Source organism: Lonchura striata, chromosome 9, assembly GCF_050655825.1.
Source record: "Lonchura striata isolate lonStrDom1 chromosome 9, ASM5065582v1, whole genome shotgun sequence".
In the NCBI taxonomy this organism is placed as follows: Eukaryota; Metazoa; Chordata; class Aves; order Passeriformes; family Estrildidae; genus Lonchura; species Lonchura striata.
The window spans coordinates 2,514,932-2,658,317 of record NC_140711.1 but is presented as its reverse complement, the minus strand read 5'-3'; the positions used below and the strand labels follow the sequence as shown (position 1 = coordinate 2,658,317).

General features: G+C 45.8%; 4 protein-coding genes across 10 annotated transcripts in view; 2 read left to right on the top strand and 2 right to left on the bottom strand.

Moving 5' to 3' along the window:
- Window positions 1–5,544, top strand: part of LOC110484857 (G protein-coupled receptor 55) — a 5,965-nt gene extending 421 nt beyond the window's left edge. Inside the window, exons 1-3 of one of the 2 annotated variants that reach the window (XM_085587543.1) lie at window positions 1–1,691; window positions 2,537–2,810; window positions 3,472–5,544. The exon at window positions 1–1,691 is cut by the window's left edge and continues 421 nt beyond it. In XM_085587543.1, the coding sequence (XP_085443669.1) occupies window positions 3,485–4,402 (918 nt within the window). In that variant the 5' untranslated portion in view covers window positions 1–1,691; window positions 2,537–2,810; window positions 3,472–3,484 and the 3' untranslated portion in view covers window positions 4,403–5,544. Of the gene's footprint in view, window positions 1,692–2,523; window positions 2,811–3,471 lie in introns of both variants that reach the window. The other variant, XM_085587542.1, reaches the window with a different exon arrangement.
- Window positions 5,545–19,835: 14,291 nt separating this feature from the next.
- Window positions 19,836–44,103, bottom strand: ITM2C (integral membrane protein 2C). The gene is made up of 6 exons (XM_021555767.3): window positions 43,970–44,103; window positions 29,945–30,082; window positions 28,183–28,371; window positions 27,804–27,914; window positions 23,409–23,559; window positions 19,836–21,627 (listed from the first exon to the last, which is right to left on the bottom strand). Exons 1-6 carry the CDS (start codon window positions 44,081–44,083, stop codon window positions 21,536–21,538), a joined length of 795 nt encoding a protein of 264 aa, XP_021411442.3. The 5' UTR covers window positions 44,084–44,103; the 3' UTR covers window positions 19,836–21,535.
- A 20,323-nt stretch (window positions 44,104–64,426) lies between these two features.
- CAB39 (calcium binding protein 39) lies at window positions 64,427–105,660 on the bottom strand. Of its 3 annotated transcripts, XM_085587539.1 has the most exons (10): window positions 105,571–105,660; window positions 103,940–104,009; window positions 84,625–84,781; window positions 77,107–77,271; window positions 73,196–73,314; window positions 71,083–71,251; window positions 70,304–70,363; window positions 68,848–68,913; window positions 67,863–68,006; window positions 64,427–67,027 (listed from the first exon to the last, which is right to left on the bottom strand). In XM_085587539.1, exons 3-10 carry the CDS (start codon window positions 84,736–84,738, stop codon window positions 66,839–66,841), a joined length of 1,026 nt encoding a protein of 341 aa, XP_085443665.1. In that variant the 5' UTR covers window positions 84,739–84,781; window positions 103,940–104,009; window positions 105,571–105,660; the 3' UTR covers window positions 64,427–66,838. The 3 variants fall into 3 exon arrangements, with proteins under 3 accessions (XP_085443665.1, XP_021411439.1, XP_085443666.1); XM_021555764.3 differs by lacking the exon at window positions 103,940–104,009; XM_085587540.1 differs by lacking the exons at window positions 70,304–70,363; window positions 103,940–104,009.
- Window positions 105,661–119,213: 13,553 nt separating this feature from the next.
- On the top strand, window positions 119,214–123,859 carry LOC110484864 (transcription cofactor HES-6). Of its 4 annotated transcripts, none has more exons than XM_031505692.3 (4): window positions 119,214–121,636; window positions 122,037–122,132; window positions 122,277–122,355; window positions 122,678–123,859. In XM_031505692.3, exons 1-4 carry the CDS (start codon window positions 121,577–121,579, stop codon window positions 123,130–123,132), a joined length of 690 nt encoding a protein of 229 aa, XP_031361552.1. In that variant the 5' UTR covers window positions 119,214–121,576; the 3' UTR covers window positions 123,133–123,859. The 4 variants fall into 4 exon arrangements, with proteins under 4 accessions (XP_031361552.1, XP_085443664.1, XP_085443663.1 ...); XM_085587538.1 differs by having other exon boundaries at window positions 121,437–121,636; window positions 122,280–122,355; XM_085587537.1 differs by having other exon boundaries at window positions 121,437–121,636; window positions 122,280–123,859.
- The last annotated feature ends 19,527 nt before the right edge of the window (window positions 123,860–143,386 follow it).

The following is a 143,386-nucleotide window of genomic DNA, read 5'->3' as shown; positions in this document are numbered from 1 at the left end:
CTAAAAACCAACTTCACCATCAAAAAATACAAAATTGAAAAACCTACTCAAAAAATTCAATTCCTAAAAATAAAATAAAAAAAACACATCATCAAAAAAATTACAATATCTCCACCAACCAACATAAAAGCCCACAATTTTTCCTAAACACCATAAACTTTTAAAAAATAGGCATTCTCAAATACAACCAAAATATAAACCCTCTCTACCTAATCATCCACAAAAAAGCCACTTTCCAATAAAACCCTAAACAACAACAAATAAAAAATTTAACTACAACAATAAACCTATCAAAACATAACACAAATATCGTAAAACAAACTCAGAAAACCCAAAAACCTCCCACGAGACAAAAAACCCAAAAACTCACTTAAGCTTGATTTTCAATACAAATACAAACCATAAAAATGAAACCTCACAATCCTTCTAACTTTTTAAATTTTAAACAAGAAATATCAAAGAAAAAAAAAAACCACCACAAAAATAACTAACCTATATCAACCAAGCATTTGTAAAAACATCACTTTTTAATCCTTCAATATCAACTCACAGCCTGCCTGAGCTGGGCTTTGTTCACATCCAGAATGCAGCCACAGGCACAAGAGCACCGCAGGATACACAGAAGTGAAACCTAGCTGAGAAATGAGATGAGGTGCTATTCATTCATATTGGTTTTTTCCTTTGGTGGTGTTTCTTTTTTTTTTTTTCCCTTAAATAGTCATTTCAACTAAAATACCCCGGGGAAACCCCAAGGGACTCTTTCTTCTCTCATCTCCTATCCCCCATCTATTTCACAGATGTACAGTTTTAATTTAGCCAATATAATCCTCAGGTTTGAAATGTAAGGAGCATGCAGAAGACCAAGCAAAACTACATCTGTGGCCTTTCTTTGCCTTTTTGGAAAGAATATTGCAAACATGCATACAATGGCCAAAAACCCCACTTTTTTTCCCCTTTCTACCTGAACAAAATCATCACCTGACACTCTCCATAGGTATATTCCCTGCTCCCTAGGGGTATAAACAGATGTAAGAGTAACCCTTGACTCTTTTGAAACACCAAGTTGAAGTGAACATACCACATCACCACTGAAAATCAGCAATCTTTTTCCTTTCTGATATCATGAAAAGTAAGGGAAACAATGACAGGATTTAGCTCAAAGCACGTTTTGACAACTAATGCTCTACCCATGGATGTTATGTACAATCAATAAAATCCTGTATTTGGGAAAAAAACAAAAACAAAAATAAAAACCTAAAACCAAACAAAAAAAACAACCAACAAAAAAACCACACGCACACAAAAAAAACCCACAAAAAACACACAAAGGAAAAAGAAAGAAAAAAAAAAAAAACCAACAACAAAAAACCCAAAGAAAGGCTGTAGAGGCAGATTTCTTTCCGCGTTACCAGACCCTGGTTTTAAGGGTGACTCAGAGGTGTGAGTCCCACAGGTTTAGGTCTCACATGAGCTGGGGAGTCCCTGTGAGCAGAGCAGACAGCGTGGGGAGGCCACCCTGCCCTGGGGATCTGGGGTGGAACAAACAGCAGCAGCACCTGGGCCTTTCTGACACTCTGACCAGCAGCTGCTTTGTGTGCAGCTCACTCTGCTGCCTGAAAACACAAGACTGCAGAATTCTACAAGCTGAGAAGGAGGAAAAGTCAACAACCAGAGCACGAGGCAGCCCAAAGGTAAGACGACAAGAGATATTTTACTATAGCAAAAGCTTGCCTTAAAAGTTTCCTCTTGTCACAAGATCCAAAAACGAATTATATTTTACATAATTTGCATTGCTTACAGCATAGCTAACTTTTTAAATGACTGAACAAAACTTCCCTTTGCATTTATGCTTTATATAATATTTTTTCTGTTTATTCTTTAATAAATCTGCACAACAGATCCTAGTCTGAAACATCCTTTAATTACAGTGAAAATTTTCTTAGTTAAGCATCTTGGTGAGAAGCTGAAATTCTATTTCTCTAGACCCAGAATTTCTTAGACACGCTATCAAACAAATTAAAAACAAGACTGAAGAAAAGGGAAAGTAGTAATGAAATCTCCTACAGAGGCATTGAAGTAAAGAACTTTGTCAGTATTTATTACTTTTCAGAAATTCCTTAATTAACTTTTCCATCCTTTGGCTCTCAGTAATGGGCTCTCACCCAGCATCAGACTCAGAGTGCTTCATGCTGCTTTTCTTACTTCTGTCTAAGCCAGTAACTTACAGAATCTCACTTACCTGCCATTACCATGTCTTTAAGGAGCAAAGAACTAAATTTTCTTTTTTGCTGATCTTAATCTCACTCAAAGAGATCTTAATCTCTCAAACTACAGTAAGGGAGAGTTTACCTGTGAAATATCAGGGGGGTGACTTGATCTGCAGGACAGAAACTTTGCTCAGTTGACAAAATGGAACAGCATCAAAATCAGCAGCTCATGTAGGAAAGACACTGGTTTGAAGTAAAAACTAGAGAACAGCAGGGGAAATTAATATCTGGGTGCTGACAGAAAGATCTCTGGCAGATTTTATTTACAGATTCCATTTGCTGTCATGGAACTGGCTGGAGGAAAGGATCTGGTGTTCCTAGCCATTTGCATTTTTAAGTGACTACAGCACTGCAGAAACCAATGAGCACCTTCCCAGTCCTTATCAGGAGAGTCTGAGGGCAGGATCAAGCCAGAACCCTTCCTCTAAAGAAAATTACTTTGTGACCCCAGCTCAGCTCAGAGCTTGCCTGTGACTCTTCCAGTCCCCTCTTGGCAGAGGCGAATCCAGCTGCATGTTTCCTGTAACCCCTGTCTCTGCTCTGGTAAGTCTGGCTCATTTAGACAAAATCTCATCCTTCTACCGAAGACTTAACCTCTGCCAGAACTAGCCCATTAGAAGCTTTCTGCCTGCAGCTTTCAGACAGCTTTTAGAAGGGCCAGAGGTACTCACAGTCCCTCTTTGCCCTGGGTGGTGGGGAAGGTGCAGGATGGCAGTGACTGTATGGGATCTTCACATTAATAAATGTGGGGCACCCTTCTGTTCTTGGCTCCCCAAGATCTCATTTGATACCTTGATGCAGGAAACAGGAGACACATAATTGCTTCCACCCTCATGTTCCAAGAACCCCTAAAATCAGGGTCTGCTACCTTGGTTCTGCAAAGAAACCTCTCCAAAGGGATGGTGCAGTCACATGCTCTGCCCAGCCTGAATTACAGGAGAGCACAGTCTGGGGTTACAGCTAGCAGTGCAAGTGAGAGTGGACACCAGAAAGCCCCATTCCCCCTTGATGTGCAAGCTTGCCCCAAAATCAGTGGCACTGAGCAGCTCCATGCTACCAGGAGCTGCAATTCAGCACACTGCTGTCCAAGAGGGGGGAAAAAGTGGATTTCCAAGGCTGTAGATAAATAGAGACCTTATTACCCCTTTTTCTATGTCTTCTACTGATCTTCATCCTTCCTTGTGGTGATTTTCTTCTCTTCCAGAATACTTGGAGATATGAATAACACCCATGGCAAGGGCAATATCAGTGCTACAGTGGAACTGTTCCAGCTCATCATGTACACCCCCACTTTTATCCTGGGATTGCTGTTCAACATAATGGCTCTGTCATTCCTGTTCTTCAAGGTTAAAAAGCTGTCAGAATCTACAGTCTACATGATGGCCCTTATATTCCTGGATACTTTGCTGTTGTTTACTCTCCCTTTTAAAATCATTTCCTACCATCTTCAAGACAACTGGAACTTGGGGTCAGTGTTTTGCTCCACATTGGAGAGTCTTTACTTTGTGAATATGTATGGCAGCATCCTCATCTCCCTGTGCATCTGCGTGGACCGGTACGTTGCTATCCAGTACCCCTTCGTGGCCCTCACCCTCAGGTCCATCAAGAAAGCTGCCATGGTCTGTGCTCTCATCTGCCTGGGCACCTCCGTGGGGACACTCTCTACTTTCCAGCTCCATGGGAAGGGCCACAACATCTCGTCCTGCTTCCATAACTTCTCCAAGAGCACGTGGGAGAACGCAGGCCTGTTCAGCACCCTGGTGATCATCTTCTTGGGCAGCCTGGCAGCCATGACCTTCTGCACTGCCCAAACTGTCCGCTGCCTGAGAAGGCACAGAAACCCAGACAACCTCCAAACACACAGCACCAGGGCAGAGAGGATTGTGGTGACAAACCTGGTGGCCTTCCTGGTGTGCTTCACGCCTTACCACGTGGCCTACATCATGTACTTCTTGGTGAAGAACAACATCATCCACATCAGTTTTCAACAAGTGCTACGAGACATTGTCCAGGTCACCCTTTGCTGGGCAAACCTGAACTGCTGTCTTGATGGGGTGTGCTATTATTTTGTTTTAAAGGAGTCCTTGGAAGACCCATTGCAAAACAATGAAAAAAGAGCCATGCAAAAGCCTTGATTTATGTACTGCATGCTCATACTTGGGATGATGTGTGGAGAGGCTTTTATGGAAAGTACAGGATTCTGAGCTTCTTGCCTAAGCAATTTGCTTTAAATATTCACAGATGAAAATATTTCCTAAAAACCAGAGCTAAGTAAATTTCAAAGAGACTCTTCCTAACATTTTATTTCTTTCCACAATGTTTTCTGTTATTATTTATATATAAAAAATTATTTAATTATTCATATGAATAGTGATGCATATTTCTTTGGATGTGATCCTTCTTTACTTTGAAAAGAAGAAAAATATTAACTTATATGTGGTAGCGTATTTCAGCTTCCCTGTCAACGCTGCACCTGCAAAACTTCCTCAAAACTTTAGTCTTACAGACTTGGTCTGGTAAGAAAAAAAGACTTGAAATTCATGGTAAAAGCTCCAGACTAAATTCTGTTGTCTCCCCTGTCCTGGTCACATATGCTTGTCCTCACGCACATGCACCTGTTTGGTTTAGTCTTGCACATGCTATTTAAAAAAGAAAATAATGATTGTAACTCTAAATGCAAAGGCAGCTTTAGGTTCATATGGGTATAGCAAGATCTCCATGTCATTCCTCCACTGCTGGACTTCAAGGTGCAGCACTTGTTTTAGTGACAGCTGTTGTGACAGCCCATCACACATCCAACTAATGCTGCCACTGGCTCAAATCCCCACACAGCACACATTAATTGACTCCCCTAGTTCCAGGTTTCCTCACCACCTCCTCTCCTACTTGCAGGCTTTTCACATCTGTTCTTTCCTGCTTGGTTACAAATACAGTTTCATGAACGGATCCAAACCAAACAAGAGCATGAAATAAAATCCCCATGTGCAATGTAGTGGCAAACACATGAACCTGAAGGAATTACCCCCACCTTATGCAGGGATAAGATAAGAGTAGCCCTGATCCCTAAAGCAGCAGCCAGAAACACACAGAACCCTGGGGGAAAGCAACCTTTTGGACCCCAGAGCAATCTAAGCACTCCCATTCCCCAAGCAAACAAGGCAATAAAAAATAATCAAGCAGCAAGGGCCTAACATGCCAGTCAGTTGCTTCTTATCAGTGCTCACAGGCAGAGATAAACCCAAAGACAAGGAGCATCCAGCCTGCAGAGAGGCAGCCCACTGCTCTGGGCCACCCCACTGCTGCCTGCAATTCTGTCCCAGCCATCAGCTGCCACCTTCCTGGGGGATGAGGCAGATTTAGCAGGGAAAGCCAAAGAGTTCTCATATTCATGCTGAGCTGGATCCTTGCAGCACCTCTTTGAGGCAGGGACACTTATCCCAGCCTTTGAACTGTCTCTTTTCCACACACTTTTGGCAAGGATAGTGCACAAACTGTGTACTGATTCTCCCTTGAGCCGGAGGGGAGAAACTACAAGTGGGGGCTCCAGTCTGTCAAAGGGAATGTTTTTTAAAGTGAATCTGTGTATGAGAATGTACCAAAGAAACCCAATTCCAGTTGGGAACACTGACCCAGCACAGACCTAAGCATCTACTGCTGTTGACAAAGTCCTTTTGGTATTCAGGCAATGAATTGTGCTTCTGAGCAGACACAGACTGTGTATTTACCTTATGTCCTGGTTATGAAAAAATGTCTGAAAATAAAATTCAGCAGTATATTCCAGCAAGAATTCCCCCCCCATAACCATGGCCATTTCCATTGATTCCCTCAGTAACTTCAGGATATCCTGAATCTCCCTGCCAGCAGACAAGGAATCCTCATCAGGTCCTTGCTCATAACTTAACTTTTAACTAACTACACTTCAGTAGACACAAAGATTTTACCATTGCAACTTCAGGCTTCTTTTGGAAAAAGAGTTAACAAATCATAGAATAAAATAGTGCTGAGGCAAAAGAGTTATTTTCCATCTCAAAGCAGTGGGCTATGCCAAGAGGGCCTCCAGCTTAACTGACAGTGCCTGAACAGAGGGAGCAGGGATTGCGTCAGTACCTGGGGAGGCAGAAAATGCCAGAGTGCATGAGAAAACTGATCTCAATTGCTCTTCTGTAGCCTGAGGCAGCTCCATTAGTTTCACTGCCATGACTTTGGGCTTACACTGCAATAACTGAGACTGGAAGCTCACCTGTAGTTTTATGCTTCCTCTGTTGCTCAGCTTTTTCCAAGTACTCCTGTTCTTTGGTTTTTTACCCTGCTGTCCTTGGTCCCACAGATCATAAAGTAACTTGCCCTGTAATTTAATTTAGAGTACTGGAAGAGAGCAGGGAGATGAACATTAAATTTAGGAATTTTTGGCTTCTAGGCTACCTTCCTCAGCGATAACATACTGCTTAGAAAGGGCTGGGGTGTTGACCACATGAAGCATTACTGACACTGAACAAAGGAAATTTAAAAATGCTTGAAGCATTTCGTCTTCACCTGAGCATCCTCTGTGTTTCTCCAGTGAATCTGGACACTGATTTTTCCAGAAACAAACATGCTGAGGTGTAGAAAAGCAAGTATCTGGCCATGGACAGGGTAGAGGCAAGCACAGTCTGTGCCTGCCTGTGCACATGGCGGTGCCCCTGCCAGCCCTGAGAGCACCGATGATCAGGGCACAGGAACGACTTCCATTCTACATCCCTGGGACAAATTAGAATTTTGTAAAGGCAATATTTTCTACTAAAAAGTTCCCTTCTGGGCCTCTGAATATTCACTCTGCAGGTCAAATGTAGTGTTGTCTGATCCTTTCTTTGCCCAGATGGGTGACTACAGCAACTTGCTCATAGGCAGGCATTTATATCTAAACCACGAACATGGGGTATCACCAAGAGAATATTAAAAGATGTAGAGTGCTAAGAAATCAAAGGAAAAAAAAAATCTGAAAACCTGAAATTCGTATGAAGAAAAAGAAAGCAAAACCAAGGATTTGTTTGGAAACAAATTGCCCCCAAGAACAGAGGATTCATTCCTAACAAATACAGTTCTTAGCCTAAAATCATGAGTTCATTCTAAAAAAAAGCAGTGGGGGCTAGAGAGCTGCTATAGAGCATGTTTTCTACTTGCACTTGGCTTTGCCTTTGGACAGTGAAAGGCCAAAGGTTTGGGCCAGCACTGAGAACACAGCAGGTCATGGGAGCTGCTGAAGCTGCACTGCTGGGGAGCTTCACCCTTTGGGCCAAGCAAGGCATTTCAATGGAGAGGCCTTCCAGAAATGCACCCTGAGGCTGCCACGTTTCTCACCAAGTGTTGCAGACCTTCCAGCCTGTATCCTGTTCACATAAGCAATTTTCCCACTCACTTCTTTGCAGGTTTCACAGAGAAACCGGGCATGTGTTTCAGCAGCAAATTCTCTATTCCCTGCAGCCTCACTCACCTGGGAGAGCAGTGAGGCTCAGACTTAGATTAACTCTGCACATCTGTCTTTGCTTTGCAAAATTCTTGTCTTCTAGTACAACTATTATCTTATGTGTCAGGCTCAGGAAGTATCTGTTTGGCCTGTGAAAGAATAAAAGGTTTAAAGGAAAACATCACCAATTATATTTACAAATAACCATGGAAATCCCAACCAAGGTATTCATCTCCCAAATGGAGAGAATCAACACAGGTAGCAGGCATGCAGAAAATTCTACAGAGTTTTCACTATTTTGGGAATAAAAAATGAAAAAGTAAAAAAAAACATTAACTTTATATATTTTCTGAAAGATGTTCACATACAATGAATGGAGAAAAGTCAAAACAATATCATATCTGTGATCAGCAGTAACAAGAAAAAGCTTCAGAAAAGTAATCCTCAACAGAGATAAAAAGGGTTTTATAGAGATTTTCTTATGCCTCACTTCTCTCAAAATGTTTTAGCATTTTTACTGCTGCTAAAACAGGTTAAAATAGCCCTTTGTTCACTCTGCAGAAGGACAGCAACCATGATCTAAAGATGAATTTGTAGCACTGTAGATGCTAGGCAGAAGCCCTCTGAGAAGTGAAATAGTTAATTTTGCTGTTAAAGTGAAGTGCTGCAGATAGGCAGAGGCAGAAATCACACCCCAGCTCCCTTCACAGCAATCTCCCCACAGTGCAAAGCTGTTTGCAAGCTCTTTCCATCTGCTGCATTTACTGGTGAAAGTCTCACAAAGAAGTAAAAATGTCCCAAGTGGGACCACAGCTGACCCTGGTAAGTGCCAGGGACACACAGATGTGACTCCAGTTTTGGGGGAGGACACTGATCTCACACATGAGGAGCAGTTTTCTCCTCAATCTGCAGCTGGCCAATGCAAAGCCACAATTCAATCAGGAGCTCCAGCTTGCTTTACTCATCCCTGTCCTCATCCTTCCTTCCCTTTCACAAGCCTCTGCCTTTAGTTTCTGGAGGCACTAAACCCTTTAGCAAAGCTGAGACTTCTCCTCCATTGGGTTTCTTGCTACTGAGAAAGGTCTACCATAGCAACAAACTAATGAATCAGTCTTTAGCTGCTGGGAAATGGAAAGGACGCCTACAGCCTCCTTAATTTTGTTTATTCTTATTATTCTGATTTTATACACTGTGACTTCGTAAGAATGGCATTTATCACGTTTTCTAATGTTGCTGTGGGACAGTGTTAAAATGAAAAATCTATGAGGAATCAGAAATGTGTCCCTGGAAGAAGAGCTGAATCAGTGCCATTTGCAGACATCAAATGATGTAAAACATCACATCTGCTTTATGCCATAGATTCCTGTTAATCCTTCTCTCTATTCCAAGACAAAAAGGGCATTACACGGGGACTATGTTGAGAGCAAGCATCAGCAGTTTTGAGCTATAAACACTGGTGGGCAATTGTTAATCCAAAACTAAGCATTATAAACCCAGGAAATCCAGTTTAGATTACACTTTGGAGTACACCACAAGAATCCCAGCCATTCCTGGCTAAGTATTAACTTTGTGACTGAAAGTAAAGCCACCTCCCAGAGCCCAGCATTTAACCTGGGCCTACCTGGCCTGCCTTCACTATTGAGAGTGAAGGACACTGTCTGACACAGTTTTATCAGTTTAAAGAAGAGCTTAGGAAGGAAAACACAAGAAGTTGCAGACAGAAGAGACCTGACTGACTTCATTCATACTGATAGGAAGTGGTGTGGTTTGAAAACGTTGCAGCTGGATGGGGGCAGAAACAAAGGACTGTGACTTTTGCTAGACCTGGCTCAGCATAGCAGTAAAAGCCCTGCATGTGTGTTTGTTTCCCTCATGCAGAGCAAAATAACTTGGCATTAATAATAAACATGCTATTTAGGCCTTTTTCTTGAGCAGTGACTGAGGTATAAAACACTCTGGCTCTGAGCTCAGCTCTTGCTGCTGGTCCTGCCTCTGACAGCACAAAGACCCTGTTGTGTCATGAAGGATGTTTGTTCCCTTTTGAGCTGCCCTGTGGTATCCCACCCAGCCTCCAATGCGGAATTGAGCAGGGATGGGGTGTTCCTGGTCCATCTCACTTCTGCCCATCTCTCATGGCAAAAACCACACAAAGGGAGCCAGATTACTCCTAATTTAAACACACAGCCTGACACACATTGCCTTATGATTCCTCAGAAAAACCACATGTTCAGGAAAGGAAGGAGGTAAAGAAATGCCATGGCCACATTTGTATTTGTAACCCACTCCATACTACAATGGTAAGAAAAAGCCCAACACACTCAGCAGCAAGAGCGAGACTTTAATGCCCCCTTCTTTGCACCACAAGATACTGAGGCTGGAATAATATGGCACCTTGGTTGGGAACAACAGGGCAGAAACCAAGCAGGATCACTGACTCTTATCCCAGATTTCATTTTGGCACATAATCACACCATTCTGATATTTTTATGCTATTATGGGTTATTGCTCTTTCAAATTAGCCTGTGTCATTTGCCTTGGGGTGCCCACATACACCTGTCAAAAAACATCTTTAGAAGATATCCTAAATCTCTAAATCTCTCTCCCACTTTTTGCCAATCAAAAATCCAATCCTGTGGGTAAATACACCCATTCTAATTCTCATGCTATCAGTTTGTTAACTTGAACACCACAGCAGCCAGACTCCTGTACTGAAAACTGTGGTTTTTTGCATTAAAAAGATTAAGATTAAAAATTTGTTTTTCCAGAATTCTACTGCATGTGCCCAAGAATCTTATTCCTAACATTCTCTCTAGTCCCGTTACAGGTGTCAATCCAGCTCCCACCTCCCATCCTTAAAACACAGATGCAAAGAGAACCACATAGGTAACAATTTCTCTTATCAAAGTTTCTGCAAAATTGTGCAGGATACAAAATATTATTTTCTTGGTTGTATACAAAATGTCAAAACAGCAAAGCTGGAATGCCTTTCTGTCAAGAAGAAGGAATGACTTTTCTGGCCAGCTCAAGGACTCCTGGAAGTCTGGTGATGTTTTGAGGGTTAATGAAGGCAGCACAAAGAACCATCAGGCAAGTTTCTCCAGTCAAACAAGATGAAGCAGAGGCACCAGGAGCCAATTGCACGTGACAAACCAGCCACGGAGCCGCACTGCAGGTGGCCACTGGCACCAAGGGACAGCAGATCAGGCGCCTGCAGCTCCAGGGTTCTCAGTCCCCAGGGAAAAGTGGGGTTTCAAACACAGCTGGAAACAACACATGAAAATTTCATTTAACAGCTACGTTTGGCCCTTGGACTCTGGGGAAATTCCTGCTAGAAGGGCATCCACTGACAGAACTCACACTGGTGGTATGAGTGCACCCAGTCTCCATTACAGCCACTCTCAGCCTCTGCTGCATACTTAATCCACCTGAAGTGAGAAACCCTTTTCAGTAGCACAGTCAGATGCTGTGGAAGTGAGCCCAGTGTCCCAGAGGATTAGAGTCTAGAGGATCCGAGTTAATTGCACTCCCTGGACAGACTCGGGCTCCAATGGTCAGTGTCCAAATGAGGAATAAGCAGCAGGGATGGGTCAGCTCTTCAGAAACAAAAGGTCCCATTTTCATGCAAATAGCATTCACTAGGAAGAACAATGAAGGACAAGTAAAGAAAAGTCAGACAAAGCAATAGAATCCTTATGGTCTGAAGGTTTTAGGAGGTATCAGCTGCTGCTTAAACTATTAACAAGATTTCAGAGGGGTTTTGTGTTTGCTTTTGCATCCCTGGGTGGGAGTTCATAGATGCAAACAAAAGTAAGTGTCTAATTTGCTTTAACTTTGTTTTTGTCACCTAGGTCCTATTCACACCCTCAGATGGGAACAAATTTCAACATCTGTTACCCAACTTCTGAAGGAGGAAGAAAGAATAAGAAAAAGGAGGAAAGAAAAATGCCATAAAAAGCAGAATGGTGGCAATGCCAACAGCTCTCCTTGGCAGGCACTGGCTGTGAAAGGCGCTCCTTTGGAAGATCTTGGCAGCAGCACCCTGGGTCCAGAGTGAGTGCCAGGAAAGGGGGCGGTGGGAGACAAGGGAGGGCTGAGGGAGCCCCTTGGCACAGGCACAGAGAGATGACAAGCAGTGGGACAGCCAGGGCTGACATCTGCAGCACTGCTACATCCCTGGGGAAAACTCCAGTTGTCAACTGTCACAGAGGGAAAGTGCCAGGAAAATGTATATACAGTGACAGTTCTTAGAATAAATCACGATAAATCATGTATTGCTTTGCAAATCTTTCCATGCTAAGCCATGGTGACAGAAGACATCTGTTTGTTTGCTTGCTTTTTGGGTTGGTTTGTTGTAGTTTTCTTGCTCCACTGACACCAGAGCACACCAAGAGCACGTCACATCCAACTCATGAAGGGCTCACTGCTGCCCAGCATTTGACTCCAACCATGCCAGTCACTTTCAGCACATTTTTTGAAATGACAAAGCAATTACAATGCCACCCTTCATGGTGCCACACATCCCTGAGTGCAATCTGCAGCCTCAGCCCTTTCTCCTCCTGCTCCTGCCACCATGGTCTGACAACCCACCCTGAAGGTGCATCCTTCCCCTTAAAGGGTGAGTCATCCCAAACAGCTGGTTTGTTTGGTTTGAAAAACAAACCAAAACAACATTTAAGAAACAAAACAAAAAAACCAAACAAAAAAAAAAAAAAAAACCCAAAACAAAAAAACCCCCAACAACCCACAAAACAAAACAAAACACCAAAAAACCCACCCTCAGATACTTTCCTAAGTGCAGCGCTGCATGCAGGGCTCCACAAGGTGTCCCAGGGTCCTGTTTTGCAATGACCCAGGGACCATGAGGGCACAGGAGCTGCTGGCAGACTGTGCCTCAGTGCAGCAGCTTGAGAGTCTCTTCTAAACATGGACAGCAAAAGATATTTAACTTTTCTCCTCAAAGCTATTTTCCAAATTCAGGAACAGTTTTGTTCAGAAAAGCAGTGCTACTTTTAAACACCTCCTGTGCCCAGGGAGGATTTTGCAGAGAAACACTCAGCTTTGGAGACAAAGTGCGGCCTCTGGCACCTCATCTCTGTGAGGGAAAAACGCGGGTTTAGACATTAAAACATTAATTTTAGCTTTTGTCACCTCCTGTGTGCTTGGGTGAGTGCCAGGACATGGCACAGGCGAGGGCAGGTCCCGTGTGAGGGGAGGGAGGGCGGGCAGGTCCCTGCTCCTGCCTCCCCTCAGCGCCGCCACCCTCGGCGCCAGCCCGCACCTCCATTGCCCAGCTGGGGCGGGTGGCAGCAGCAGGGCCACAGAACGTGTCCTGAGGGGTCCCTGGGTGAGATAAGCACACGGCGATTCCAGCAGCAGCCCCCAGGCTCTGTGGCACAGGCGCTGGGCAGCCCTCAGCCCCCCTGGCTGAGGTGCCTGGAGCCACGGTGGTGGCAGCCACCACGACATCAGGAGCAGGCAGCACCATGCCTTAAGATTTCAGCCCTTATATTTTTCAAATCCTGTGCTGCATTAGTGCGTAACTCTGTATTTCATATCAAGTGTTAACTACTGTCTTCACATTTTTGTCAGACAAAACAATCCCTCTGGGCCTGGAACCCTACAGCCTCAGGACCTGAAAAGTATAAACAAAAGTGAATTTGGGGAGCAAGCTGGGGGTAAATGATTTCATTAGCTGAAGCTGTAATTGGAGGATTAACCCCTGATATGTAAATGATCCAAACTTTTAATTGCCTGAAAAACTGGTGCCCATTGTCCACCTTGGGTGCACCCTGACTGCCCAAGCTGCCTTCAATAAATACCCACTTTATTCTCTGAATCTTGTCCAGCCTCTGCTCTAGGCAGCCCCTCCAAGGCATCAAGCAGACACAGAACCTTCTCCTCGCAGATAAAACCACTCTTCCTGGCGGGGCAGGTGGGTGTAAGTAGTGCCAGGGTAGCTCAGGGGGCTAGGATTGCCCTGCCCACACAGGTCACAGCACACAGCTGAACGTGCTGAGACACACAAATATTAGAAGGCCTTAATCAGTTTTACAGCTCCTGCAAACAGCCCTGCACAGTGCTGCCCTTCCAGCAGTCAGAGGGAAAGGACAGTGCTCTCAGTGAAAAATCTAGGGAAAGAGGCAACTGGAGATGCCAAGCCCCACCTGTATGGACGAGCACAACACGGAGCTCTGGCAGAGGCAGTGCTTCAGGAACAGCTACAGTTGATGAACTCAGATTGTCAAGGAGATTAATACCAAATATTTACCTTTTAGTACAATTAAGCAACATCATCAAAAGCACTGAATGAAAGAAAAGTGCATTTCCTTTGCAAACTTTATTAGAGAATTGTCATGCTTTCCTCTCCCCACTTAAAATTTCAGCCAGCCATTTGGTGGCTGCTGTTATAAAGGCAACTTGGTTTGAGTTTGCTTATTGTTGGCTCAGGCATTTCATGGACTAACACTAAAATACTGGGCCAGGGAGAAAGAGCGAGCATTTCTATCCATGACATCTTAATTGAAACTTTTTTAAAGCTGCTATAAAGCACAGAAAGAAACTGTCCAAAAGGCTTAATGCAAACCTGCTTCATGCTTCAGAGGGGCTCAAGCTATGTTGCAACTGTCTGTACTTCTGCAGCATTCATTTTTCTTGGAGAGGGGGGATGAGTGTCAGTTCTAAGCACCTCCTCTCCGAATACAGCAAAATGCTTCTCAAAGCACTTTGATCAGGCAATTCTTTTTCCCCAGCCTGCTGCTGCCTAAAGAGGTGCCCTCCTTGCAGTGCTGGGGATCTGGGTGTCTTCAGCTGAATGGGGAACTGAGACCAAAATAGGGCAGCATACAGAATATGCTTAATTGGCCCTCATTTCCTTCCCAGTCCTGGGCTCAAGCTGAGGGAAGACTGGCAGCTGTGACCCTTCAAACAGGCAGCTGTCCCCAAAATACAACCAAGAGTTTGATAAGGACCTAGTTAGGGTAGTGTTTGCTGCATGCCAGGGAGGTAACACAGAGACAGCCAAGGCAGGGGGCTTGGGTTGGAGCTCAGTGCTCATTCCCAGCAGTGCTATCCCGCCTGACAAAGGCAAATGTGCCCCAGGGGGGCTGCCATCCTCCTGGCCATCCAAGCAGCTCCCTGCCTGGGCCTAACCACATTTCCCCTGGCCCAGACCCTGACCTGGGGCACAGTTTCACAACCACCCTGCCCACAAAGGGAAACACAGCACGTTTGAACAGTTCTGCCAGCGGTGGGGTGGGAAATCACCTGTTTGCTGTTCCCAGCCACCTTTATTGCCTGCCCATTGTCTGCCATGTTCATGGTGCTGCCTGTGGTGCCATGGGATTTTTCCAATATTGCTCAATAACTGGGCGTGCTGCTGGATTTTCAGGAGGATGTTGTGTTAGGCTCTCATACCTCAGTGAGCAGCCTCAGAGGCTGCTGCTGCTGCAGCCCTTCAGGGTGTGTGCCCCATGGCAACTGTGTGCAGGCTGTGCCACAGCCAAAGGGCCATCTGGGATATGTATAAAGGTCCTTATAATCCAGGAGCTCTTCAGGAGCACTGGAGAAGGCCAGGGATGGGGAGTCCCCTCAGAAATTTGGAGTCAGCATCCAGCCCACACACTCAGCCCCCTCCTGCTCCCTGTCCCCACAGCTGTCTGACATCCCTATCTCACTCCCAGCTCTTGCTGAAGTCATTATAAAGCCAAAAGCAATCAGCTGCACAACCTGGAACGTGGGGCTGCCAGCCCACACAGCCTCCCCTGCTCCCCTCCCTGGGAGCTGGGGCTGCAGATGGCCGTGCAAATCCAGCCTGTGGATGTGGGTGTCTGTGCAGGGTTTATTCCAGCCTGGGCTTTTTTTTCCCGGATGTTTATGCAGTGACCTCCAGTGTTTATTCTGTTTATTCTTAGCTTGTATAACATCAATGCAGCAGTTTACTAGGCTGCTCCCAAATATTTGACCTACAAAATAATCAGTCTAATTTGGAGGCCAAGCTGAATTCAGCCAAGTCATGAAATGCTGCCTCACGTCACTACTGGCAGCCCTTAAAACCTAAACCCACAGCTGTATCAGGCCCAAGCCTTTCTCTAAAGGGTAACTGCATTGGCCTGTATTTTCCTACACACCCCCCAGAGGCCATTAACATGGTGCTGTTGGTTTAATTGCCACAAAGACTCCTGTACATTCAAAACCACTGAGCTGTAAATCCTTCATTTCTCAAATCCAGCTTGCCAGATTTCTTTGTGCCTTGCAAAGCCACTGCCCACTTGCCCACTGGTGCCTCCCTCAGTTCCACCTGACCCAGGCACGCTGCAGGAGAAGGCACCAAGGGCCAGGGACAGGCTGCAGCTCCCAAAACCTCTGCAGGTGCTCTGATGACACTGCTGACACTGGGACATTTCTGGATGGCAGCTCTGGGTATCCACAGTACCACAGCAAGTCCGCTTACAGATGCTTCTCTGAATTTTACTTGCAACAATTTTTGGAGAAAGGGGAATGATTTAGGGGATTGACTATCTTTCCAGCAGTGGCAATCACATAATGACCATCTGAAAAGGGGGAGAAATGAGATGGGGTCTGATCGAAAGCCTTTCCTGTTACTTCAGGGGGAAGAAGTTACTCCATGAATAACAATTGGGAGAACAGAGTGACATTCCAGAGAAACCTCTTGAAAACAAATTTAATTCCAGAGGTTTTCTTCAACATAAAATTGTCTTCTCTTTGGAAACTTCTTTCCCAGTCAGACCAGGAGAATATTCAATCATGGCATAATGTGATTTCAATTCAAATACAGATCTAAAAGTTCAAGTATGAAATTACATACTTGGCCTTTTCACATTAATTAATCCAAATCAGTAGAGTAACAGACACTGGCTTTCACTGGAGAACATCTTTGTGCTAGTGAGAACAGTTAATTAGAGCTGGCACAAACACCTTCCATATCCAGCATGAATAATAATATTCCCAGAGCAAATTTTCTCAGCAAACTTGAGGAAACAGCTGAATCTTGATTCTTCAGCCCACTCCTTCAAAGATTCTAATAAGAGAGAAGGAGCTCATTGATGAGCAGCCCCTGTGCTCTTCCTGCTCCAGCCCCTCCTCTGATGTGAGCTGCCAACACCAGAGGTGCCCAAGGCTGTACCAAGTGCCAAGGCTGCCTTGCACGCGGTGTCACCTCTGCAGCATCCTCCTGCTGCCTCCAGCAGGACTCAGCCACAGCCAGTGACAGGGCTCCGGGCAGGGCTGAGGCTCTGGGATGTGCTGCACCACTGGGGTCTGCTCCGGATCTGTCCCTGAGCTGGGGTGAGCCCTGCCCTGTGAGACCCACCTGGGAGCACCCCATGGAAAAGGGAGCAGTGCATGAAAGGAGATGATGGGGAAAGTCACAGTGATCAGCTGAAACTGCTGTGGAGGTAACTCCAACCTAAATCAAGAGATTTTCCTCATTCAACAGACACCAAAAGCAACAACCACACAGGGACACCCAATTCTGCTCAGCACTCCCCTCCCTACCTGCAGGCACAGCAAGGCAGAGCCAGCTGAGCTCCTGAGGAAGCAGAGGAACACAAGGGGTCCTGTACACAGCAGCCAGGGAGTGGCACCCTGTCCTAAAGTCAGTCGTTAGAAGTATCTGACACACAAGAGTGTTCACATTGTCAAAGAGACTCAGATATGCAGGAACTCAACTGAACAGTCAAAGGCATCCTCCAAGAGATGTCCTTACTCTGCAGAGACAAAGACTCCTAAATTAAATATGACAAGTTGGATGGTCCAAATGTTGCTTCAAGCTCCAGTTCCCTTCCCAGTCCCATAGGGCCCTGCTGGAAAGTAAGGCTGGACACTATTTTGTAGACAAAAATGTTTCTTTTAATGCAAAATGTTTCATTTACATGCTACTTCACCATTTTAATTCAGCATTTTGGAAAAAAAAATGTTTTGAAACAAGAAATAATTACTAAAATGTTAAAACAAATGCTTCAGCTTAACATCAGGAAGTTTAGCTGCTTCCACCCCTTTTTATACTATTACTTTTTTTTAAAGGAAATATTCACAAAAGATCAACCCATATATGTTAGAGACTTTGTTCTCCCACACTCTGATTTTTGTTCATTTAATCCAGAAAACATTCCCTGCAATGGAGCTGCAGCACCTCAATGATTTCACTGGGACATCAGGAATTGTACTTGCCAAAGGAGCAAGAAACAGGCATTTACCTGTGACCTGGGAAGCTAGTTTTGTTGATCACAGAGTTGTCCAAACATGCCTTTTCCTCTCTGGGAAGCTGTGACAACATCCACAACACTTGTTCTTAAAACATTCCGGGTGGAATGCAGAACGAGAGCAGCAAAATGCTTTGGGAACAACTTGCACATCCTAAGGCGCATCCCTAAGCATGTACAGGAGAGAGAAGAGGCTTTCCTTAGCTTGGCACCACAATACACCAGAGAGCTGTTCCTGCTGGGCTGGAGTCCATTCCAGCAGGGACATCTGGCAGCCGCTGCCTGCCCCGATGCTGGTGTGCCACACGAGCAGGGTGCAGCCACCAAAAACGGGGTCCCCATCGTGCTGGTGGAGAGCCAGGTCCTTAAGTCTCCATCAGGGCCTGAACACTCCTTGTCCCAAGGCTGCAGAGATCCCAAAGGGCTGCACATCACGGGGTGGGACTGGGCTGTAAATGCAACTGCAGAGAGCTTGTAATAAATAAATTCATTTATGTTTTAATAGGAGACACTGAGGTACCTCCCCTCAACTGCTCAGTTAATAATTTTCCAGCATTTCTTTTTTCTTAAAAAAAAACCCCAAAAAAACAGAGCTTGGAGGTGGGTGCTCCTAGAGCTAGACCAACTTTGACTTACTGACTGTGCACTGTCTGGCAGAGCTAAACAACTGCCTGAGCCATGCTGCAATATGCAAGTATTAGAAAGTAAATTATATCAGATGCCAGCCATTATCACAGTGACCCATATTTTAGGGTCTCAACTGCATCTCTGCCAGTCTTCCTAAATTAGGTTTTACTGCCAAGCTTTTATACATGCCACTGTTCAATCAAATAAAGCAGCCTTCTGCCAGAGTGTGAGCAAGATTAGGAAGTAGACTGATTTGTTTTTGGTTCTCTTAAGAGCAAGGGGCAACAAATGCAACCTCAGAAAATGAAAATCTGAACCATGAGGGAAATTTGGAAAACACAGTTTCATAAGACAAGCTGGTTTTCTTTGTAGTGGACAAGCCTCGGTTGGCTGACTCGCTGCTAACTGGATTTACTGGAATGCATCTATCACATTCTTAGTATCAGCATTTCAGCCTTCAAGAGGCATGTCTGAAAGGTTCAGGTTTCCCACAGAGTGGTGCAGAGCTGCTTCCTCAGCCCAGAGCTGATGGAAGAAGGCAGACAGGCAGAGCCAGCTGGGCCAGCCTGGGAGAAGAGGCTTTGGCAAACACAGTTACTGTAAGGTGCAGCTCCCCTCAGAACCCCAGAATGGAAAGAGCACCCATACACTGAAAAGTTAAATGCAAAATACAGCAAAAATGACTGTAATGAGCAAAACATGAGCTTCCCGCCTGACTGAGCAGAGACTAACTGTGTAACGAGGAACAGTCAAGTTCAGGAAAAATATTCTGACACTTTCCTACCAGAAGGATAAAACAGGGGGAGAAAGCCTGGGAGGGCACTAAGGGACCCCCATTGCTGTGTGTAGTGAGGAAAGGAAAACCCCCAAAGGCCAGCCCTGCAGAGCCAGCCAAAGGCACCTGCAAGCTTAGGTCGTGTTGGACACATTTCTTGTAGACAGCTGGAAAAGCAGGGCTGAGCACAAAGACCCAGTGGCCACAAGCCACCCAAGCAGCAGAGGTGTCTGTCTGCTTCAGAAACATGAGCTGGGTGACCTCCCCGCACAGGGGATGGGAGAGGGGAAGAGCCCTGCAGAGCCTGCAGGCACAGGCAGCTCCCCAGCGGGTCAGCCACATCCCCACAGCTCTCCCATCACCTTGGCAAGGGCCTCCCCACTGCAGCACCCTCCCACTGCCCACCTCCTCCATCCCACTAGCTGGACCCCACAGCTGCTGCCTCCCATCAGCTTTGTGCAGGGCATGTGCTTCCCATTCCAGACAAACACACATTTCACAGGTCAGAGGTAAAAGACTTTATTATCCCATGGGTTTTTCCTAAGAAGTAAGATTCCCACCAGACAAAATATACAAAGCATCTTATGTTTTCTTTCTACAACTGCATTCTCATCCTACGGAACAGTGACCACGGGAGCTGACCCCAGAGATCTGAGGTTTGTCCTCACAGCTGCAGGACTGCACAGTTAGCATATCCAATGGCCAGTTACATCATGCACAACCAGAGGGGAGGGAAGAGGCCTGTATGCTCACCTGAGTGCAGGCTCAGGCTTCTAGAAAGGAAGAGAAACACAGGGCTTAAATTTACCAGTTATTTCCATTAAGTGAACTAATTCTCTGTCCCACTTCTTGTCATCCTCTTGGCAATTAAAGGCTGAGGCTAGCAGCAAGTTATTGCCTAGAAAACACAATGCTAGAAAAGTAAATACCCATCTGGCAGTGGGAAACTTTCCACACCAACCTGCAAGAAGTGCACATAATTCTTCATTTTACATCAAGCTTAAAGCAGAATGAAACGGAAGTGTCCTCCTCTATTTGACAGAAATTAATATTTATAGCTATGTTTATATAAATAATAAATACTCAGCCTCTAATGACATACTAATTCCTATTGCATTACATGACTATCCTGAGATTCTGTTTTGTTTTCACATAATTAACTCATAAAATTAACACTCAGAAGTTTAAAATATATTAACTTTGCATTTTGGTTCTGCTGAGTTAATGATTGTACTTGCATTTACTTTATCCTTCCTCTTCCAAAACAACAAGCTCATTTCAACAGATGGTGAACAGGTCCAGATTTGCTGGAAACCAATTAACAAGAATGTGCCAAGTTGAAACTCACCCCATTCTTTCAAGCCAAAAAACTGCCTGCATTTCAAGAACCTAATTAGTTTTAACTGCATTTATGGAATGGAGGGAAGAATATTTAATTACTCTGCAATTCTTCTGTCTGATGATCAATAGAAATGCAGTTTTGTTCAAATAATTTCTCTGCAGTACATTGATCAGCTGAATCTTGCCTTATATCAGTATCTGTACTCCACTGGTGCCTGCAGATGTGATACACAGCTGTATTACAGAGATTACTATCAAAACAGCTTTCACTGGAGGAATTACACAAGAATACACACTGTTAAAAGATTTGAAAAACCTGCTTCTTCACTTGCCAGTAACTACAAGCTCTGCTGCTGACACTACCTTCCCTCTGCTGAGCTCTCCAACTGTCCTGTCTGTAGCCTCACAACTATTCCTTTCCTAAGTGCACCTGGTTTAGGTCATTATATCAGCCCTGAAATGGAAATCCTCCTCTTGTGCATACACCCTCTGTCCCAGTGCCATGGCAGCCTCAGAGCAATATCCCAGCCTGAAATTGCTCAGCCAGGAAAAGAGCACCTATTTCCAGCATTCCTCTTTCTCAGCCAACCCTTCTACCCAAACCTGCTCTCAGAAGAGATTTCCATACTGGAGTGTGGAAGAAGCTGCATCCACCCCCCATTATCTTTGAGCACTGTGTAAATTTAAGCCCAGCCAATGTCTCGGGTAGGTAGCAGGGAAGAAAGGGCCACAAAGGACCCCAGAGGTTAGAGCTGCAGAAGCTGGGGGGAGTATAAAAAGTAGCCAGATTACCATGTCTAAAGAGAGGGCTGAGAGCATGTGTGCAAGCAAAGCCAAGGAAGGTTACATCTGGAGAGTGGCTTCATGACTTTTGGCAGATAACAGTTTCGACCACAAAAGTGTTTTCAAAGTGACGAATGCGATGACAGTTTCCAGCCTCACGTCGACTGATACCTAGAAGTGATTTAAAGAGAGGAGAGAGGTGAATCAACAAATGATGATCTGCAAGAACCAAAGCAAGGAGGGGAAGGAAAGCAGATGAGATGCAACTTCTGAACACTGAAATGGGGGGACAACATAGCCCACATGGAAAGCAGAATTATGTAGTCTTTGGAAGAATTAACAATCTTCTCTAGGATATAGTCCTGTAGTAAGAACTGCTACAATCTGAAGGAGTCACCTGGCAATAGCTGGTTTCAGCTGGCAGCATCTCAATGTTATCTCAGGCACCAGAAAGCCTCAAGAAACCAAGCCTCAAGCAGAAGTCACAGGCTGGTACAGAGCACAGCCCTGGGTGCAGCCAAGAAGTGTTTAAAACAACTGTCTGTATCCCTGCGTGCCTGATCCTGCTGCGGCCCCACCTGGGGTAATGCTTCCCCTGGGTAACACTTCCCCATGCCCCCAAGTGCAGGTCCTCAGCTCTGGGCAGCTCTGCTGGCAGCTCCTCCCACCTTACAGCAAACCCCTGGTGCCCCAGGACAAGCAGGATCTGCCAGGGCTCCATGGGAGCAACAACCAATGTGTGCCAGCAGCTCCTCCACGTCAGTGCAGCTCCCACTGGGGATGCACCATCAGCTACAGCCCTGGGGACCTCTGCACCCTGCAGCTTCCCCAGAGATCCAAACCCCACTGACTGCAGGTCCACATTCCAGGTGAGCCTTTAAGCATACCTTAAATGCAAATTAATACAAATACTGGTATTAAAGAGTATATTGCAGCAATGTTACCATTTCAATATAAGGTACATACTGTTAATTTCCATGAAATCATTTTTACACAGTCAAATGTTCCCTCTTCACAACGCTTTCCATACTATTATGAACTTAATTAATTAAAGGCAATTTGCAGATCTAATCTGCTCTTAATAGCTGCCACTGAATCGGGTGCCTTCATTAGGGAAATTTTCCAAACAGTTCCCAACAGCACTGCTATTAGTTCAGCCTCAGGAGCCCACGTGTAAATGAATTGCTGGCTCCTGCAAGCATTTTTACAGGATTTGTATCAGGCTGATGGCTGACACAAACACAGCAGTCAGCACCCATTTGCAGCAGCATCCTGAAGTTGGGTTTAGATTAACGGGATGGGAAACGCCTCAAGGAAAACCCCCAGAAGGAAACCCCACACTGCCCGTGAAGAGGCCAGCATGGCTGTACCAGTTACAGTGGGGCTGTGACATGGAGTGAGGAGCAAGGTGCAGGGCTGTGATGTGGGATGAGGAGCATGGGGCAGGACTGATGTGGGGTGAGGAGGATGGGGCAGGGCAGGGCTGTGGGGCTGGGTGAGGAGCAGGGCAGGGTTTTGGGCTGGGTGAGGAGCAGGGTAGGGCTGTGGGGCTGGATGGGCAGCAGGACAGGGCTGTGAGGCTGGGTGAGGATCAGGGCTGTGGGGCTGGGTGAGGAGCAGGGCAGGGCTGTGGGGCTGGATGGGCAGCAGGACAGGGCTGTGGGGCTGGGTGGGCAGCAGGGCAGGGCTGTGGGGCTGGGTGAGGAGCAGGGCAGGGCTGTGGGGCTGGGTGAGGAACACAGGGCTGTGGGGCTGGGTGGGCAGCAGGACAGGGTTTTGGGCTGGGTGAGGAGCAGGGCAGGGCTGTGGGGCTGGATGGGCAGCAGGGCAGGGCTGTGGGGCTGGGTGAGGATCAGGGCTGTGGGGCTGGGTGGGCAGCAGGACAGGGTTTTGGGCTGGGTGGGCAGCAGGACAGGGTTTTGGGCTGGGTGAGGAGCAGGACAGGCTCTCACGCCGGCGGGCGCCGCGCCGCCGCAGCCGGTACGTCTCCTTGCCGCTGCACAGGCGGTAGATGAAGGAGCCCAGCTGCTCCATGTCACTGACGTGCTCCGTGGCGATCATCTCCTCCTGGATTATGTACGTCTGAGGCAGGTATGTCCCCTTCTGAAACGACAGAGTTTCCACTGAAGTAAGGCACAAACACCGCCATGATCTCCTCCCTGAATGCATCTGTTTCACACAGAGCACCATGGACAACCAATTGGAAAATTCATTTGCTGCTGAGGCTCAAGCTCCACTTACTGAGGCCATTTAACATGTGTCCTTGTCCTTGCAAGAAACTGTCCCTTGCTACTAGCACAGTGCACACAAAACAGATTAGATCCAAAAATGGAATGTTGCCATAAGGGGTGAAGTCAGTGTAGGATCAACCCTGTTATAAACTGGCCCAAATTTTAGAGCAGGATGCCCAAAACTGTAACTCTGAGAGTACAACAAAGCCATCTGGAGAGAAATAAAATCTTAACCAAAATTCCAGGAACTCCACTGAAATGTGCACTCTACATTTACTTCAAAAGACAAAACCCAAAACCACCAGCCCGGCTCAGAGTCCAACATTCCCCTCTCCTCCCTGGTCCCTTCAGCAGACCCACAAGGATGTCCTGCCCACAGGAATGAGGACTAGACATGGGCCATGGGCACCACATTCAGAGAAGAACTGAGCTCTCCACAAACCTTCACTGCCCCAGGAACGTCTGGGGCAGTGACAGCCCTGCTGTTGGGGTAGAGGCCACTATGAAGGCCAGGGTGATGAGTGAGGTGTCATGGCAGAAAGCTACCAGGGGATGGAAAATATGGGGTTTCTATGTGTCCCCCAAAGATGGAGGTCACATCTTCCCCTGCGGGAAAGAGTTCAGCTCAACACTGGAGTCTCTCTGCAAGCTCATTCCCAGGTGCTCAAGGCATCTTTCATGTTTGGACACCACTGTAGCAACAAACAGCTGTGTAACAAGTGCAGCCTAGGCCAGGGGACACTTGTGAGTAGATGCTGACTAGGTCATGAAGCAAAGAATCACCTCTGGTCCTTTTCTTTAAGAAGAGTCAAAGAAGTGAAAGTACTGTCAGACCCTGGGGCCAATGTAAAAGCATAACTGTCTCAAGTTGAAAGGTGTAGCTGGGTGTGTATTCCATTTGCCATCTGTTAGAGGTTGGGCATTCTCTGCTGTTCTTTGGGCAGTTTTTTCTTTATCTCTCCCACAGCCAATCCTCCCTCCAGGAGATCTCTGTTGTCCATGGCCACTGAGTGTCCCTGCATGGCTGAGAAAATTCCATCATCCATGGGGAGATGCTGTGCCCAGGGGAGGAGCCAAACATTCCTACCTGGATCCAATCTGACCTGGGAACAGCACAGCAGCCTCTGCCCCCTGCATTCCCAGAGGAGCAGCTTCCTTCCCCCTGCATTCCCAGAGGAGCAGCTTCCTTCCCCCTGCATTCCCAGAGGAGCCCAGGCCCATCTCCCCCAGCCCTGGAGCTCCAGAGGAAAACTCCCGCCTTGTGCAGAAGCACAGCTGGCACTGCAGGAGGCTGAGCCACCCTGGGATGGGGCTGCTGCCACCTCTGTGACACCCAGGGGTCAGGGCCTGCTCTGACTCTGTGACTGTTGGTTTTTTTGTACTATTAAATTTGTATATTTAATTTTCCTAGTAAAGAACTGTTATTCCTATTCCCACATCTTTGCTTGAGAGCCTCCTAATTTCAAAATTATAATAATTCAGAGGGAGGGGGTTTACATTTTCCATTTCCAGGAAGGCTCCTGCCTTCCTTAGCAGACACCTGTCTTTTCAAACCAAGGCAATAACCAAGGAGAAAAGCAAGCAATAGCAGCACCATTTCAGGTATCACCTCTTCTGTTTCCCAGGACTGGTTATCTCCACAGAGCTATACCTGGAAACACACTACCTTAACTCAGTGCAGTGCTGCTGGGCTGGCACAGCCAGGTAGATCAATAACGCTGTCCTCTAACACTGAAGGATTAGACAATTAGTGCCAGTTTGCACTGCACTAACACTACAGTTCTGCAAGAAATTCTATTATTGATTCTCAGGGGGAGAAGGCAGGGGGGCCGTGAGATATGTGCAGTTCCTGGCAGGGGCTGTCACAGTGACAGCCAGGGCTGGGGCTCAGGATGTGCCACACCCTTGGCCTGAAGAGAGGGCTCAGAGAGACAGATAATGAGCACACAAGCCAGTTTCTTCACTGTCTCAGGCTGAAATAGCTGTGGCAGGTGAAGGGGGAATCACCACTCCTCCATGGCAGGACTGTGCAACAAGGACAGTACCTTCAAGTCTCTGCCAAGAACTTTCAGCAAGCTAAAGCTCTGAGCATCTTGTGTTCTGCAAGAGATGTGGATCATCCATCATTTAACTGGGTCACTTCCAGTCTCCTGCTGCTGCATGGGGAGCATCCCTCCATCCTTTTATGTCAGACACTGATGCAGCCCTGGTCACTGAACTGTCACACCTGTGCAGAATAAAGCCTGAAAGAAGCAGGCACAGGGCATGTGGCAGCCACTCTGCAAAGGGGCACCCTGGCACCAGGCTGGCCAGGAGGAAAGAGCAAAGGAGGTTCCCCAACTCCCTGTGCTGCCCCAGTCTGCTGGAGCAAACCACTGGTGTTAATTGCTGGACTGTGATCTGATTCTAGAAACAGGACTGCAGTCACTGAACAGGTCCAAAACTAAACTTTCTGCTGGGAATTAATCTCATTCATTAGGGACTTGACTGCATTCAGAGATGCAGAGAAGGCAAAAGTCTCCAAGTCCAAGGACCAACAAAGCTCACCCAGCATGTAAAAGGAAGCACTTTTGAGCAGCAGGGCAAGTGATAAGGTTATAAAGATCCTCCCTGCATCAGGAATAAACTAGAGCTTTCTGCCTGACCAGCAAGGCCATCCCTCCCAAATGTGGCCATGAAATCACAGGCCCATAGGATCACAGCTAATTCATCTGGGGAGGGACCTCAGGACTTTATCCCACCTGGTCTTGAAAACCTCCAAGAATTTCAAGGAGGCAGCACAACCTTCCTGGGCACCCTGCTCCACTGTTCTCATGGTAACAAACTTTTTCTGAGCCAAACCCAAGCTAACCACTTTAAAACAGTGTCTCTAAGGTACAGGTTAAAGCCTCCAGAGACAGACTGGACACTACTGAACCATCTCAATGATCAGAAGGTTATTTAAACTCATACCTGCTTTGGGCTCTTCAAACACGTAATTGTATTGTTATCCCCTTTTTAAATTCAATGATAATGCATCATTTTCACTCAGGATGAGTTTATATCTGTTGTTCTAGGATGTGCCTAGTATTCCCAATCTCTCAGTTGTTTTCTCTCAGCTTGTGCAATCCTGCCTTTTCCATTTCCCTCTGCCCAGGGACTGGTCACCTGCCAGGGTCAGAAGCTGTGACAGGTCTGGAGCGAGTTGTAAGAAAATGTGTGTTGTACCCCAGCGGGGTTCCCAGCACATTTGCCAGACAGTCACAGTGCATGAAATTGTGAGGAACTGCAAGGAAACAAACTGGGAGTCTGACAGGGACTGGAGATCAGGCTCTCTCCAGGCATAACTGTTTGCCTCTGAGCTCACACTGCAAAGTTCACCATACTGCACATAGCAGGAAGCAAGCAAAGAAAATTTAAGAAAGAGTAAGAATTAGATTGTCTTTTTTTTTCCCCACTTTCTTTTGAACAGACCCTCACAGGAGTGATAAAAGACCCAAGTTCAGTGCCTTGATTTACTTGCAGAAGACTGAGACAGGTATGTGCCTTTTGCAGTCTGAAAAATCCTGTGTTTTTTTCCTGCTGTGAAGATTAAATAGCATTCTATTTTAAGATGGCTGCCTTCAGTAGCACAGGCTGCTGAACTGAACAAAATCGCTGGTACTAAACCCAGTTAATGCTGGCTGTGAGCATAACTGATGAGCCCAAGCCTGGTGCTGCAGCTCAGAAGGGAGGGCAGCACAGATTCCTCCCAAAAAGGTGAGTGTTGAAGGCCTGCTCCTCCCCAAGGGACACTGAGAGCTCTGCAATTGGCAAACCACAGTGCAAAACACAGGAGGGGGAAAGGAAGGAATATTTTCTTTTTTCTCTTGATTCCTACAATCAGTAAACACCAGAGGGAAGGAACCTGCTGCTTCTCTGCCTCCCTGGTCAGGCTGATCCTCATGCCAGTGTTACTGTGTTGTCTGCACAACCAGTACTTCAGCTAAACCTGCTGAAGTCTTCTCTCTACACGGAGACTCAGGGCCAAGGCTCACTTCCCCAGACACAGCAGTTTTGACTTCCCAGGAGCTGCCAGCTGGCACCCAGGAGCCAGCTCAAGGAAAGCATGCAGAAGAAGCAGGGCTGCAGCTGTACCTTCACGTTGACCAGCAGCTCCCACAGGTTGCGAGGAGGCATCACGATGGTGGTGTTGAGCTCGATGACGTAGCACTTGTCCAGCGTTATGTCATGATACGCTGTCAGACCCTGCATGCCAAGCACAGGAATGACACAACTGAACCCTCTGCAATGACTGTGAGAAGGCTGAGAAGAGGGAATTCAGGGAAGACAGGACACTGTGTTAAACAAACCTCCCTGCCAAGGAAGCAGAGCAGGTTGGAAAGACCCAGAGAGGACCTTGGGCAGGAGGACAGCTCAGGAATAGATGATGTGACAACAGTGACAGTGCCAGGCCATGAGCTGCTGCACCCAGCTCAGCCCCATGCTTGCCCCCACCGTCCCAGGAGCTCCTTACTCGCTGGAAATCATGGATGATGTCTGCAGGGTCGCTCCCTCCAAACTGGGGCACTGGGACATTGATTTGCTCGTAGTTCTCTTCAATGTAGATCTTGACATCTTCGTGCAGCTCCAGCTGCCCTTTGAAGGGCGAGTACAGCGAGTCTTCGTACAGGACACCGCAGTGGAACACGCTCTCACGGGGCAGCTGTGGGGACACATCCAGGCAGGGCTACAACACAACCCCCCATGCTACAGCAAACATGGGCAGGAGTGTACCCCTGCTGAGTAAACACTCATCAGATGCTCAAAGATATTTTAAGATCAAGCTTTTTACCAGAAAACATTCTTGGTGAACCTAGTGCAAACTACCCTTGTGAAATGATCACATCTCACTTCATGCTAGCCAGGTCCAAAGGGAATAAAGAATTCCCTTCCAGCTTTCATGAGGAGTAATTCAGAAAGGCAAACTGACTGCCTCCAAGCTCTTACATTTCCTCACAAGGCTGTTCACATCCCTCCAAAGCCATGACTTCCAGTAACTGCATTTTTCTACAGGAGGCATAGAAAAAACTGTATATTTTCAAGGAGGCATAGAAGCTTGGGCTGAGCAGAGAATCATTTCTAGAGGCCCTTGTAGCTTGGAGAGGCAAATGCAGCAAAACAAAGTGGATTCACCTCACAGCAAAACAGGAGCTGCTGTTCTCTGAGTAACCTGGGAGGTGTCACTGCCAGGGCCTCCCTCTAGGCCAGGGCTGCTTCTCCTAGGGAAGTGCCTCCACCAAAAGCCCAGGGACAAGTACCCTCACCTGGGACAGTGCTGTGTGTGAGGGGGGAGCAGCCCTGGGGCTGTCACAGCATTTCCAGATCAGGTGTAAATGACAACGGGTAATAAAGCACTGATGATTTCTTGAAACAAAGACTGCAAATTAATTTGACAGCAAGGAAATTTATGGAGAAAAGGAGTATATAAAAATACTCTTCTGCTGAGTGGATAAGTGCTGTCTGCAGAGATGAAGGCAGCAGCAGTTCTGGGAGAACTCATTCACTAATAGCCACTCCACAAAACAACACAGCACAACGAGGGCTCCAGTGCAAATTAGTGCTCTGGGGTTTCTTGGCTAAACACTCAGCAAGCCAGAGCTCAGCAGTTTCCTCCTCAAAAAGCAGCTCTGCCCTGTCTCATTCCCTGTGTTCTGACCCTCTATAGTGCTGCCAGCCCACTGCTTTGGCCAGGCCAGGCCAGGCTTTGATAAGACTAAGGTGCTGAATTTAATGGAGGTTGAGGGCTCACTTTCTACATCATTTCCCACTTAGTTCTTACTTCTTTGCTTGCTTTATTAATAGCAGCACCTATTTTTGTCACACCTACAGAGCTTTTCTGTGCTAGAGCCTACAAAACCTACTGCAAAAAGCTGTTCCCTTGCCTGTACTCCCCTGTTCTCTCCAGGCTTGCTCTCCCCTCACAAGCCATGCTTTCAGGCTGCTGTACCCCAGACAGCAGTGATGTGTGGTTTAAAAGGTCCAACTGGCAGGATATTTTTATGCAGTTGAAAAGAAAGCAAAACAAAGCCATAAGAGAAGGGAAGGGTTTCTGCAAGGCCCTTCCAGGCATTGGGAATGGAGGTCAGCCTGAGCCCACCATTTAAGAAATGCCTCATCGGCAGTGCCCAGCAACCTGGCTGCTGAGTGCAGGGCAACAAAAACCAGCAGCACCTCTCTCAAAGATGGTCTGGCTGCTCGGGCTGGTGGAGCCAGAAGTGCTTCCAAGTCACTCCTACCTGGGTGATGAAGAAGTATCTGTAGACGTACATGGATGCAAAGACCAGCCCCAGCAGCAGCACGAGCAGGCCCATGGTCAGGTAGCACACCCCGCTGAGCGACGAGCGGCGGCCCTGCGCCGCGGGGACCGGCTCCTCCTGGGGACAGAACACAGATGTCAGCTGCTGCAGCGGGGCCCAGCACCTGCTGAGCCTCCGAGGGGGCTCTGGGGCACCAGCACCTGCTGAGCCTCCGAGGGGGCTCTGGGGCACCAGCACCTGCTGCTCCACCCAAGGGTGCTCCAGGGGACCAGCACCTGCTGCTCCACCCAAGGGTGCTCCAGGGGACCAGCACCCGCTGAACCATCCAAAGAGGTTGTTTTGTGCAATGAACAGGGCAGGCACTGCCCTGCAAAGCTACTTCAAACCTGGTAACAATAAAACACTTGTGCATTTTGCTTCCCTTACCCCAGATATGTATATAAACTATATACATATATACCCCATATATGTATATAAACTATACATATTATATACCTATATATTTATATATATTGAAAAGAAGTGTGTGTGTGTGTTTGTGTGAACATACACAGACATATTTATCACCAGCTTCCCACCAATTGTTCAGAACAAAGACAAGCTTTGTTTCGGTGGGAGGCAAAGACTGACCAAAAATAAAAAATAAAATCAGGAACTCTTAGTTCCTGGCACTGAATGTAACAGCACTTATGTGTTTATAGTCAAAATTTTTTAGTTGAAATGCTGCTACTCATGGCAGAATTTCTCATTGGAAATTTTTTGTGATGGGAGTTACTGGTACGTCCTGGCCCTGCTGGGGTGAGCTGACACAAACAGATGTGCTGATCTCAACTTCATTTTCAAGCTCATTGCAGCACAGCTCCTAGGCAAATGGACAGAGCATCAAAAAACACACACCTGTCCTCTTCACAGTGCTGCCCAATCTATACAGACAGTAGCCAGCTCACCTTGTCACAGCCCTGAAAACAGAGGGCAGTGCAAAGGCAGGCTTATGTCCTGCAGACAGCTCATCCCAACCTATGATGGTCTTGTTTTTATTACCAAAATAACCCTTCAAATGTTAAGCAGAATGATGTAAGGCCTTTCAGAAGCAGATGAAAGAAGCTGGTGTTCAGAGATGCCCCAGTTTCCACACAGAAGAGCTGAAAGCTGCCCTCAGCTGAGCAGGCAGGGGAGAGAGGCACCAGGGACAGCTCTTGCAGATTAACTCCCTCTGTGCAGTTTGATCTGATGTGTTTGACTACAGACACTCTCCACAGCCTCTTGGAGACTGCTATGAACGGGAGCAACAGACTGAAAAGCAAACATCCGCCTCTCATTGCTAAGGTTCCTCTCTTCTTAAAGGAAGAGATGTTTCTCCAGAACAACGCAGCCCAGGCCCACAGGGTGCTGCCAGTGCTGAAGCCCCAACAGGACAGGCCCCTGCCACTCTCTGGTGGCATCAGACCAGCTCTGCCCAGCCCAGCTGGCAGCAAACACCTCTTTCCCCTTTCTCTACCATGGAGCAGCCCTTGTGAGAGCAGCAGATCAGTGCCAGGCTTGGAGACATCATTCCTGTCCCAGACTGGGACACCCCAGCATCACTGAGGCCCCCATGGGGACCCTGCCAGCTGGGGATTCTCTGCTCCTGCCCTGCACCTGAGCTCCACTGAGACGCAGGAACAGGGGCAGAGCCAGGAGCCTGCAGCCCCTCTCCCACCTGCTCTACTCCCAGCCAGCGGGGACACCTCCAGATATTCACTTTTTTATTCTCAGCCACATTCAGCCTGATAACTGACAAGACCAAATTGTTTTGGGGGAGCTACAATTCCAGGACACCTCCAGGAGAAATTAATGTACATTTATTTCTCCTTCATCCCAGCTGCTGAAAGACCCACAGCACCTTGATTCACTTCCAGCTCCCTGCACTGAAGGATCACTGCAATCAGTTTGCTGCTGCTCCTCCAGTAAATAAAGGGATGAGCAAGCTGAAAAATAGCACATTTTTCCTCTCCTCCTACAGACAATGGGCAATAACTCTGTCAAGGCACAAAGAACAGAAAAAAAGAAACAAAAAATCGTATTACTAGAGGAAGTTTAAATGCTCTCTGACATGAACCACCAGGACAAGAAAGTCATGCTGGATGTCAAGTGTTTCACAAAAACAGCTTTCCCCAGACACTTGTCATCACAGAAGGAGTGCAGACAGTGGGGGTGAAGAGGAAGGAGATCTCCTGACACTGAAGCAAGGCTGAGAAAATGTTTAGTGCTCTGAAAATGAACCATACCCAAAGGATGCCAGGTTGCTGTGGTGGTTAATGCACTGCTGCTCCTGCAGTGGGCTGCCAGCACTGACTCCAGGGAGGGCTTGGAGAGAGGCTTCATGAGGACACAGCAACTCAAAGGGCAAATAAAATACTCCCACTAAGAGAAAAGCTGTGTTTGAAGAATGGTAGAGAAGGGAAATAAGCCCACCGTGGTTTGCTACTTGCTAGGACAGCTCTGTCTTCTTTGCATGACCAAAGACACCGTGACACATCCCACCTCTCACTGCCAAAGACAGGTTCTGCTCCCTACAAAACATTCCTGGCTTCAGGAAAAATGCCAGAGCTCTGCAATGTGGGAGAAGGTGGGAGAAGCAAAGCAGAGCTTTTCTCTGGAAGAAGTTATTAAACAAACCCCCAGATTCTGAGGGAGAAAAGAAAAAAATCAACAGCAACCATTCTGATGGAACAGCAATTTAGGCAGTGAGGCTAAAAATGGAGCCAGCCAGGCCAAGGGGAACAGCCGACATAGTCCTGCAAAATACTGCATAAAAGTCACCTGGAAAACCTGACTAAAAATGTGTGTCTCCATCCCCCAGCCCAGCAGATGGAAAGGCCACCAGCCTTTATCACTGTGAATAAATGACAATTTAAAAGCAACTATGTCAGTCTGCACCTCGGCTTGGGGCTGGAGGCATCCCCAGCACTGAGAGCCCACGGATGGAGCAGTGCACAGCCTGCTCGAACAGCTCTTCACCCAGGATAACCAACCTGCACCAGCCTGCAAAAATCCAAGGAGCTTGTTGCACAGGCTGCTACCCTGCTTGTGCCACTACACACCTCCTTTCCCACAGGACCCTCACTCCCTGCAGTAGAATTCTTTACAAACAGGGTACTCTAAAAGCCAGAAAATCCATCACAGCTGATTTCCATATCTGCTTGCCAAGGAATGCCTGGCTCTCCAGCAAGGGTAGCAGGGTTTTCCTCAACCCTCAAGGTGTGCATTTCCAAAGGACAAAAATCAAAATCTTAACACACAAAACCATTGTACATTCACCAGGTATTTAACAGTATTCCAGAGAATTCATTAACCAGATACATGGCTTGCAACAAGCCATCCTATTAATTTTCTGCCTTGATCAAGGTTGGGGTTTTTTGGGCCAAGAGGAATGGGAAAGGTTGGGGTCAAAACCATCCCTGGGCAGAGGCAGGCACAGGTATTTCAGCTGAGTAAATGGGCTTTCCTCTTTTCATTGTTTTAAACACAATATTCCAAGAGCCAGATATATTTTACACAAAAATGAACATAAGGCACTTCCTCCCCTCCCTGGGCTGAGCAGAGAACAAACATTTATTTGTTTCTCCATGAAAGAACAGAAGGAAAAGCAACATCGGTGGCAGAAGAGCAGTATGTCCACAGTCCAGGCACTACAGATGTGCATGTGGGGAGGATACACAAACTCACCCCCAGCTCTGCAGAGCATTCCACTGCCTCTCCATGCAGTGATCCCTTCTTTGCTCCGTTTTCCTTGGCAGTGCCACTGTGCTGACCCTAGAGAAAGGGCTGGGCCAGCTCCCTTTCCAGGTGACCATTTCAGAAAAGGCAGTAGGTAGAGTTCCTTATGCTCTGCAACCCAAGGGGCAGCCACAGCTGCTCTTCCCCTGCCTGGACAATGGGGAAAGAAGCACCCACCTGTCACAAAAAGCACCTGCACATCTTGTTTTCTAGCCTGGCATTGTCCTGCTAATCCTTCATTCCACTGGGACAAGTCAGAGGCCTGAGCTCCCAGACATGCTGACTCTGACTGCTGTCAGGCATTCAGCCCAGCACCCGCAGCAGACAGGATATTGGAATATAAAAAGGAATTCCTTTTTTCAGATAAAACAAGCTCTTCACTATGACTCAGTGCCCTGCCAGCTCATGGGGCCACCACAGGAGCAGAGTACAGGCAGCAAATACCCAGATGGGAAAGGATGGAGGTATGATATAGACCATGGGGTACAGGAGGCTTGAAAGTAGCCTGAGAGGTGGGGAAAAGCCCTAATTCACTCTTTGTGGATTTTCTTTGGAATTTCATGTTTTGCTGAGGACATGATGAAAATGGCTGGTGTCCTGTTATCCCTGTGTGGTACTAAATGGTTATGAACAGCTCTCCTACAAGGGGATGGGGGACAGAAACCCGGCTGGGCACAATGTCTGGTCCAAGGTTTGGAAATCAAGTTCAAAGACCACAGTGAGCCAGAGCAGGGAAACCTCCCAGGCACCTGTGGCTGAGCCAACCCCCCCAACTTCACAGCACTGAGCCTTTGGACACAGCACTGGAGGAGCTGTTCACAAGAACCATACCTGGTGAGGCAGTGCCTTTGGAATTTCTCATTAATACAGGAGAAGGTTATAAAAATAGAAATGTGATATTATTGCTCCTTCATCACCCATGTCTTGCTGCAGAAGACAGAAGTGAGAAAATTAGAAGTGTCATGCCACACCTCGATCCCTTCCCAAGTCGCACATTGCCTCAGCAGAGATGGGCTCAGCTCATGGCTCTTTTCTGCTTCTGCAGCTTTAGAAACAGATGAGTTCTCCACAAACCCTGTTTCCTGCATTTCTGAAACACACGGGTTTGAAATCTTTAATTTTAGGTGTAGCAGGACCTGACAAACTGAGGACAGAGATTGGCAAGTGTCTAAATATACACCCCCAACAGGAAAAGAAGCGTGGAGTGACTAAAAATAGTAGATGTGATTTTGGTGACTGACAAGTGAGGAGAGAAATGCAATGCAAAGGGATGCAGTTTGGAGAGCAGTGCCATCTAAAATATGTCATCGCTCTCTGGGACACTGTTCAAGGGAGCAGCAACCTGAGCTCTCAGTGTTTGATGTACTGACATAGCTGCAGACACTGCCATGGCTTCCTCAAAGGACGCAGGCTCCAAACTTAAGAAACCCTCACGAGAATGATCTAACTTACCTTGCTCTTCACTCATTTCTGGTAGCCAAAGGCCAATATGAACTATGGGGAAAGAAAATATATTAGATCAAGGTCGCTACTTCCAGCACATCAAGTCCCATATTCACAGCAAAATCAGTAACTGCTTTACTAAACACGAGGACTTGCAATAGTGGCAGCTCCACTGACTTCAAGTGGAAAAGCCCCACAGCTGATTGCTGGAGAGCTGCAGTGCTGCCACTTACAGTAGGTGTAAGCTGGAAGGGACTGAGCTCTCCTCTGATGTGATGCCTTAGCTTTGGGTGTTCCCTCTGGGAAAAGGACCCCCTTGGCTGTACCAAGAGCCTGCCCTTTCTCCTTGTGAAGCAAAGCCCCCATCCATCCACACCACTAGCAGCACCCCTACTACCCGAGGTGCTGGGCACTCACTGCTGCTCCCTGCTCCTGGAGAAGCACTGCAGAGTTTGTGGGATAAACTTTAAGGTGAAGAAATCCAGAGCTGCCTCCCAAAGACAACCATATCTGTACTCAGGAATTCCAACACAGGGAGCTTGGTGGTGGAGAGCCCCCAGGGATGGCCAGAGCGAGCTGGGTGGGCAGGCAGGCTCTAGACTGGAGAACCTGCCAAGCTCTGCAGAAGGGAGGTCAGAGACTACACACAGTTTGAAAAAGGCAGAAAAAGGAAGACAAGAAGAGAGAGGAACAGAGAGATAAAATATCACAGCAAAGGCATCCTGGTATCCATCAAAGCATCCCCAACACTCCAAAGGCTCCTGTGTCAGATGAACAAAAAATGAGTCCTGTCCTCAAGAGCTATGCTTGGAGAGAGGAAAGGAAGCAAAATGAGGAGAATACCAGGTGAGCCTGTGGGGGAAGACTGCCTGAGCAACTGCCCTGGCTGAGAGGGGTCAAACCTCTGCACTGGCAATGAGAGGCCTCTCAAGGAACCCACACATGGGAGGAGAGTACTTCCAGGCTGAAGGGAATTTCTAATGCTCTAGGTCAGAAAAGGAAACATGTGCATGCATAGACAGAGAGGAAAACACACACACACACACACACACACACACACACACACACACACACTTATATATATATATATATATATATATATATATATGGCACACAGTTTCCAAGGCAACCAAAGTCCCTGCCCACAGTCCTTGAGCAGTGCTTACACTGGCCACCCGACAGCATCTCCACAGAGAACACAACTGATGACTTTTGGACTCAAAGATGCCCGGAAGCAAAAAAAAAAAACCCAAAAGCAAGCCAGTAATTGAGAGACTAGCACAGCTGAAGGCAAAAAAGTTGCAATAAATGAATCTACTCACAACTTTGAGTGACACCACAGCATGTGACTAGCAACAAAGCCACCTGCCTCAGGAGTCACTTCACAGTGCTGGAAATTAGAACATCAAAAACAACCACTGGCTAATTAAAACCCTCAGCGTTGTTGCTATATGACAAAGACAGCAGGATGTTAAAAATGCAGCCTAGCATGTGGGAGCTCCTAAGCACTCAGTGATCATATTTTCCTTCTCCCTCATTGGCAAGAGAGATATAAATCCCCCTCTTTTCTCATTTTTTCATCCCTTGATGGAACTAAGGGGCTGTTACTCCCCCCTCTTTGCACACGAGTGAGGAATTAATTTCCATATTTTTGTTTTGTTTTGTTTTTTTTGGCAGAGGCACAACAACTTCCAGCTGGAATGATTCCAACCTCCCTCTCCTTTTCCCAGGAGTACAACCATTCAGAACATTAGCAAAGCCAACAAAGCCCCTGGTAAAAACAAGACTGTTCTTACCACGCTCACAGCTGAAGCCCCCGAGCATCGTGTTAAACAGAGAGGCAGGCAGAGAGAAAATAAACAGCTGTGACAAAGTGGCAAAAAATATCCCAACCTGGGCATTTAACAGCCTGATTGCCAAAATACTGATTCTGATAAACACAGCCTGATTTCCAGGCCACTCACTGCAATGATGGGGAAATTCAGTCCCTGGCATGGAGCAGCTCCAACACTGCAGCTAAAAGGCTCTGAACCTCACCTGGGAGAGGGAAGGAGCCAGCACAGCCATGTGAAGGCCATGGGTTGTTAAGGGTCTTTCTTACAAAAGACTCCCTGAAGTGGGAGGTGGCATTAAAAGAATGGGAATCTTCCCCAGGAGAAGAATGGAGGTTAAGCTTTGGCACTGGGTCTCAAACCTCTCTAGAGCAATGAAAGGCAAAAGGCAGCTCAAGCAGGATTGGAGCAGAGCAGCTGCTCTGGGAATAGGGGAAGCTCTTAAACTGAGAGGCTGGCAAATTTAAAGAGGGCCTTGACTCAAAGGTAAAGACATATGCACGAGGGCAGACACCTGACTCCTTAAAAGACCTCTCACAAATGCCAAAAATATTCAAGAATACTGCAAAACTGAGGTAAGGAAATGGCAAGAGCTTTCAGCTTGCTCTTGGTGTAGCTGAGCCCTCCTTCTCCTCCAAGGTGAAGGGAAGAGAAGCTCCTACCAAAACCAGTCTGTTTGCTTCTACCATCCTGCAGGGCTTGGAAGAAGCAAGCCATGAGCCTGGGTCACCACCAAAGTTCTGAGCTGTCCCTTGGGACACACTCCCCTTTTCCCAGACTGCAATTGTACAACTGCTCCCATGTAAAACAAACCCACCTAACAACACATGCAAGTGGCCCTGGGCACAAGCCAAGGGAGAGAGGCTGATTTTGCAAGAGGTGTGAAGGATTGGGTGCTATGGCAACATATCTGAAAGCAGGAAATGTGACAGGGAAGACAAATGAAAAGGTTTCTCAAGATTTCACTTGAAGTTTTTCACCTCTAGTGATGCCTTTGGATGCTAATGAAGCCCCAGAGCAGAGAAACAGGTGGGCCCAGGACTCACCTGGATACTGCCACTGGGCTCTCACACTGCTTCCCCCAGAAAGCTCCATGTCTGGAGAGCCTTTGGGTGTGTACCCACCTCAGAGCTGGCACAGTCAAGGCAAGCAGAGATGGTGAAATCAGCCATTCTAGATCTCACCAAGAGCAAGCACTGCTGATCTGGCTATGGCACTCTTCCTCTAGATGTGACTGATTCCCAAAAAGCTGGAAGAAAGTACACAGCCATGCCCACAATGCCCAAGAACACCCAAGGTCCTGCCTTGTGCTGGCTCTGCAGACAAAAGGGACAGACTCAGGCAGAAACCTGCACTGATCACTCCAAGCAGAGGGACAGAGTCCAGCATCTCCTGGAGGGCAAGTTCAATCATCCTCAAGGAACCAGACTTCAGGTTACAGCATTTGCTTCTTCCTTGAAAATCAGGACTTGCCACTGCTCCCTTCTAAAACACTGACAGCTATTATCTATTTTCCCAGCAACAGCACAGGAAAACTCTGACAGTCAATCCTACATTTGAAAATTCACCACAAAGAAAAGGTGTCTAGTTTAATAACAGCAAGAGAGAGGATAAAAATTTACCCTTCTCTTTGTTTTTCAAACTGACTTCAAAGGTAGGACATGGCACCAAGAAAGACAACTCTGAAAAGTGAGTGCAGAGAGATGAGTGAAAATAACCAGCACCCTCACACTGTCCTCTTTCAAATGGCAACACTGCCATTAAAAAAAACCCAAACATTCCTAGGTTCTCACTCATCACTTGGGAAGAAAATACGCACCTACAAGTAAAGATGCTTTTTCCATCTCCTGTAAACCTGGTAATGAGCAAACATTTGGTGGCACAAAATCAGGAACTGCAGAGCGGCACACGGGAACACCTCATCCTCCATCTCTCCAGACCTGGCTGCAGTGCTCTGCTGGATGCAGCTCCCTTCTTCTGGGCTTCTGCCCCATACTTTTGGTTCATTTGTCCCCTCTGAAACTCTTCTTTTTAAAGGTATTTCTCGGTTTTCTGTGTTTTGCCAAAAAAAACCCTCACCAAAACTGCTGTGTCCAAAGCAGGTAAATGCAACAGGTTCTTCCCATGTGAAGAGCTCCTCCTTGCAAAGCTAGGCTGGTTCCAGCTCTCCCCCAGCTTTGGGAGAACACAAACCTCTGGACAGCTATTTCCAGTTCCTCTGTTTCCAGTCTTCAGTCTACATCTCTTTGGTGAAAGACAGCTACATGTTTCAAAATTCAGAATAGATATTCTCTGTCCTAATCCCTCTGCTAGTGTTAGTCAGATCCTTTGTCATGCTCAGCTGGAATATCAAATATTCATGTCCGGACTCCAATAAGACACTGAAGTCTTGTATTTCACTGGAGCAGATCCTGCAAGGGTCTGCAGAGATGCCTCTTGCAGAGACTTTTTTCTCCCAATTCAGACCTTTTCCTCTGCTTCCAAGACATCCCCAAACCACAGAGAACCAAAACCAAATGACAGTGCTTCTCTTTAAGCCGACAACTCTGTACAGGCCACAATAAGAAATCACCATTTCAGCCCACATGGTTATAGGAGGGTTGGGCAATGACCAGGAATAACCTTCTTGTACAGGAGGCTGCTTCTTAAAATTAGGATCTATCACATTCAGCTCCCTAAGCCTGAATATGGTGAGAACCCCCACAGCTCGAGAGCCTCGAGCCTGCAAACGTATCAGTGAGCACAATCAATCCACACTGCTGCCAGCAAGCTTTTCCTTCCTCTCTCTGAATTTACAGCTTGCTTTGTGAAAAGGCCTCTTCTTAAAAGACTCTTCCTCACATCCCCTTCCCTCGCCATCTGTCTCCCACCTCACAACATTCTGCAAAGAAGTCGCTCACAAAACCCAACGCTGCACTGGCACAGCAGCATCCAGAGATTTGTGAGACTCTGCTTTATGTGCCCAAAGAGCCACTGCTCCCCCACCTGCCCCGTGAGCTGGAACCCAGCTCTGGAGCAGCACTGTTCAAGGTGCACCAAACCCCTGGGACAGCCAGAGGTGGCATTGCTGTCCTGCTGCCACCACAAATCACTGATCCTCTTGGGACTTGCTCGGGCAAATGCAAAGCATTCCCAGCTCACCACGGCTAGCTGAGCATCAGGAAAGGCAGGGGAGCAGGGACACAGCACCAGCCCCAACACTGAGGCACTATCTGCCTCCTTAAGAGCTCCACATCCACAGCAGACCTGCTCCTCACTGGGGAGATGTGCAGTCACAGGGAACAGAGCCTCCTGGGCATCAGAGGGGTCCTCAGGGAACGTGCTCCCCAAGGGTTTCCAGGCTTTGCCCTGCTATTTCTGCCAAGCAGGGCAACCACACTGGGTGTGGGAGCTGTGGCAACAAGGAGGAGCTGGGACAGCTCAGCTGTCAGCCAGGAGCTGAGGCACCCAGCAGACAGAGGTCCTGAGGTGCAGCTACAAAGAGACCACCCAGACACAGAAGGGTTGGAGGGATCCAGCGCCAGGCAGCAATGCCACCTTTTTTGGCAGGTGCTCCTTGTGGGAAACTGCTCCATACAACCAAGAAGGGTGTGATCCAAAGACCACTGAGTCTTGTCAAGACTTTGGGAATGCAGATGGGATGAAAGACATCAAATCAAAGCCTGGTATTACTGCAACCAACCAAGAGCAAAACATGGGTCACGGCCTGCAGACACCATTGTGTGCAGCCTGGAAAGCCCCTCGCAGCCCCGGGGCTGTGAGGCACTGCCAAGGTGTTTCCAGCAGGCTCACCAGGCCTGTGGATATGGAAGAGCTCTCCCAGTCCTGCTTGGGCCGAAAGCCCTTCTCTCCCACCAGCCAGACCTGAGCAAACACTGCCCTGCCTTTGACACTCCTCCTTCCAGAGACAAAGAGGACTGCATGAGCTGTCCTTTCCCCGAGGCAGGACAACAGGCTCCTGTGAAAGCAGCCCCTGGATCACACAGATGCAAGCCCCCTGTCCCCCAGCCAGCAGCCTGTGCTGCAGTGCTGCCTGGGAGGCACCGTTTCCCCCAGCCAGCAGCACCAGGTGCTGGATGCTGCTCTCGGCCAGGCCACTGGGGCAGCCAAAGCCCACTCTGGACAGAGCGAGGCTGAGAGGTGCCTCTGCCCTCCAGTGCTTTCATCTACACCAGGGGAGGCAGAAGATTTTCATGAAACCCCTTCTCCTCTGGCTCTTGCACTGTCTCTGCCAAATGATGAGCATTATTAGAGGGGTGTACAAGGGATCAGGAAAAAAAAACCAAAAAACCCAACCCACATTTTGACTAGAGAGCTCCAGCCATCAGTTTGACTTGGTTCCTGTGGATTTCAACATCCATCACAATCACAAGGAGCATATTTTCCCAGAGCAGTTAAAGACACAGCCTATGTATTTATTTCCATTTTGAACTGCAAATAGGGAGTTCAATTAAAACTTACTGAATACTATTTTGCATCTGAAAAAATATTTTCCAACAAACATAATGCATTATTTTGCTGGCTGCATAACCTCAAGCTGCCTTCTGCTCAAGGCTGCTACATCCTCAAAGTTCCTACTTAATGACAAGATTGTTTCTTAAAGTCTTGCAACAGTCTCAAAATTATGTGGATTTTTCTGACAGGAGTTTAAGCTGCATATTCTTCCCTATTCAAGCCTAGCTGTACAGGGGAGAAAGAAGGTTCAGCACATGCAAGCTTGCTGTCATGACTCTTCACCTACTACTTTTCAGGACACATTAGCATTACAGACATCTTCCTGCCTGATGCATCTTTGCATTCACTGAGCACCTGCCAAAATTCCCAGGCTGCAGAAGCTGCCGCTGAATCATTTCCCAGCTCTGGCTCCTATCACTGGGATTGAAGTTATGAGATCAAAGAGAAAAGGAATGCAGAGCATCTTGTTTGCATGTCACCAATGCCATTTTGCTGTGAGGCAGCTAGTGAAAGACACACACAGACAGAAATTATTGGCAGCAGGAGCAGGAGTATGGCAAGAAAGCCTGGCTACGGAAAGACCAACACCACAGCTGGGTGTTTTACAAAGGTAAAGGTCCAGCTAAGCCCAAGCACGCCAAAGAATCCACTGTCATAGTCTGAAAAACATCATCAGGAAGCAGCCACCTGATGTCAGTGGATATGCTGCTCCCTGGACATCCTCACACTGGACAGACTCACTGTAACCCAGTCCTACCTTTATTTCATGGGTCTTATGTTGATGTTCTTACATGTCTGTCTGCTGGAATCAAGAGACTGCTGAGAAGCCTTTGTTCTAAATTTGTGTTTCTAGGTTCCTTTGTAGCTCACAGAGGTGGGCATAAAAGAACACCACCATGCCTCCCAAGAGTCAGAGAAAGGCCCAAGGCAACATAAAAACCCCCAAATTTATTATTTGCTACCTAAGCCAATTTCATACATCTGGCAGGACCTGAATCAGAATAATTTTGATTGCTCGGATCTGGCAGCCTTAATGATAGAAACAAGCTTCTGTTACTTTACTTCTTTTTAAACCACTTTTCTCACAGTGTTCACGAGAAATGGATGGATACTGCCTGAACTCATGTAGGACCAACAGAACTGAGTTTCTGGCTGTGGAAAGCTGGTTTAATGGCAGGATGAGCTGGAAGTCGAGTGTGATAGTCAGCTGCCAGGGCTGGACATCAGAGGCAAGAAGAAAACCAGCACCTTAGTTTGTAATTAGGAAATACAGTCAGGAAATCACCGGGCAGTCACAGTCAGCCATGTTCCCCCAGGTCTCTGCAGAGCTTTTTGGTGTGAGATTAACAGATGCAACCATGATAGACTGAGCACAGCCAGACCCTGGCAGCACAGCCGAGAGCTGAGCACATCGTGTGTGATGGGAGAGATCATCATGGTCTAAGTGACTCCCTGAACTCTGCACAACAGAGCAGTCTCCTGAAGCCCCTGCTGCAGAGCACTTCTCCAGAGCAATTCCCACTTGTTTGGTGAGGCACACAGAGAGAACACTCTGCACTGCTGCAGGAACAGAGCAAAACCACAGCTCCCACATTATTTTTTGAGTCAGAGAAAGACTAGGGTTCAATAAATGATCAGACCACATGCACAGCCGAGGGATTTGTGAGGAATACAGAAATGCCATTTAGGACTCCTCCTCTGAAATGGGAATGCTGCAACAAGGCAGAGGCGATGCCGTGGGTCAGGCCCAGCTCAGGACGACGCCCTCACACAATACAGTGTGGAATCCACCCAGCAGGTCCACCCTCGCAGCAGGGCTGGCAAGAGGGGCCCTCCAGCACCAGAGATTTCAGAAACACTCAACTCCTGACTGGTTCACTGTCTGTGCTCAAGAGGGGCACTGCCCTACAGTGCCTGGCCACGGCTCATACAGCCCGGGAGCGACCCACACAGCTCTGCCCAGCCCACGTTCTGCATCTGCTACGGATGTTCTGGTACCTTCGCTCCCCTTGTGCCTGAAGGGATCCCATCATGCAGGCACGAGCAGTGGTTCCCCTCTCCTACCATCACCTGAAGCCAGCAGAGCAACTCCACATCACCGCGTCAAGTCCCATCTGCAAAGCATCTGGAGCTCTGTGCTCTTAGCCCCTTGCTTCCCATCTTGCTCCAGCACCATCTGCTTTCCTCCTTTTGCCTCTTCCCCGTGCCAACCCAAAGCCTTCAGAGATGTCGGGATTTGAAATCCACCCAATCCGAAATTACATTCCCGCAGGCTAGACCGCCCCAGGGGATGCGTTCCGCTGCCACTGTGCGCGCTGGACACAGCGCTGCTGCTCCCTCCGTGCCCGGGGCCGGCGGCTCGCTACCCTGCCCCATCCCCTCCCCGCTCCTCTCAACTTCGGCCGCCCGCCCGGCCCCGAGGCCGCCGGTAAAGCCGGACACTCCCGCCGGTGCCCGTCCGAGGCGGCAGCACAGCCCCCGCACCCCGGGGCTCCCGCGCCCCCGCCCCACTCACGGTGCCCGGGGGCAGCAGCACGGCGCCCGCCACCCCATCGCCCCCCGCCGCCTTCTCCTTCTCCTTCTCCGGCTTGAGCGCCGCGGGCGGCTGCTGGACGCCGATCTTCACCATGGCCCCGCTCCGCCGCTACCGCCGGCCCCGGCACCGCCCCGGGGAGGGGCCGCGCCGCGCCCGCCCTCAGCGCCGAGCCCGCCGCGGGCACCGGGCGGGCACCGGGGGAGCACCGGGCGGGCACGGGGCGGGCACCGGGCGGGCACCGGCTCCGCAGAGCCACCCGCGGGCACCGGGCGGGCACCGGGCGGGCACGGGGCGGGCACCGGCCCCGCAGAGCCGCCCGCGGGCATGGGGAGAGCACCGGGCGGGCCCCGGGCGGGCACGGGGCGGGCACCGCGCCCTCAGAGCCGCCCGCGGGCACGGGGCGGGCCCCGGCCCCGCAGAGCCGCCCGCGGGCACGGGCGGGCACCGGGCGGGCACCGCGCCCTCAGAGCCGCCCGCGGGCACCGGGCGGGCACGGGTCGGGCACCGGGCGGGCACCGGCCCCGCAGAGCCGCCCGCGGGCACCGGGCGGGCACGGGGGGAGCACCGGGCGGGCACCGCGCCCTCAGAGCCGCCCGCGGGCACCGGGCGGGCCCCGGCCCCGCAGAGCCGCCCGGGGCCGGTCTGCCCGCGGAGACCCGGCTGCCCCACCACCCCCGGCAGCCCCGCTGTGGACACGGAGCGGGTGCAGCGGCACCCCCGGGATCTCGGGGCACGGCACGGTCAGTGCTGCCCTGCCACTGCTGACAGCAGCCCAAAGCGGAAAAAACAAACCCAAAGCACTCCCGAGCCGGAGGCGGCACCGGCCTGCAGCAGGTGCACACCGAAGGCAGGGTTACTCTGGGGAAGGGCACAGAACAGAGGCCGTGGAGGAGCTCGGGTGGCCGTTCCCCCAGGATCAGCTCCGGGCGGCACGGCAGATGGATTTCCTTCAGCGTGGGGACACTGATCCACAAAATGCCCTGTCTGCCAGAAGCACTGTGGCATGCAGAAGAGAATTGCAGGGACGGTTGGGTTGTTTTTGTGCCACCAGATGATGGCTGGGGAGCAGTGGGGTGCACAGCAAGGAGTACAGAACACATACTGACAGTTTTGTTAAATAAAAAAATGGAAAAAAAAAACCCCATTAACAACATCCTCTCTGGCAGCTACAGGTAATAAGGAAAGTAGGAAATTGTCAGTGGATAAACACAGCACTACCTTTACATTGATTTGGTCCACTTAAACATAGTATTTATTTATAATAAAGTTGTTACAAGCATTTTCTTTCGATCCAGATGGGTTCATTGTGTACTGAGTGCTTTACATCATGTTTTGAACTAACCCATTGATAAATTACTGCTAAATTTTATTTGTAAAAGGCATCTTTGGCAAGGATTCAACATTGACTCACAACAACAATTGCTCATAGTGCTGACTTACTTTGTTCAATATTTGGAGCTGTTTAGTCCTCCCAGCATCCCACCCTGTGGGTCAAAGTTACATGGGGATTACAAGTTTTATCTCGCACAGAGATAAGGGGCTGCATTTCCACAACAGCATCTGATTTCAGGAGCTCAGACTGAGACAAGGTGGTCCTGAGATTATGGAAATGGGAGTGTTTACAGCTAGATCCAAACATCTCACATGCACCATGCAAACCAGAGACAGCCCACCAGGGTGTTCTCTGACTAACGCTTTAGGCAAATGCTAACTCTTCTAATAACATCCTGTATCACATGTAGCCTTAGAGCAAGGAAATGTCCAGAACAGGGCAGAAATCCCCTAAAGTCTTCAGTTTAAAGACAGAAGATAAAGAAATTTAAGGCTTGTTCTTTCCATTTATGTCTAAGGGGACTCTGGCCCCCCACCCACAGTCAGGCAGTCTGTGGGACTGGTGGGACAAGTGTGCAGTCTGGAGAATAAAGGATCCTCTTCTAACATTTAGGTCATTTGTGATAGATACTGATAGAAAGATGCACAAGGCTCTTGATGTTCACTAGGGCTCCTGACAGAACTTGTCTATTGATTTTCTGAGAGGCAAGCAAATGGAAATGCAGCATCACACCACGGCCAAGCACAGCACCAGGCAGCAGTGACAGTGTGACTCTGCCCCTTCCTGCATCGGTGCTGGCCTGACAACTGCTGAATCAGCCTGGGTCCTCTGCAGAGCACAGCTCATTTCCTGTTTCAAGTGGGGAGAAGCATTGGTCAAATATGTGAGACTGACATTGGAGTGTAGGTGCTGGGGTGTCCCCTGTGCACAGCTGGGGCCAGCCTGGCTGCTCTCCAGCAGGAAACCTCCCCTGGCAGCCACCCCCTCCCTGGGGGTCTGCACCTCATGCCCAGCACAGCCTGAACTGCAGCACCCTGTACAGCAAGAAATGGCCCCCAGAAGGACATCCTGAGCAAGAACTGCTCCTGGGGCATCACAGAACCTGCAGGATGCCATTAGTGTTCACGTGTTCTTTAAGATTACTTTTTTCTTTTATACATGGCAATATGCACAAGTGCCTCAAACCATCCTCAAGTTTGCAGTATTTGTGAACATAGCTGGAATATTGGAATATTACTTCTGCTGTACCATAAAAAAGCTGCAGGACTGACAAGGAAGGCAAGCTATTCTCAGCATAATGATGAACCCAAAACAAGTAAAGGAAAATGTCAAAATAATTATAAAATGGGTCAACATTAAGGGTGTAAACTGTTAAGCATCTTTACTTATTTAACATTTCACGGTTGGGTCTCAGTACAGCCACAGTGTTCTGTGGCATCTCCAGATTTCAATTACATCCCTGGATAAATGACTTAGCAAGCATTAAGAAGAATCACCCAAGTTATCACAGGCTGAATTTCAAGACTAAAAGATTTCTCAGTAAGAAATCTCCAGCTACAGGCCCTTCAGTTGGGGGCTTAGAGGATAAACACTGACAATGAACTCAACATCTCTAGCACTGCTTAAAACCGTGTCTCTCGGCCTGCAGTGGAGAAGTGACATGCTGCTTACAGACCATCTTGCTCAAATCTACTGTCTTTTCTATTTTTAAGCAAGCAGGTTTCCATTTAAAACTGCCACCTTACTGACTTCCTTAAAGCCATCTGCTGGTTTATTAATCTGTGACAACAAAGTTTCCATCTCTGAATGTAATTAAGTGGAATCCCAGGGACAATTTAGTTGCCTGACCTTTCATTAAGAATAGCAGCATGATAGCACTTCTCAAGAAATAAGAATTGGGACCTTTATAAACCTTATTAAACTGTCCTCTACATTTGCCACTTCCAACTTTTAAAAAAAGCACTTGTGTAAAAAAAACCCAAACAAGCCAATATTAAAGAGAGAGTACAAGATAACTGCTTTAATACATTCCAAGCCAACCAAAATGTGTTTGTCATGTATTGAGCTGCATCTATTTCTGAGGTCTGCCTGGTGTCTTAGCTGTCGTCCCTCACTGTATCAGACTGGAAGGAAATGAGCATTTTAGAGTCCTTAAATCATTCTGCTTTTCCACTGCAGTTCCAATAAAGGCTTGTCCTAGAGTGTGCCTAAAAATGAACAGAACTCTGCAATGTGCTGAAAATATACTTTTATTTTCCCTTCTTATGCTTGATCAACCAAACAGAAAGGCTTAGGTCAGGCTAAAAAAAAAGAAACTTAAAAAAATCATAATCACTCTTACAAGAGCAGGCCACAAACACAAAGGACGTACTCATGTTTTTTTGCTATTCCTTACACAATCTAATTCTAATTACCACACATAATTGCATGAGGCAAAGCAATTGCCTGTAGCCAAAGGTAGAGAATAAATCCAGTGGTTTCCATGGAAAGCTACAGCTTTCATCTGCAGCTGAACTGAGCTGAATGTCTTGTCACTCCTGTACCTGCCCCACCAGCTGGGGCAACGTGCCAGTCCCTGGGACAGCTATCAGGGACCACATCCTTTGTTCCTTCTTTTCTTTGAAGAAAACCCAGATGGTTCAGTAGCAGCAGGAAGCCTTGGGCTACCTAGGAGGGTAAATGGAAAACTATTACCATTATGTTCTTCAAAAATAACAAGAGAGTAATTTTCTCCTAATAGTAGAAATTATCCTGGATTAGTCTCCCTCCTGGAAACTAGCAAGCTGCAGGTATCTTGGCTTTCTCTCTTTTGCAAACTCTGGTGTATAAAAGGCCAACACTTGGCATCCTTCAGTCAGTAGCTGAAAAAAAGTATTCACATTTCCAAAGGTGTGCACAGACCAGATGCACAATGGCTTTGACCTGAACAACGCTCAGTTAACCACCGCTGGCAGGACAGCTGAAAGCCTGAGCCAGGGTCTTGTTAACTTTTGGTTGCCTGTTGTGGCACCAAAACCCCTTCACACGATGTGCCAAAAAGTGGGGAGGGATGGTGAGAACAGGAAGGGAAAATGTGGTTTGGAGACAGCACCCAGAATACCCAGGCTGGATTTTTATGACATGGAATAAGCAGGGAGCATACCCAAGACAGCAAAATTACCAGGACTGTTGTATAGTTTATATGTTTTATGATTTAGAGGGAGATTTTCCATTAAGTATCCACAATTTACCTGGAAACTTGTTAGTTCCACAAACTATATAAAGTTCAACTTTGTATAATTTCTGGAACCAGCAGGGAGGGAATTTGAGTTGCTGGGGAAGCACTAGTGAAAAGAACAGGATACAAGCCTAAGAGCCAAGAAAGCCCAGGAAGTGGGAAGGGCTCTATTTCCTACCTTTACATATGAATGCAAGTGTTAGAACACAGCTTAGGCAGGAGGGAGAAAAGAGAATAGAGGGGAGATGCTGGCTTAGGATCAAAGGCTGGGGCTAGATTTAAGTAGTTGCTGGAGAAAGTGGGTGTGAGGTCTCAGCCCCACTGAGCCCCATGGAGTTCAGCTGCATTCCTGCTCCATTGCCCTAGAGCCCCACAGGGACAGAGTACAAGAGAATATGTAACCTGAGCTCTCCCTGCCCCCTTCCCTTCTGTCACCTCATTTCTAGTTCTGTACTCAAGAAGTGGGCTCTTGGCTGTACCTGCACCAACCTTGAAATATTCTGCTTGTCTGGCGTTGAAAGAAGCCAAAGACAGACTGAACCAAAGCCTCCATCCTGCCTGCCAGGGGCCTCAGACCAGGGAGGGGAGGGGATTTGGGGAGGCTGCCTTGTGTTCCCCCCACCATAAGGACTGTTATCTCAAGTCATTAGGCCTGGCAAAACCCATCATCTGGCAGGTGCAGGCAAGTGTTCCCTGACCATGAGCTCTGCCGGAGCAGTGTCTGAACCAACAGAACCATCGTGGGAGGCTGCCTAGTACAGATGCAGCACAGTACCAGCCTCAGATGCAGGGGGTGAAGCACCACTGGCTCCAGTTTCTGTGGTGTCAAGTGCCCAGCCCCAAGAAAATGTGCCTGCAATTACAGTTCTGAGCACAATGCATGTTTTAGTCAGCTGCAGAAAAGCCAGGGAGTTGGAGGAGGTATCCGCTTACAGCAGCAGCCCCCAGTTTTCACCAGCTCAAGCCTATCCATCATGCAAGCAACCTACTGTGAGCAAAGGCCCCACCTCTTTACATCTCAGTGTTCCTCTTCTTCAACAGGGACTATTTACAAGTGTATAAAGTGACAGGGCATGGAGCAAAGGCTTCAAATGGACAGAGGACAGGTTTAGACTCAGTATTAGGAAGAAATTCTTTACTGTGAGGCTGGTAAGGCATTGGAACAGATTGCTCAGAGGAACTCTGGATGACCCATCCCTGGCAGTGCTTAAGGCCAGGCTGGAGGAAGCTCTGCTCTGGTGGAAGATGATCCTGTCATGGTGAGGGAGTTGGAATGAGATGATGTTTAAGGTCCCTTCCAACACACACCACCCTGTGATTCAGGATTTGCTAAGAGTGAGTGACCACACTCAGCCTGAATAAAATGCTTACTGGCAAGAGCAGAATACACTGAAGGGAAAGGAACTTGACACTGAAAACCAGCACCAGTTCTCCAGTGGAGTTTAGGCTGGGAAGGAGGAAAGTGTCATCACTGTCAAAGATCTGCTTTGAAAGCTCAGCTATAGGAACTGTGGTGTTCTGTGACAGCCACATCCTCTGAGTGAGCCTGCTGTCTCTTTTAATTAGCCCATCTCCATGGACATCTCGGGATTTTATGTTACACTCCTCGAGAACTGTCTTTACCTTTAACCCAAGGGGGATGAAGTATCACAGGACAGTGTAACAAAACTAATAATCCGTAGGAGATGGAGACTTTCCTGTTAACCTGATGCAGGACTGTGAAAGGAAAAGCCTGAATCTCCTCTGCCCTCTTTCACTTCTTCTGTCTATTGAAATTTTTGTCTGATGCCCCATCACTGCCCAAAATATTTGCAAAGCAGGCACCCTCCTGCCTGTCCTGGTTCCTTAGATTTGGTATTTCAGTGCCTTGCCCGAATGCACTCCTGAAAATACACACCAAGAAGATGAGAAAAAACAAGAACAACAAACCCACAGCTGGGATGTTAAACAGAGGTACAGACTGAAGTGTGCAACTGAAGACCCAAGGCAAACACCTGCTTGGACATCCTCAGTTTTGGCTTCTTTGGGACGGTGAACAATACTTTTGTTCACACATCTAGTTTGTCACACTCAAAACTGCTGCAGATCAGGTGATGTGGAAGGAACCTGCCACCCCCAGCAACATGTGACGTCCTATCATACCCATAAAGCTCAGTAATATCAAACAAATCTCAGCATTGCACAGCTGACAAAGAGTTTGCAGTGGGAGACAGAACCACTCCTGTTTTACAGCATCAGCACATTATACAAATTCAAGCAAGGCTGGAGTCAGCAGAACTGATCTAACCTTGCTATGTAAGAATCCTCTGCTACGCAGCCCAAATGAAATAAAAGCCAAAGCAAGCAAATTAAACTACATCCAGTAATTGCCATGCTCCTGTTCAGAAGGCCCCAGGGACAAGGGAATGAAGATGACATCTATGATGACGTTCAGTGATGTGATTTCTTTGAAAACTGGCATGTGACATGGAGGAGAGATGCCCATTGACTAGAAGAGGCTCATGGGGTCAACTAGACTCCAGCACATTTAGCAGTCAATAGTGCCAATGGCCAAGCAATGCTCTAATGCAGCTGATTACATGGGCCCAGTATTCACACAGCTGAACCAAGCTCCCTCCACTCTCTTGTCCCCTACACTGCTTGACACCCTTCTGCCCAGGAACGAGGGCAACCCAAACCAGAAGTAGATACCCCAGTACACCAGTAAATGCCCAAACTACAGCACAATCTTTCTCCAGCCACCCTCTCTTTGGGGAGTAAGCATAGCAAATCCAGATGACTTCATGCACAGAGCATCCTTTAGTGGCAGCTTCCTTTCCCCTGGGTTTTTATCTTCAAGGCCTACCAAACTGTACCCCTGCCCACCAACCACCTCTGTTCCTGGGAATGTGTATTCCATTTCCATCCCACACAAGAAATCATCAGCTGGCAGATCATATGGACACAGCTCGTGCCTGTTCTGCCAGCAAAGATGCTGGGCTGCAGAGCAGTTAAAGTCTTGTCATTGCCCAGAGGCAATCTTTTCAGGCTGATATTACAGCTGGAGTGCCATGAACAGATATTCCTCTCATGCTTTTTCAAAACACCCAACACAGCTGCATCAGCAGCTGCACAGTTGGTTGTGCCAAGAGCAGCCAAAGCAGTTTCAGTACTGTAGGGTGGGACAACAGAACACTCTCCTGATGTTTCAAGCATGACTGGGGTAACTCTTTGGGGTATTGCCACAAATTTCCTTCTGAGAAATGGGCTGTTGTATGTTGTGGCTCCCCATTTATATTGAGATTTATATTGGTGTAGCTCTGGGGTGCTCATGTTGGCCCTGCTCTGCCTTCATGGAAAACCTGCAGTGCCCTGTGTGAGACAGAAAGTTGGCAGCCTCATTTAGATCACTTTTGGGTTTGATTTCATCAGTGTATTTCCAGATTTTTATATATGCCTTGTAAAATTTTCCAGAAAGCAGAAAATCTGTTCTGTCAGGTCACATTGTGAAGGATATGCCAGTTTGTCCCTCCACAAGTCATCAAGACATACTCCCCCTGGTCCCATCCTTCTCTGCCAAGAGGAACTTAAGAATCTCTTGATTTAAGGAATTAAAAATAGATAGGAATTAAATATATATAACAAACACATATTTTTAATTCCTATACTTAAAAATATATGAATTAAAAAATCTCCTACTGCCAATATCGTCCAAGCAGAAAAGGTAACACACTGTGGGACTCCTGAAAACACACAGCCAACTCTTTCATAGTGACCAAAAAGAAAAACCCATTCTCTTGTTATGAGCTGCTCTCCACTCTGTGCCCTCATGGCTGCTGGCCCATCTTTCACAGAGCTCAATGAGACACCCCATAACATGAACCCATGAACATCTCCCACCCAGCAGCAGATCAGGTGGATCCCTGGATGAACATACTGCACTCCTCGTGAGCTGAAGGCACTGTAGGGATGAAAATTCCTTCTTTTTTGGCTCAAGAGAGGTGTTGCAGTGCCCCACAAGGCAGCAAAGCCATACACAGAATATCCACACTGCAGACACGGCCCTGGCACAGCACATGGCTGCAGGTTTGCATGATGGCAAAGACTGTGAGGAGTCCATGTGGATCCTAGGAAGTGGATATGGAATTGGCTCTGACTCCTGAAACATCATCTTCCATAGTGAAGGATGGGCCCAAGAAGCAAGACTTCAGAAGGTGAAGAGCAATAGCATGTCTTTATTTTTTCAAACATCTCTATCATAAATTCAAAGTTTGGGCATAAACATCATGTGTTTTCCTGGACACAATTTCAAGGAAAAAATAAAACCTGTACTCCAAAGTCTCATGTAAAAATTTTAAAAGGGCAGACAGGGCAACAGCACCTTAAACCAATCCTATTTGTAAAAACTCGTATTTGATGAGCAATGCAGCCTGCAGGTTACTATAGCAGCCAGATCCATCACCTAGGTGACCAAGCACCAGTGATACCAACATTATCCTATCCCTACACACAACCTCACACTGTGCACATTAGCAGCCTTCCACTTCTTGGAAGCTTCTCTTCATACCAACAGATGGACAGCAGCAAGGCATATGGACAGTCTGCAGGAGGGGTGAGCTCTCCTCACAGCACCAGCCTGCCTTGCTAAGGAGAATTATTTCTGACAGCACCACCGTGGAAATGCTGGGCACCTGAGGCAACCAACATGTGTAACCTGATTTACTACCAGAATAATAAGTAGCAACTTGCCTGAAAGCTCTGTGGAAAAGCTTCTGGTGGCCAAAGAGTTCACTTAACGTAGCAGAGGGTCTGAAGCATGAATCTTTACAAAACGGAGACAATGTCTTGAGGCATTGGCAAAGTCTTCCCCCAAGGAAAATTACTTTTGGAAAGCCAAACTTTCAACAAGGAATACCAAATCCAAAAAATTCCCAAATCAATACCTTACCTATTCCATGGGAATGATCTGCTCCAAATAAGGCCAAAAAAGATGTTCCTCTAATGTTCCACTGATGGTGTGTAACTCTGGGTATCTGAGGAACACTCCTGAGTAGAGATGTGTTTGTTTACAACCAAGCAACACTTTGCTCTGATTACAGGGGCAGATTCAACTCCAGACTCCTGGAAAATATGGACTTTTTTTGGTAACAATGTTACATAATTGGTAGCTTCTGTAGTCTGAAAGTATTTTGGTTGCTTTGGCTAAAGGAAATTAAATGGTATTAAGAGATTTTTTTTCTCCTGTTTTGTCAAAGGCTGCCTTTATATCCCATTGAGAAATTACTCGAGACAGAAATCTCTTTTCCTGGACTTTGATAAATAGGGATGACTCATTATTTCCCCATTTTGCTTTAAATATCCTGTCATCCTTGTGGTTTGCTTTGTTCAGCTATTCTCTCAGCTTCACACAGCACCTGCTGTAATGACACAGGAAGTCCTCTGTGGTTCTTCTGCCTTTTCAGTGCATCCCCTTATCAACAGAGCACTCTGACCTTTACACATCCCCCACTTTACTTACCCAGCAGACACTTGCAACCCCTCAAGACAGCCTTTCTTTGATCACCACTTCCTAGACACCAGGAGATTACATTATCTTGGCAGAGCCAAAAAACATGTGGTTCCTTTCCAAGGCTCTACCCTCATTGAAGCACACTCAGCTTTGGGGCTGCAGTTTAAATTTTCGAAGTAGACTGAGCTGTTACAGCTTCAGGAGCTGGGGAAACTTCTTCAATCAAATTTATTTGTTTGAAACATGATTGTTAGCTTCCTTGTCTTTAGCCCATCTTTCACTGCCCCCTCCCCCCTCCCCCATCCCTTGTGCTCAGCAAAGACAGTGGTGTCTTTTACCTGCTTATCCATGCACAGGTTCAGAAAAGACCATTGGAAGCCAAGCCCTTTGTAATCCTGGAGAACAAAATAACTGTCTTCCTGATAAAGCCAGTTTTCTTCTCTGTCTCTCACTGGCTGATGGTGAGATAACACCAGCCAAAGAAAAGATCAAAGTCATAGTGCTGAATCTGAGAAGATAAAAGAAAAAAATTCAGAAAGAAAGGAACAGTGGGCAGATGAGAGAAATAAGAAATGCATTTCTGCAGCAAAGGATATTTTACACTGAGGCTAGACTAGGGCAGAAGTTTCTAGGGAAAAACAGGGCCTCTGTGTTCCAGGGAAGACATCTACTGGGGCCTGAAAGATTCAACCTCAACACAGAGGACACTTGAGCAGTGGAAAACAAAAAAAATAGGAAATGAATAAATGTTTTATTGTTAGCTGAGAACTGCACATTCTTTGTTGTTGACAAATGCAGCTTGAATTTTGCAGAGCTTTTGTATCTGCTTGCTTCCCTCATGAAAATGCCCTTCAGAGGAAGGGGTGATCCAGGAGTGCCCAAGGCTCCCACCCTGTCCCTGCAGAGGCTGGAGCTGCCTGGGGCTGAGGTTCAGCCTCAGTACAGGAGCCAAAGCCCAGACTGTGTGAGAGGAGGACATACCTGCCTTGATTTGCTGATGTCACGTAGGGAACAGTGTGACCTGGAAACTTTCGGAGGGACTGGCAAGGTGAACAGAACACAGGGATGCAGTCAACTGCTCAAGAAGCTCTGGTTTTTGTCTGTGAATTATATTAAATAATGCTTATTTAGTTCATAACCCTAGCAGTCCTCTTCACAGAACTGGGTATCCAAGGTCAGGATGCATTTCAGGACGCCTTTCAGGACAGCTGGATATACCTTCAATGAATAACTGCACTTTAAGCAGTGAGTTTAATTAAAATGCATCACTACAATGGAGAAAATATCCAGTCCTCGTGCCATTATGCAATAGTGCACTCAGTGTAGAGATACAAGATAAACAAGGAACACTCCGACCTTGCATATCATCCTGCATGACTTAACTTCCTATTACTTTTTCCCCTATTTCTTTCTCAATTCCTAGTTATAGTTATATATTTAGGAAAGATAACAGGGTACATGAACTTTGCAGAACTGCCAACAGCTGCTCAGGTGGAACTCTTACTATTATGAGGTTGCAAGCATGCTCACCTGTGCAGAAAGAAAACTTCCTTCACAAAATACCTTGTTGGTCTTTCCTGCAGGAGCAATGGAATGCTCAGTTGTTTCCAGCTCCATGCCTCTGAGAAATTAAATGGGTCCTAAATGCTGTAATCCCGTTTTGGCTTTCATTTTTATCACTCTCAAAACCAAGTCTGCAGCAGAAGGCTGTAGTATTTTGCCTGTTGTTGCAAAGTGCAAAGAGCAGCTCAAGATGGCACCTGAGAGGCAGGAATGTAAAGCTTCCTATTTTATATAATGACAAACAACAGAAACATTATTAATCTGTTTCTGTGTGGGGAAGGCTCACACTAGAGAAAACCCAAAAAACCAGGAGAGAACTGCTCGATGAGATCATGGAAGGAGACTTTCAAAGGCAGGGGGCAAAGAACCTTTGGATTACTTTCTTCCCTTTTTATAATGCATAGAGGACATGAAAGAGGTTTTTCAGTAGTTCTTTCTTATTCTAAAAGGAATTTTTTTGGTTCCTGCTTCTCTTTAACATTAAAAATTCAAGTCTTGCCTTGAATAGAAGGCTCTGAGGCAAACAGCATCAAAGACGTGCATAAGTCAGGATCAAGTACATTGGTAAGGACATTTGGTTAGTGCCCATCTTGCACTGGATTCTTAAGGTTGCAGATAAAACTCAAATTTGAAGATTCAAAAACCAAACCTAATTTAGTTCAGCTGCAACAAATACTTTTAGAATAGTAAAAAATTAACATCTTTAATTACTAATGTTTTAACTTTAAAAAAAATAAATTATGTATCCCCAGAAATTCACAGTTGTGTTTGGCAGAAGAAACCTGCCCCCTTCATACTTCAAGTGAAATTAGTGATAAATAAAAATAGTGATAAATAAAGCACCTTTTCACTGCCTTTGTGTCATGGTGAATATGGTCTAAGTTACCTTTGGAAACAGACTTGTATCCCACACCCTTTTTCTGCTGAAGGGAAAAATACTTTCTCAGCCAGCTGGTCTCTTTTCTGAGTAGGAAAGCAGCAGCAGAGCTGTTGGAGAAGGACTGGAGACTATTTCTTGTGCAACAATAGACCAAACTTCAAGTCTGTCATACCTACAAAATGCTAGATTATTTTCTCCACTGCTTGTAGGAGTAGGAAACCTCTCAGACCCTTGGGTGTTGAAACTAACTGCTAAAAACAAAAATACAAAATAAAAGCACCTTCTTGTAACACAAACATGTCGGATTTGGAAGTCAGCAAGAGAAAGCAGAGATGGTGCATCTGATGACATTTTTCCAGTTTCTTTCTCAGGGTAGATCTGAGTTTTCCAAACTGAAGTGTTATTGTAACACTTTTCCCCTGTTCTGTATATGTGGTTTTGGTGGATTGACTATTGAGTATTGAGTTAGGGATGCTAAGAGCCTGCCTGTGTTCTCCAATTCCTGTGGCTAAGTTGCCCTACTCAGAATTAAATGATACATTACACCCTGAGTCACCCTCTACTAATGCCTGCTAGATGTTTTCTGGCATCAAGGTTTAGAACTGGAGCTCATTGGAAATTTTCCACAGGGGAGATTTTCTGTTTCTGAGAAAATAGGAATTTTCCATGAGGGAAAAAAAAAAAAGGTTGTTTCTGCCAAAAAAAAAAAAAAAAAAAAACTTGAAAAAGTTTTTTTGCCAAGAGGATCAAAAGACAGTATTTCATTTTTAATTGACCTGGACTAACCAAACTGCTCAATGCCCCAGGTGATCCATGTGAATTTTGGGTATTTTCTGATGGAGACAGTCCAGAGCACAGCCTCAGAGAGGGGGCTGTGACTGCAATTTTCAGATGGCCCCATGTGACTGCTCATTTCTGACAGTCACAGGTGCCTGCTGGGCAGGGCAGGGCTGGGAGTCACAGTCCACCAGTTACACAGCAGGGATATGCAGGCATCTCCAGCAGCGAGACACAGACCCAGACAGGCTCTCCAGTGAGGGAGGAGGCACTTCCCAGTAACCCCCAGGTGCTTTCTGAGCTAGCATTTCCACCTCCACATCCTTTCTCCTCTGCTGGAACCACTTCCTCCACTCTTCCATGCCTGTCCCAGCCAGCTCCCAGTCTCTTTCTTTGCCCCTCATATCCCAGGTGCTGCTCCTCAGTGACACACTGCTGCTGCTGCCCCTCAGCAGCTCCACGCTGCCACTGGCACTCACTGGAGCTGTCTCCTCCTTGCCTGGCTGCCCTCACCCCACACAGCAACACAAACTCTGCCCATCACACGTGTAGAGTCCAGGGCCACCTCCACGCTGCTTCCCACCAGGAACCTGAATGGGAAACAAATCCATTGATGCTCTCCAGTCCTTTGCCCCTTCAGCAGAAGCTTCTCCTGCAGCTGAAAATGCTCCCAAAGCTTGGTTTTCATTTGTGTTGCTTTTTGATTTAAAAACAAAACCACACAACCTCTCATACTTGTCTAAAAGGAGGCCCCTCCTCTGCCCTCCCAGTACCCATCAGGAATGCCCTGAGATCTGGAGTGTCTGGACTGTCAAGCCAGCAGTAATCTTCTTCTCCTGCTTCAATGGGCTCTGGCTCAGGCCACAACATGCAGATAAACACCAAGGAAAACAGATTACAAACCTGAAACTGGTGTCACCATGAACAACCAGTGTTGGCACGGATCTGGATCTGTGACTTTGTTGCTGTAGGGACAAAAAGGAACAGAAATTGCCCACTTTGGAACCGTCTCTGAAGTGTGGAGAACCTCAGATCAGAACTACCAGTACTCTGTCTGAGTAGAGACCTTCTCACTTACCTTCTGCCTCCAGAAGTTAAAGGCCACACAGCAAGAAAAGACATTCAAATTAGTATCTTCTGGCTGTCACTGGACTTTAGTCTCTTGATCTATGAATTTCTTTCTTCATTCCCCTTCAAATAAAGCAAAACCTCCCTGTATGTATGTAACCCTGCAGACCTCTCAGAAGCAGACCACACATGTCCAGAAGTTCACAGGAAGGACCTGAGAGAAGCAGAGCTTTTGGGCAGCACTTATTTCCCACAGCCTTCAGACAGCTCTGAACAGTGCCAGAGGGTAAGGCTGGAGAGGTGTGCACATGTTAGCACAAAAGCAGCTTCTCAGCTTCTATCAAGCAGCAGATAACAGTGACACAGCTGCCACCCCCCAGTGCTCTCCAGGAGAGGCTGCAGGCACTCCTGGGAACAGCCTTTGTGCCAGGCCATGAAGCCACTGTTTGGGGAACTTTTGGAGCTCCTTTGTCCCTCTGCTGTACCAACTCAAAAGCTGCTGGAGTTGCAATAATTGCCTTTTCTCTCCCTGAGAGTGCTGATCAATCAGGCAGACAGCACTGCAAGGAAGCAGGGTCTGGATGATGCACGGGTGCTGCATGGAAACTGCAAGGGTCAATCTGAACAGGGCCATGAGGGGCAGAGGTGACCCTGACACTGTCACTCCTGCTGGCAGCACGGGACAACCAGCAGCTGCAGCAGAAAGTCTTCTAGAACGAATGGGCTGAGAGAACAGCAACCAAAGAGGTGATGTCTGCTGCACACAGTGCCACAGGGTGACACTGGCAGTGTCTGGCCCTGCCAGCTGGCCTGACACCGGGGCAGAATGTCCCAGCCACCCACCTACAGCCCAGAAGGGACACAACAGGTTGCAAATCTCACTGACAGAGCCCATCCCTGCCACCAGGAACACACACCTGAGTGTTTGTACAAACAGGGCAGCACTTTGAAAGCAGAGGTTCCTAAAGCACTGGCTGCTTTATAAATCTGTTACCAGCTGCAGGTACTGAGTGCCCCACAAGTTGTGTGTGGTGTTGGATCACCTGGTTTCCCAACACTGCCTGGCCACCAAGCACACACAGATCTGTGGCCCCTCAAAGCAAGGGTCACTGGTCAAACTGTGCTACTGCTGCTCCCATCCCTCTCCACATCCCATGAGCCAGACAGTGCTGAGCCCTGTGTGTGCAGCACCTGGGATCTACTCTCACTCTAGTCTCCTTTTGCTGATAATATACAAATAGAATTTCCTATAGGAAATCATGTTACCTGCAGCAATGATACTGGATGATAAACACTTTACACCCAGAATAAAAATCATTAAATGACTGCACTTTTTACATGCAATTACAGAATAGTTCCCCAAAAATACAAAGAGGCCCTTGAAAAATGAGCTGAAAAGACAACTGGCAAAAATCAGAAGGGAAGTGCAAGAGTGAAAGACATGATTTGCCAAGAGGATTGGGATTTTCTAAGTGTAGAATCAGACTCAGTAAGAGAGAGATTAACTAACAGAAAACAGAAGTGCAGAAAATATCCTTTATGGACTTGGAGGTTGAGAAGAAAGGAGTGGGAGCATCAAAAGAGCTAAAGAAGATTTAAACCACCTTACATTCCCAGAGCAGAAACAGCTCATGAGGCTGAGCACACACCCGAGTCAAGACAAAGCTGCTGCTCTGCTGTGCCACAGCAGCTCTGCTGCAGAACTGCATCCTTCCTCAGCCTGTGCTTCACTGCCCTGCCTTGCTCCAGGCTCTTTTTCCTGCAGGTTTTAAACTGATCTGTGGCATGAGGCAAGAGCCAGCAGCTCAGCCAGCAGCCTCCACAGCTGGTGGGAATGAGCCAAACCCACAGGCCACACAATCATGTGGCACCTGGGCTGTTACCTACCTGACAGGGGCTTTCAAAACCAGACTGGAGTTTACTGATCTTTGTGAGAAACCATCAGGCATTGCAGTGATCAATGCAATCATTAGCAACTCCCAGGTTTTGTACACCTTTATTAGTAAAATAAGACTTTCTTTTTGAAACTGGGATGTCTAAAATTGACAGTAATTCACTGTAGCCATGAATTTAGTCTACTTGAATTTTTCCATGTGAACCTTAGACCAGAGCATCCCACAAACATGACACCAAATGTGCACTAATTACCAACCAGTCATGTATTAATAATTACCAACCTGTTATGTACAGTCAAGGGAAATTTCATTTACACCAGTCAAGGCTGACAGAAAAAGCATTGCTCAGAAGAAACATTCAGCTAAAATAAATACCTCATAACTTAACGCTCTCTTAGAAGTTTCTGCACAAAATTTAAATTTTCCCAATGTCAGTTTTCAGGTTACTCTTGTTATCAAAGACATAAAGGGACAACCTTTTCAAATTAAAAAGCAGCAGTAAGGAAAGACTTGTGTAGTATTTTAATATTATAATTTTTTTCACCATGTCTCTCCCCTTCCACCTGGCAGGTTTTACCCAAACTTGGTGAACACTGGCATTAGAAATGTGAGAGCTGGGTTCCTGCTTCCCAAATAACACCAAGAACACTTTCAGCATCTGCCCATCATAGCTTTTTTACACTTTGGTCCTTGTCAAGCACTTGCTTTTTATATTAGATAAACCGAAGCCAAAATTCCAAGCCTGCCTGTACAGTGTGTAGCATATTACATCTATCGCATTCTGATGCCAAAAAAAATCACCTTTTAAACTACATTATAGATATTTTCAAGCTATTCACAAGCTCCAGTGAACTCATCTTACACTTTTCCATAGGTCTGTAACTATTCCTGCTGTTATGTTTGCTTTATCTGTGCTTTTTGTCCTTCTAGAACATCCCTCTGATGTGACTTACAGCCAAGACTCAGCTCTCACCTGCAGCTCTGTGTTGTAAGGGCTCCTCAAACCTGCAGCATGTGCAGCACCAACTTCAGCCCCAAAGGATTTCCCCCCTGAAGAAACATGAAAACTCTGCTCTGCCCATACATTGGGTTTGTGGGACTGTTCTCCTAGTTCAAGACACAATTTCTAGGGAAAACTATGTTTTAGAAAAGGAATATCATTGTAAATCCTTAAATGCTGTTTTCATGTAATTTGGATATTAGCTGGCACAACCCAGCACTCTGTACTCCCAGAGATGGAAGATGAGGAAATTCAGCAGCTGCAATCTCAAGTTTTATAGCCAGGTGAAACTCTGTACCTTTTAGTCTCTCCAGACTGTATTTCTCAATTTGTCTAGATGCTCAGAAACCTGAATTACAGTCTGATTTCTCAAACTGACACTTTTTCTTTTCATTCCATACAATCTGGAGATGCTGGTAAAGACCTGAGGCCAGAAGCCTGGCTGGCTCACATCTCAGTTTTTGAAACACTGTTCAACACTGCATGCCTTATTTAGATGCCCTGAATTATAGTTACAAAGGCTTATTTATTAATGTTGCAATAGACAACATTCTTAAATGTAAAACAGATCTAAGAAACCTATAAGGCTTTTATTCTCATTTTATACTCAAATAAATGCAAACTTAATCCTTCCTTCAAGTCTCTGAGTAACACTAAGCCTACTAAATTCAGTTCAACATCTTTGAATTGTAGAACCTTGCTAAGCAACACTCACATTTTTATTGCCCTGAGTTTCTCCTTGGTGGGATGTGAGGCACATTCCCAAAGGCTGCCACGAGAGGAAGAACTCTTAATGGGATCCCCCATGACAGCTCAGTAAAAGGAATTTGCTAGGGAAGAAATGGAAAAACACCTACTGATGATTTCATTTTAGTCAAGGAGAACAGACAACTGCAGTCATTTATCTTGCTTTTTTCTAAACAAATCCACTAAAACATATCTGAATTGTATATTTATATTACTGCATGCTGTTTATGTTCCTTCATTCCAAACATGCCCTGTTGACAAATTCTGCAGTGTTGCCAGCATTAGGAACTCCTAAGGCCAGTGTCACCCAGGTGCTGTCACCTCCAGCCGTGGGACACCCACAGCCACACCACAGTTGGAAAAGTCTCCTGCAATGGAAAACCTTTAGCCTTAAAGGTCCCTCTATGGAAAGTGACTGGCCAGGGCATTTCTGAACAAGGAAACAAAATATCCTTACTTGTGCAAATCAGAATCTCCAACAAGAGCCCTCTAAAAAAGAGCTTGCCTTTATTTTTTGTTGTGAATACAATACACTCACCAAAAACCTAAGCTGGCTCTATAACTTGGGGTTCTGTGGTGGCGTTTTTTAAACAGAGGTGCATCAACAGATATTTCAAAACAGGAAGCAGAACACAGGAACACAGAATGGTCTGGGTTGGAAGAGACTTCAAAGATAATCTCATTCCATCCCTCATTCCAGTCCCTGTCCATGTGGAGGCTCCTTCCATTAGTCCAGGTTGCTCAGGGCTCCATCCAGGGATGGGGCATCCACAACCTCTCTGGGCAACCTCTACCACTGCCTCACCACCCTTCCAGTAAAAAATTTCTTCCTACTAACTAATCCAAACCTGACCTCTTTCCGTTTAAAGCTATTCCCATTTGTCCTGTCACTCCATGTTCTTCCAAGTGGTGTCCCTCTCCATCATTCTCCTCTCATGAAATAGCCAATTTCATTCAAATAATGCAATATATTGATGCACACCAACTGCTCCCTCCTTTCAGCTTTTTTCCACACTGATTATTTGGATGTTTTGACCTCACTCTTGTCACATGGGATTTAAACTGGATCTGCCCTGATACACTTGTAAATATAGATGATACATGCCAGAAACAACTCTTCACAAGTTCAGTGTGCTCAGATTAAGCTAGACACTGATTTAAAAGAGGCAACATGTAAAAGAACAGGGTAATGTCTTCCTCATTATGATACTAACCATCACCTTGAATGTGCTGGAAAGCTAAAAGAAACAGCACTTTAAGACTGCCTAACAAAGGGGCCAAAACCTTTGGAGAAAGGAATACAGATGTATCATAAAAAATAACCACAAAGGTGACAGAAAATAAAGGCACTGCACCCAGAGAGACAGCACCAGTGAACAGCCGTGGGAAGAAAAGCAGCACAGACAGGGAAATAATTCAACACAGCTAAAACAAAGGGGGGGGGAAAGGGGAAGAAGCAAAAGGAAAGCTGATGAAGCCACCTGCAGGGAATGACCTGGCAGGCCATGAACAGAGGGTGACTTACTGACAGCAGCTTTGTCCCAGGGTGATCCCAGGGCTCCAAGGACAGCTCCTGCTCGGGGTCCTGGAGGTGCCAGCTCAGAGGGCAGCTCCTGCTCATCACCTCTGTGGGGAAAGCAAATTTGAACACGTCAGAGCAACACCTCCTTGCACTGCATGTGCTTCCTCCCACCAGGGCCATTTCAAACACCTCATCAAGTGCCCGACTTGTTCCCTCAATTAAAATTTGCCATTTGCCCGACTACCCATACTAATTACTCCTTCCCCCTGCAGCCTGGGATCTTCCTGTCTGTGAGGAAGAGCAATGCCAACATTTTCTACAGAGGCTCAAGCAGGTGTAGTCTTTAGAGGGGGCTACCAAAGACCAAATATTTCTGTCTGCAAAGTAAGTATGTTTCTGAAGGGCAACTTTTTGTTCAGTAATGTTGCTGAACAAAATCATCTGCAGAACCTGTACCAAAAGCTCCTGAATGTTGTTTAAAACACAAAAGTGATGTTTGCCACACTGCACTAGCTGGGGCAAACACATTACCTGTGACAGCAGCTTCAGAGCAGTGAGGAGACCCCAGTGACCAATTACAGACTCAGCTCCTGAAAATCAGAGAAAAGTGAAGGGCCAAAATTTATAAACCAACCTATCAGGTCCTGCCACAACGCAGGAAATAGCATCTCCTCTTTGCCCTTGTCAAAAAGAAACAGAATCAGCAATAATAATAATAATAATAATACAAGGCAAGCGAGGCTACCAACAATGAATTAAAATTGGTAGCATCTTTAATACAGCACTTTGTCTTAATTCTTTAAAAATGTTTATGTGAGCCAGAGTTTTTCATGACTTAAAATGATTTCGTATTTAAAAGCAAGAAAGCTGAGCCACTCTAAGGCAATAAGGGAGACCTGATATATCCACAAGAAATTGATCCTCTTCAGTAATACAGTAAAGAACGCACATTTTTCTTCAAAATTTTATTTTAATTTAAATTATGGGGCCAGCCAGATTTTTTGGGTACGAAACATTTTCCCTCAGGAGAAATGAAATGCTACCACGGAAATAGAATTACAATTGTATACATCTCTTATTATTTTTAAAAAACCAAAAAACCAAAACAAAAATAAAACAACGACAAAAAAAAAACCAAACCCAAAACCAAAATGTTTGCATTTAAATATGTTTTAGTAATACCCTTAAGCCTTCAAGCAGATAAGAAACCACTTCCAGAACAAGTTTTTAATATGGACAGCACATCAAAGGAGCTTTAATTTAAATACAACTTCTTTTCGAAAGCCAACATTCAAATGTTTCCACATATTAAAAAAGTCACCATAGCCATTGATTCCAAGGCTTAATATAGAGAAACCTCTATCCCAGTCCAAATGTTTCCACTTCTTTACACAGAGAAATCTTTAGCACATCTACATCTTTCTAAAGAGGAAGCCTTACATGTTATGGTGAGTAACTTGGCAAATAATATTTCCTCCACTCAGCTATGATAAACCAAAATATAACAGACAGTTAGTACTGAGCTACAACACCACCTCATGCCAGCTCTGCCTGGCATCTCTGGGAAATTGTCTTTTCCTGTAAGCAAAATGATTCTGTTTGCAAGGGGCACATGAAGAACCTTTAAAAGACCAATTTTAATGTTAAGAGCAGTTTTAAACAACTGAGTGAAAACATTAAATTTTCCGGAGTTCTGGGAGTTCCCTTGTGAAGGCTTTCAAATCAGCTCAAAAGTAACTGATTGTGAAGTATTTCAAATGGGAAGAGGACAGGAAGCAAGAAACATTTCTGTAGCATTTGCAATCATTCAGTCGTGCAGAACTGGAACTTTCAGACCCCAATCCACAAGTTTTTGTTTTGTTGTGATCTCAGCGTTACTATATGATGGATAGATACAATTTTAATAACATCATTTAGCTATATTTAGTAGACTCCTTTTGTATGGTCACAGTAACAAAAACATGGTGCAAAATCAGTTGGGTTTTCTGTTTATATAAATACTGATAGTTTGCAGCATTAAAGAACAAAATCAAGAAAAAATTAGATCATTTTGTTATCCTAGGACACCTATGAAATTGCTTCTTGAGGTTGGAGGGAATGAAATCATTTACACAACTATTGTACTGAGTTATTTACTGTAAGAAATGACGCACTGCAGGCTCCCCCAGAAGTCAGAGGAATCAATATTAATTTAGCATAATCCTTGCCATTTGCAGAGCTGGTGAGCACAATGCTAGTGTAAATAAATAAGGCCAATATTATCTGGTAAGAATGTAGTAGAAAGGGTTCCAGTTCTGTTTCAGCCTACCCTAATTGATGGCACCCCATTAGATACATGAATACAAAGAATTTGTTTGGGTTTGGGTTTTTGTTTCCTTTTAAATGCTGCAGTACTTAAGATTGTTAAATCAGCATTTCTATGTGACCTGAAGTATTCAATTACATATGAGCATTCATTTTGCAAAACTCAATATTAGGTAATAGTTACAGACTAATACAATAACATTCCTCTGCTGTACAAATTAAATCATATTTTAAAGAAATGAGCAGCCTAGGAATTATATACAAAAGAAACCAGCAAGCACTGTTGAAATGAAATGCAAAATGTCACTGCTAGGTCTACTGTCTGAAATACCTTTAAAGTAAAATTAACAAAAACCCTTAGAACATATTTCCAAGTTTACAAGTCAAGTCTCAGAAAAATCAAATCATGTCAAAAAAAAATTCTATAAAGCAGTGAAAGGCATATATACATTTTCCTTATGAACCTTGAGATTTCACTGTTTAAAAGTTGCTAAGTTTCAATATCAGTTTATTCGCAAGACAACTGTTTATCCCAATAAGTTCACATCTTAGATACATTTCCCCTTTGATTACAAATAAAGCACTGCACATTTTTTTTTAAATCAAGGCATATAATCTTATACTATGGTGCCAGGTATGCACAGGTCACATTGTGCTCATTATCTCAAACAAGGTAAGTGCAAACATACAGATTTATTCAGATTTGCAAGCATGCAACCTGTTACTTAACTACATGAATACCTTCTCTCCTAGACCAAACTAGTATCTATATGTTTGCTTTCACGAACCTAGAATCTTTCTTTTCAGGACTCCTAAAACAAGCAGTGTCTTTGAATTCTGAAATGACACAAATATCAAGAAAGTCCACATTGTGCAAGAAAGCAGCAGCTATGTTTCTCAACTTGGACTAAAAATGAAAAGAGAAAAACAAAAACCGTTCACTGAACAGCAGATTAGCAGTAATGTTCCTCATGAATCGATAAGAGTGCCTGATGCTGAATATCTAACAGCAAATGCTGAATTTGGGTTTAATATTTTAAAGGTTTATTGGAGTTTAAGCTTCTTGCTGCGCTGGTCTCTTCAAATCCCTGATCTGTTTAACTAAATAGGTCTTCTCATCATTAAATTGTTCATCCTCGGTCCTGTCATTCTGAAACTTGCTGAGGAACTCAATAAGTTTGGTCTGGTTCTTTAGAAGGATGTCTAATATAGGCTGTGTCTTGTTAGGATTGGCTACAAACACCTGCAAGAAAATAAATGACATTGAGCACAACAGCGAGAAACAAAAGGTTAAGTTAAAGGAATTACATAACAAATTATCATTGTGATGATAAATGAGGATGATGATAAATTGATGATGATAAGTTAAAACTAGGTTTTAATTATTCCAGTACCCCACCAAAAAAATAATGGGGTAAATGCAAGTTTTTTAATAAAATTACTTTTTTTTTTAAATCAGGGCATAAGCTGAATATCAGTACCAAAGTAAATTAGTCTGTGGGAGGGGACCAGACAAAACAGCCTCTGCAGAAACCACTGAAGACACTTTATGGTTAAATTCTATGGCAAATGCATGGTTTCATATCGATGCAGCATCTGATGGGAATCTCACACTTCACTGCAACGTTTTAGACCTCAAGTTATAACTCTCAGCTGCCTGTCTGCTGCAAAGTCAGAAGCCATCTGTCATAATGTTCAAATTACAATTCAGGTGACCTGACTGAAACACTACTGCCTTTCAGAAATCGTGCAGTGTGATAAAACCACTTTTGAACTCCATTATTTTGTATGAAACCATGCATTCCTCCTTATCTTAATGCATTCGATTCCAAAAGTTTTTGAGAGACGTTACTCTGACAATCACATGGAAGTCCCTAAATGGTTTCTAAACGGTTTTCAAAAGATAACCAAGATATCTATTTGTAAAGATGGATCCCAATCAAGAAAACATCAGTGCTCCCTTTAATCACTCAGCAGAGATTAAGGTAAGCTCCATTTAAGCTCAGCTAAGCAGTTTACTCAATTAAACAACTTCTGGCCAGATTCCTTCTGTTTCATTGTAGGGTGTTGTAACATACCTTGAACACATGGAAGGCCTCAAACTGAATGTTACGACTCTTGTCTCGTAGAAGGTTCATCATTAGTTTGAGATTTTCAGGTTTACTGATGTACTTTGTCATAATTGTGAAGTTGTGTCTGTCCAGTAACAATTCACCAAGAAGCTGAAGGCAGAAAAGAATGAAAAGTGAAAGAATTACTAACATAAGAATCAACTTGTATATAAATGCTTTCAGACCCCTGAAGTGGTGTAGTGCTCTGTAAATGCAGCACCAGTGGTCAGGAAATAAAGTAGCAACAGAACTAAGTGCCCTAAAATTTCAATGTGCAGGTGCATTTTCCCCTTATTTTAACAACACTGTTTCTCCTTTTCCTCAGAAAGTGAAAAATCAAACTTGTTCCCCCTTGTTATGAACTGGAAAGAGAAGTCTTCAATTTTTTCCCCATGACTTCATTATTTTTTTCACTTATATAGAAGCTGTTCAGCATAGAAAGAATGCCTTTTAAAAAGACCCAAAAATCCATTAAAGAGGTTAATACATCAAATGAAATATTGACTGTTTTTTTGCTACCCGAAGGGTTTAAAAGGATTTTGCTCACAAGAATAACCTTTGCTGCAAACTCTGTATTACATTTATGTTCACTATTTCTTACCTACTTGAATATATGATCAGTATTGCTTTAGGCACATCATGTGAATCTTTGTTAAATTATTTATATGTAACCAGACTTGTTGAAAGAAAAAAAATTCAACAAAAATAAAGAAATTTGAGAGCCATTTCTTCTTAGGCAGAGAAATTACATTGGTCTGTGCTGGACACTAAAATATGTAAGAACTGGACTAAAAGAATTAGCTGATCCAAAACTTAAAATAAATAGTATTCAAAATAAATAGTATTCAAAATAAATAGTATTCTGTTACAGAAGCCATTTCAAATAAAATTAAATCACCTTGAAAATAAAGGGAATCTCTTTGCATTTAAGAAGAAAATAAAATTTCCTTACCTTAAGTGACTGTCTCTTTGTCACATAATTTTCTGAATGAAGTAACTTTTCATATTCACTGAAGAACTAAACACAGAATAAAGGGAAGGGTTAGGATGTTTTCAAGTGTCATAGGCATCTTCTTACAAATAACTGCAGCAAAGTGGAGAAGATGCAAATCCCTAACAGAACCAACCAGAGTTGAAATCTCCGTAGGCTCCTGTAAGTCACTACGTTGTCACTTCTTATGCTTTTAAAATGTATACAAAGTTAAACATTGAATACCCTTTAAAAAAAAATGTATTTGCCCTTTCAAGAGACTTTAATGTTCAGATTACAGGGCAGTGGAAGGAGTTTCCTCATTATTACTTACAGAAATAGGCTGTCCCACCCCTGCAGTGTCCCCGCAGGCTGGATGGAGCTGTGAGCAATCTGCTGCGGGTGCCCATGGCAGGGGTAGGGACCAGGGGGGAGGTGACAGCTCCCAGCTCCCAGTTCCCAGGGACATCCTGGAAAGCAGGGCATGAGCTCCCTCTGGAGGAGAAGCCAGGCCTGGTCCCACAGGACCACATTCAGTATGGACTGATGCCTTGCACACACCAGAGAAAACTGATTTTTCAGTTTGTGCAGGGTTTTTTACAAATGCCCAAGTGACCAACTGGAGTTGCCATTCAGTGTGCCAAACGTGAGGACATCAGAGCCAGGCAGGACTAAAGTAAACATTTACCTTGCACACTAAGTTTTTTTAATATTGTCAAGTTTTACTATTCATGAGTAGTCTAAGTTTCATAGCTGTAACACTGTTAAATACAATTTCATTGTGACTTTTTTTAGAAATGCATTGATTAAAATCTCTTAAAGTTCCAGATATGATTTCACAGCAAGAAGAACTTTGCTTCCAAGTAGATGAAGAGGTCAGCTGATTATCAACTCTGCAGATCTAATTTCTCAGAGCCCCTTAACTGGTTCCCAAACAGTGCCTAAAGCATTATTCAGTAGCGATTTCAGGGCTAAAGCAAGTAGTCAAAAAGGGAATAATAATTTTTGTCTCCTGTTTAAAGCTGAGTCACTCAGAGGAGATATTTGTGATTTAGTGAACATGCCTGGAGGCAAACCTTTAATCAATGTGATTCCAAGTTTGTTGGTTTGGTTTGTTTTTTGTGGATTTTTTTTAATTGCTTGTGAAGTCTGGGAGTTTTAATCAGAGTAAGATTTAAACACTAAAGTATCTTTGTGGAACTGGTTCTGAATAATCTGTTGAAAGGCAAAAGGATTGAAGTCCTGTAGCTAAAATGTCAGGATAAATTAAACTTTCTAACATTATTTGTTTTGGCTTTACGGGGGAAACTGAACCCTAAGTTCAGTTGATTGAATATTGTGTGGAAATCCCCAAAACCAGAGCCAAACAAGGAATTAAACCATTTTCTTCAAATAAGATACACCAGAGAGCTCTAAATATGAAAAGTTGTCTGCTCACCCTATCGTAATGCTGTTCCAAAAATTCTGCACTTAACAACTTGTGTCTTGTAAGCAAATCCTGTAAGAAAGCACAAACCCAGTACTGTCACTAGAAATACTTAACAGTGCAAAGACATTCTCACACACGTAAGACATTTATCCAGAATTCTGCCATTTCATTAAACACACTATTTTAGGACAGGAACGTAATTACCTGGACACTGCTCAGGATCTTGGCATCACTTAGGAAAGATCTGTGATGAGTTACTTTAATTCACAGAGAAACAGTCTGTGAAATTATTAATGAAGAGTGCTAGTTATGGATCAAGGCTATACTCTGCACACAACTACACACAACTGAGGTTAAGACCTGCCATTTAATATTGATTACTATTATGCTTGTTGTCCCCATAACTGATTGTTTTAGGGACACAAAAAGTGGGTGACAGAAGATGTCCCCAGACAAAGCAACAGCATCAGAGATCCTCAGGAGGAGCACAGGAGGAGTTGAAGACACAGATTTAAGGCCCCTGGCTTGGGAGTACATCTGCATTCAGGTAACGCATGATACAGCTTACTCTCCAGAACAAGATTTTGGGGGGCACATGTACTGTATGTATTTACAGGTGTGGCTGCATTCTGAGAAATAAGGAAGAACAGTGTCCAGCTTACCCATCTGCATCACACCTATTTTCTTCCCCTTTCCCAAGGCTTGTTTTGCCAGGAACATCACAGGCAGCAGTGGGCTCACGAGGCACAGAAGCACAGAAGCCCCCATGCCAAGGTGTGAGGAGTTACCTTGAAGGTGGCGAACGCATCGGACGCGATGTCAAACGTTGACATTTCCACGTATCTGAAGAAGTCGTAGAACTGCTCTGACCACAAGATGATTTTAGCTAGTGGTTCATGCCGGATGCATTCTCTAAGCATTATCCCACAATTTAGAGCAATTTCTGGAGATTCGTACCTATTCACAAAACCCAACAAAGATTCTTTATGAATTTATAAACTTTCACAAGATAGCACTGCAGCACCACCTTGCTAATTACAGTGTTCAGTATTACCAAGTAAACAAACCCATTAAAATTAGAGGTACATACTCCTGCTTTAAACTCCATTTTTAAATATTGCTACTAGATACTGCTTAAATAGCTGAGAGTTACAATTTTAGCCAATTCAAAGGATTTTCACAAACTGGGAAACAAGACTAAATAAAAACACTTTCTTTGCTCTCAACATCAGTTTTCTTGTTCCATACTGGTGGGATTGCAGACATCTAGAAAAGCAGTAAATGATTTGCCTTGAAAGCTGCTCGCTTAAACATGACAGCAATTTACATAAAACCTTCTATGTGAGCATGTGGGCTTAACAATAGTGGACATAAATTCAGATCTCCTCCTCTATTAAACCATTGTCAGCATCACCAGCTGCTCTGCACATCATGGGGGTTCCAGCTTCCAGAGCAGTCACAGCCTCTCACATGCCTCCCTACCTCACACCTCCAGAGTCCTCCCTCCTGAACTAGTGGAAGCTAATTGAAATCCCCCAAAATTTCAGGAGAAAAGTATGATTGTGCATACTGAGCATTAGCTATATTACTCTACAAAAAAAATCTGAAACCATTTTCATTAAATCCTACAATACTCTCCCATTCAACCTGTCATGGAGATTTTAAGTCTACTGAACGTTTTGTAATTCATGCCACAGTTTAAATTCACATAAATTTGTCTCAGTTGGATACCAGATGTAACATGTAAATTGCTAAATGCCCACTTCAGACATCCTGACTTATCAATATGAGTTTCAATAACCCCTGTGAGGATAAAGCTCTCTGAAGTGTGACAACACAGACTAAAAGTGAGCACCAAAGTGTTGCAGCCCCTATTCAACCACTTAGCAATGAGAACATGCTGAAAAAGCAGATTTCTTTCTCTGCACCTCAAGTATCTTTGCCTTTTCTTGTAACTTATTTTGAACACGCACTGGATCAATAATTTCTTTTGCATTGTGCCACAATAGAAAATACTAGTGTATTTTCTTTTGTCCCTCTAACATTTAAATGACATTACAGGCAGGTAATGCTAACAACAGGCATATCCCCACTGAGATGAGTGGCCCTTTCATACACCCTTGAGTTATCACAGTAAGTAGAATAAGTACTCCTCAACCTACAGCAAGCTTACCCAGAAGCTAAGCTAGATTTATAAATAGCTCTATTTTTAAAAATTGTTTATTAATGTTTGATGAGCTTGTCTGTCCCAAAATAACACGGTGGAATTTCAATTTTCAGAACTTTCTTAATGAATGTTAATAGAAATGCAAGCAATTATTTTCTGCTTTCATGTTTGAGAGCTACAGCTCTGCATGTATTCAGTACGGCAGAACCCTCCAATATCCAGCACACCAGATATTACAGGAAGAGAGGAAGAAAAAGCTGTCTGACAATATGCCATGAATCATTCTTTTTTGATCAGGTTTGTGTTGGTGTGTTTGTGTCAATAAAGCAATGTAAATCATTATGAAGTCTAAGACAGGCCAGCAAATTGGAAATTACTGTGGTTACAAGGAAAAAGAACAGCCTTCAACTGTTGATGAGTAAGTTCACAAGACAATAGTTTAAAAAGGCTCAAATAACATAGTGAAAGGAAAACATCTTACGAGCCCAGTAAGAGTATTTCAGAGTACTAACAGTTCTCAATTTTCAGTTCATGCAAACATAGATGGTTGAGGTTTTATTTCTTAAGTTTTCCTTAACTTTGGGGAATTACAGATCCCAAAACCAAGGAAAAATAAAATAAAATTAAGCATATTGCAAAGGAAGAACAAACTTGTCAGTACTCACTGCTGCTCTGTGCATTTAAGAAGCCCTTACTTCACGTAAAAGCATATTTATGCTTCACAATGCACATACCCTTTTAATAGCATGAATAGGATATTCTGTTGAGTGCAGATGTATTCGACTGTGGGAGTTCTTGTACCAATTTGTCTTCTGAGAATGTTGTTGAAAATTTGCGCAACATCTTTCTTGCCCTGTCAAAAACATCAGCAGTTAAACACAAAATAGGGAAGTCCATAGGCAAGTTAACAATTAAACATTCTCATCACCTCGTGCAGCCGTACTGGGGGTGTTCTGCAGTTCAGGCAGCCTCCATACTCTGATCTTGAACAGATTCTCTTTCTTTATGCCCATTTCAAATATGCCAAAGCACTCAAAACATGACACCACGTTGCAGGCAGATCACGGAGAATTTACATTACAAAAGTAAAGCCAGTTGATGTTCCATCAGGTATTTCTATGTAGCATCAAGCTCCTTGGCTTATTTGATATTTGATTTTGCTAACAGCATAATGGTTTTTAACTGTGCTCTTGCCTGGAAGTGTATTTCTTCAAAATTCCATTATCCTCTCCCCTTGTCTAGGGACACAATGCCACCATTAAGAATGTGCAGAGCATTTCCAACTGCAGTGTTAACATCCAACTTAGAACTGCAATTTATGAAAGTGGAATAAATAAATGAATAATAATACACACAGAAATCATCCACTGACCTAAAATGCAAGTCTCACATTTTTCAATATACAACAGAAGTATAAATAACACCAGGATGCTGGAATTCAGCACAAATTACACACAAAAAAAAATTTCACGAAAATAGCACCAGACCGTGTAAAAGGAACTGGAAATGTTCTTGTTGAATAAAGAACATTTTTTTTACTTCTGTTGGACCACAGCTGAAGATGGCAAACTGGTAGACATCTAACAAAAAGGTGATTATAAACATAAACACCTTTCACTGTCATTCACATGCACCATTTAAAAGCTGGATTTCTGCAATTAACTGTCCATTCTGGACTGCACAAAGATACCTTCAGGATTTTGTGCTATCAAATCTATTCCACAAAAAGACCAGGCCAGCTTGCACTAAGCTTGGACCTGCAAATAAAGGCCTGTAAAGCAACTCCACCTACAGGTTCCCTTAATGATCTACATCAAACCTAGATAGATAAAATGTTTCTTGACAAGCTCTAGCTGTGCTGTAAATCTCCTGACTAACACCAGGAAGCTTTTGAGCAAAATACAGGGCTTATTTAACTAGCAAGAATTTTAAAAACATAATCAATTATTTAAAGTTCTTTCTGTTTTCTAATCAGTGTAAAAAGGACTCCATGAGGAAAAATGAAATGTTTATGAAAACGTAGGAGGATTGGAGTTTTACAAATGGCATGTTTGTGAATTACCACGGATAGTTTTGCTGGAGTGTTGTTTTCAGGATATAAGAGATTGTTTGTAAACGCTTGTTTTCTCAATTACAATTCCATTGAAAGCCAGCCCAAAGCAACACCAGAACTCTTTGTTCTGACATGAGTAGGGCAGTGTTTGCAGGAATTGCTTTACTCAAACTCCACATAATATAATCACCAAGTCCCATTCAGCAGCGCAGCACTGGCCGCGGCGTTCGCCTCACAGTCCCCAGCAAGGACAGCATTTCCTTCTGAGCCCATCCCTGAGCTGCCCCTGGCACACAGCAGCCCCACAGCCAGGTTTTGGCACCTTTTGTGCCTTGCCAAGTGACCTCATAGCCCAACAGGCCTTGACCCTGTGCCAACAGGCACGGTGGCCAGAGGTGAGAGGGACACTGTGCTTGTATTGTCTTCTCAACAGAAGGATTCAGCTCCCCTGGGCAAAAGGCACTTTTGGTTTGGGTGGGTTTTTCTTTATTCTTCATTTTAAAAATCCCAAAATAACAGAACAAGAAACCCAGTTTCACCAGGGATACCATCTCCATCACTGCAAACCAGCAAGGATAAATAACTGGTAACTGTTAAGACTGGTAAGGAGATGGCTGTGTTGACTGCTTTACTGAAGAGAAAGCTTCTGGGGAAGGGCAACACTTTAAACAGGCCTGGGCTCACGACAAGAGCTGGACAACTACAGCTTTCTTCATTTAAACATCAAATTTATTACTTTTCTAGTTTTCACTTCTTACTTTTCTATGGGTTGTTTTCACCATAGCAATTCAGATTCAAGTACATTTGAGACAGTTAAAGTGTCACAATGAACAGTCCCTGTCTATTAATAAGCTGTCTATTCTTGCTGTACATAAAAACTTCTTCAGAAGTGAGACTGAAAGGGAAATAAGTTTAGTTTGTCACTGAATAACCTGCAGCTGTGGTGGGAAAGCAGGAAAAAAAAATTCCAGACCCACTCTTCAAGTTTAAAAACCACCAGAAAAATCAAATATGTATTTTCATCAGTAACGAGAAAATTGCTTCAAACGCTGTAAACCCACACAGATATTTGGGATATCAAGGGCAATATCTGACTGGCTTTGTAACAGCTGGGAAGCTGGAGCACATCTGGAGCACAGGTGTGTTGACATTAATTCTAGGTAACAACAATAGCTGGACAGTCTGCCAGCTGCCAGCCATAAAAAGCAGACGTGGCCCAGCCTAGAAAGCAGTGAATGACTCGTTCTCCCTCCAAGGGAGGGATCACATCCTCCTGAAACAAAGCAGCAGAAGAGCCACAGGCAGGAAACAACTCACAATCTTTCCATGTCCCCTTAATAAAAAGCACAGTTCTCCTTAATGAGAGCAAGCCTGTGCAAATCGTTATCATTCTTCATTACCAGGGGATAATGAAGGTTTCCTCTGCTAATAACTGTAAACACCAGGCTGATACCAATCTAGAGGTCAGCAGAATCCAGATAACATTTCATGATTTCCTTTCTTTGGCAATTAAAGGCCATCCCAGTTCAGCATTCCCTCTCAGCTTTCCCAGGTTTCCGTGCTTATTTAACAGCCTGAATGTTTTATGTATGGTATAAACACTTGTGTGGGTAGAGAAAAAATACCACTGTATTACAATTAAACACAAATCAGAGGGAGTTATGGGTGGGGTGGAGGGGAGAGAAAAAAGAGCAGGGAAGAAAGCCATTGTTTTTGGAATGCCAAACAACAATAGGACTTTAAACTGTTGTGTTAGTATTGTGAGCAACTTGTTTATGAACAATCCCATTTTTAAGCGATCTTAAGTGGGGTGATCTTTATGGTTGAGGCTGTGGAGTGAGATACATGGATTTGGCTCCCATCCTAGACAACCACACTCTTCTTGTGAGACCTCAGGGAAAAGAGAAAAATGCAATTGTACTGCAACATCTCATACCTAAATAAGATTTTTCTCCATGGTGCTAAGTTATTCCACGTGACATGGTGACAAAATGCCACAGAGGCTTGTGGAGAGCCTTTAAATATAAGTAAGTATTGCTATTTTGAATTGATCAATAAAAACTTGGGTTTGATTTTTAATAAACAGAAAAAAAGACGAGGAAAAGCAAAAAGGTTGCATCACTTGTTTTTAAAAGAGAAAAATACTGAACTATTTATAAAGCAGCTTTAAATTATATATGTAAACTTCTTCATAAATGCTACAGTAATTCTGTTACTCTTCCTAGTAATTTGATGTAGCAAGATGAACACAGAGATACATCTTGTAGTATTAAGGTTTGTGCTCACTGCAGGATTTCTATTATGATATTAGCCCTTCTGTGTACACAACAATTCAGAATTATTCCGTCATTTTAACAGAACTGTACCACCAGATAGGAGGTTTATCTGCAGATTATCTGCTTAAAATTTGTGTTGTTGATATGCCTACATTCACAGATTTCATATTTCATAGTTGTTTGGAAGAGTCTCTCTAATGGATGTGTCATAAGCACAAAATAAAAACTGAAGACTGAATCTTGACCAGTTAAGGTGGTTGGAATTCAGATGTGTTTAACATACAGAATATAAGAAATGTCAAACCTCCTTTCTTACCTCAAAATCAATGAGCTGCAAGTCAGCTACTAGGGTACTAAGAAGACCACTGTTGTATAGCTCCTGAGCAAGCTGTGCCACAGCTTCTGTTTGGGGCTCCTTTTCATTTGTGCCATACAAGATTTCTTTCATGGCAACAAGGTTTTTTGAGACCTCCTCTGTCGCCTAAAGAAAATGGGAAAACAATACAGTTAGAGAACAATGCAATTTGTCTTTCTAACTGCACATTCCTTTATTCTTAACATCTGCAAACTTCCACTGGGGGGAGGAATAATCAGGAAATGGCAATCTGGTAAAAAAACAATAGATAGCCTTTCTGCAAATTAGACTGTTATGAGACAGGCATTTAAAAAAACCCCAAACAATAAAAAGCAGAGGCAAGACATACACAATTTAGTTATCAAAAGGTAAAAATCTCTTCCTTTTAACTGCCTTTTAACTTCTCATTCAAAAATCCCCTAAAGAACAGCAATAGGATGAAAAGAACCTGACAGAATTTCTATTCTGTAAAACAGTTGTGTGGGATCAGATTGGAAAACATGACATGGAGCCTCATGCCTGTGCCTAGGGAACTGCTCAGAGATACCAAACTTATCCCTCCTGTAGATTCTGCACACATCAGGTTTTGCCAAATACCAGGCTCCCATTCCAGTTACTGTGGGTGAAGTCTTTCCAACAAACAAAACTTCAAGGAGAACCAACTTTAACTTTCAGGTTATCTCAGCATGCAAGAACAACCTGGCCAACAGACCCAGAAAGAGATACACTCAAAACAAAACAATTAAAGATCTAAAATCCTTCCCTGCTTGAAGCCCACTTTACAGAAGCCAAACAGGTCTGACTTGTCACTTGTGAGGAATTCCAAAGTTGCCATGATGAGCTGGAGCAGCCCTCGACAGTGGAAACACAGTTATCTCACAAGTAAAACTAAAAAAAATATAAATCAATAAGAATACTTCTAAACACCCGTTCTGAATCTTAACACATTGTATTGGACCAAAAGAGAACTACTCCTTCAATATATATGTTTACTGAGCTTGGAGGCAAAATGCTGAAAATTATCATCATAAATAGCTGGTTTAATTATAATGGTTCTTCACATACCTAAAAAGTCTGAATAGTTTGTAAGTGCGCTGCTTTTTAGTAATTAGATGAACCTGCCAACAAAGTATGCATACACTTTAATGTAAAGTATTTATGACTGATAGCTCACGGAAAATTAATAAAGTGAAAAAATTACCACTTTCTGGATATTGCCAGAATTATAAAGGATGTTTAAAAAGATTTCTCTTTTGTGCTTTTTATCCAGAGAGGCTTAGGATCAGCATGACCCATGCACCACTCAAGCTAAAGCCATTCCAGCATTGCTAGGTATGCAAGCAAGGATTCCATGACCTTTAAGAAGGCTCTGTATCATTTTTAGCTCCTCCACAACTTTCCACTCCCTGCTGCCTCCCTCTTCCTGTTACTCCAGCTCCTAGTCCCAGTTGTCTCCTCCTCAATTGAAATCCCAAAGGATTTTCTGTGCACTGTTGGTAAGACAGCAAGAAGCAGGTGCTCAGTAAGACCACTTCAATTCACGCCACCTCCTTAAAACGTGAAATGGGAACACCAGCTCACCATGCTGGACCAGAATTACACCACACGATTGTTCTCTGAAATTCAGAGGAAACAGCTCTTTTGTAGAAGAACAGGAACATCTGTCAGACATGGAGATATGAAGAGATATCTTTGATGGATGGCTACCAAGGGAAGAGGAAGCAAAGTCTGTCCCTGCACACTAATGTAGAAAGCAAGATGAAAGAGGAAGAAAGGCAGCTCAAGTAACTGCCTATTTCAGCTAAAACAATGGCAGTATTGAAGGCATGCCTGTAATTAAGAAGGCAGGTGGAGAATTTGTCCTACCAAAAGCCCAGGGAACAGGACAAGTCTCCCAACCCCAACATTAATAACCACATTTGAGGGCTCTCCTTCACCACCAGTCCAAGACAGACACCAGCAATGGAAATGCTTGGAAATCAGGCAGAAAATAATGCAGTTTTTCCAAACTTTCCAAACAAGTTTTCCAAACAAAAAGCCTTCTAGCCTAACATGAACATACAGTTTGGGAACCTCAGTAAGAGACAGGATGACTTCAGTGCTCTTCACAACTGCCAGGACCACCTGCATGTGCTTCCCTGGAACTTGGCATGGCACAAAGCAGTAGTTAAGAGACAAAACCATTGAATCACTGAGGTTGGGAAAGTCCCTTAAGCTCAAGGCTGCCACTAAACCACATCCCCTAAGAAGCAGCACAGCTGAGGCTGGAAGGTACCTCAGGAGGCCATCAGGATGCTGGAGGCAGGGCCACCTCAGTCCTGCCAAGCTGACCAGGCTGATGGCCAGCCACGCTCCCAACAGCTCCATGGATGGACACTCCACCACCTCTCCAGGCAATTTGCAGCAGGGTCTGACCACCACACACCAAAGCCCCTGCCTTGTTCACTCCAGCGAACATTTCTGGGTATCTTCTGAAAACTGCAGTATGAGCTTTCTGGAAGTATTGTATCAGTAACCAGTGTCTATCAATGCACTACACCTCCATAAAATACAACATCCCTACACTTCTCTTCTATTCTAAAATTCAATATCAAAAGGATTAGAAATAAACCCTGACAAATTTATAGAACCTCCTTAGTCTTGTATATTCCATGAACTCTCAGCCATATTACAAATACAGGATGTGCAGACCTATTTTTGCCATTTCAGATGCAGAATGGAATTTAGATAGTTAGACTGAAAAATATAATGCTATATTAAATGTCAGTGTGAAGAACCAAGTAAAAAACCACTAAAACCAAAAAGAATCAAGAAAGATAAGAGAAGGTTGGCTAGCATTACTTGCAAGATTTTCTAAGATACTGAGATTTAAATTGCCTAATGCACTGCTCTCTTTTAAGAGGGGAAAAAAAACTCTGTGGAGAGAAAGATCAAAATACACAATGAGGTTCATCAAAAACCCCATGATCAAAAGTGGAACTAACAATCAGACACCATACATACAAATATATAAAATACATCCCAGTACAATATATGACCAGAGTATATTTTACATATCCAGAATATCTATACTCTCTATACATTTTATATAGAGTGTAAGTATATATTTTATATAAGTATATATAAAACAGTATAGATTTTATATGTTAAAATTTATATTTATAATGTATTAACATTTGTATTTATATGCTCTCAACATTGAGAAGTAGCAACCTGAATTTTACAGGAAAATTTTATGGCAAGTCATATTTGAAATTTAATGGTGCCAGAAAATCAATACCATCTGAGGACAAGCCACACTATAAAAGTTAAATGTAAAGCAAGGAAAAAAGATGAACTTCTTACTTCTCTATGTTTATGAAGCACAGGAAGATACTATTTAAAAATAAAAGCAGACACCATGAAGTCACACATATGACTGTTACACCAGAATAACTGCACGTCTTCAAAGCTATGATTTATTCCAGTCTCTGGAAAGATCAGTGAAATACCCTAAAATTTAGTATTTCCTTAAATGGTAAGCAGTGCAAACCCCAAATACTCTATCTAGAGTTGTACAGCTGGATTATTTGGGGTTTATGAACAGTAGAAAAAGATAAAGAACACATGGCCAGTCCTGAAATATTTCCAGTGAGCTTGGCAGACTCCAGGCCTATGGAACCCCAGTGGCTCTGTGGGCTCTCTATACATGGATAATGCAGTTACAGAAACTGCACTATTAATGAAAACATCCATCAGCATGATAAGCCAGATATAGCTTTGAACCTGTACTGGGTGAATAACTTTAGTAATCTAGAGCAGTATCTATCACAACTAAAAACCATCATTTTAATAACTATTAAATTGGCTGGATTTCAAAATGCGTACAAAAAACATACAATTCCATAAATGTATTGGTAACTTCATCAGTGCAGTAGCACATTTAAAGGCCAGAAATGATTGTATGATTTTCCAGTAGACATTTAGCATGCAGACAGCACAGAAGAGCTAAGTTCAATTAGAAGAGAGGCACGAGGGCTCACCTGCCACTTCCTAAAGAAGGCTCATCTTTACCCCTTGAGTAACAGCCCCACACTGGAGGCCAGGCACATCACTTAACCTTTAGCCTTCTTTCAACCACAGATTAACTGTACACACATGCGTAACAAATCTAGGATTTTACTGCTTTATGAATGACAGCATTAACTCCTTGAATGAAATGTGACCTATGGCAACATGGCACAGCATCACCCTGGCACAGCTGAGCCAAGCAGCTCATGGTGCAGCCATCTCACAGCTGGGACATCAAGGAGAGAGGCCAGCCACGCCTGCCTGGGATAACAGGGCTCCAACAACCACCCAGCAGCCCAAAGGGAGCTGCTGGGCCCGGGTCAAGCCAAGGGCAGAGGTAGTGAATAACAACTTGATTGCATGAATAAATATTTACCTGCACGACAGTAAATGTGTGCCACACACCAAGTGAACTGTACTATGAGAAAATGCTGGGATCAGCCCAAGAGGAGGAAGAGATGTGAATAAAGACTAACTAATGGAATAGATCAAGGGTAGGTTCTGCTTCCAGGAAAGGAGCTTTCCTTTCCCTTCCCTTTAGCCCCCCTTTCTGAGAGAGCACAAGCAATGGAGAACAAACAGCATAAATGATGAACACATTTCAGTTATGAAGCACCTGACATCTCATTTCCCTTCCCAAATACTGACAGACAGCAAGCCTCGACCTCTGTGCTAAGCACAGCACTGCAGCCAGCAAACCAGAGCTTGTGGCACAGAAGGAGGTGGGAGAAGTGAGCCCCAGCCTAGCTCCCAGACGAGCAGCACACGCTTAAAGGACATTTCAAATGACCTGTAGAACTACCTGGTTAATTTTTCTCCAGTCTTCACTAAGCTCAAAAGCTAGATTAACATGTAACTAGGATACACTTGAATTTCAGATTTTCTATTATAAAACAAATTTTCCAGTATTACAGGGCAAAATGTTTCATAATTGAAAATACATTACTATTGTTTTATATCTTTTACTTTGAAGAATATCTTCCATTTTGATTATAAAGAATGTACAGGAACACACATTGTCCAAGGTTTAAACATCTTTATCACCTCCTTTGATTCTTAGTTTCCGTTCACAAAACATCAATAGTTTTAAATTTCAGCCTAAGCACTGAAAGAAATAAAGAATTCTGCTCAAACATAATTACCGTTATAACTTCCAGGGAAAATGATTGGTCTAATTTTCTTATAAATCTGTATTTCCAGTTGTGCAACAAAATTGTCAAAGAGGATTCTCCACATAGTAGCAAACTCAGTATTATAAGAAATGAAAGTGTGGAAGAAAAGTAGGTAGTCCCTTATCCCACATGGATACTTTTATAACCAGTACTGAGTATTTAACAAGCTGACCCAGCACTGAAACACCATTGATAATGACAGGCTGCAAAAGCACACCCTGGATCAAACAGCAGCAATGATAAAATTAACGAGACACATTGTTATAGAGAAGTCATAAAACAAGAACTACTTTTGCATCCTTCTCCCCTGCTAGTACCAGGCAGCAATTTTTGCCTTCATGGAGAGTGAATTTTTCTATTTAGCCACAGAACCCACCCTACCACCAGCACAGAATTCTTCTCCAAAGGAGGCCAAAAAGTTACACAGCAAAAAGGATCATTATAATAAAAGGGATAATGAAAGAGAAAAGGATGCCTAAATACTGAGATATAGGCATGAAGAAATGTTTGTTCTTTTCTAATACAGGCTACTGCTCAGACCCCTGTCTTATAGCTCCAAATTCACTCCGGTCATTTCTACAGACTGGACAGGAAGCGGGCACAAATTCAGGATGTCTGCTCGCAGAGCTGTGCCCTCAAAGATCTGATGACTGGTCCATAAGATATGGAAGAACTTTTCCAGCAAACGACCTGAACTAAACAGTCATAACCAGTCACCTTCCTGAAGTCTTGCCTTGCCAAGGAAACAACTATTTTCTGATGAATCTCTCATGAGATGTGGACACTGGTGGTGTGAGTGTTGGGATTTATTCACTTTGTGAATAGCAAGGATGATGGGGAACAGCAGTACCATACCCAGGCTCATTCTCCTGCATTCACACTTAACCTAGTGAATGTGGGCTGCCTTTGTTCTCCTGCAAGCACAATGTGTTACCTGCTCTATGACACAGGCTTAGCACATTATTTCTTGTCAGAGCAACAGCCTCACAGAAATGAGGTCTTTCAAAAAGATGGAGGTGTGGGACTAAAGGCCAGCAAGAAGAAATGGTAATACCAACCTTCAGCTACAGCATCAGGAGCAAAGGCATGTGCTACAGGACACAGCTTCACACCATGGGATGAGCTGGTCTGTTCCCCATTAAGGGTCTCAGGAAAAAAAGGACACAAAAGAGCACAGGTTTTAAGACCAGGCCACATCTCCAGGAACTAATAATGAGGCCAAGAAAAAGGACGCAGTGCCTCAACAGAGACTCTTCAGAATGCACCTACCCCTCCTTTCCTGGCAGAAGTTAGAGACAGAAGAAAAGCAGCAGCAAATAAAAATCCTTCCAGCCTTCACACAAACCCACAGAACAGAATGTAACATTTTTCTCTCCAATAGAAGAGGAAAAGCATCAGAGGAAACTATTCTGGCAAAGGGTAGAAGATGCTAATTATTAAAGAATATCAGAACTAAAATGGCAATTTAATTAAGATCTTTAGAAGTAGTCGTGTCAAATCTAGGTGAAACTGACTACAGAAGGGTTGGCCACACTCTGCTTAAAAACAGGTGAACATGAAAAGATTGTGGGACTCTGTGGATACCAAGAATGGCACTAATAGTTCAATAATGCTGGGAAACGCTCCAAGGAGGGTGCTCCTCTGAACCTTTGCCACACAATTCACTCAGTGGGATGCAGCTGCACACAGGCAGCTTTGAGGTCAGTTCCTGTCAAGCTGTAAAATCCAGAGTGCCAGCGAGAAGTAAATGACTGGGACAGGTACACAACCTGAAGTACAAGACACCCCGTAAAGGAAACTGCACTAGCACAGGAACTTCTCACATCTCACTGCGGGCTGAAGAAGATGCAGGAAAGCCAATATATATTCTCCATCCATGAAATCACAAAGTTCTTCAGCTTCAGTAAGAGACACTGTGTAAAGATTTGCACGGACAAGCAGAGACAGAACTACTTGTGCAGTAGTGAAGGCACTGTGGTGGTCACAAGCACCAGAACACTCTACAGCTGTGAGCTGCTTATTAATAAAAAATGCAATGTCCTACAGTGCCAAATCATTTTAAGTATAATTATCAGATGCCAGTGGCATAAGCCAACCAACCAAGAGGACACACACCTGTTCAAAGGTACATAAATTAACCTTTATCAGAGTATAAGCCACCAAAATAATTCCTAATTGTTTCAGTTTCAATAGCTATAAATGCCCCCTTTCCCCCACTTTTAAATACAGTTTAGCAACTGGAATATCACAACTGTACCTTTTCTGCCTTTTTGTCAGAGATGTCTTGTTTTTCTAAAACTGCCATGCTCTCCTTCAGGTTTTTCACTATGTCTGCAGGAGACTTGTGGGACTTGCCAAAGGGGAATGGCATGATTGCAAACCACAAGGTCTTCCTTCTGTGGCTCCTGCTTTACCTAGAAAAGGAGGAGAAAGAAAGTACATTAAAAATAGAACTTGAGCTCTGTGTAACAACACACACAAAGATCAAGAAAGAATAGCAAAGGTATTCATACATGGAATAAAAAATCCTTGACAGGTAAACTAGAGCTTGTCATGACAAACTTAAATTCTTGTAATTCTATTTATTTTAAAATACAAGATACACAATAAAAGAACTCACATTAAGATCATCATCTTACGCTTCAGGAGAAAATTAAAGAGTACATTAATTATATCCAAAGCCACATACTGCACACATGCCCCATATGGGCAAGACTTACAAGGATCAATTATCCCAAATAATGCTGTCAAGCCAAATGCCTTCTCACACAACATGTTTGACATACAGCTCCCCGTGTCACAGGGCCCTGCAATGACTGCACATGCTTTTACCCAGATTCACTCCATAATGAATTTGCAAATGCAAAGCAGACCCCAAAGTCTGCACCTTAGTGCAGGACCCACAAACACGAAGCAGGCAAGGCTACAGACAGCAGCCTGTTCCTGTCAACACACCTGGCATGTCCTGACATGCTCAGATCTGTAACAATACAAAAACACAGTCTCATCCTCACACATTTTATGGAAAATAAAATTTGACACCTAGGAGGGATACATACAGCACTTGAAAACATTAAAACCACCACCTGATGTGTATCTCTCTGATAAAATATGTCTTACAAGAGAAAGTTTCTTCCCCAAAAATATCTGGTACTTGAATCTAAATACATTCATTCTTCTGTATCTTTACACAAATTTACTTTTACACATACATATATATATACTCTCTTCTGAGTACAAAATAGAAAAGTACTGCTGGAATAAATGAACATACTGAAGCCTTGTTACTAAACACATACACACACATGTAAACAATAATAAAACCATCTTACAAGTGAATTACCTGAAGTATACTTCTACAACTCTAATCTAAACAGAAGAGAACAGGAAATCCTCCATTAAAAATGCTGACAGCACTACTTCTGCTAGCCACAAAAGACAGCTGAAGCTGGCAGAGCAGAACCTACACTGTCATTCCAAAGAAGGGGCTTTACCCTGAAAGCAAATTTCTATGTCCCTGCAGTGTCTGTGTCATGAATAACAAGTCAACTCTAACCAGTACAGATTAAAGTTTCTTATCTGACACAATGCACTTTGACCCTTGATTAAAATACCAGCTTGTCCACCAGGAACTCCAAAACCTTACTCCTGATCTTACTCAACAGTTTTGACCAGGGATGAAAAATCCCAATGTAATGGTATTTTTGAGTAATTTTTATTTTTCAAACAAATAAGTTTGGCTGGCCAAATAAGTTTGTTGCCCAAGAGCAACAATTTAAAAGGTAAGAACAGAAGAACTCAGATCTTTAGCCAAATAAATTTCCATAAATAGAGATTTCAGGTAAGCAGTTACAGAGATCATACGTTCACAGTTCCATGCCTGCAACTGATTTAAAGCATAAGGTAGGTAGTTTTTAATTAGATTGCTTCCAGATAGAAGTATCAGCAGGAAGGTTGAAACGAGACCTTCCACCAGCCATTTCCATTCTTTAACAGATCACAAGGACTTTCTGTTGCATTTATTTTGTAGTAGTCATTATAATAATCCCTCATTCACAATCTGCATAAAGAAAGGACTGTAACACTGAAATTACAAAAGCAGGAGATAAAAAGAGATCAAAAAGTGCCCACAGGTCATTCTTTTGACAAGAGAATTTTATGCCTCAAACTTCATCACATGTAGTGCAACAGAAACCTAAAGCTAAGAAAAGCACTGCTACTGACTGTTATTTAATCAAAATACAATGGTATTTAAAACAATATTTAAGGAAAACAATATTTTCACACTTTTCCTAGAAAGTGTGAAAATAAACACAATTTCCCCACAACACAGATGACACAGCTCAAACATCACAGCAACATTTTAAATGTTCTCTTTATCTCTCCCTTTGATTACTACTTCTGCCAAATTAAGATGAGCCCTGAAAATAAATCTGGATTCTTTCATGTTTGCATATCATCACTGAGAGTAGCAGTATTTAACAACTACTCTGCCTATTCATTCTGGAAGATGGCTATAGCATGTAACAGAGAAGGCCTGGCTCGAGAAATTGCCAGTCTCAACTCCTTGGATTATGCATTAAAACAGAAGCAAATCCACCAGGAATCAAAACAGCCAATAGAACAAGAACTCATGGAACCACAAAATCTACTATGACAGCAATATACAAATAAAATAAAACAAACCAAAGAAAACAGCTCTGCACACTCAATTTCTGGATCAGAACTATGCTACTCCCAAAGTCTAAAACACTATATGGATAATACAAAACCTATGGAAATATAGGATATTGATAAACAATTGTCCTTATGTGTGCCAAAGGTATAGGTTTGTAAAACTTTATTTGCCTCTAGAGAGTGCCCATTATTTTCTTTAAATTAACAACAGTCTATAGCTTTGATTTATTCCTGAAATCTTCCAGGTTCTATGTAAATCAGATACACTTACATGCATACTCAAGTCATACACAAGCTTCACTCTATATACTGGCATATCTAATAGAAAATAATAAATTAATAACAGCTCACTAGCATACACTCATATTAAACATTTTCCTCCAATCCAGGTAAGTTCCTGTATGAACCTCTCAGAAGCAATTTAGAAAAATCAGGAACAACTGTCAGCACCAAAAAATCTACATCCTTGATTACTGAAGATGACATTTTGCTTCAAGGTATTGCTTTTATGATATAAAATGGAGTAAATACACTGTCTATAGCATTTCAGTTTTATTACTGGAAGGAATGCAATGGCACTGCTGGGAACATCATCTGGGGCCTCAAGACTGAAGATCCCATAAACCCCGAAGCAAAATGCTGTTACTGAAAAACCTGTGCCATATCCTGTCAAAAAAAAAAAAAAAAAAAAAAAAAAAAAAAAAAAAAGCAGGAGCAGTGCTTTGTCTCAAAGCTGTACTTCATGCAGGAGAACATAGACAGGCTGTTCCTTTTTCAGCCTAGCAGAACTACCCCCAGCAGCACTCTGGGCACAATAGACAATGACAACATCTGTGTGGGATAGGAAAGAGCTGCCACCACCCACATCTGCAACACAAGAAAAAAGGGAACAACATCAAATGACATTTTCTGTAAATAAAAATAAGCCTTACATCATGTCAAATGATAACTGATTCACAATATTAGCACCTGGCTGCCTTGCAAATTCAGGATAAAACACTGATTGTGGCTAAACAAAGGATCATAGGATAGTTAAACTGCTCCAAGTACATGGCCAGCTCTGTGCTCTGCTGGGCTGCTTTGCTTTATCTTCCCTTCCCAGAAATCTCACGTTCATTCACTTCTTAAAAGAGACCATGCACAATATTACACAAACTTCAGGCCTTCTCAGGCATGCATTTGATTTCAGCAGTACTCAAGTAGGCCAAAGGCAACAAAATTTAAGGTCCTCAAAGCATCAGGGTCACAGCCACAAATAGAAATCTGAAATGATGTTATCAACACCAATGGACCATCAAACAACAACATGGCACACGGCCAAACACCCAGAGATTGAAGTTCCACTGACACACTCGGGCACTCTGGGACATTTGGGCTATTTTAATAACCAGAGCTAGTAGCCCCACTATTACAGGTAGGATGTAACTTCAAGCTCTGTCCATGCACTAGGCATCCATGCAGTTTCCTTTATCTATAAGGCTTTGTAATATATTTTTTTTTTTTGTTCACTGGATTGACCACACAATCAATAATATCCAATTTAAATCCATTCCATATATAAGATTTTAAAGTGTCTGCTGAGTAAAAAAACCTCAGCATTTTTCTGTGAGGACAGCCCTCCTGCAGAAAAAAAAGGCACAGGAACAAATACAGAAGCATGATAAACAGATTCCTTTCCTTTAATTAATCTAAATTCTCTAAAGTATAGATACAGTAGCCTGGAACATGGTCTGTCATGTAGCTGAGTTTTTTTTATTTGAAGGATCAGAAAATATGCTACCTCTATAACACAAGTGTGTGTCACCATTTAAACCCTGATTACTTACTGAAGTGGATTTTTGTTTTAGGAAGTAAGTTTTTGTAACTGTGAGATGCCTGCACTACTATTTTCAGAACAATATAGGTAGAAGAAATGGTACAATTACACTCCTGACTGCACTGACATGTGTAGAGTTACTCCACAAATGAATTGGTGGCACCAAGGTCTCACCAGCACAGACTTCCAAAGGGAAGAAGGGAAAGGGATGAAATTGAATGGAAAGCCATACCAGCACCAAAAGCAAGGACACAAAGGCAAACACAACCATTTTTACTTTAGACATACCATGAATTTACCACAACATAAAGTTTAAGCTTTTTTTTCTCTGCACAGAAGTATAATCCATAAATAAAGCATTAAGTATCCACACATACTCCAGCTCCAGAGAGCAAACCACCACCTATCCCCATGCAAAATGCTACTTAACTAATGTACAAAAACCCTACATTTCCAATTTTGTGAAACAAACAGGTGCAGTAAACTCAATCCTTACTCTATTATGGCCCTCACCATTTAATTGCACCACACTAAGTCTTCAGCTGCATCCTTCTGCCTTGTTTATACACACCAAGAATTTAAGGTGACTCTCTTTGCAAGCTCCTAATGAGGAAAAGAAGAGGAAAAACCCTGCTGAGGGGAGGTCCCATTGCCCCTCTGCTCCCAGCACCACAGCCCTTCCCCGTTTTATGCCAAGGCCAGCCGAGCCAGCCGTGAGCTGAGCCACTCACCAAGCCACCAGAAAACTAACATGTAAAAGGAAAATAAACAATGAGTGGTGTAGGGAATGTAGAAAAACCATCCCTTTGAGCAGGAAGTAGTTGTCAATCAGCTCCCTCAGCTGCCGATCTCTCCAGAAGAACACTTCAAGAGCACTTCGTAGTGAGGCTGGAGCCAAACCAACAGCAGGGCTGAGGGGCAAGGTCACTTTCCATCAGTTATTTTGAGAAGCCTGATAGTTGTCCCAGTGCCCAGCGTGCTGACTGAACCGACCAAAGTGGCAGAAGACAAAGTCAACAAAAATGAGAGACAATAAATAAAAATTCTGAAAGGTTCTTAAGACAAACCAGTACAAGGCACCCAGTGCTGTGAGCCACACCCAGCCCAAGGCATGGAGGAGGAGACGGCTGAGGCAGTCAGGAGGGAAGGGCACAGCAGCTTCTCCTCCTCCTCCTCCAGGTAGAGGGAAGCTGCTGCCACCTTCTATCCTGAAATCATATCATGTGTCAATTATCTTCCACAGTGCCAAAAACACATAGGAGAATGGCTTAAGCAAATACACTTAAATAAATTAATGAGTCTCTAAAGGCAAAATACCTAGTTTCACAATAAACAGCTGGGGCTGCACTGCATGTGGATTTTTAGTTGACAATTTATCAGCCTATTACTGACACAACATGCTGCATCTTGCTAAAAAGGGGCATGTTGTTATTAAAAAAATATAATGCAGCAAGCTCATGTTTGTCTTGACAGACCTGATTTCCCTCAGAACCCACTGCTCCATGCGTCTTGATTAAAAGGGATCATTAAGCCCGTATAGAAAATAATAACATAAATCAGTTTTCTTGAGGTGTAATGGCTACAAGGGGCTGTTAGCACAGCTAGAATTCACCACTGTGAAGTCTGGTTGTAATGATAAAACCAGGAACAGATCGAGAAATTATGCATTTTTAAAAGCACTGTCTCACTCTCAGAGATGCCCAGCATCCCAAAGGAAGACTGACAGCCATGCCTTTGATCCGAGAACCATTTTTTATACAAGCTACCATGCTCCTTAGGAAAAAAAAAAAATTGAGTACTTCAAAGCCAGAAGCGACACCTTATTAGCTATTCAAGCCTCTTGTACAAGATTATGAAATGTCACCAGCTATCAGAGTATTTCGGCAGCTGAAGTTCCTGCCTGTACTTTCTGTGAGTGTGCTTTGTCCCAGACATGTTGCAGCAGCACAGGAGGACAGCAGCCAGGTGCCACTGGGAAGCATCTGGAATATTGCTGCCAGCTCATCACTGCAAATTCCTGCCTGCAGCACAAATTCCTGAAAGGCCTTACCACTTCTGACTGCACAAGTGCAGTGACTGAGGGCAGCATCCATCATTTCCTTCAGCGAGTTAGATCTGAGTACTCACATTCCTCATTAAAAGATTCTTGCACATTTTTCATGTGCTGTGTTCTACTACATCTTTCAGTATCCTCATTCTGGATATATATATATTCTCCCACTAGATTAGGTTTTCCAGAGCTTCAGTATTGTACCAAAGCAGTTCTTTACTTTTCTTTTGAATATGTTAAACAGATTAAAACACAACAGCCTCTCATACAAAATATGTGTCTAAGTAGATCACTTCATTAACACAAGCTCACCTGCAAAATTTTCCTATTACACAGGAAATGAGACTGATAAAGAACAGGAGCCACACCACAATGTATTTCAAGGCTCCAACTTGAATTGTTCAGTGTAGCCACGGCTTTCCATGGCAGAGCATGGCTCTGCTTGTAAATGGTAATTACTGGCAAAATTTAACAGTATAGGCCAGGTCTAAGGCATTTTTGCTATCCTCTAAATACTTCCACACACCTTTTCACTATTTCTTTCAACATAACTTTAAAATGTGGATTAAAGAACTACACCAATGACCTATTTGGATCTGTTGTGATAATTTTGTGAGGAATATAATTCATACATACAAGTTTTCTTGAAGGATATGAATGTTCATTTCATACTTGGCATGTCCCACCCAGCAAGGAACACTAGCATCTTTCTTAAAATTCACTATTAACCTATTCCATCAAGTCTGCAGCACACAAAAGCTTTAATATCATTCAAAAGCAGTTTCACAACTCTGCATCACAGAAGTACTTGTAGTGTGACCCACTTAAAGATTAAAATGGAAAAAAAATCCCCTCTTTAAAAATGGCAACTTAATTCAGGGAAAAATGAAAATCATGAAGAAAAAAACTCCCTCCTGTAACAGAGAGAACACAGAAGTGAACAAAAAAAATTAATTCAATGGATTCAGAAAAAAAAGGGTAACATTGGAAAATAAATTTCTAGATAAACATGAAATTAATAATGGGACATAGCTTCTTACTTTCTGAATATTTCCAAGCAATTAAAACCCTGGCAGTTCATAGCCCTGCTTGTTTCTTTAGCACCAATTAATTTTCTGATCCTTCTCCGTCTTCAAGAGCCTCCTTCTCCAGCAGACACCTGCACCACGCTGGAAAAAGAAAAGGGCAGCCACTGCCATTGGGCTCCACCAGCTTATTGCAGCCCCCTAAAACCACATTATACTCTGTGACTTGGACATTGTTATAGAAATTGCAGTTTAATACACAGCTACAGAAACATTAAGTAGAAACTGATTTTAAATAGTACCGCTGCTTTTAAGGGGTTTCAGAGATCCAACATAAGCAGAAAAGCTTGTTAATACTAAAGCTTAGAATGTGAGATCCCAGCCTGTCTCCATGCTGAAGGAAATCTTATGACTCAGCGTCTTTCCCTGGTGTGCTGTTCAGAGTTACCCCACCCATCCATTTCCCCACAAACCTTACTGCTGTATTGCAATATGGTATACAGACAGGCATGTAAATGCCTCACCCATTCCTTGGAAAGTATATTTAAAAATTAATAAAAACAATAATAATCCTACCATCACAAAAAGCAACTACCGTCTGTAGCACACTGTGCACAACCAACCAAAGAACTTACCTGAAGCTTCAAGGAAAGTTGTCAGACAATATGCCCACGTCTGCCCAGGCAGAAGCTGAAACCATTTTCTCTGAACACCTGACTGGTATCCAGTCAATCCTCTGCTGGCTCAGTTGCTTGTACTGCATCATCACAAATCCCAGAATATTTGTTCCATGACAAAAAATGCTGCAATTCTGTACGTGCCATTCTACTCACCCTTGGAAGCAAAAATGCAAAGCAAGAATCTCCTTTGTAACTATTTCTAGTCCTTTGCATGTATTATTCCCATTCCTTTCCAGAGGTTCGCTTTGTACCAGCTTTTCTAATATGCATCTAAGGGTCAATTTTGGGAGTGAAGTAGTGGCAAAAGTGGAGGCAGAATGACACTGAAGTTTCATTTCTGATTTATTTCAAATTGTGAAATATGGCCTAGAGCTGACATGTTCTAATAACTCAAATCAGCTGAGTGTGAGCAACCCACCAGGTGAAGGACAGGAAAACAGCACAACACACAACATCAGCACTGAGCCCAAACCAGAAACCTGGTGCAACGGGCAGGGGGAAAACATCACTTTAACATGAGTTGGCCACATAAGGAAGGAGGGTGAGACTCCCAAGTACCAGCACAAGGGAAGCACACGTGCCCTTTCAGTGCATTTTGTTTTGAACACAAGTTGAGAACAATTAAACTGCAAGAACTGGTCTGGGGCTGCTCCAGCCACAATCCTCTAAGGAACAATTTTCTTTAGAGGATATTCTCTCCAACAAAAACCTACACTCAGTAAAGCCATTCTCTAGCAGCACAAATTCACAGAATCACCAGGATGGAAGAGACCCTCAATCATCAAGTCCAACCCAGCCCCAACACCTCAACTAAACCCTGGCAACCAGTGCCACATCCAGGCTGGTTTTAAACACACCCAGGGATGGTGACTCCACCACCTCCCTGGGCAGGCCATCCCAGTACTTTATCACTCTTTCTGTGAAAAACTTATTCCTAATATCCAACCTGTATTTCCCCTGACACAGCTTAAGGCTGTGTCCTCTCGTTCTGTCAGTCGCTGTTTGGAGAAAAGAGACCAACTCCACCTAAGACCACCTCTCAGGAAATAAAAAAGCTAGGAAAGGGAAAAAAATCATAATTAATAAAGTATTTACCCAAATACAATTTCAATAAGAAGTGTATCACTTTTAAAACTAACTTTAAAGAAATTCAACAATATTTTCCCATGCTTTCTTTACTTTCTTTGGAGGCCATATTCTGAGGCCTGGTAGTAACCTCTAATGCTCCACTTAGGTTTATTAAAGTTTAACACAACATAACTCTTCATCTAATTTACCTTAAGCTCAACACATTTTTAACAAACATAACCTACAAAACAAGATCACTTAAAGAACAACAGTATTAAAGCACTAACATTATGAGCAGTAAAACGAGTAAAACAGTGACCTTGACATAGCTCAGGAACATCCTAAAAACATTGATTTAGGAACTGGGAAGACACACCAAGGAGTACCCCTCTTCCCATAGTGATTACTACTGGCTCCTGCCATAGGCAGCATGGAATGAACTCCATCCACCTCTGCTACGCCACGCTCTGCATGAGAAGGCTCCCCTTCCAAAATAATCCATTTGGGAGCTCACAGTAAGAGTCTTTATGTCAGACTACTGTGGTGTTCACCTCAGCTCCGTAAGCTTTACAAACCAGCTGGGATGACAGGCAGTCAAGCACGGCCTAACTACTTGGGCTCACTTTTGTGCATCAGCTGGGCAGAAGCAGGGCTGAAACTAAAACCCAACAAGCACAGCAAGCTGCACTGCAAAGGGCTGGTCACAGTCCATAGGGGTGGCTGAGACCTCAGCTGACTCCTCCATTCTGCCACTGTCACTTCAACTCGAGGTCTCACTAGTGTGACACAAAGATTAAAATGTAAATCACTGGGAGATCAATTCTCCTGAATCCGAGCTGATTCTCACCACACTGAACCAAGAGAATTTGGTGCATGATCCATATCTCCTCTACAGAAGGGAGTTCCTGGCATATAACCTATGGGAGTTACGTACTGACTCACAGAGAAAGCAGGAGAGGGCAATCAATAAATGGCTGAGAATCATGACACCACCATCACTTGCAATCTTTTCCCTCTAGTTCATTACATCCTTATTCAGTAAAGGAAAAGACTTGTTCAGGGTTTTTTCCCTTGAATTATCTCTGACCTAGTAGTAGGAGCTGAAGCACAGGCAATATCTGTGCTGACCCACACGTCATTATCCATCTGACAAATCTGCTTTCTGTCTCACTCGTTTTTTTGCCATGGTCCCTGGCATTTAAAAGACAGTTTTGATGACAGTACAAAGGGTTTACTGACACAGCTCTGCTAGCAAATCCTACCAGTGCAGATACAGCTTAGATTAGTAAAAACCACAACCTCTGACCATGGTAACTGCAACTGTGCCAGGGCTTTACTGGTTAAGTACTTTTATAAAGAGTGCTCCTTCCTTCACACTGCCAGCCAGGATCAGTACACCATCAATCAAGTATCCAATTTTCCCAAGTTACCTGTGTGAAGGTGCCTTTTACTACAGAACTCTCACACACCTCATCCTCAGACAGAACTCCCTGCTTCTTCTTGGGTATGCAGTACCAAGGACAGTGTGGCAAAGGAGAACACATCACAAAGAACAGCAAAATCAGAGGATCATCATGAGAAATTTTCCCCTAATTACTCAAGAGCAAGACTTCACGGGCATCACTTGAAAGACAAAAGAAAAAAAAAAATCAATGCATTACAGGCCACAACACATCTGTGATATTCAGATGCACATTATCTCATTGCTACCAAGACATCAAAGTGAGAAATGAACTCATGAGTGGCAGCTGGCTAAAATCCAGCCTGATATCCAGGGTTCAGGAAAGAGACACACTTTGATAATGTGTGGTGTTCCACAAGGAACACCACAAGGAGTGGTGTTCCCCAGGGCTCACAAGTGGACTGGCACTGCTCAGAAGTGTGGGATTGAGCACATTCTCAGCAAGGGCTGCTGATCACATCAGGCTGTGTGGTGCAGCCAGCACACTGCAGGGAAGGGATGCCATCCACAGGGTGTGCACAGGGTGAGATGTGGGCTCATGCAGACCTTCTGAAGCTCAAGGAGCACAGCAACTGCAAGAGCCTGCCTGAGCGACAGGGCAATCCTGAGCACAACCACAGCCTGGGCAGAGAATAGACTGAGAGCATCCTTGCCCAGAAGGACTCGAGGGTGGTGACTGGTGAGAAGCTCAACATGACATGGCAATGTGCTCTGTAGCCCAGAAAGCCACCCACATCCTGGGCTGCCCAGAGAAGCTGTGGATGCCCCATCCCTGAAGTGTCCAAGGCCAGGATGGATGGGGCTCAGAGCAACCTGGTCTGGTGAGAGCTGTCCCTGCCCATGGCAGGAGGGTTGGAGCTGGACAGTCCTCAAGGTTCTTTACCAATCCAAACCATTCAATGATTCTATGATAAAATTATCTCCCTTTAAAACTAAACAACAAACCACTACTGAATAAGTGACCAGTTTTTGTGCCAAGATAATACACAAGCAAGCAAAAAAAACTAGACCTTAAAGGATAATTCCCTTTGTTCTCCCGAGAAAAGAACCAGCCATTGCAATACAGAAATTTCACGTAAATAATTTCAACATCACAATATACCTTAAGTGGCTGTAGGAAAGTGTACTTGCACAGTTTCCCTAAATCACCTCTCTTTTTTCTGCCAGTTTAAAATGTTTGGTCTAAGTCTTCAAAGTCACTAATGGAATTAAGTTCCTGAACCGTAAACTGCACCACATCTCATCTGCCAAGATAGGTGTGCTCCTTTGGGGCAACATGGAGAATAGAAAGATGTATTTAATGGCAGAGGTGATGCATCCCAGGGTTAAGAGAGGTATCCAAGTCACAAACCTTCAGGAGAGATGAGGTGAGAGTCACAACATTTAACACCATGCCATTGTACTTTATAGATTTTGAGGCAGAGGGAGAAGAGTTTCAGCTAACCCATTAACTCCACTTCACATTATGAATGCTCTGCAGCACAGGGATCAAAAGGGGGAATTATCTAGATTGCTCCCAAAACGTGCTCAAGCTCTTGCCATGGCAACCTTATTAAGAGTCCTCCCGATGACTCACAAGACACCAGTCCAAAGATCTATGTTACAGCAGCATACTTGTGCACATGCACTCTGAAAAGCCAGCCATTCCTGAAAAACCCAGGGCAAAATCCTTTTCCCTCCTGACACCACCTGAGAGTTTCAATTACTCAAAGTCATTGTATATTAAATAAAACAGAAGATAAACAATGTGTCAAAAGTCTGTGCTGATACATAGTACTTTTCATTTGTCTTCCTCTTTTTGGGGACACTTGAGTTCTCTTTCCAGGTAGACCACATCACGCTAAGCAAACCTCTGCTTCCATGAGAGTAACAAATACAAGAAAAGGACAACCTTGGAACAGACAGGTTAAAAGTTTTCATAAAAAGTTTAACATCTAAATTTATTCCAGCCAAAATTCACAAGATAGTACCTTACAATTCCTGCTTGCTGTTGACCAAAAGTTTCTAAAAAAGCATGTTTGCATTTAAATCAGAAGGAGGCTGGAGGGAATCACACAGCAGAAAGACACCCTTCCAAAAGAAAGTCTTCCCAACTGATTGGACTTCAAAGCAACTCGCAATAGCTGCTGTAGATAGGACTGTCCAAGGCAGAAGAGCCCTGAGCTCACAAATGTGACAAACCAGCACTGCTGACCTGTCCATAAAGGAGTCAGCACCTGCCCTTACACACACAGACAGGGCCACCGATGAAAAACCAGCTGAGAGCTACCTGGCCTCAGACAGCATGTGAAAAACAAGCTTTGGAACAAGATGTGACTAATATTGGGTCAACTAATATGGGGGGGAAGCACCTCTGCGGGACAGTTCCCTAAATTAATCTGCTAAGAAGAGCTGGACTGGAAAAGGGAACTATCAAATTGTTTCACAATACTAAAAGAAGAACTCCTACTTTTCCTCTAATGCAATTACTGTGCAATGCTACCAAGACAAACTTGAACACTACAAAAGAAGTTTTCATCTCTACAAGTTTATCCAAGGAATGATCACACATCGTACCTGAATTAACTGGAAAAAAAGCATTCTGCAGGACAGCAGTTCTTCTAAAGGGTTGACATCAAGCTACAGCTAACACTGTGCATCTTTACTTACTTCAGCTATGTCAGTATCCTTAGGGCTATGTGGAAAAACAAAACAAAAACCCCACAACCCTTGAAATTATTAATTGGTGCACCAGCTTGACATAATTTGATTTAATTAGGGATTATAAAAAATACTTAAATAGGAGTACAACAGTACAATATCATCACTTTCTATGTCACCAAGAGGCTTCAATCGAACAAGGTCTTAAATCAAAGGATGTCAGGGAATCAAAACTCCTTCCCTGGCCCTGCTGTCCTCACTACTTGTGATGCAGCCCATAAACTGTAATGCAACCTTTACATTCCCCAGAAATTACAAAAATAAAATGCATGCAGTGACAATTTTGGAATCTGACCAACAATCCATTAGAAAGATAAGTAAAGGGATTTCACAGAATTCAGATGTACTAAAATCTATTAAAATAATTCTTTGCTACTAAGTCAAACAAGATTTAAATAAACAATGTGAGAGACACTGATTTTCAAACTATCCCTTTTAGTTCCTAAAATACAGATATTAAATTTCCCTTCACAGTCATTTTGAAATTAGTTTAGCTTGGTTATCTAATTTAGGGACTTGCTCAATGTCTGGATTTTCTGAGTTTTGGTATAAATCTCAGAGGCATCAATCCACAACACTGGAAGTCAGAGTACCATAATGAATACAAGACAATGTGTAGAAACTTCTGCTGTGGTTACCACCATTTCTGAATGCTTGCTAATAATTCTGAAAGCTAAAAACCGCCTATTTCGAGATAAAAGCTTCTGTATATCTGGCCAACAATCATTCTCCTTGTTCACTAAAGAGCTCAAGAACAGCTACTTCTGAAACATAGATTTGACATTTCTTCCTAAATTTGATAGTGTTAAATCTTCAACCTGCATCAACACGAGGAGTGACTGCCAGTGCTAAAGAGAGAGCAAAGCTACTCAGACTCCAACAACTCTGAGACCCTGCCCAGTACAATTCCTAAGGGAGGCAAAGAGCCTTGCATGTCCAGCCTCAAAGCAAAAATCTAAACAATCTTTGTTGGATGTTAACTATAAATCCAGCCCCAAATGGCTGTTAATATTTTTTTTTTTTTTACATATCAACACACACATGTAAGTTCTCAAGCAAGAAGGAAAACTCACTACACAGTTTACTTCTCTTTTTGAGAGGGGAAAAAGAAAACTATATACAGGCAGAATGTAATAACTACAATCACAAATTCAGAAGCTGGGGACTTGAAGTCTGTTTTTTCCAGGTTAAAAGAATGAAGAAAATTAGCATGCAATTCTCTCAGAGAATTTACAACTTAAATACTTTCATAAGTTTGTCAGCATGCACAAATGTCCTGAAGTTTTTGTGACTTTTGGGGAAAATATTTCATAACCCTGTAATGAAGAGGCTCTTTTGGATCTAATGATGTTAAACCCGTCACCATAAGCCAAGTTAAGGGTAACACCAGTCAGACAGCACAGCTGTGCCAGGACTCTGCCCAAAATGCTCTGTGAATGGATGCAGCTCCTCAGAGAGAAACTGTTTACTCCAGCTCCACCCTATTACAGAGTCAGTAGAGTTAGGATATTGCTCAATGTCAATTACAGACGTAAAACGGAACCATGTTAGTCAATTCTGATGAGTCAATCTACTGCTTTTCTTAGAGATTACAAATCTAAATAATCACCTCCAGAACAGCGCTTGTTTAGCCAACATACACTGTTTTCAAGAAGCTGTCTTTGCTGTCAATCATTACCTCTGTAATGCATGGAAAAAGACTATTTGCCCTGCTGACTGGAGCTTGTGTTTGCTTTCAATCATATTTTAAGACAAGCTGAGCTTCTCAGGTTCATATCTGAACCCTCAAATCCAATAGCCAACACTTGATTTAAGGTTTTCCAATTCTCTTGATTATTTTAGTTTTCCTCAGTTGTACTTTAAGAGAAGCCTTCACTCATTCCACTGATAAACTATACTAGACTACAAAATGAAAATTTCCATAGGAACTTTTCCTTTTTTAAAGCTGGAAAGCAGGCAACAAGGCACAGGGCAGCAAAACCAGGTCTCTTGGACAAGACTTGGGCAGCAGAATTTGATCCCAAATCTTCCTCTCTCCTTAGGCAACACATAACCCAGGTGCCTATAACATGGTCACTGCCCCAGTGCTCATCTTCTTCAGGAATGCCAAAATGAGATTCCAAGGCTAACAACCAATATCACAGCATCAGTTCAGGTGCCTGATGGACCAACACCGCTGTGATTGCTCTCCAACAGCACAGCTGGTCCCCAACCACCCTTTCAGAAAATCACAAACCTCCAGGCAGGTGCCTTGGAGTACCTAAAATACAAACAGATATCTATGTTCAGGCAACTGTATTTCACATCACAATTGGTGTCACTGGAAAAAAGTTTAGGAAGTGTGTGTTTCTCAAGTGCTCCACCAGACAACATGCACAAGAAACATCACACACTCAAAGAGAGGAGGAAATTCTCTGTGCTTAAGCATCACTCCCTGGAAAAAGCAGAGAAGCACCATGCTACTGAAGAACACTCTGAAATGTACAGTCGTGAATATCTGTCAACCAAAGAAAAACCCCCAAGGACCTGGATCCTCCTGTCTTCTTTTGCAGTAAAGACAAAAACCAAATACACTGCAACTAAACAAGTACAAAGGATGTTATGTGCACCAAGTTGAAAAAACCCGGAAACAATCACATAAGGTTTTTGTACCAAATCAATATAAGCAAAGCAAGGTTTGGGATATGTGCTAATTTTTGAGATTAACTTTGCTTTTTTAACACTTGTCTAATATAGTATCAAGCATATACAAAGTCTTTATCAAGAATTGTGTCTCAAGTGACCTCCTCCAAGGTTATCTCTTTAAATTCTCCTGAGAAGTTTCTCCATCACTACCAAACTCCAGTCAGAAGAAACTTAGGACTTGAATAGCAGGTGTGACAGGTTAGAAGAGCCAGGCATTCATAAACCGTGTGGGAGAGACTTCTCAGGCATCCCTGCGTTACACTCAGTGCATGTCTGCATCACTAAGGTCTCTTTTACAATAAAACCCCCCACATTTTCTTTGCCAAAATTTTGCATCTCTGTGAACAGACTTTACTTGTGCTTATTCTTTGTTTGTATCATGATATTCAATCAAGCCATAATGTTATGTGGTCATTAATTTAGTGGTTGATTTTAGAAAATATTGCAATACATCAAACAAAAAAAATTATAACTTCTGACATCTGTTAAAAGGAGTATCATCCGCCAGAGCAGTATCTTCACATGTAACAGTCAAAAGTAAAATATAATGACCAATAACTTTTGCCTCATTTCTACAAGTGTAGCAAAACCTCCTGAAACTGTTTAGCCAGGGGAAGAGCTCAGAGCTGCACTGCAGCAGGATGCTCTGAATGGGTGTGATCAGCACACACATCTACCACTCCATACAGGCTGTTACTCCTAACTCGGTGTCTAGAGGCTTTTTCTCAAAGTAAGCTCCTCAGCAGATGAGCTGAGAAGCTGCTGTGCCTCTGAATGAGTAATTTGAAAAATGTATCTATCCATGAGGAGCTTCTCAGGCGCACCTGGCCAGAAGGTAAACAGAAAATGACAGAGAAAGTTGCACAGTCGAAGCAACACTGGCTGCAAAAGCCAGCTGGGGTGTCAGGGGGACCTTCTACAACTCTGTGCAGCTGCCTTTCCTCCCAAATCTATGCACTGCCACGCTGCACTCAAAAGTCAGTAAATAAAACAATGAAAACTATTCAGAAAGGTGTTTCTTGAGATGTCAAGCTGTTTGCCTGGGCAGCTTTAGCAGCCAGAAAAAGATCACGCATTCCACATTTCTGGAAGCGCTTCTCCATTTTTTCATTCTGTTTTAACACAGATAAACTTCAAAGGAGATAAGGCATTTCACACATGAGTGACTGAACATAAGTACTGTTCTCACAGTCACATACATTCAACTCCCTGAAAAGCTGACAAATTAATTCTCTTTAATTTATAGCCAAGTTCTATCTTAGCTATTTTTAAGTTTCATGCTTCAAATCTTACAGGGTTTGCAGTTAAAACAATTTGTTACATTCTCTTAGTAAGAAAAAACAATTTGTTATCAATAAAGACTGACTAAAAAAATACACAACAGGGCAAGTATCAAAAGCAGCACAGAGTAATTTTTCACTCATGCAGCCATTTCCTACACTTGGCTGAATGTTTTAAAATAGCCACTGTTTTAAACATCTATGTAGTAACTCACAAATATCTTCATCCAAAGCTGTTTGTGAACTTAGAAAACATCTTACACTAATACTACAGTTCTCTACTAATTATAACTTGCCAGTTTTTGAACTGTCTTGCTATATTTAACTTTTTGGTGAAGAATTCTGAGTGTTTGAAGGGGAGGGAAGGATTGCAGAGGAAACGGATCTTTAGAAAGGAACTTGGAATTTAACTACAAGTAGTAGAATTTCAATAAACAGAAAGATTAGCTACAACATTCAGTAATATCCCCCAGAATTTTATGCCTTTGTGCATATTGTTAATATTTGCTTCCTTTTAGCAAATTTGAAGTCAACAGTCAGGAACTTTTTGTAGTGTCTTTTGATTATATCAAGCATAGCTAGAATGCTCAGACCAAGGGAGTTAGAAAGCAAATGGCAGTTGTTTATTTAAACCTAAACCATTTACTTCCTAAATTAACACTGTCTGAAAAAAAGAGGCCACGGAGGCTGTTGAGGAATGACCACAGTTATTCCTGTAAACACACAGAATTTTGGCTGCTTCGAGTTTGGATCAATCCTGAATTCAAGCCTTTATAAGGAGTATTTAAATAGGGGCAAATTAATGTGTTATTTTATCACAAGGTGCAATAAGGAAAGCACATTAACTCTGCTCAGGCTAAAGAAAGCCCAAACTCACATGACACCAGCGTAAGCCTTAGGTACTCCCGATCGTGCATTTAACAGCCCAGCTCAAGTCCTTTAAAATAATTCAAGACAGCCTCATCTTCTAATTTAACCTTTGTGTTTGCACTTGGGGGGTGGGGAGGATTTCAGCATAAAGTTTCACCTTCTCACTGCAGACATTCAACTTCCCTTTGGCTCACACCTCTGCACCTCGTGGTGCCTGAAGCACGGTATCGAGAGAAAACATGGGCAGAGAGAGAATAACACCTACAAAATTTCAGCTTTACAATGCAGAAAGGATAATATTTGAAAAATATTCAACTCACATTTTTGCTTTGCACATTATTTACATAAATAGCTGCAGGCTGTTATGGAACTATTAATTTTGAAGGAGCAGATGAGTCAAATCTTATTTTTGATAGGTAACTGCAAGATGCCTCCAATTAGACTAAGATAATCATACTTTAATAGCTGCTCTTGTAATTAAACCATATTACACAGTGTCACAAATACAGAAAAGCAGGGCCAGAAGGGAATTCAAAAGGCCACCAGGCTTCTTCCTGCCCCCTGCTTCCAAGCAGCACCAGCTATTTCTGAAACTCCACAAAAAAGCATTATTTTAGCAAGTGTCTAAAGCCTCTAAAGCACATACAGAGATTATCAGCTTTCAGAAGTATTTTACACAAAAAAATAGGCTGCAAACAATTCATGTAAACAAATCTGCAAAACTGAACAAAGAAATTATTCAGAAGAGAAGACACTGGCTAGTAGTTCTCATATTCACCAAAATGCCATAAAAAACCTTAGGAAGTGCAACACATACAGGGCAACAGTCAAGTCTCATTCAACCACCAGCCATTAATTAATAAGAGCTACACGACAGAATGCAGAAAAAGAGACACCATTCCCTCCTGAATAAGCCAATCAAGGAATTCCAAGAGGTGCAGTTTTAATATTATCACACCCCACTGGGAATATACATTTGTCTGGGCTTGATAATACCCAAAGTGTATAATTATCTCTCAAAGACATACTGTCACAAAGTATTACTCAACCGCTGCTTTTATTTGTAAACATACATATTTTTACAAATATAAATTCTGTTTTACACAACTGTGCACTCAACACACACAGAACACATCAAAATTTCAGAACTTTGTGTCAACATAAAGAAGAGCATGTCATTAAACTTAAGAGAAAAAAAATCAATGCTATCAGCATTCAGAAAAACTCAGCAGCATGCTAGTCCATATGTACAAACTCACATTCTAAGACTATCCTGCTTGGTCCCAACACCACCAGGCGTGACTTCCTCCTGTCCCAAGGTGCTTCTGTCTGACCAAGGAAAGCCCCAACAACAGGTATGTTACACTAGTAATGAGATCCCCATCAAATACAAATAAATTTAAGTCAAGTGCATCCTAGCTGGCTGACCCAGTCGTTTCTCACACCACACAAAAACCATGAAGCTAACTGTGAAATACAATATTCTTCCAACAGCCAGTCCACGGCAGGCAGAAACCAATCAAGGCACCATCACGCCACTTACAGATCACGAGAGGTGCCATCTTCTACAGGACAACTAAAAACAACAAAAAATCAACTTACTCCTGAGCCCATAAGAGCTTATTCTACTTCACAAATACTTTGTGGCCCTTTTCTTCTTCTGCAGTTAAAGGCATGTGCCACACCAAGAAGTATTAGGTAATAGATATCAATTAAAGCTACACAGCGTTTTAAATAGTAAAAAGCTATTATTTAAAAGCTTCGATACCAAGGTGCAAGCTCAGGATGTTACATTTCCTCTGACTACATGAGCTCTAGGTGTTAAAAAGGAAGACACACTTCCTGATAAACCACACTGCTAAGGATCTTGAATTAAGAGTTTCTGACATGTAAGTTTAAAAAAAAAACCCACGTGCAGACAAAACTTTACCACATTTTGATGTTAATCAAATTTAATTTCTGATCTACACTGAAACTGTTCTTCCACGCATTGTTATTTGCCTCACTGAAACTGAAGAGCCTAGGTCATGTAATTTAATCTTTGACTCATCATGCAAATTAAATCACACCATTCCCACAAGACAGCATATAGGTTTTAAATAAATCCTGGGCACCTACATGATCCCTCACCAGAAATTAAAATATAATTTTTTTTTTTAAATAGCAAAACCGGATACATCCTAGTTCCAGTACCGGCGGCATTCCGCCGATCTGCAGGGGAAAAAACAACGATAAAACTTTTCTTACGGAGCAGCGAGATCAGGCAGCGCTGGCTGGCTGTGGAGCAGCCTGCCGAGCGACCAGGCTCCGAGCAGCGCTCCCGCACGGCCGCCGCTGCGGAGGCCCGTCGGGGCTGCCTCAGAACAACAATTGTAGGAAGAGGCCTCGGGCCGGAGCCGAGAGGCCGCGCAGGGCAGCGCCGGCCGCACCTCCGGCCGCTCCGTGCGGCCGGGCCGAACAAAGAGCGGCGGTCGCGGCAGCGCCCCCGGCCCGGCCCGGCGCGGCCCCTCCGCGGGAGCGGCCCGGCGCTGCGGCTCGCTCGGGCCGAGCCGGGCGCGGCTTCGCGCTGATGGTTCCCCGGCTCGGCGCCCGAGCAGCTCGGGGACCGGGGCGCTGCCGCACGGGAAGCGCAGCCCCGGCCGTGCCCTTCCCCTCAGGCTGCCCGGCCGTGCCGCACGGCGCCCCCGGAGCGGCGGCCGCTATCGCCGGCCCTGCCCTCGCCCGGGCCGGCGGGACGCGGCCGCGCTCTCCCGGCGCCGAGCGGACAAACGGGCCCGGAGCGCAGCGGGCACCGGCCGGGCCGCGCTACCCGCGGCCCGCGGGGCACGGCCCGGCCCGCGCCGGACAATGCCCGCGGCTCTCGCCCCCGCGGCCCCGGCCGCCCCAGTACCTGTGCGTCCGGCGGGCCCCGCCCGCCCGCTGGCGGCTCTCGGCTCCGGCGCTGCGGCTGCGGCAGAGGCGGCGCGGCCCCGGCTCGCCCGGCCCGTCCCCCCCGCCCCGCGCTCACGGCGTCGCACCGGCCCGGCCCTGCCGCCCGCGCTTCCGGCCGCGCCGCGGCGCCGCAGCGCCCCCTGCCGCCGCGGCGGACCGCGGGCCGCCGGGCCCGCCTCGGGTCTGGCCGCGCCCGCCTCGGGTCTGGCCGCTCCCTCGCGTCGTTGTTCACGGCGCTTTTCGTCCCGTGGGCGTCGCAGGATCACCGGGGCTGGAAGAGACCTCCCACATCATCCGCCCCAGCCATCCGCCCGCTGCCACTGCGCCCCTCAGCCACTCAACCACAGCGCCCAGCCCCAGGCGGAGACGCCTGTTGAGCACCTCCAGGATGGGGACTCCACCAGCTCCCTGGCAACCTGTTCTGATGCCTGACCTCCTGAACAGGGAAAAATGTATTTCTAATATTTTATCTGATTCTCCCACCCCAGCTTAAAGCCATTTCCTCTGGTCCTCTCACTGCAGACGTGGCAGAAGAGACTGGCCTCATCTCACTACAGCCTCCTGCCAGGGAGTTGTACAGAGCAAGGAGGTCCCCCCTGAGCTCCTGGCGACTGAACAACCCCAGCTCCCTCAGCCACTCCTCGTAAGACAAGTGTTCTAAACCTCTCTAAACCTCTAAACCTTGGTGCCCTTCACTGGACATGCTCCAGTGCCTCAATGTCCTTTTTAAAGTGAGGGTCCAAAACCTGCACACAGAACTCGAGGTGAAATTTATTCCTTTATTCTTTATTTGTAGTTAACTGCCTTTGTAATTACTATTTAAATTTTATTTATCGGTATTTATTCATTTGTTATTTGTACTTACCATTCTTTTCATCATTTTTACCCCACTCTGCCCTGCCCTTTTGCAGACCCTTCACACCTTCTGTAGTGTCACAAAAATTCTTTTCCATGCCACGACCCTCAGGGCTTCAGTGTGGGGTTGGAACTCAGCATGGTGCCTTGGACATGGTCTGATTGTCCTGATGCATCAGGTGCTAGTGATTTACAGCCTGGAGGTTTTCTGCAGTCCCCAACATGGCATGGAAGCACTCCAGACTGGTTTTCTGTCCTGTATGTAATACTCACCTATTACTGGAACTGTGACAAATGCAAATCAGCCTGGATGGAGACAAGCCCACACCTCTCCCGGCATAGATCAAGTTGATATTGTCCATTAGTGCAAAACAATACATTTAAAGCAGAAAATATATTTTTAATGGAACAAGTAATGAATTTCTTACAAGCCACGAGGTGAAACCTTGCCCCAGGAGACCTGATGCATCACTGGCATGCAGCCATGTGGCACCTGCTTTCCCAAAATGTCCATATGCTTCTAGTGAGCCGAAAACTTCTATCTTCAGCTTCTTCTTGATTCCGTGTCTCACATCCCTCTGCTGCACTTCCCTGTCTCAGTGCTGGGGAGGGTTTGGGTTGGGTTTCTCAGTGTTCAGAGCGTGTTGCTGCTCTGAGCTCCACACGTCACAGTTCCCTGGCTGGTGAACCTCAGATGTCGGTGGGCAGAGCTGCCTCTTGACCTCTTGGAGGGTCTTCATCAGCTGTGTGGACATGGAAAAATGCATCTGAGCACACTTGCAGCCACACCAGCATTCAACAGCAGGGGAGCACAGAGGGGCAGGCACTGGGTGGTGGCACTGGGCGGCTGCAGCAGCACTGGTTCCACAGGATACTTCCCTGGACAGGCACCATGGGCTCCAGGTCCAGCCTGGCACCATGCTGGAGCCACGGGAGGCTGCCCCAGCCAATCCTGCCATGGTCAGCATGCCAGGGGACAGGACATGGGCATATAAACAAGTGTGTGTGCATGCATAGCATTTATTTATACCTCCTAATATTTATTATATTTATTTATTAATATTTATTATATTCATTACATTTATTCCTAATATTTATATACCTCTTATATAATTTATATCTACCTCAAATATTTACTTGGTGTTGTAGGAAGATGTAAGAGATGTAGCAGTACTGGATCTGGAGCAGGAAGGGTCATGGTGCCTGTACAAAATGATGGGACCTGGACTCACATGTGGTCAGCAAAATTTTGGCAGCTCGTATATCCCACTTGTGAGCTGAGAATACTTGATTTCAAAGCCAGCAGGAAAAGGGTGTGTATATCTGAGTTCAAATGGTTAACCCATACTTAGGCTAGAAGCATTCAGGTTTAAATGTAATAATCAGGGTACTGAGGAGAGACGAGGAGTTAAAGGGGAGCACTGTTAAAGGGATTCAATGTCAGCTCCTGGAGAATAGACACTACTGCTCTACAAATGACCACTGGAAAAGAGATCACACCAGAAATGGGTTCAGTACAATTGCCATCCCTGCACACGGCAGTGAAATCCCTGAGCAGAGGGAGCATGATTTTCCTAAGTTCTTAGAAGCAGGGATTAAATACAGCATGTGAGAGAGCTCCTTGCACACTAATGATTCGCTAATTCACAGCCATTACTGAGAGATCCATTGTGAATTAATTAATTCTTGCAAGTTAGGAAGTGAGTAAACATTAAAAAAATCCAAGTTACTTCACTGGGGGGAAGAAAAGGTATTTAGAAAGGCAAGTATGCAGGTGCTTTGATTAGGAAGGATAGAGCTGAATGGGATCCTGGGGCTTTCTGCTGCTGGTGGGGGGCCCAGGGAACCCTAAAGCTCAGCTCTAACTTCTCCCATCACCATCCCACACCAAAAAACAGCAAAACTGGAGAAAAACAATATGTCAGCCCATGAAATTACCCCTCCTTCAAGCAGCTCCGTTTTGCTGCCCTCTTTTCTCCTTTCAGCCATTACCTCACACACAGGGCAGCCGTTCCCTCCTGGAGGGACATGGCAACTCTGCCCCCGGCTCTCCACAAGGCCCTGTAGCCATTTCCTTGTCTGTCTTCTCTTTTCCATGGCACACACGAGCCCTTTCCCCTCATGGCTTCCCTTCCTGTCCCCACTGTCCTGCTGGCAGCAAACCCCAAGTGCCTCTTTTGTCCCACACAGCGTGTCCCAAACTGTGTCCCACAAAGCATGTCCTGCACAGTGTGTCACATGCACTGTGTCCCACGCAGCGTGTCCCAAACTGTGTCCCACACAGCGTGTCCCACACAGCGTGTCCCACAAAGCATGTCCTGCACAGTGTGTCACATGCACTGTGTCCCACGCAGTGTGTCCCAAACTGTGTCCCACACAGCGTGTCCCAAACTGTGTCCTACACAGCATGTCCCATGCAGCATGTCCCACACAGCAGGTCCCACACAGCGTGTCCCACACATGTCCCACACAGCGTGTCCCACACATGCCCCACACAGTGTGCCCACACAGGTGTCCCACACAGCAGGTCCCACGCAGTGTGCCTCCAGCCCTTGCAGCCAGCCGCGCTCTTTGGGGTGTCACTGCCCCAAGTTTTACTGGTGGTGTCACAGCTGGAGCTGTGCCACACAGCTGTCACAGGTGTCCAGCACAAGCCCCGATTGTACAGAGCTCCAGCTGTGCCGGGAGCAGGCAGGGAGCCTGGAAAACTCCTGTGCTGTGGCTGTGTCACCCACGCCATGGGATGGATGGACTCCAGGCCTCCATGGCCTTCTGACACAGATCATCTCAAAAAATACTCTGGCTCCTCTTACCTGCTGTCTGGAGGAACACACGAGGAGGGAACAGAACCAACACCAGGAGGTGTTTTAACTGGGCATGGACTGGTGTGATTTCCAGAGCAGAGCCCATGTTCCTGGCTCCTGACAAGGTGCTTCAGGGAGGAAATATTACAAGTAGGGACAACTGCAGTTATGCTAATTTCTTCTGCTTAAAGTTCAGCAGAAGAAGAATCCTGAGTCTTTCCATGGACTTTGAACCAAGCTGTAGTGGCTTAATTTAATCACGAGTGCCTCTGACAGTTCCTGAAACTGCATTTCACCCATTACTGCCTGGAGACATTCACTGCAGACTCCTAAAGCTTTTCTCAAAGAAACATCTGTGGGTGAGTATTTTTTTACATTTCAGTTCATTCAATTAATACACAATGAGCAGACTTACACACCCAAAATCCTATTTATGGTAGAAAACACAATTAAATATAATTGTCTTTCATATCACTTAAGAGTTTTTTTCCTCATGGAGATTCAATGATTTATCTTTAATTTAAAGTTCCAATTCAGAATTAGGACACATTTTAAAAACATTATAGCAAACTACAAGAACTAATGGTTAGCATGTAAACATTGTCAGAAAAGAGAAAACAATTACCTGAAAAATCAAATAAAAAAAATCTGGTGCAAATACCTTTCCTGGAAAGCAAGTAATTTTAATAAACATTTTATTACTGTAGAACAATTGAAAGTTATCTGTTATGCACAACTTCCAGGGAGGATCTACTACTGAAGCCAAAACAAGGTTTTCATCAGCACTGTAAACAGGAAAGGAAGTAAAAGATGTCACCCTAAGAAACAGCAAAATGTACTGTAAGATGTACTTCCTGACCTAAAAACAAAAAACAAAACACCATACACAAAAAAGCAGTCAAATACAGCCATTAATTCAATTGAACTGGAAGCAAATACAGTTAGAATCCCAAATCATGCAGAAGGACACAAGGCTGTGAACACTGCTGAAAACGACTGTTGGGTGATTATTTTTAGATGCTTTCCCTGTTCTTTTACATTTTAAAGAAATTACAAGGTGACTAACTTTTCATATTTAAGTAGTGCCTGTTAAACTTTGAAGCTCACAGCCTCTGGATAACACTGCTGTGCACTTGCTTCTCCTTTTACCCCTTCAAAGGCCTTTGCAGAAACTGATTAATTAGCTCTTACAACAGAACCCTGTCAGGGGCAGGGGTTTAGTACTGCCCTTCAGCTGGATTCAGGCTCAGCTAGCACAGGAGCCCTTCCCACATCACTTGACAACAGCAACAAATACATACATGACCTTTTCTGAGACTCTACAGCTTTTCTGCACTTCTCCTCTGTTGGAATTTGTGGTATTGATGATTTTGAGATTGTAGAAAGTTTTTGGTTTTTTTGCTCTGTTGTTAAAGAAGAAGTCATAATTTGTCTGTGTTGATTTTGAAGGTTGTTTATTTTTGCTTATCTATAACACGTTTGGTCGCCCTGCTGTAGGTTTGTCTTTCAGGGCAGCGTGTGGGGCTCTGCCCCTCAGTGGGATGTTGCAAACATTATATATTAGAAATTATATATGCTATATTTATAATAATGTGTTAATATTTATTATTTATGTTGAATAGTGTGTTTTTAGCTTAAACTAATAGAAAAAATGATAACACTACAATGAAACATGGAGGGCATGAAGAAGGAGAAAAAGGACAAGACACAATTTCTTCTATTTTGTCTTTTTTGTACTCTTAATTTAGAATCTTAAAATTTAACATTTGTACCTGTGCAATACTTAATTATTACTCATATCAAACACTCAGAGCTTGTAATTCATCCTGTGAGATTGGAAACTCTTTTCCATGGCCAGAGATCACAGCCAGTGTCTGTGGGGGCTCTGTCCAGGGGGGTTCCTGACCCCTGCCAGGGTCTTAGGCCTTCTAGGGTAGCTAGAGGGAAGCCCTGGATTCCCACACTCCTCCTGCTCCTGATGGGATCCCTGGCTCCCAATGAGGAGAGAACTCCAGAGCTCTGCTGTCCCAACCTTCAAAGGCAGGCACTGCTTTGGGAAGGGGCTGCAAAACTGTATCTTCTGAAAATTGCCTGTGTGCAGGTGTGAGAGGGCATTGCTGTCTGCACATGTGTGTACAGACACACCTGGAACGGGGAGAGGGGGTGAAACATCATCTTTGAAATGCAACAAGAGGTGATGAAATATATCTTTGAAACACAACAAGACACCCAGCTGATCACAGGTATTCTTCTGGAAAACTCCTTGGGGAACTCGTGAGTCTCGTGGCCTCTTTTGTTTTTTGACAGAGCAAACCCAGGACACAGCTCCTAATGTTAAAAATCAACAAGGAAGAAAAGAAAGGGTTGTGGCAATGGGGGTTTTGTTATTATTTTACATGGCCTCATTATGGAGGAGACAAAACAAGTGCAAACTCTGCTTTTCTTCTTCCCAGACCAGCCCACGGAGCAGCACCCACCTTCTCACAGCTCCTGGTTGCTCTGTATCTTGGCAGGGCCATGGTTTTCCTACCCCAAGGTGACTGTGCCCCAAGAACTAGCAGCACTTCCTACACCTTTGGGTTCCTCCACAGCAATGAGAAATGCTCATCCCTGTAATAAAGGAGTGTCTCCTAGATATACCTGAAGAGGGGGGGAAAAAATAAAGAAATTGAAGAGGGGAGTTGCTTTAAAGTAGACAGCATGCATAAACAAAAAATTGTATAAAACCTTTTTCTTTAATTGGTAAAAAAATTGATTATAAAAATAGGGATTAAAAGAAAATCTTAGAGAACATCATGAGGCTTCATAGAGAATCCAGGATGGACTTGGCTCACACAGACCAGAGACCCTGCAGCTCATGCCTTCCCCCCCTAAACCCTCCTGTGTTTCCCTGTCACAGCAGCAACCAGGCTGTGCCAAGACAGAACCACAAAGTGCCAAACACCCAGGTGAGTGTTTCCCCACCTCCTTGGGGGCTGCAGTCCCAGCCCTGCAGCGACAGAAGCGGGCAGCAGGTCGGGAATGCTGCTGGTAAGGGCAGTGCCCCCCTGGGCAGCCCCAGAGCCAGGGCCCAGCCCAGCACGCAGGTCACTCCTCGTGCAGAGCACGGCCCTGGCTGGCCCACTTGCCCCAATCCTGCTGACAAGTGCCCTGTGCCAGGGGCTCAGGATGTGGTGGCAGCACACGCAGACACACGGACTATAAAAAGCAGGCGCTGGCGTGTGGCCAGGCTGGCACAAAAGCCACATTTACTCACAGAAGAGATGTTTTTCTCACAAAGATGAATCTTAACCCACATCGCTCTGCAGCCTCAAGAACCGAGAAGCTAAGAAGTAACAGGCAGTGTGGGAAGTGCAGAGGCTGCACTGTGGCGTGTGCAGGGCTGGGGTGCAGGGTGCTGAGCCCAGGGGTCCCGCGTGGGGGGAGTCAGGCATCCAAGCTGCTGTCAAAGTGAAGCTTACTGAATAAACCAAGCACTTGCACCATTACAGATCAGGCTTGTTATCAAGTGACATCTGGTAATATCTCACACACACAGAGTGTGAGAACACCCAGTACTGCTCTCCTGAATGAAATAACTCACCCAGAGTATGAGAACACCCACCACTGCTCTCCTGAATGAAATAACTCAAGGCATGCTGCATAAAGAAAGTTCAAGTATTCTCCTTGAATGGTCCCTCAAAGACCCCTATGCTGTCCTCATGAAGCTTGGCTCTTCTCCCTTGTACCACCTTATGGGAGCTCTGCAGCCAGGTCTCTGGTCTGTGTGAGCCAAGTCCATCCTGGATTCTCTATGAAGCTTCATGATGTTCTCTAAGATTTTCTTTTAATCCCTATTTTTATAATCAAATTTTACCAATTAAAGAAAAAGGTTTTATACAATTTTGTTTTTGTTTATGCATGCTGTCTACTTTAAAGCAACTCCCCTCTTCAATTTCTTTACTTTTCCCCCCTCTTCAGGTATATCTAGGAGACACTCCTTTATTACAGGGATGAGCATTTCTCATTGCTGTGGAGGAACCCAAAGGTGTAGGAAGTGCTGCTAGTTCTTGGGGCACAGTCACCTTGGGGTAGGAAAACCATGGCCCTGCCAAGATGCAGAGCAACCAGGAGCTGTGAGAAGGTGGGTGCTGCTCCGTGGGCTGGTCTGGGAAGAAGAAAAGCAGAGTTTGCACTTGTTTTGTCTCCTCCACAACAAGGCCATGTAGAACTCAGCACAGGCAAGGGGCTAACCCTTACAGCCTGCCACCACCCACACAGCTTATCAGATTTTCTGCTTCCTATAAGGCGCTTTTAGCCCAGGAGCTGTGTTTCAAGCACTCTGGCTGAGAAGCAGCAGATAAGATTTCCTGTGGGGCCTGGAGCACTGCTAACCTGCCAGGCAGGGCACAGCTTGAGCAATGGCAAGAGCATCAGCTGATCCTTAACATGAAGGCTGGATGGGGGTGTGTGAAAGAAAAGCTGAGAATTACTCAGCTAGTACCGGCCTTGTAATTATTTCCTATCCCAGGAGTTCATTCCCAAGGATGGTAGAGCCAGCTGGTACCCAGGAGGCTGAGCTGAGACCAGAGAGGTTTGGTGAACTCAGTAAAGGAGATGGATTTAGAGATGTCAACAGAATTTCCAAATGTTCAGTGCTACTTTTGGAGCTGGGCTTTCTCTGTGATAAAAATACTTCATGTGGCACTGTCCAATGCCATGTATGACCTTTCTCTCTCCAGCAGTAGCACGAGAAGCAGGTGAGCTCCCAACTGCATTCCTCCCCTGCCCACAGCATGGTGACCTCACAGGCTCTGGTAGGCCACCACAGACCTCAGACTCATCTGCCAGATGCTCTGTGCCTCTTCCCTGCTCGCCACAGTGCTCACCTAGCCACAAACCCCATCACCTCCCAGCCCTCTGCCAAAAACAGTGACCTGGCACGCACAGTGTCACTCCATCCCCAGGATCCCAACACAGAGGGTGTCTGGAGCAGCCTTCCCCAGCACAGCCATGGCTTCCCTCACTGCAAACTCTGATGGTGATCTTGGACCCACGTCCCATTGGGACTGATGTCTGCTCATTGGGACTGTGCTCTCAACACAGCAAATACTCTTCCCCACATCCCAAGAACTGATAAATCATCCTTTGCTTTCCTGAGCAACTCATTTCCAGCATCATCCTGTCCTGGACAGGCTGCAGGACACATGTTGCTGCTGCTAACGCTGCTGCACGGGGCTGAGACGGGCCAAGGCAGGTGGCCCATTCCAACACGTGAACTGAGGCCAGGCTGGAGAGGCAGCCCGGGTGTCCCCGGGCCATGCAGCAGTGAGTAATCCCCGAGAGACCGCGGGGAGCCTGCCCAGGCACCGTCCAGTCACCGCGCTGGCACGTCCTGTGCTCCTCACCTTCCTCCCCGACAGAACAGCTCGGCAGCACAGGCTGCCTGGGGGCCGTGGCTACTGAGAAACATGCAGATTTAAACATTTTGAAGGAGAGCTTTACTCCTTTTTAAACCTCAACCTTGAGCCAGAACCAACCTTCTGAAAAAGCTGGACAAAACCCTCTTTATTCAGAGTGAGTAAAGCCCCTGTAAAGCAGCCTCTCCTTGGAGAGTGTTTGTTCATGGCAGGGGAGGCCTGGAGCCCGAGTCGAGGGAGGGAGCACAGGGTGCAGAGGGTGCCCTGTGGTTGCACAGCCTGTGCTTGCAGCAGCCACTGTCCCCACCTTACCCTGCCTACTGCCAGCCCTGCGCTTTGCTCCTCGCTTCCCAAAGCCCACATCGCGTGGTGAAAGCAGAGCTGCTGTCAGAAAACCAGCCCCAGCAAACCCACAGACACCAGGGAGTGATGGACTGGCAGGAGCCTGGAGCAGGACCCTTTTCCCTGCCTCTGACAGCACTGCTGGCACCAGGTACCCGCAGCCCCACACCCAGCCAGCAGACACACCCCAGAGCAGGTGCAAGCAGTCTGGGGTCAAATCCAGCCTGGATGATCTCCAGCCTGGAAAAAACCAGGGGGATCAAACAGTCCTTCTGTGCCCCACACTGCAGACTGAGCAGTGCTCAGGAACCTGCCCAGCTCTCCTCCCACTCTTCCACAGCAAACCCATCCCTGCAAAGGGCTGAGCTGCCTTAAGGAGGCCATTCATTAACCAGCCAGGGCCGAGGTTGGACTTGGGGTTGCCTCAGTACTGCACAAGGCTCCTTGTTAGCCCTGTCAGGTTCTGAGTCGGTGCCCACAGAATCACCCCAAGCTGCAAGAGGCAGGAGGGACCAGCCTGGGCGGGTGCACGGGACATGCAGCATCCTTCTGCAGCATGGAGCTCCTCATCCAGCTGAGATGCCTCCTGCTTCCCAGCTGCCATGCAGAAAGGGCTCTGCTGGCAGGAGGAACACAGCTGACACCCCAGCAGGGGTACAGGCTCCTTGCCCCCGTGCTTGGCCTCCAAAGAAATGACACAGCTCAACTCAGCTGGCTTTCCCCTCCGGCCCTGAGCGAGGAAGAGGAAGAGCTGTCCTGGCACATGGCAGCCCCGCTGGCAGGAGCAGCTCTGCCCTGTCCAGAACCCAGAGAAAATGGACTGGGATGGAGATAAAGAAGGCCAAAAATTGCAGGAATTAGAGGAACAACCACAGAGCTCCTCAGCTTTAACATCAAACTGGAATTAATTACTTTCTTGTGTTAATTCTCTTGGCTCAGCTTCTTTTTCTCTGGGCTTCTCATTTGTTTCCTACAAATTGTTCAAGCAGAAATATTACCAGCTTTCATGGAAAAATCTTATTTTATATTATTTTATCAGCCAAAAAGAAGGGGAATGAAAAGTTCTCTCAAATTTTTTTTGCTCTCATTAAAATAAACTTTTTATTTTTTTGCTCTCATTAAAATAATTTTTTTTGCCTACCAAAGTCAGTTTTACAAGGCTATTTCAACTAGACGTAATCAATAGGATTGGAGGCATCTTCTTCTTCCTTCTTCTTCTTTCTTCTTCATTCTCCTTCTTCTTTCTTCTTCCTTCTTCTTCTATTTCTTCTTCTTCTACTTCTTTTTCTTCTTCTTCTTCTTCTTTTTCTTCTTCTTCTTTCTTCTTCTTCTACTTCTTTTTCTTCTTCTTCTTTCTTCTTCTTCTACTTCTTTTTCTTCTTCTTCTTTCTTCTTCTTCTACTTCTTTTTCTTCTTCTTCTTTCTTCTACTTCTACTTCTTCTTCTTCTTTCTTCTTCTTCTACTTCTTTTTCTTCTTCTTCTTTCTTCTTCTTCTTCTTCTTCTTCTTCTTCTTCTTTCTTCTTCTTCTTCTTCTTCTTCTTCTTTCTTCTTCTTCTACTTCTTTTTCTTCTTCTTCTTTCTTCTTCTTCTACTTCTTTTTCTTCTTCTTCTTTCTTCTTCTTCTACTTCTTTTTCTTCTTCTTCTTTCTTCTTCTTCTTCTTCTTCTTCTTCTTTCTTCTTCTTCTACTTCTTTTTCTTCTTCTTCTTTCTTCTTCTTCTACTTCTTTTTCTTCTTCTTCTTTCTTCTTCTTCTACTTCTTTTTCTTCTTCTTCTTTCTTCTTCTTCTACTTCTTTTTCTTCTTCTTTCTTCTTCTTCTACTTCTTTTTCTTCTTCTTCTTCTTTCTTCTTCTTCTACTTCTTTTTCTTCTTCTTCTTTCTTCTTCTTCTACTTCTTTTTCTTCTTCTTCTTCTTTCTTCTTCTTCTACTTCTTTTTCTTCTTCTTCTTTCTTCTTCTTCTACTTCTTTTTCTTCTTCTTCTTCTTTCTTCTTCTTCTACTTCTTTTTCTTCTTCTTCTTTCTTCTTCTTCTACTTCTTTTTCTTCTTCTTCTTCTTCTTTCTTCTTCTTCTACTTCTTTTTCTTCTTCTTCTTTCTTCTTCTTCTACTTCTTTTTCTTCTTCTTCTTTCTTCTTCTTCTACTTCTTTTTCTTCTTCTTCTTCTTCTTTCTTCTTCTTCTACTTCTTTTTCTTCTTCTTCTTCTTCTTCTACTTCTTTTTCTTCTTCTTCTTCTTCTTCTTCTTCTTCTTCTTCTTCTTTCTTCTTCTTCTACTTCTTTTTCTTCTTCTTCTTCTTCTTCTACTTCTTTTTCTTCTTCTTCTTCTTCTTCTTCTTCTTCTTCTTTCTTCTTCTTCTACTTCTTTTTCTTCTTCTTCTTCTTCTTCTACTTCTTTTTCTTCTTCTTCTTCTTCTTCTTCTTCTTCTTCTTTCTTCTTCTTCTACTTCTTTTTCTTCTTCTTCTTCTTCTTCTACTTCTTTTTCTTCTTCTTCTTCTTCTTCTTCTTCTTCTTCTTTCTTCTTCTTCTACTTCTTTTTCTTCTTCTTCTTCTTCTTCTTCTACTTCTTTTTCTTCTTCTTCTTCTTCTTCTTCTTCTACTTCTTTTTCTTCTTCTTCTTCTTCTTCTTCTTCTTTCTTCTTCTTCTACTTCTTTTTCTTCTTCTTCTTCTTCTTCTTCTTCTTCTTCTTTCTTCTTCTTCTACTTCTTTTTCTTCTTCTTCTTCTTCTTCTTTCTTCTTCTTCTACTTCTTTTTCTTCTTTTTCTTCTTCTTCTTTCTTCTTCTTCTACTTCTTTTTCTTCTTTTTCTTCTTTCTTCTTCTACTTCTTTTTCTTCTTCTTCTTTCTTCTACTTCTTTTTCTTCTTCTTCTTTTTCTTCTTCTTTTTCTTCTTTCTTCTACTTATTTTTCTTCTTCTCCTTCTTCTTCTTCTTGTTATTATTTTTATTATTATTATTGTTATTATTATTATTATTATTATTCTATGTTGGTATAAGCTCTTTTTTAAAAGCCTCCTCAAAGATATCCCTGCTGTCCCACAGTCCCTCCTCTGGCCTTGTCGCGAGTGTGTGACAGGCCTGGCCAGCCCAGGTGCCGGCAGGTGCCTGTCCCCATGCCCTGCGCTGCGGGGACACGGCTGCGGGGCGCCTCGGCAAGGACCGACCCTGGCCGCAGCTCGGCGCTGGATGCCCCAGAGGGAGCACAGGGCACAGCGAAGGGACACTCCGCTTGCAGCCCGGGCAAATCCCTCGTCCCGTGGCCACCGGCCGCCCCCAAGCCGTCCCTTGCTGACCATTTCTGTGCTGCTGATGGGATTGTTCACGGCTCTCGGTCTGGCTGAATGGGCGCCTTTGTTCGGCGGCGCTTTCCCACGTCCCCCGCCCGCCCGGCGCTCGCGTGTCCCGAGCCGCAGAGGAGCCCGGCCCCAGCAAAGTCCTGCTCGGAGCAGGACATCTGCGCCCGAGGGAACCTGCCAACATCTGCCACACTTTCCCCCTTTTCAGCAGCCTTTCTTTCCCTCTTAAATGCTGCGGGAACAGATGTTAAAAGTTGTTTTCTTTCTCCGGGGTGTGAAGTGTAGACAAATAGCAAAAACAAAATAAAACAAAACAAAAAAAAAAAAAAAAAAAGAAAGAAAGAGAAAACTCGAAGCAGCACTCACCCCTCTCTCCTTTTTTTTTTTTTTTTTTTTTTGGAAAGCCCAGGAAAAAAAGGAGGCTTTGTTTACAAAGGAGAATCCCCTTTTCAGTGAAACCTGGCAAAAGGAAAGCGGGAATTCGCAGAAAGCTCCTGTAATGCTCATTTGCATGGGGATGTTGGTCCCCGCAATCCACGGCACAGATGTCAGCCATGCCCAAAGCCAGGGCAGCTCTCCCGCCCGCATCCCCGCCTCCGAAATAAAGGCTTTTGCCGTGACTGAGAGGTGTAAAATAACTGTTTAGAGCCAAAGCTGCTCTTCTTTTTCACTGCGGCGCTGTCTTACAAATGAACCTTGAAATGAGCTCGCCCGCGGCAGATGCCCGTGGGCGAGCCAAGGGGCTCGGCTGGGCACGGGCTGGGGCCGGGCCCCGCGGCCACCCCGCTGCCCGTGGCCTCCCCTCCCCTCGGTGTCCCCCTTGCCACGCCGCGCTCGGCGGCCCCTGGAACAGCCCCGGAGCCCGGGGCAGCCCGCAGGACAAAGAGGCAGGAGGGAGGGCGAGGAGCAGCCAGAGCGGAGGCCAAGGAAGGGAGAGAGGGTGAGGAGGGAGGTGCTGCCATCCCAGACACGGAGAGATCTTTCCTGGTGGCACCGGGGGCTCCAACACGGGGGCACCCGCTGCACCCTGCAGCAGTGCCAGCAGGCACGGGACACGCTTTTCAGAGCTTTTAGGTAATTCTGGATTTGCTGACACCCCTGCTGTGCTCAGGTGGGCCAGGAGCTGAGGTGATCTCAGCTCCTCCCTGCTGCCCTGAGTGCCTTGGGAAGGTGCTGCTCTCTGCACAAGGTGGAGGGAGATGGGCAGGCACTGCCAGCTTCGGCACAAAACACAGAGTGTGCTCTGTGCCCCCTGGCCCAGCCCTGCCTCCTCCAGGCCGAGCTGCTGGAACAACGTGCCCTCAGCTACACCTTTTATAAATATCAGCAACAATCCGTTTCCTTGGACTGGAAAAAGCTTGGAAAATCAAAGGAGTCTTCACAGGTGAGGCTGATGTGAGGGCCTGCTGCACAGGGTGGTGGGATCTCCTTTTGCTGTCTCTGAAGACAACACACCAGCAATAAGAACTCCACCCCCTTACCTGGCACAAAGGATAAGGTACGAACCTTCCCCTCCCAACCCTCCTCCCCCAGCACAACCACCACCCCAGCTCATCCCAGGCCGTTGCCAAAGTAGGGCACTTATAAAACCAAGGAACTGCATCCAGCTCTGCATGTGACTGACAAACAGCCTCGGCCTGCCAGCTCCCATGGCTGGGGACATGTTTTGGTGATGAGCCCAGGCAGCAGGGCATGAAGACGTGCTGCAGGTATGTTTGCATTGACACACAAGCAAACACACTCACACCCACACCGTGCTTGGGCAAGGAACAACGTGATGTCCTCGCTGCTATCACTGGGGAATGTCCCCACCCAGAGCTGGAGGGCTCTGCAGCCACGGCACCATCTGTCTTACAGATATGTTTCTTTAAAACACTTGTGGTGCGAATCTGTTCCTGCAGGTGTACTAAAGACCTATAAAAGTAAACCTATGTGTAGCCTGCATTGTAGAATGCTGCTGTTATTTTTCATTTATTTGAATACAAATATTTGAATATTTGTATACATTTATTTGAATACAAATATTTCTTTTTCCTGAGAGCTGGGAAATCCTCCCAGTGCATTGGGAGGGCTTGCAGTGCTTCTGAACTGCTGCAGCTGCTTCCTCTCCACTTCAATAAGGTGATATATTCGACACCATTCCAAAGGGCTTCACCTGTGGGACTCAACAGGACACTACCAGATCCTGCTCATTAGCAAAGCAGCTTCAGAAAGCAAATGCAAGGTAATGAAAAACGCCTTCTTACTCTCCCCCAAGCCAGGCAGAAGTGAGGAAGTATAAAAGTGCATTCTCACACCACACAAGCCTCCTCAAAAGGCCCCTCATCCCCTGCCCCAGCATTCCAGAGCAGCAAGAGACAAACCCCTTTCCTCACAAAGCTACCCAAGCCTCACAGCATGGGGGAAAACAACCCAAAGAAGTAAAGCTTCCACAGGACTAACTCAGGTCTAGGATTGTTAGCACCTTCAATACCCTGTAAATTTAATATTAAATACTGCAGAGCAGCCAAAAACTAGAAGAGTTACATATTACCTACAATCCACCCAGGTGCAACAGATAATTCAGGTTCCCAGGAGGTAAATAAAGTTCCCGTGTTTTACCTAGAGTATTTCTGTATGGAAACAACCTTCCTTTGGGTATCTGCTGTCAACAGTTTTTAATCGATCGTCATTTCCTTGTAATAATAATCCCTGGGAGCAGGAACTCCTAGCTGAAGTGCTCTATTATTAAATTAAGAGGCCGTTACAATGATGTGAAACGACTGGGGTCAGGTTAGCAGGTAAAAATAGGCATCGCTTCAAGGAGATAGAGGAGAAAAAGATGAGTAGAAGGCATTTTCCCAGGTGTAATTCAGCCGCTTCCCGGCTATTGTGTCCCTCCCTGGGAATCTGCGCGAACGGAACGAGGACCGTGCAAGCTGCTCCGAGCGCGCCCATTTTCCTTCCCTCCTGGGCGAACAAAGGATCCCCCAAAGGCAGCGGCGGAGGCTGGACATCTGTCGCCGTTTGGGGGGGCCGGCGTGGCCATTGAAAAGAAGCAGTGACCTGTCAGCTTTGATTGATGGCCGCAAACCTCCGGGCTCGACCCCTCGTGTGGGAAAAGAAGTCCCGCCAAGGAAAGTTGCCTTTCAGATGCTAATTCGGGGTTATAAATACAGCCGAGGAGCAGCGGAGCAGCAAGAGCCCATCTGGAAGGGCAGCGAGCCGCTGCCGAGCGCCTCATTCCCTCCCGTCCCGTCCTGCCGGAGCCGGGCCGGCCGCCTGGACCAGGATGACTGCCACGGCCACCTCCGGCACGCACAAGGTCGCCAGCAGCAAGGAGGAGAGGAAGGTGAGTGTCCCCTGAGCTGGGCGTGTGAAGCCGGGCCACTGCTTCCAGGACACAGGAAGGGGACAGAGCTTTTTCTCCCGTTAGAAAGATGTTTTCTCTGAATTTAACTCACGCGGGTGTTTTCCTGCCTCCTTTCTCTGCCTTCTCTCTCATTTGATCGGGTGAAATGAGTTTTTGTGCTTGAAGTGATTGGAAGTGGGAGAAAGGAGAGGTGATGCACCTCAGGGACAGGCCGTGGCTGGAGCTGGCACACGCTCCATTCACATCTTGTCCCTGCTGAGCACTGTGTCACCCTGTGCTGGCTGCACACAGGAGAGGGGTCTTTGGCATTGCTGAACTGCAGCAGGGAGAGGAAATGAAAATACCAACTGCAGTTTTCCCTGCTCCTTTTCTTTGCCAGTTAAGGAAACCCCTCATTGAGCGGAAGCGAAGGGAAAGGATTAATAACTGCCTAGACCAGCTGAAGGAGACTGTTGTGGGTGCATTTCACCTGGATGTAAGTGCTCACTTTATGCTGCTTTTGGTCCTTCTGCTGGTGGGAAATTGGGGAGGGGGAGAGAGGGAAATGCCTCATCTTTAGAGCAACTGGGCATGGTGCAAACCCTTCTTTGCCTCTGACTGCTGCGTTCTTCCCTATCAGCAGTCTAAACTGGAAAAAGCAGACATCCTGGAAATGACAGTGAAGCACCTCCAGAACATCCAGAGCAGCAAGATGATGGGTGAGTGCCCGCTCCCTTGCCCTGTGCCCGCTCCCTTACCCGGGGCCAGCGGGTTGGATCCTCGGCAGCCCGGCACAAGCGCCTTTCGGAGCTGCCGCCGGGCTTTGGCTTTCTCCGCTAGATGGGGAGATGGAGCCGGGCACCGCTTCGTCCACGGAAGGCGTTTTTCCCTCCCAGAGCCGATTCCTGCCTTTGGGCGCAGTTCTCACACCCGCTCGCCTTCCTCCCGCAAACAAAGCCTCTCCCAAGCGCCGCGGCCCCGGCGGTGCCACGCGTGGCTCTGCCCCGCTGACCGGCCTCCCCTGTCTCCTGTCCCGCACAGCCGACTCCAAGGTGGGTCTGGAAGCCCAGCAGAGGTACAGCACCGGCTACATCCAGTGCATGCACGAGGTGCACAACCTGCTGCTCACCTGCGAGTGGATGGACAAGAGCCTCGGGGCGCGCCTCCTGAACCACCTGCTCAAGTCCCTGCCCAGGTCGGGGCAGGAGCCCTGCAGAGCCGCGCTCAGGTCTCCGGGCAGCTCGGCTGTCTCTCCGCAGCCTCTCCTGGCGCACAGAAGTCCCCTGAGCCCCAAGGGCAGCGCTCGAGGCACGAACCCGCCGCAGGAGCGCCCCTACCCCGCGGAGAACAAGCACGCTTCCAAAAATTCCTTCCAGCTGCCCGCGCTGTCGCTTTTCAACCAGGTTGATGCCGCACCTCCCAGACAGGTTCTGCAGCCAAATTTTTCCCATAACAACCCCAGAATGGGGTCATTAGATATGTGGAGACCGTGGTAAAGTGTGTTTTCGATTTTTGTCCTAACCTTAGACATTCTTACGTATGTATCTTATAGATATGTTTCTTTAAAACACTTGTGGAGCAAATCTGTTCCTGTAGGTGTACTAAAGACCTGGGTACTTCAAGCCGAAGTAAACCTACGTGTAGCCTGCATTGTAGAAGGCTGCTATTATTTTTTATTTATTTAATACATCTAAATTATTGTCTAGAATACTCTCGTGCTCTTTAGTGTATAATAATTACATAGTTTTCTTGTCCTACATTCTAAAATAATTAACTTTCTATTAATAAAACTACAAGACAACAAGCAACGACCCTCTCTGGCATCAAATTTACCTTAATAGCTCACATAAGCCATTGAGATCCCTTTATTGGATAAAAGGGTAAGCGACTGGTCTTTTACGCTTTTTATTTTTATTATTATCCCTGCGCAGTGTAGGAGATTCCAGTGTTGAGTCCTGTAAAAGTGCTGCAATGTTTAGGAGGGAAAAAAAAAAGAGAGAGAGAAAGGGAGAGACTTGGTCTGGACTTTTTAGGCTGTTTAGAAATGCTCTCTGGGTTGCTCGCTCTGGCTGTGCTGTTCCCAGCCTGACATTGCTCTTAAGCTTGTGAGTACATATGTGTGTATATATATATATATATATGTTACATAGGGTTATATTTAGGGAAACTTTTTTGTTTCCATAACTAAAAGTTCTAAATAAACTTTTTAAAGATAATGACTGACATTTCTCCCAGCCTTGTCCCATGTGCTCTGAATAAAGGGTGTTTGAGCATCTGCTTTTATTTGCTTCTTTCACAAACAGCTTTTCCCCCATGCAGTTGAAACAGCTGGTCTGGGGGTTGCCCCTGATACTTTGTAGGAAAGCAGCGTTCACCACGCACACAGACAGCATTGCCCGGATCACAGGAACACTTCAGAAGTTATGAAGGAAATAGGGAGCTGGGTTTATCCGCCTGGATCTGATTTCGCTTTTACTTTCAGATTTACATTTTTAAATGCATTAGCTTTTACTTATACCTGAATCACAGAGCTCATCTAGAGGGCAGAAGGTAAAATTCCCTGCGAATTGGACCGAGGAGATTAGGACAGATCTGCCCGCTTGCTGGCAGCATTTGGTGCCCGTTTTTCATCTCCAAGGCAGTTAGAAGTGCTCCCAGCAGAAAGAAAAGAGCGGGGAGCTCTTAAACAAACACGGCGCATACTAATGAACGGCCCTGCAGTTCGAGGGGCTCATTATGCAGCGAGATCTATTGGATGAGGCGCTGAAGGAGTGAAAACCAGCACCTCCAGGTTTAGCATCTTTTTCTGTGACGCCTTCCCTTTTATCCAGCCCTCTCATTAGGAGCAGTGGCAGGAGAAACAACGGGGCTACACCTGGCTGCAAAGAGGCAAGGCGGGTCGGGGGGCAGCTAAAGACACAGAATTGCACAAACCTCAACCTGAGTTCCCACCCTCTGCCTGAAAATGAAGACTGCCCCATTTCCTGATGGGGCCCTTTGGAGTGACCACCAATGTGAAAAATACACATCATCATCATCATCATCATCCTCATCCCACGGCAAAGGTGCAGAGGAGAGTGGGAGGTGGGGCCACCCCAAGCAAACCGCAGCAGCAAAGCTCACAGAACACTCATGGGTAGAGAAGCCAATCAGGCAAAGAAAACTGCAGAATCCTGGCAGAGAAAAGGCATTAAATCCCCCCAGTTTGCTGTCACAAATACAGCTGAGTTGAGATAAAAACCCCACCCCATGAGAGCCCCCAGAGCTGCACCCACGGGAGCCTCCACTGCACAGCAGGGTGACCAGCAAGAGAGCAGCTCCTCCCCCAGGCCGGACCTGAAGTGCTTTTGCACTTTTAGAAGGTGCCAGCAATGCATCTCATGGACTTGTGGCCACCTTGTTGCTATGCTGGGAGGGACTGATGAAAATATTTTACTGCAGTTTGACAGCATCATCTTAAAAACATACATTCCCTCTAAAAGCTGCAAATCCCCAGTGACTGTAATTATTAGGTATGGTTATTCTGCTGAAAGGAGATCAGCAGGAAATATCTATTTCCCACTATCTCTGCTTGCTTATTTTGTGTCTTTGAAAATACTTTGTGGTTAGTGAGTTTTATTATTTCCTGTTTCTAATCAGTAAGGGCTTTTTTTTCTGTTGTGGGTGTGGAGGGAAGGGTCACATTACAGCTGGTGAGAGAGTTTAAAAATAGGACAGCGAGACTGCAATACTTGGCCAACAATCTCCAGCAACACTTTGAGTACAAGACACTCATTTTTCATTGCCTTCATTTCAAACCAAGGGTGACTTTTTATATCATCTCCTTGTCCTCTATCCAACCAGAAATGTGGGAATCCATTGCGAGTCACTAGTGTTCAGTAAAAAAAAAACACCTTTCTTCAGAAAGACACATGAATTTCAGCTTCTAATTACATTTGACAAAGGAACTCCATATTTACTTCAAATCCATCTGGTTTCACCAAAGCCAGGACTGTACAAGAGCAATAACACTTTGCTCTTCAACATAAGCACCTCTCCACTGGCAACCCAAAAATGCATTGCCAGCTGCTCCCATCTTCTCCCCAGGAGGAGGAAGGGAGCAGCTCCTCCTGCCAGCTGCAGAGTGGAGAGCACTGAAGGGCTGGGAACACAAACCCTGTGAGGAACCCCTGAGGGAGCTGGGGGTGCTCAGCCTGGAGAAAAGGAGATCAGGGGTGACCCATCACTGCACAGCTCCTGAAAGGTGGCTGTGGCCAGCTGGGCTTGGGCTCTTTCTCCAGGCAGCACTGACAGAACCAGGACACAGTCTCAAGCTGTGCCAAGGGAAATACAGATTGGATGTTAGGAGAAAGTTTTTACTGAAAGAGTGATAAAGCTCTGGAATGGCTGCCCAGGGAGGTGGTGGGGTCACCACCCCTGGGTGTGTTTAACAAAGCCTGGATGTGGCACCGGGTGCCAGGGTTGAGTTGAGGTGTTGGGGCTAGGTTGGACTCGATGATCATGAGGGTCTCTCCCAGCCTGGTCATTCTGTGGTTCTGTGAATTCTGTCCTTGGCAGCTGCTGGTGGAAGCTGCCCTCACTCACACAGGCTCAGACACAGCAGCAGAGCCCAGACAGGTGCTGCTCTCACACCTGAGCAGGCACCAGTGGCTGTGACCCTGCACTGCCAGAGGACAGCCCAGGGATGGATCCCCCAGCACCTTCCAGGCTGCACCCCCATTCCCAGCTGGGACTGCATGCCCGAGGCACAGACAGGTCTGGAGGCACAGACAGCTCAATGCAGGCTGAAAACAGCCAGCACCAGCACCCACACCAGATTGCTGGGCTCAGGCATGGCCAGACAGACCTGTTTGCTGGGTGCTGCACATGCAGGGCTGGGACAGCAGCAGAGCTGGGCTTTGTCCCCTGCCAAAGTGATGTTCCAGGCATGTATTTGTGAATGGAGAATTAAAACACAGAGATCAGTTGCTGAGCACACAGGGATGTGGGGAAGCCTGGACCCAAGCCTCAAGACCCTCACATGCCTTCAGTACAACCTTGCCTTTTATAGCAACATAAACCCAGGTGGACAGAACATCCACAGGCACAACAGTCCCCTTTATGGAAACTTCACTCCCAGACCTGCTCTCATGCAAACCAAGAGGAAAACTCTCACTTATTTCTCAGACAACAGGACCAAACCCTTTCCCACTAGGAAAGTGCAGAGCTTCATCAGTATGGAAGAGAAATTGGGGCCCTGCCAGGCTGTCTTCCCTGTGACACACATAACCCCTGGGGTCTCTGAGCATCCCTGCCTTCCCCCTCACTCCTCCTCCCAGCCTGAGGGTCCCACAGCCACCCTCAGTGACAAGGCCAAAATGCTTTAGAGATTTAGGAGTGGTGCTGAGTCCCTGCACATCACTACCTGAGTGGCTGAGCACAGGGCAGAAAAAGGGAATGTGAGCTGCATCTTCACTTGACTTCTTTGTTGAGCGCTCACTTTGGCAAAAAGGAGACTCTGTGCTGCCAGCGTAACCTCTCCAGAGGGTCTGGAGGGGCTCCTGATCCTCTGCACTCCCAACAAAGCCTGGCTGTGCAAAACCCCATGCAAAAGCAATTCCAATGTTTTCACAGTGCTCTGAACCGTGCTGCCATGGCTGTGAGTGCTTGCAGATCACAGAAGTGATCCTCTTGGGAGGAAAGGAAACCAAACCCACCAGCAGCAGAACAGCAAAGACTTCACTTTCCCTTTATAAATGCCATCCTCCCACAGCTTCCAGCCTGTGCATTCCTGCCTCACAGGGACATGCTCACATTTCATCTCTTGAGAAGCAATGCTGTGTTGAGAACCTAATCCAAAGTTTGCCACATTTTTCAGAGCTTCCACATACTCATGAATAATGCAGCAGAAGCTGAAGCCAGCCCTGGGTCTGTTCTGCACTGCAGAGATATTTAATCTCTAAGTCAAAGTCCTGGTGAGAGCATGGCTGGAGGCACCACCATGGACCTGCCTGGGAACACCTTGCGCCAAGACTCTCCTATGGCTCCTGCATTAGGCAGCATAAATTGCATAAATCTTACCACATCTTTGGAATTGAAAAGTGCGTTAGAACATTTCTATCAAGCTTTCCACAGCTAACACCACCAAGCAAATGGACTTCTTCAATCAATCCTACATCTGCTGCCACAAAGAGATTGGGTCCTCTGGAAACAGCTCAAAGGGCTCTTCTTCAGGGCTGAAGGACTATCCATTCTGCTCTGCAAAATGCCACTGAGGAGAAACAGGAATGCTGCCTCCTCTCCAGGCTCCCTTCCCAGGGAGGCAAGGGAAAAGGGCAGCACAGAAGCTTTGGTGGCTATTGGGAAGCTGCCCAGCTGGGAATGACTTGCTTGGCCACTGCCAAGTTGGCCCTTCCTTTACTGAGAGTTCTTCCAAACCCCCTCCTCTCTGCCCAGCCTCCTCTTCCTCCTTCATCGCAGCAGCAGGAGTCTGCTGAAGGACTGTTTTCACTCCAAGTGGCATCACCTGAAAGTGGCTAACTGGCAGCCCCAGAAGCACCTGCCCATGTCTGCACCATCTCCCACTGCTCAAGCTGTTTGTTTCTCTTTCACACGTTGAGAAAAGCAAATGTTAGGCAGGATGACGTGAGGCAGGGCAGCCACAGCTGAGCTCCTTGGGACAGAGCAGCCCCAAAAACAAGGGCAGAGCACCCCTGTGTAGGAGCTGGGACTTTCCTGGGTCCCTCTGGACTGTGGGAAGAAACCACTCAGGAGCAACCACATAACCTCAAGCTTCTCTGTCCCCAATCCTGCCCTCCTTAGCCTACGTGGGTATTAAAGTACAAAGCAAGCACTTTAAAATATGTACTCTTCCCACTGCAGAGGCTGTGAGAACAAGCAATCTACATGGGATAGCAACCACATCACCTCATGTACTCCTCAGAAGTGCTGAGATGTTATTTTGATGGGTGTGATAGAAGAACAGTCTGGTCACTGAACAGAAGGAAAGCAACACCTGCACAAACAGGCTCTCCAAACCAGACACGTTGCTGTCAAAACACTCTGGGCAGAAGGAGACCAGTGGCTCCTGGCATCTGCCATGGTTTGGCACTGCCCTCATGAACACACCTGTCAGAAAACCTCTGCAGGAGCCCAGGCTTTGTCCTGCCTTGACCATCAGGACTCCCGAGCAGAGAGCACTTTCCAGCACAGAGCCAAGGTACCAGAGGAGAGCCCTGAGCTCACCAGCACAGGTGACCCCACCACAGCCTTGGGCTGGGTGTCAGCAGCTCCAGAGTTCTCCAGAGCAGGCACAGTTTCAGCAGCACAGAGTGAGGCAGCTGCTCTTGTTCTAGTCCCAGCTCTCACCTCCACCTGCTCTGCACCTGAATTTTTCCAGCATCCTGCTGTATTCATCTCAGAGATCTCCAGATGAAACGCAGAAGCAAGATGCCAGGGATTGCACAGATTAAAGAGATGAAGCAGGACTTAAAAAGCACCTCTCCAACTGACTGCCATATGAATCACTTCTCCACTGTCTTCCCAACTCCAGCACTTGCCTCTTCCCTGTCCCTCTGTGCAAACATTCCTTTGCTACCACCGGAGCCTTTCCCCAGGGCAGGCAGTGCCTGGCCCAACCTTCCCACTGCTCCCAGCCTTCCCCAGCAGGCATGGGACACCCAGCTGCTCTCCTGCCATGCTGCCCTGTGCTGGCAATGGTACTGTCAGCCCAGCTCTCCCACCCGACCCAAAGTGCCCAGCCCCAGCCCTGTCTGAACTCGCCCCACACGAGGGGCTGTGCCCCCAGACCAGGCACTGCTCATCCTCCAACACAACACAAAGGTACCATGGAAGCACCGAGCTGTGCTGGGGAAGCTTAGTGTGTGCCTGGGAGATGCTTTCCTTCTGAGGAGTGACCCTCTGTTGCTTTCATGAGAGGTTTTCTCCCATCTCCCCTTATCAGCTGGCTGGGAGGGGATGTCCCTGTCAGAGTAGCTCTGCCCTTCCTGCTGGAGGCGGTGCCTGGCCACTGCAGGCACCCGTGATTCACACAGGAAGAGTGTGGGTGAGATGTTACCCCAGCTTGACAAGGAGGAGCAGGAGACTTTGGCACTGAGCCTGGAAAGAGCCGCTCTGTGTTCCAGCTGTTCCTCAACAGCTGCAGGGACACTGGCCCTGCTCTGAGCCCTCACCTGGGGCTTCTGCTGCCCTGCCCAGGCCAGTGGCAGCTGAGGGACAGAGCCTGAAGGTGGTGAGCTCGGGAGTGCTGCTGGGGGAGCTCCCTGGCCCAGTGCATCTCCTGGTCAGGTTGCTCAGCCCAGTGCAGCACAGCCAGGGAGTGAGCTGGCTGCTGCTCTGCCCCTACAGCAAAGCACCTCCAGCTGCCAGCCCAGTGCCTCCCAGACTCTGATTTTCTCCAGCAAAGGTGCTTTTACAGCTGCAGAAGGCAGCAGGGGCCTTCCCAAGGTGTCCCAGGATGGCTGCAATTATTTTCCAGATCACAGGGACCCCAGGGAATAGCCAGCATCTGTTCTGACAGTGGTCTCAGCAAGAAGAAGGGGAGGAAGAAAACCATCCCGGCCATTCTGTCAAACACCTACTGTGTAAAACAGCAGACAGTGCTCTCCTGATGGCCCTTGCTGACCCCACCACAAAAGGGAGGTACTCCACCCTCACCCTGGCAGAGCAAAGCCTGCAAACACTTCAGCACAGGCCACGCTGCAGCTGCAGGTGTGGGACACAAGCGAGATGACCTGTGGTCCCTGGAGAACTCAACTTCAACACCCACTTGAGGCCACTACTCAGCGAGGGCTCAAGGTCACATAAGCTCAAGGGCAGTGCCTACGAGAGCTAAGAATGGTGTGTGGTAGAGGAGTTGGCTGAAGCAGTTGGTCCTGAGGCTCCTGCACCTCCCATGTGTGCTGCTCCAGGATGGCAGTCCCAGCCAGGCTGAATCTCCTGGAGCAAGCACCTAGACAAGCATGTCCTTCCCAGCTGCCCAGAGCACCAGCTGCTGCTTCCATCCACCACATCCTCTTCCACAGCTGGAGAACATCTGGTGCAAGCTCAGGCAGAACTTCTGATCTGGTTTCTACCAGAATGAACCCAGTTTGTCTGCAAAAAACTGCACTGCCAGCCCACGGAGTGTGCAGAGAGCGAGGACAATTAGGAAATTTGCCTCAAAACCACATGGCTGCTCCAAAATTAAATACCAGTAGAGTGAGAGCCTGTGATCTCTGAACTCCCACTGCTTCTGGAGGGAAAGATGGCTGCCCCAGATGGAGCCTTAAGTGTTTCCACAAGCTTTTGGTTTGATGGCTTCAATCCTAGCTGCTGGGGGGGATTTTGCACACCTTTCATGCAGCTGTCTGTGTCAGCACCAGCGGCTGGCTGCGCATCAGAGGGGCCTGGCCCGGCGTGCAGACAGCTCCCCTGCCCTGCAGCCGGGCGGGCGGGCTGCCGCTGCGCTCCTGGGCACCGCAGCACGTCTGGCCAGGAGGCACCTGCTGCCCAGGGCACACCCCTGCACAGCCCCTGGCAGACAGCCTGAGATGGTTCTGGACAGTGCCCGCCTGCCATCAGCTGCCGAGTCCAGGGAGCATCCGCAGGGAGCACAGACAGCTCCAGGCAGCCACCAGCAAAGCACCCCTGGCACAGGAGCCAGCCTGGGCCAGTGGCTTCCCCTCGGACAGACCCACTGCTGCCAGCTGGACAGGACATTCTCCATTCACATGGAAGTGCTGGTTTTAATGCTGACATCAGTCACAGGGACCAGCCGGGACAGCAGGAGCAGCTTCACTGCAGCACCAAGGGCTCTGCCATTCCCAAACCAAGCTCCTTCCACAGCTGGGACAGAAACCACAGCACAGTGGGCAATAACCACCTCCTCAAAGGCAGGTGTCCTTATCCCAGAGGTGTTTCATAGCTTCAACACTGCTCTTTTCAACCTTGTCACCTCTTCACAGGGAGGGGAAAGGCTGAGGAGGAGTGGAGTCTGGCTGCCTCCGAGCCATGAAATATCCATGGCTGAATGGAGCTCCAGACACCTGCAGTGCTGCATGGTGCTGGGCTGGGCTGGTGACTGTGCTTACCACTGCTACACGGCTGCCAGCTGGTAAAATTCCTTCAGATATATGTGAATACCCCTCTCAATAAATACCTGAAGGGAATACACATTTGCAGGGACACTGCAGTAATTCATCAAGGGCTTCTTTGGCCCACCATATATATATATATATCCACACATGTGCATGTGTATATACATAAATATATATACATATATATTGGTGTACATGCATTTAAACATACGCATAAAGAAATATCTAAGACTTCTTGGGAAACAGAAAGATAAGGAGGCAGCAAAACATGAGGAGCCTAAAGCCAGTACACAAAATAATTGCTTCTCTGAGCACCTCCCCACATTTTTGTACAATAAAGTCAACACCACTGAGGGCAGAAGAACCAGCCCAAAGCAGCAGTGAAACTGCAACAGCAGAGCATAGACAAACAACCACAGACAGGGGAGTAAAGTGCATAAGGCAAGCAGCAAATTGGCTTGTACACACTGCCAACAGAGTCCTACTGGGGCACTTGTGGTGAGTTCTGATTCCCAGGTACTGTGAAGGAGTCCCAGCTCAGCTCCTGCTGTGCCCCTCGGACACAGGGCACAGACAGGAAGCTTCATCTCGGGCTTCTAAGAGTTACTGCACTCACAAGCAGGATGAAATGGTTTCCAAGATCATACAGTTTGTTTGCTGTGGAGAAGGAAGAATATTCCTTTTTTGAAGGGATATTTCAGAGATGTGAGAGCAAGAGAATCACCTTTTTCAGGAAAAAGGAGGATGGAAATGCTAATTATTTCCATGCTCCCCTCTCTCTCCAGCTCCCTCAAAACCATCTCCTCTTTAGCATCCCCCTCTCCCAAGCTCCAAAGGTAATTTCAGAAGGTTATTCCTGGAGACAGCATGGTGTGTGTACACTGGATGAAAGCTGCTCTGCATTCCTCCTGGGGAGATAAGGAGGTGAGGGGAAGAATTCTTTCCCCTGCGTGTCTGTGCATGACCCAGACCCAAAGAGAGCAGTGTGCCACTGGCAGCTCCCCAGCAGATGACTCTGAAGTGTCTGAATGCAGGTCAGGGGGACAGAAATGGTCAGGCAAAAGGTTTCCCTCCAAGAGCCCGTTCAGACTGCCAGGGCACAGCCCCAGCTGAGGCTCCCTGCCTGCCTGGGCCTGGATTTTACACACAGCTCAGGCTTTGGATGCTGGAATATCTCACTTTGGGGAGCCCTGAGGAAAAACCTCCAACCTCAAGGTGTGATGGGGTGAGGGAATGTGGGCACAGGCCCACAAACAGATGCACACACTTCCCTGGCACGCTCTGCTGCCAGTGATGGGAAGCCCACCCCACATTCCTGCTCCTAGGTAGGAGCAGGGATCAGCCATGCCTTGCCCACAGCACACTGGATGCTGGCTCAGGGAGCAACACCCTCACTCAGCATATTCCTGAGCCAGCAGTGACTGAGCAGGAGATGCAGAGTATTGGCTGCCAGTCAACTGATACACATCCAGCTCCTGCCACCTGCCCTTAACCAGTCCTGCTGGTGCAGCCACACTGGCAAAACTCCCCAGCACAGCAAAACCCACCGGTGGCATCAACACACCAGACAAGCAAAATCAGCTTTGTTTACCCACTGCTTTTATACTGGTATAACTGGAAGGGATTTTGCAGTGAAGCATAATAATGAAAATCAAACAAAGAAAGAAATCTTTGTCATGGATGTCCTGTGCTGTGTAGCTGTTGGCAGTGTGAGGTGTCTCATTTGAGGTGCTCTGCAAAGCAGGCACAAAGGGCTGTTCAATTACTGGTGAAAAACTCCCAACTCTGGGGTGAAGTATGTGTGGATTTCACTCTTCTTTGGCTGCGGTAAGCAATCAAAAATATTGGAGACAGCTGGCAATAGAGGTGGAAAAGAAGAAGAGAGCTCTTAGCATGAGGTTTCACCCACTGCTACTGTGAGACTGGTGTAAGTGGCCTCTGGCCTGGAGACCCTCTGAGCTGTGCAGGAGTGTTTGGTGTCTGTCAGCCAGGTCAGAGGCTGGAATTTCCCCTGCTTGCTCCATTGCTCAAAATACCTGTTACAAAACCAGAGCATAAGAATCACTTTAGATGAGAGTAGGAGCTCACCCAACACAACATCCCATCTCTGATGGCCCAGGGAAAGAGTTAACAGGGCAAGCACAGGGCTGTCACTCCATAGCACAGCCTTATTTTGCTTTCTTTTTATGGTTTCCATTTGCAAATTGCCTAATTATAATGCCTCTACGTCGAAATCAGAATTAAGCGAGGCCAAAAAAAAATGAAGCTTGAGGAGAGCTGAATTTCAGAGAGCTGATGCTGAGGTTCTATTTTAAGTCCAGTCAGATTTAGGGCTGCCAATCAAAGGGTCACATTTGCCTTCAAAGGCTGCAGTGCTGAGGGATTTCCTGATGTTAAGCACCCTGGCTTAGCTGAGAGCGATCCCGCCGACCGATCAAATACCCGGCAGCTCGGTGCTCTTCTCTGCGGGATACAGCAAAATATTTGCCCTAATCCCATTTCCCAAGGGATGGGGCAGCCTCACGGTGCAGGAGATGCTCTCCAGAAGGTCTCATCTCCTGGTGCTCTTGGCTGGTCCCCCAGCCATGCCCTCCACCCAGCAGCCCAGGGCTGAGGACACCGCAGGGCTGGGGACTGTGTGCTGGTTCCGTGCTCTCCAGGGGAGGTTTTTGGGGGGCCAGAAGGGGAAGGAGATGGGTGAGTCCCCCCACGGGTGCTCCTGGGAAGGGGGGAGCTCAGCCTGAGGCGGCTGCAGCACCCACAGAGCAGCTGGGGCAGGGATCTCCCCACGCTTCCCTCTCCTCCCATTGCCTTGCCAGAGATTTTACAATTACTTTTATGAGTTTCCCCAAGGGAATAAAAAGATTAAGGCATGAGTAACAAAACCAGAGGCATGTGGAGTCTGGCCATGGCACAGGGACCAGCCCAGGCTCTCACCTGCACTGGGGGGCTGCTTTGATGCCTGCAGCACACGGGAACTCCCGTTTGGATTGCTGGAGATCATTTTCTCCAGGAATTTCACCACACCTTGTGCTCCCACCGTGCTATCCTCCACTGCAAACCTGACCCCAGACATGAGCACATCTCACCTTGTCTGCCCAGGGACTGGCAGCTTTTCTCAGCTCACAGAGCAGCGAGCAGCAGGGGCTATTCATCAGGAGAAAAGGTGTTTTCAGAGTTGAATTTTGGCACCCCACCCCTTCCCCAGCAGAGGGGAATTTTGGATTCTAATCTGGTTCCAAAGTCTGCACAACCAACCCCTTTACCAGAGCCACAATTGGCCCACTGTCTACCAGTGGGTGAAACCCACCTTTCTGGGTGGTATCAAATCCAGTCAGAGGAACAGAGCTGCAGAGAAGGAGGTGAAATGTCTCTGGAGGAGACACAGCACAGGCAGGCCAGGGGAGGAGAAACTCCATGTTGGTCTCTTGGAAATACCTTATTTCACATGTAACTTTGGAATGGATGACCACCAAACCTGCTTTGAGGGGCAATAATCCATGTACATCATACCTGTGAGAAACCCAGGTACAGGAATGAACTGCCATCGACAAAGATTGCCCTGCACAGGTCATGCTCTGCCTGAGAACAACCTGCCCTTGAGTGACTCCACATGCCAGCCTCAGAAAACAGAGATACCTGCTGAGGTTCTGAGCACAGGCAGCCCTTTCCAAACTGGGACTGGAGAGGGGAACTGCTGGAACTCAAAATGTCCCTCAGACATTTTTGGAGGTTCCAGGCCCAGGTCAGAAGCATTTGAGACCCTGGCAGGCAGCTGGAAACAGCTGGGATTTTGGGTTTGAGCCATGGAATGATTTACCAACCTTGCAGGAAGAACAAGAAGTCACAAAAGTTTAGATGTTAGAGTAGAAGTAGCCACAAAGTAGAGGGAAGAATTTTTTAGTGCTGTACAGGGGGGTTTTAGCACCTGTACAGGGGGGTTTTGGTTTTGTACATGGGGGTCAGAGGTTTTAAGATGGAGGGATTTGGGCCTGCCCTGTCCTTCCTCTTTCTCCTTCCTCACCTCCATGTTCTTGGTGATGTTGGCACTCACAGATTGGTTTAGAGTAGAAAAGCACCATTTAATATAGGTAATAGGCATGGGGGAAAACTGTGAACATGTCACACATAATGTACCATATAAAAGACAGCAGCAGCCCTGGTGGGGAGAGAAGAAGCAGTCGGGGTCAGAGAGGATGTCAGGGTGTGTGTGTGCCTCTGCCTGAGCTGTGAGCAAACCACAGCAGCCCCAAAAGAAAATCTTTTAGATAACTTGCAATAAACTGCCTTGAGACCAGCAACAGAGACTGCTGAGCCTTTCTTTGGAAGCTCGGGTGGGAGGAAAGACTTTTCCAGCACACAGAGCCCTCGGACCAGGTTGGGCTCCACCAGGGAACCAGCCTGCAGCCCCGTGGGCAGGGTGTGCAGCACCTCCCGGCCGGTGTCTGCCAGCAGGGACAGCATTCCAGCCTGCTGTGACAATCTGTATTTATGGGAACTCCGGGGACTGTCCCAGCTGCAGGAACAGGGCAGCTCCTGCAATGACCCTCCAGGCAGGAGCGAGAGGATGGCAGCCAGCCCCCGCCCTGGCTTTGTACAACACCACAGTGCAAGAGCTGCTGCGTGCCCCCGCACCCCAGAGCTCCTGGAAGGTACATGGTGCAGGGTAACCCCAAACTCCAGACTTGGTGTCATTGCTGGGCTCTGGAAAGGACAGGCACAGGGATTTGAAACTGGTTCCTAGGATGCCCACAGGTACTTCCTTCTCTGAAAACTGTATCTCTTCCTTCTTTCCTTCAAGTGAGTGTGTTATTGCAAAAGCCTAGTGAGACTCTGAAATCACACTTGAATGGGCTCTAGGAAACAAACCCACAACTTAGAAACAGATACTGATTGCAAGAGCAGTGGAGGCCTCTAACAGGCTGAGCAAAGCCAAATTCCAGCCCAGGTGAGCTGTTCTGGGGCAGTGTGGGCGCACACAGCCCTGGCTGTTGCTTGTACAGAGCAGGAGCTGCTGTGGGTGGTGGAGGGGTGCATGCAGGTGTTGTTCCAGTGTCTGATCTGGAGAAATGAGATGCACAGTAATTCAAGAGCACAGCAATGAACAGTTTCTCCCCCATCCTCCTCTGCACCCTACATCAGGTGTGAGAGGCAATCTTGCCAAGGACCAGACCCTTTCCTGGTTTCAGATGATCAAGGGACTAGCAGCACAGCTATATTTAAAGAAAATGAGCAATAGAGAGAAATGGCCCAGGTTTGCTCTGAGCAGATGGATTCTGCCAAGTACGGCACACAGCACTTAATCCACACAAAGCCCTGCTAAATTTAGTGACTCAGGCCAGGTAAAACTGCCAAAATACATCCCCCTGGGAGGCATGACCAACACTGCCTGGATATCCATGGGACAACAGCTAATTGGAAACCACAACTCCTGCACAAAAATACCAAGATGATCTGCTGATTTCAGTGTGCACCTTCAGTGCAGTTTCAGAAGACATATTTCACTAAGAAAAACTGGGATGAACTGAAAGAAAAAAACTCAACAAAGGGATTCCATGAAGGGTGAAACCATCAGGCATCTATAATGTTGTGGGGTTCCTTCCCTGCTCTTGGAACCCCGATGTTGGTAGCAGAGCCTTGAGCTGAGCACAGCAAAGCACCAAATGGTTCCACTCAGCTCATCTGTTGGCTTTTATTGTGCTGCTGCCTTGTGTGGTGCATTCCAGGTGGGGAATGTAACAGCAGGCAGGCCAGGAGTGCCTCGCTGGTGGTAAAGTTCAGGTGCAATGTGTAGCCCACAATGAGGAACTCTGTGGAGTTCAATCCTAGGGTCACTGCTGAGTTACAGGGTTTGGGTGGTGCAGACACAAAGTGGGACAACTGGCAGCATTTGTCACCTTTGGGGAGAAGATGGATTTTTAGCCCAGATTTGGGGATGACAAAAATTTATTAAAAACCAGCCAAGTTTATTCCTGTTACCAGCTGGCTTGGCTGTTGGAATCCTTGAATGGGGTTTTGGTTGCAAGGAGGGGAATTGTGGAGCTTTGCCTTCCAGGTGGAGCTCAGCCACCCAGACTCTGCATACTCATCCCCTCTCCACCTCACCCCAGAGGCTGGAAGGAAGGAAGAGCAAAGGAGGGGGATGTACACGAAGGAACACCATGGAAGGAACAGTACAGGAGCAGTGTACTTTGGTGGGTAGGGCACCAGAAGGGCTGGGCCATTCCTACACCTGCCAGCTGTCAGCCGTGTGACTTTAGGGGACGCCGTGTCATTTCTCCACCTAACTCTTCCAGTCTGCACAAGCATTTACCTGACAGTGCTTGCAAACTAAAGAACAAAAGTCCTATACATAACAGGCCTACTCAGGCCCAAGTAACCTGTGTGTGCTGTATTCAGAAAATGCACTCTTTTCTTTGGCCACAGCTGTTAAAGCCCAAAAGTGTGACTGGGCCATCAATCCTGGCAATGCTACACCCCTGAAGTGTACAGTGCAGCAGAGAACAGCACCCAAATAGGATGGAGAGCCTAAAAGAGCCTAAAAAACCCCCACACTACCCCAGCAAGCAGGTGATCAGCCAAGTGATCACCTTACTTATTACTACTACTGCTATTCCTACTTACTCCTACTTTCTACTTAACCCTAACCCTAACCCACTGAACCTAACCTACTGAACTTTAACCCTAAAGTGAAGTGTACAGTGCAGCAGAGAACAGCACCCAGACAGGGTGGAGAGCCTAAAACTCCCCCATACTACTCCAACAAGCAGGTGATCAGCGAGCAGCCACGCAGCCTGGCTGCACGATTTGGGGCTCTGCTATGTCTGTGTCAGGCAGTGACCTTAGGGGCACACATCCCTGGAGGTTTTTCAACAGCAGAGGCAGGCCCTGGCACCACAAATCAGCCACCAGCTCAGATTTGGCACTGTGTGAGATGGCAGCTGAGACACAGGTGTTCACATCTGAAGCCATGAACACGGGGAGGATGCTCAGACTCTGCCCTTCCTCAGACAGACTGTGCATTGCCTGGCTCTCTCAGGGCACTGATCCAGCCAGCCACAGCACCTGCACTGCCACACCCCTGAAAGAGCTGCAGGTTGTCCCTGTGTGCTGCAGTGAGGGCTGGGTGAAGCACAGGGAGTGCAGGGGTGCCTGAAGGCAGCCAGGAGGGAGTGCACGCTCAAGCAGCTCGGCCAAAACAGATCAAGGGGCACTGAAAGGGGAGGGTCCCCACGGAGAGCTGCCATCCACAGAAAGCTGCTGAAAGGAATGGAATGTGTGAGCGAGCAGCTTTCCCCATAATATGATCTGAATCCACCTGGAGCAGCCCCAGGCAGGTGCACCATCTGCTCAGAGCACTCCACAAGGACATCGTGGCCAGCGGTGTCAGAACCAGCAGACACATCAAGGGCTGTTAATGCAGAACGTGTCCCTGAGGCAGCTGGCAGGGAGAGATTGTGGAAGACCTTCAAAAGGGTTGTGTAAGGACCTCCTGCTTGAGCCAGGCTGGAATTTATCGGTGGCATCATATAGGCAGAGGTGTGACTGCCAGGAGAATGCAGTGGCTCTCCAGAGGGGAAGGAATGACAGGATGGACAGACAGAAGCTGACAGGTCACCCTGTCAGTGAAAGAGAAGGCTGCTGTGAGACAGAAGATGGGCCATCCCATCTCACTGCTCTGACAAAGCAATCAAGCTGTGCAGAAGCCCTGGCAGAGGATATGGTTTCACAAGTATCACTGGTTCGCTTGCAAGCAGAAGGCCACTCAGTCAGATGATCAGGGTAGCAATGAATTCACATCACATTTCTGAAAGTTCACCTACTTGGTGTGATGTCCAGGAGTTCCCACACGATGCAGGACATGGCCAGTACAGGCACATGGCTCATGAGTAGTTCAGAGGCATTGTCCTGCCTCTGGAAGGTGCAGGTTGCCTCTGCTTTTCTCTGCTTTTCTTTTCCTCTTGTCATCTCCTGCAACAACAGATGCTGTTTCTGAGAGCTTGTGGGCTGACAGTGCAGGTCCTCCTGGGCCTGTCACACAAAAGAGGCCATTGTGCTGCCGTGCCACAGCAAGGACAACACACAGGACCAGCCAGCAGCAGCCTGGCACTGCCCACTCCTCCGAGCCTCCTGTGCTGCTGCCATCGCTCCCTCGGGGAACACCACCTCAGGGGGCTCAGCACTGCCCACCACTGCTCCTCAGGTGTCTGAGGTCCAGCAGGCAGAGGAGCAGCACATCCCTCCTGCTCACAGTCCCAGCACACAGCACACAGGGATGGAATACACACCAGGGGCTTTTCTCTTTGCACCTCAGCTCCTCTGCATGCTCCACACACCAGGGTGCTTGTGTGAGGTAAAGGGGGAATCAGAGTTATTACAGAGTATTACAAACCCAGCTCCTGAAGGATTTGGAAAGCAGACAGGCATCAATGGGGAAGGTGAGAATTATATCTCTTTTCCTTATAGGATGGTTATATTAGTAACAACACGGACAATACCTGAAACAGGCAGCTCATGACATGTTTGCTCTATCTTAGGAGTAAGATGAGTCAGTTCAAGAAAAACAAACAAGCAAACAAACAAGCAAGGGCTGGAGGCCAACCAAGGGCTAATTAGCACTGAACAGCACTTGCCAGCAGAGCTCCCTGCTGAGCTACAGCTCCTGCTGGCAAGGGGAGCCGCCGGTCTGTCCAGACAAATCACATCCCACAGCAGCTCCCGAGCAGCAGAGGGCCAGGAGGGCTCTCCTGGGGTGCCCCTCTTGCTGCTCCAGGACACCCTCCACAGCACACCCTCCACCCTTCCTTCTTCACCCCCCTAAGACGAGGGCATGTTGTGAAAACACTTGGGCTGGAGAAATGCAGTTCACTGGAGGACAAACCTCTTGTGGATTTAAAAAAAGAAATGTGGAAATTTTACAGTGAAATGTGAAAAAAGTTGGAGTGTCATGAGCTGTCTGCAGCAGAGCCAGGGGACAGCGAGGTGGCTCAGTGCCACCGAGGGCAGCCCTGCAGAAAGGCTCAGCTGCACAACATCTTCATGCTTGGCTTGTTCAGCTGATCTCATTCATGTACAGAAACAAGGCAGGCCCTGGGAACGCAGTGCATTTACTCTGCTTGAGGTGTGCTTTACAAACCTGACCCAAACAGCATCAACATTAAATAACTTGGCAGAGAGCCTATAGAAGAGACTGTATTTAAAGACTTACCAAGACACAAAGATGGTTCATGCAATTAGGCTGAGAGTAAAATGCTGAACTTAATTATGACTGCAGCAATGATGACATGTTTGTGATGATTAAATTCAAGATATGCAGATAACATGACATGGACAAACTGCTGGGTTCCCTGGACTCCCTTTTTTACTCTTCCCCTCCTCTCCCCTGAGGAAAAAATCCTGCCACAAGCCTCAGTCAATCCTATCCCAGCAATATTAAACTTCTCCAGATAAGTTTAACAAAGGAACAAGGAAGGAAAAAAACTATGAGGAAATGAAGTTCATGTAAATTCTGTCAACATGGGCATCTGGGCTGAAGTGAGAGGTCCTGCAAGGGGGGTTTTCATTTGCTGTGATGCAGAGCCACAAAGAATGGGCACAAAGGATCCAACCAGACAGCACAAAGTCACAGGGAACAAGCCTTCAGCACTCCCAAGGAAGCTCTCTAGGTGACAAGTGCAGGAAGAGACTTTCTCCTGGAAGCTCACAGTACATCACAAAATATATTAAATATAGTTTCATATCATGCCTTCTCTCTTTCACTGGCCACTTGTGTCACACAAATGCTAAGGACACTGTTGTTACTGCCCCAGGCTCTTCTGCACACACTGCACCAGGCCAGCTGCTGCTCAGAAAACCTTGCCTTGTTTCTATTCCAAAATCCTGAGTGGGTTCAAACAAAATTCCAGCCACCTTAGCCTGATAGAATATCTCTCTCCCCTCACACCCCCCTCCTGGTCAGGGGGCAGAAGTGTTTCCTTTCCACATCTATTCCCCTTCCTGGACCAATAATCTTCATATGGAGATCATACTGCGCTGGGAAAGTGGAGCAGACAGCCTCCATCTGGATCTGGGTTACTGTGTCAAATGAAAATCACCAGGTGCTTTGATCCAAAAATTCTTGAAGACTCTGACGGTGTGCTGGCAGTCTTACCAGAGTGAACAGAGTGCCCGAAAAGCCTTTTGGAAGGGACCTGTGGAGGTCTCTAGTCCAAACCTGGAAGCACAGCTGCTGCCAACAGTAGGTCAGGCTGTCTGTAGCTTTATCTGACTGAGCTCAAAAGGCACACAGGAAGGAGATTCCTGACCTCTCTGGGTAACCTCCCAGTGCTGCACCAGCCCTGTGGCAGAGAGGGTTTCCCAATACCTGATCTGAGCCTTGCAAGCTGCACTGTGTGACCCCTTGGTTTGTGAGCTGTCACTGATGGAAGGAAGAGCCCGACTCCAGCAGCTCTGGAGCTGCACTTCCAGCAGCTCTGGGATGTTGCCGGATTCCTCTCGGCCTCCTCCTGACCACACTGAACAAGCCCCTTTCCCCAGCTCCTGACCATGTTGGTAGTTCCCTACTGGATGCCTCCTCCTCCCCTCTTTTCTCACCCTGGGGTCCCAGGACTGGATGTTCCTGCAGCTGTCACTGCACAGATCCAGGTCCTGCCCACCCGGCAGCACTCAGCTGGAAGCAGCTCACTTCTGGAGCTGGGAAGCAGCCTGGTGCAGGCAGGCAGGCTGACATGGATAAATTCCACCCAGCAGGGCCACGGAAGAGGTGTTGCAGTGAGCTAGTGAGCAGTCCAGGGTGAAAAGAGACCTTTCAATAACTTACAAGAGTCAGCAGTAGTGAGCTGCTCAGTGTAACATGTGGGTCCAGGGTGCCAGCCCTGCTCAGGCTGCTGCTACAAATATTGAATGAAGTTTGTCCTGCCCGCCCCAGAGACTCACCCACACCACCATGGGGCTCACTTTGCCTTGGGGGGCCTCAGGTAGTGCCTCTGTCTGGAGAAGGAGCAGGAAACTCCGATTTGGAATCTTTCAAGATCGCTTCCTCCTTCAGACGAATTCAGTGCCAATAACATTATTGACACAACAGAGAGGCAGAGCACACTGGAGTAAATCATTCAGGTGCCCTCCCCACACAGGCCTGAGCTCAAACATCATAAAACCTCTTCCTGGGACCCGACACAAACAGAATAAAAGCAGCCTTGTAGCCAGGACACAGAACCAGAGTTCCCCACTCTTAACCCCTAACCCACAGTCCAGGCTCCCCTTCCCTTCTTGCTTTCACAATCCCAAGAGGTGGGTGTGTCTGGCCTAAAAGGAAAAATTGAAAGCAAGTCTCCTGCTTGGTGACAGACAGGGCTTGCCAAGAGATGCCAGCAGCAAGGGCAGCCCCTGTCCTGGTGCAGGCAGTGCTGCCACGAGCCCTGAGCCTGCCCACCCTCACTAGGTGGGCCTAGATCCAGGATGGATGAGCACCTGTCTGAAGCCTTAAATCAGCTCCAAGGGTTAGGAGGGTTTCATACACACCCAACAAGGTCTTCTGGCAATTTCCAGATGGCTTCTTGCTAAGAGGATTTCCTAGGCCTCCCTTTCAAGAGACTTAGCTATCTCCCACTGTGTTTAGATGGTTGGTGTTCAGGTTCCTTCACCGAGATCAACACTTGCTCTTTGTAAATCTTCT

Coding starts and splice junctions, on each gene's coding strand:
- ITM2C (XM_021555767.3), bottom strand. CDS start 44,083: ATGGTGAAGATCGGCGTCCAGCAGCCGCCCGCGGCGCTCAAGCCGGAG. Junction 28,372..29,944: donor GATACTTCTTCATCACCCAG/GTAGGAGTGACT, acceptor GTGTCCCCACAG/CTGCCCCGTGAGAGCGTGTT. Junction 27,915..28,182: donor TCATCCATGATTTCCAGCGA/GTAAGGAGCTCC, acceptor CTTGGCATGCAG/GGTCTGACAGCGTATCATGA.
- CAB39 (XM_085587539.1), bottom strand. CDS start 84,738: ATGCCATTCCCCTTTGGCAAGTCCCACAAGTCTCCTGCAGACATAGTG. Junction 71,252..73,195: donor CTATTCATGCTATTAAAAGG/GTATGTGCATTG, acceptor TTTTGTGAATAG/GTACGAATCTCCAGAAATTG. Junction 68,007..68,847: donor CAAAGAGACAGTCACTTAAG/GTAAGGAAATTT, acceptor TTCTGCCTTCAG/CTTCTTGGTGAATTGTTACT.
- LOC110484864 (XM_085587536.1), top strand. CDS start 121,577: ATGACTGCCACGGCCACCTCCGGCACGCACAAGGTCGCCAGCAGCAAG. Junction 121,637..122,036: donor GCAGCAAGGAGGAGAGGAAG/GTGAGTGTCCCC, acceptor TTTCTTTGCCAG/TTAAGGAAACCCCTCATTGA. Junction 122,133..122,276: donor TGGGTGCATTTCACCTGGAT/GTAAGTGCTCAC, acceptor CTTCCCTATCAG/CAGTCTAAACTGGAAAAAGC.